General features: G+C 37.0%; 1 protein-coding gene across 1 annotated transcript; it reads right to left on the minus strand.

Moving 5' to 3' along the window:
- Positions 1 to 336: 336 nt before the first annotated feature.
- RGS12 (regulator of G protein signaling 12) lies at positions 337 to 91,490 on the minus strand. The gene is made up of 18 exons (XM_075752592.1): positions 91,346 to 91,490; positions 82,909 to 84,856; positions 67,610 to 67,729; positions 47,001 to 47,022; positions 38,692 to 38,861; positions 35,458 to 35,550; positions 34,180 to 34,323; positions 29,758 to 29,937; positions 28,390 to 28,543; positions 27,077 to 27,153; positions 25,169 to 25,369; positions 23,005 to 23,078; positions 20,074 to 20,200; positions 19,019 to 19,115; positions 17,435 to 17,511; positions 16,778 to 16,931; positions 13,542 to 14,150; positions 337 to 2,312 (listed from the first exon to the last, which is right to left on the minus strand). The coding sequence occupies exons 2-18, from the start codon at positions 84,763 to 84,765 to the stop codon at positions 1,957 to 1,959; spliced, it is 4,512 nt and encodes a 1,503-aa protein (XP_075608707.1). The 5' UTR covers positions 84,766 to 84,856; positions 91,346 to 91,490; the 3' UTR covers positions 337 to 1,956.
- Between the last annotated feature and the right edge of the window lie 9,752 nt (positions 91,491 to 101,242).

Genomic DNA, 101,242 nt, shown 5'->3' on the forward strand with positions numbered 1-101,242 from the left:
ACAGGTCAAAAAGCCATCTCTTGAGTTTGACTCGTGTAATGTTGGTCTTGATTAGAACAACAAAGCTAATAATTTTCCTGAAGATAGGAAAAAAATGTGGCCATTTATCTGTGCAAAGAAATATCCTTTCATGGGCAATTATTAGCAATAAAAAAAAAAAAAAGGGAAAAACACTTCAAAAATGCATAGATACTGAAATATTTTCACATCATTGGGCTATGACTGGTTTGTTATGTTGTGTCCCACACAGGTGATATATAGTACATCACAAAACAACATATGCTATGGATCAGTATAAAAGCATTCCCCCTTTGTCCTCAGCACAGGTATAGTCAGCCAGCACCCGTACGCTATGGCTGTATTTTTACAGCCCAGTCCAGGACGGCCCGGTACCCAGGTACATCAGTTTCCAAGCCTGTTCACTCACCTCTAGTTCTGACCTCAGCTGCTGCCTGCTGTGTTTCCCCAAGTCTCTAGTATCATTACACCACTATGATTTTAGCATGATTCTCAAATTCGTTTTAATCTTGAAAGTTTTTAAAAGAGCATATATTTCATCAGATATATCCTCATTCAGTCACAGACTGAGTAGAGCCTAATGTTAACAAGGGTTTTCCTCAAGCTTTAGGAATCTTACCTTACTGTTATAAAATCATATGTACCTCTTTCTCATCTTACAGAGCTGAGTTTAAGAAACTGAGCGAATGTCTCCAGTATTCTTGGCTATTCAGAAAATTCACAATTCTTGGCAGGCTTTAGGAGCAAAGAAAGAGAAGTTAGAGAATAACTACTGCAACACTTTAGACTTACTGCCTGTGGGGATCTGCAGTCTAGGAGCTATGCAACATGACTTTTTAAGTCTCACAACAATTTCAAAGCAGCGAACCACCAGAAGGTCTCAATATATACACTCGATACTGTTTCACGTTGATGAGCAGAGGTCCAACGCTCTCATTTCTTTATGTACCCTTTTGCTTGCCTGGACTCATAACCTCTTCCCAAGAAATGGGAAAGCAGGAAAAGGAGCAGGTGGCAAAAGCAACAGGTTCAGTAGTCTTAAGTGTCTTTTCTTTCTCAAAACTCTGCCCAAGGCTAGGAGATTAACTGAAACTAGAATTAATGACAAGAAGAATGAGGGGCACATAACCGCTTATTGAAACAGCAATAACAAAATCCGCCTTCCCCCAAAGCCAAGACACCAAGAGCAGTGATGAATAGGGGCCTGGATGACCGTCACACCACTATGTCATTAGTATATACATTTCTGGTATGGAAATGTCACCAGTGTTGGCTATGGGAGCAGCTATTATTCCTAGCACAGGAAATTCACAGCTTTTCTTTTTTTTTTTTTTTCTTTTTTCCACTTCTTACTGCTTGTATAACAATGGTCTCATTGCATCTATCCATCCAGGTAATGCATTAGACAAGACTGAATTCCACCTGGACCTCTGCCCAAATGTTATGAGACAGATAGGAAGGTATTAAGAAAATAATCCTAATCTTTTTACACCCGTAACTGATTTTACTTCCACTTCAAAAGTCTACTGACACACAAGGAATCCTGCAGACCAGGAAAAACATTAGAATATTAAAGTGAAATTACCTTCAGTAAAAAAGTTTGGATAGGGGAATTTAAAGTGAGTTTGTCTTTATAAAGACAAGAAAGGGTAAGGCTGGAAATAATAATTTTAATTGCACTGTGCAATGGAATCATCCCAGGGAAAATGATACAGAAACGGTAAGAGAACAAAAACAAATAGCTGAATACTTTCATCAAAATACTGTTTTTTCACTCTATGGGTTCTAATTCCTATCAGAAGAGATGGTCTGGCAGGCTTGTTGAAAGCAACGGGTACTGAAAAAACTTACAACTTGCAGGAACATGTCTCTAAGGGATATCTCCATTGCTGATGATGCCAAGCAAAAATACCAGAACTCTTGATTAAAAACAGAGATTTAAACAAAAGTAGCTTTATACTGATTCTCAGTGCCCTTATTCTTCTCACTTTTGACAGTAATCAGAGATGGAAGGTCTGATGTCCTATAAACTCCAGTCCTCATCCTCCCTTGGCAAGACCTCAGTTCAGAGATGTAACCTTCGAAGCTGAGGTTCCCTTCAGAATCATCACAGGAGCGTGTGCCAGTGTCATCCAGTTTGACTCCATCCACGTCGATGATCCTGTTTACAGGGAGCTCCGTACCGGGGTTCTCTCTCGCACCAGAAAGATTAAAGCTTCTGCTGGTCTTCGCTTTGTGAGAGGTATGCTCACAAGAATTTCCTTCCAAATCTTTTTTCTTTCTGTGGTTTGCACCTAACAGAAGAATTAAAAACACAAAACAGAAGAGTTACGTCTCTCCTGGCTTTTAGCAGTTTTCAATATTGCAGCCTCCTCTGAGGTCCTAATGGTAGATTGTCAGCTCTACCTAGTCAGGGATATTCCTCTGCCCCACCCAGGAGACTTGATGTACCAAGCAGGTAACTAAACAGTAGATCTCAGATATATGTGTATACATATTCGTGTATCTGTCTTAATTTAGCATTTTTCAGAGTTTTTAAAAAGACTCCATTAAAAGTAACGACTTGTATAAATTTGTACACCTCTAGAACAAAAACTCCCGCACCAGCAAACCCAAAGGTGAAGGAGGAGAACACAGAGGTTCCACTGAGGCACTTGGTTCCTTGGCTTGCACTGACCTCCAATACCAGATCCCTGCTGAGATACTGTTTCTACTTGGCTAGAGATTAGTTCTCTAGCAGATTAAGAAAGGATGATTTGAAGTTGCAGTTCACTATCCTGAACTGCAACCGAGCAATTATGGGCCACGGTTTACAGGACAAGAAGAAAAGAAATAACTTAATCTGCTGAAGGGCTTTAAACATTCAAGAAACACCTGAGTTAGGTGTGATTTTTTTTTTTAACCTTGAAGGGTTTTTTTTGGTACAGTGCTTCTAAAATCACAATTGTTAGGATTTAGGCATATTCTATAGAACTACTCATACAAAGTTGTTACTATGCCAAGTTAACCCTAGATTAAAACCTTGAGCTCCCCAAAAGGCAGTTGTGCGTTAGGTATGGCACTGCAAACTGCCAGGCACGTCTTAAAGCAAATGCAGATAAAGCTGGTTTGCCTGTTTCAACAGGCAATGAGAAAGGAAGGATGAAAAATGAGCTGATATGATTTGCACCATGGTTATCAGCACGATTTCTGGAGTTGAGGTGCCCCCACAATAATGATATAAAAAGGGGCAAAATTTGCAGGGAGAGAGAACTGCTTTTATTAGACCACCTGGTATCCAAGAAAAAAATAGAAAAACTTTGAAAGCAAAAAGGCAGACCTGAGTAAGGGCTTCCATCTCGCATTTAATTTCTTTTTTCCACGTATACCAGCTGGTCTTTTAAAAGATACCATCTTGTCCAACACGCCTTACCTAAACCATTGTTAAACCTTTTGCCACACTGCACGCAAGTGCCTGACTAGCACATTTAGTCACGCTAATCCCATGAGACTTGTGTGGTTAAATCCCATAGCTGGCTTTGAAACCTTTTATTTGTGTTTGTTCCAAAAAGCAATGTATACGGTGTATATTGCAAGAAAAAGAAATTTCAATATATAATCATCACAAACAAGTACTTTTGGATATGGAGAAGGGGAAAAACAGAAATGGAAAGGACAAAAAAAGGGAATTTCATACTGTTTCATTCAAATCACTCCAGGGTCTTCTCAAGGGTCAAAGCTTTCTATTTAATGAAAATAAGTTAAAATTCTAAGTAGTGCAATATCATTTTAGTGCTTTAGCTACAGTGGAGCCCCGCATTAATAATGTGGATATTCCACATCAGTAATGCTTGCCTTTTTTCACATCCAGAAAAATTAGATCACACTCCAAACAAATCAGCTGAGCAATAGCAGAGAGAAGGCAGAAAGCTTTCTCAGCCCTGTTAGCCCAGCACGATTCCAGCCTACTAAATTACAGCTAACATTTAATAAGACTATATTACGCTTCAGGTTTACATCTTCCTACTGCAGCCTAACATTGGCTTAATTTTAACTGCTGTTTGCATGGCGGTGGTGTAAAATGCTATTCTTCTATTCTAAAATGTTTATCTTAACATGAATGTACTGAATTGTACTCTTGATCTTTTTAATCTACCGTTCTATGCCCTTCGAGGAAGATCTCTGATTGTCCTTTCATGTTGGTTTAAAAGAGATACTAATTTAAAAAAAAACAAAACATACTAATGATAAATTACACCAAATAGTTTGCATTGACAGAGCATGAGTCATCCAGTTGTCCTAGTATTGAGAAGACATGCTTCTACTAAATGTAACGTAAAGAAAGAACTTTGATGGCGGTGTCAGGTCTCATCGCTCTGTTGACTTGAACTAAGCTGAAACACTTTCCACAGTGAAAAAATAGAGCCTGCATTAACAACAGATGAAAGAGCTGGAAACTCCTGCTGAGGAACGCTATAGAAGGTACAGGTATTGCTGTATTTATTTGGTTGCTAAGTCTTTCTACAGCTAAATATAAGAAATGTCATTAAGTCTTGGAATGATGGTGTCACTGAATCATCACACGGAACAACTGGGCTTGCAAGTTGTCTAAGAAGAACAAAGCAAAAATAAAGTCAGTGTTAGCTCTTGGGCTTCACAAGACAAAAGCCCATCTGAAGAGGAATAAATCTGTACTGTGGGCAGTTTTTTCTATTAATGCCCTTCTCAGGAGCAATCCCTCTGAAGCATCTAATAAATTACCACTAGAGGCAGGACAGAAACAGAGAAAGTCTTATCTAAAATATCGGTTCAAAAGAATACGGAATTAATAAGGGATAACACTGTGAAGATGATTTCTCTTCTCCTGGCAGGGTAGAAAAGATCTTAGCTCACCTACACCAAACAGGAAGATGATTTCAAGTGTAGCACTACTCTGAAAAAATATTTTAATGTGTTTTTCCCTAATTTTTAAAAAAACAAGCATTTATGAAGCAAGCCTATTTATCACAAATAATAGGAGAGATTCCCCAAAACAGATTGTTTATAAGTGTATCTCACAAATTTCAAAATAGACTCAAGATTGGCATGTACTCGGTGGAGCTTTGTAATGAGGCCTAAATGATGCCTACAACACAGGTGCACTGGTCTCTTCCTCATATTCTGAGTAACAAATACCTGAGCAAACTTCATTATGCAGGGCACCATCTAAGGTGCAGAGAGCTTTCACAGATACAATTTCACATATTCTTGCACTGAAGCGATGAAAACCTCCATGGGTATCTCTGTGGATTGCTTTGCCTTACATAAAGCATGTCAGGAATGATATTACATTTTCCTTAATCTAATCTGTCAAATGTCCTACCTAACTTCAGAAGGGAAAGGCAGGCAGTGCTTAGAGCAGTAGTTGCACAGATTAATTTCCAAACAGACTGGAATAGCACAATCATGCCTATTGGTAATCTTCGGCTCCCCTGCTAAGCATTCCACACAGCTCTAAGGGAATTTTCTTGCACATCTGATCCCATTAATATGTTCCAGCCGGTTTAAAGACGGGATGGTGCATGTCACCTTCGGTCTTTAAAGTGGAGATCTGCTGTCTTACAGACTCGCAGCTAAATGACTGCTTAGAAGACTAGGTGTACTGGTCAGCATTTTTCAAAAGGTAAATGATCAGGCAGTGTTTTGGGTGATCTCCTGATTTCCTTTACCAATATTTCTCTTTTTCTGAAATTTTGATTTTTCTATTAGTCTCAAGGTCTCTGAATTTAACATGATGATTATGGGAAAGTGTCTTTACAGAGGAAGACAAAGGCAATTTTTGTTTGTCTGTATAAAATATTTCTCAAGCTCTAAGTAACACCTAAGCAAGATAGCGGAAGATGTTGTTTTCCAAGTAGTTTAGGACCAAGGGAGCATGTGGCAAAATTCCAGGCTAAGGCGAGGTTACAAAAAACCTGGAAATTTCAGGAACAGCACTAACTGTCACACGCAGATGCTACGATCAAATAACCGTACCTCAATGCAGATGCTTGGGATTTAAAGGTCCACCCACAAAATTTTGCAATGATATTATTTCGATAGCATAATTATTAGATCCATATATTTTCAATGTGCTAATTTTAGTTATGATTCACTCATTAAAGAATAGTTTAGATCTGATCTGAAATTCAGTACCTTCATTTTTAAGTGATCAATACTCAATATAGTTCCATTCATACCATACTTTTTTTTTATAAAAGCAAGTAGATGATCATTAAGTTTCACTGTAAGAGATGAGCTCTGTAATTGAAAGTCCATACGTAGTGGATTTCATACATGACAATGTTAACTTCTCTTCCATAATTTTCCCAACACCATTTCCATATAGACAGGCACCTCTTCCATGCAGATTCAGCAGCTCAATTAGCATTCTACCTTTGCTAAAATCCTACCATTCTTGCCAAAACCATTTATTATGTAGATGGCTCTCCCTTCTACTGAAAGTTAACAAGAATACTCTGCTGGCTTCTCTATAGTCGATCCCAGACATTCAACTTCTCTCGTCAGAGAGGATCAGATATTCAGTTAAAAAGAATGATCTCCAGTTTAATGATTTTGTGCTGACTTACAGCAGGTAAGATATGTAATACTTAGAACCCTTGCGAAAAGAAATCACCCAGGTTTTCAGGAACAGCTCCTGGAATTGATTATTTACTGGCATATACCACCTCCAAACGCAATCAGTCATTTTCAGTCCCTGAATTCAAGGACCAGTGTGGTCCTTAATGCAGGATATCGGGCAGATCCTGTTCTCATCTCTGATTCCGTACAACAACCTGTCCTAAGGTGAAAACATGCTGCCTGAGAGAGCATTTTTTCACACGAGACTATAAAAAAGGAGCTTTGGGACAGTCACTTCTGCAGTGGTGTTCACTTCGACGTCTGGAAATCTTTCAACATGAGCAACTCTTTTCCTTAAGATACACGTAGCCTGGCAGACTCACTCTGGGAAAGACACTTCTGCCTTCCTGCCCTAAACGGTTGGGAAATAGTACTTCAAAATTTTAGACTTCCCAGATGTGGATTCTTTTAAGTGGTGGGTAAATGACTTCCACACTGGCTGGTGTACAATTAGGACTGTAAGCATTTAAGTTTGCAAAGTGATTTATGCTTCTGAAGGGAAAAGGATATTTTACATGTAAGATTTAGAATTCTGCAGGTTGAATTCCTTTCAAAAGTTTCCTTCCTTTTATCTCTTAACTGATACAACAATGAGGAGAAAGGATTTAATAAAATGCTCCTACTTACAGTTTATGCTAAATCTTTTCAAAGGAAATTTGACTTTATATGCTGTATTTCACTTGCATGATGAAACACCAACTGCTGCATATGCTCAGGGCCTTGAAATCTGACTCAGTAACGATGAGGGCATCGCGTTAGGAAATGGATTATTCCACAAAGCACCAATGCTCTGCATTATCAGTCTATTTACTTTTGTCCTGGGAATTGCTGGAACACATTTGCAGCATTAAGTTTAGAACGGAAGGGCGGATAGAAATTCTTTCATGGCACTCGTCTCCAAAGCATTCGCAAGAAGAACAAAGCACAAAACATGATTTGGAAAGACAAATTCTGAATGTTGCATTGAAGAGGGAGCTGGTCTGGCTACTATCACTCACCAGTGGCAAATATAATCAAAAAAGGAACCGCTGCAAACTGTTGGCTGGGGGCAGGGACCTGTTATGTACCTGGCTACAACAGCTGCTGAAGGGAACTGCACACCCATCTTTTAAGAGTCAGGAATGGTCGGAGAATAAATAAAATAAGATGATCTGAATTTTGATCCAAAAAGTGACACGCACGTCCTCAATAACCCTGGCCAATTTGCTTAAACTTTCTGTTTCTCCAGTATATTGAAATAATTTTTGAATACTTTCCAAGCAACAGGCATGACAAAACATCTCTGCAACAGTCTAAAAGTACTCAGCCCTGGGTTTGATCTTCCAGCATTTATAGTTGGGTTTGCCTTTCCGTCAGCAGTCAGTAACAGCAGGTTTAATTATTGCGGAGAGTATCATGTTGGGAAATAGTGTATTGAATTACTTGAATCAGCTTTAATTTAATCTGCCATTCATTATGTTATTTGTCCATTAAGAAATTCTGAAATGTGGTTTAGCAGGGCTACCAGTTACTTTTCAACTAATAATTCAACTAAGTTCATTTTGCTGTCCAAATATAAGTCATGTGTTTGAGTAGATCTGGGTTTAGCCTGTGTGCATTTGCTTCAAAGAGCAGTTGTAATTTTTCTAACATTTTATCTGGTCGGTGCTAAAATTTGTAATTCTCTCTACAATGTGTATCTTCCTGTTTGATTGAAATAAGCTTACATTTCAAATGATTATCCCTCAAGGCCATCCTTGCTTCCCGGTTTTCTACACTTAACTCTCCTTCTCCCTTGTTTATTATTGATCTCAGTCATGTACTACACGTAATTCTCCCATTTAATCATGCTCTGATTAAAAGAGGATTAACAGATTCTGGCCTTGGTATTACTGGATCCCATGAGTACTTCTTAATATTGATCCAGAATCCAATTATCTTCTATAAAATTACACAGAACCAGTAAGGATGTAATTAACTGCAGGACAATAGCCTTTGTTAAAAATAATTTTTTACAATATTTTTACATCTTTTAGTCATAATCCCTTCCTCTTTTTAAATTTTTATTTCATTTATGTTTTCATTTACATGGTTATCTTGATTTACACAGGAAACATCGCTCGATTTTCTCTAAAATATGCCATGTGAATCAAGGGATTATGTAAAATATTAATTATGTAAAATATTATCAAATTTATACCAAAAATAAAGGTTTATTTTGAATTTTTGAAGATATATGTATGATCGTTTTTAATCTCCTAACTATCACAAAGTTTATTGCACTTGGAACTCATTACCCTTATAACTGAAAAGTTTAGTAGCCATTTAGTAGTCACAGAAATACCGCTGATATTATCTGATCTCTATTCCTCAGTTGTAGCATACTGTGTCCTCTCTGTGAATAATAAAAAAGAGCAGTTGGGATCTTTTTTTTGTCTTTGGGAACAATAGCCAGCCCCAGGCTCTGAGAGTCCACCCTGCATTTTATTTCTGTATAATTTATCTTTCCAAACAAAAAACTCCTAGCACTGGTACTAACTATCCCATTTCTGAAATAATTCTTTCCAATAAGAAAGGAAGAATATTTATTTTGAGGATACAATTGCCCATCTATTTCAGAAACAAAGTGGTATCATCAGAACAAATTCAGTAACTGTTTATTATAGTCTAAATTCACCCTTTATCTTCCATAGCTTTATTCTTCAAGCATAATTCCAGACAGTTCACCATGCTCTTATTTTCCCTAGCTGGCTCTCTACCTTAACCAATGACATTATATACCTATAAAAGGGACTTTTGAACAAACTCTTTGTTCGACTGAATTGCTGGATCCAGTCTATACCGCTGCTGAAAAAAAACCCCAAACCTTTATTTGAAAGGCAGTAATTCCATTGACTGTAATTGTAATTTCATTTTAAGAATATTTCTCTTCCTAAATAATAAAATAAGGCAAAATTTTTTTTAATACCAGAAAGAAGAACAATCTGATGGAATCAAATCTACAGTCTGTGCACCTTCAGTCTGGATTGCTGCAAATTGTCCTATCTAAGGAAGAAATGGAACTCCCTGAAATCAAGCCCAATTACTACTAAAAATAAATGCCTGCCTACTTTGTAGTAGAGGCAACAATCACCGTGAATAACTCACAGGCCCTGGTGGAATATCACTGAATAAATAATCTAGTGCAAGGCCTCCGGTCTGACAGTCACAGCTATTTTTCACGTGTGTAATGAACGTGCCTAACCCCCTGGAAAAAACATTCCAAGTACCTAGACTATACCATTCAATTTAAAAAAAAACAAAACCAAAAAAGCCACCAAACAATTTAAAAAACCCCCAAAGATATTAAATCCGTATTTTAACACTTTCAAAAATGAAGGCATCACTTCAAGCCAATTACGCCACACAATAATTATTTCTTCTACAAAAGGGTACCACCATCACTATATGTAGAGACATGAAGTAAGCGCATTTCAGAATTAGTGTTCAGATTCCAGAAATCCCTGATTTTTAAAGTGGGAAACTTGCCAGAGCTAGCAGGCTTATTAAAGAATAAAGACATTTTCTTCTTGATGAGTAATACATCTAGAATCAGTAATGATTCCTGTGTTGCAAACTGATTTGATATTTACTTCATAGCTAAATATTACTGCAGTTTAAAGATGTTTCACTTATTTACAAAAGTTAACATCTGCCTTTGAAAAATTGTTCTCAAAAGCTCTGAGTAATGTAAACTCATTTTGCTGTTTTCCATTATTCATATTTTGTTTTCTAGATCTTCAAATGAAAAAAAGCCTCAAGTGATACCCATTTCAGGGATGGATATTGGCCTGGCTTGGCTACATCAGGCTGCAGTTAGAGAATTGCCCCCTGCAGAATGTGAGGGACTGCTTCATCCCCCCCAGCCCTTTTCCCAGCATATATAAATCCCACGTATAAAAGCCCAACACACAGTGTAAGCGTACATGTTATTTGCCTTTATACCAATCTGAAACCAAGATTATAGACCACTTTAAGTTATGTAGTCATTCTTCTTCTTTTTAATCCAACATTTTAGTTCATTAAACCAATCAGAAATGCATTTTCCATCGTTAGAAGATTACGAACAGAAAACCATTAAAGCACTTAAAAAAGCAACCATTATTAATGATTTAGTCCCTTGAAATACCAGTTATTGACTGGAGATAGTTTCCAGCAGTCTTTATTGCAATTACTGTACATCATTGAATAGTCTTTCCATGCAAACTCCATGAAATCAAATAATGAAAAAAGGGAAGTTTTGTTTCAGCCCACATTTTTTCCATAAAATCACCGTTCTTTTCCAGAATACAGTTCCCATAAAATAGTAGTGTACTGTGAGAGGAGTGTAGAATAGTTAGGGTATGCAATAATGTTGTAGCAAAAAGGAAGGTGTGTTGCATTCTTTTATTTTTTTTTTATTCTTCAAAAAAAAGACAAAATCTGGTTTGTCACAAAGCTAAGAGAAACTAAGATTTTAGTTTTGCAAAATTATTTTCTTTGATTAAAGGTCTCTCATAGGCAACTATGACGAAAAGATAAAACACAATCACCAGTGTAAAAAAACCCCAAAACTAAATATGTAGAATATCAGTTATTTGTGGAAAAGTCTGAATAATTTTAAAAGGGGAACTGCTACAAGACTTTCAGCTGCTTCATTTTCTTTCATGGAAGCCCATGACTACATGGGAACACAGTGACTTTTGGAAAAATGACATTTTCAGTCCCCAGAACATGACGGAGCCTAGGTAACAGCACCACAAGCTTCTCTGTAGTATTTTTTTTAAATTAGGTTTCACAGTACTGTTATGTAGAACCCATCTCCAAGAATGAAAAGCATACTACAGTCTCCAGCACCCATCCAATCCTTCACTTCCTACACACGACTACCAAATAAAGAGGTGGTTATATGGGTTACCCCATATCGAATGAAGTGAGATCACCAGCTCATTTCGTAAAAGACCAGGGAAGAACTGCTTTAGTTTAAAATAAGAAGGAAAGTAATGAATATAAAAGTTTAGCCCAAGAACCCAAAGACAGAAGAGACTCTCCTTTCAGGAGTTCCTGTTATGATTCATTTAAAAGAAATCTCCTGTCTTATCTGCCTTCTGGTGCACATGTCAAAGCTATGGATTTCACATGTGACCCATCAGCATCTCAAGACAGCATTTGCCCTTTGATATCTAGATTATTAACAAACACAACGTCTGCCAACTTGTCAACTTTGTCTCACAGTAATTGCTAGTTCATATCTATTAATATGTTTGTTATTGGAAGATAATTTCAATCAGAATTCTTAATCCAGGACTGAAAGAATTGTTTTTAAATAATGAAGAAAATCAAAGCTTAAAACCAGTTTGCGTAACTAGGTCTAGAATTTATTACTCCTGAGAGAACAAAGATACAAAATACATGTGAAAACTACACAAAGATTTCTACAAAGTAAAAAGTAGAAAGTGGGAAAAGGGAAAGCTACAGTTCAGTGGTTACACAGAAATGTATGGCATGCATTAAAATATTGTAAATTCATGAAGTTTTTTTTAAGTGCAAATGGCTTTTTTTAACAGTTCTCACTGAAAAATATGCAAATTGATACCTATGTTGTACACTTGTCATATTATCAGAAAGACACCAACACAAATCTATGCATATGCACAACAATATGTCTGAAGTACATTTTGTGGTTTTGTTATTCGTAGGCACTGGTTACAAGTCTGTTCAATACTCAGGTTCAGAAATTAAGTGGTAGCGCTTATAGAACATTTCTCAAATACTACTAATAAAGGAATTTGCTTTTAAAATACCAAGAGGATGAAATAATTTGCATTGCCATGTAAAAGCATCCAACGACCAAAGAAGTATTTACAAATCATCAACCATACAGATAAAGAACAGTATCAAATACTCTGTGTAAAAAGATAAATAATTAAAATGTATATTCCCACATCACAAAGAAATGTGATCATACAAATTATGGCACCATATGTTTGTGAAACATCAAAAATAAATGTAGCACATAGATACCTCTTCTTATATTTTACATTAAAATGTACAGTACAGTGACTGTAAAACGTCAATGTCACAACACCCATCGTCTTCAAACTCTTGTTTCTGGTAATAGCAATTATTAGTAGAGTCCATGTTTATAAAGAAATTCCGTACTTCAGCCTTGGGCTAATATTGCTCTGTGATATTGCTAGACCATGAAACTTACAGCCTTAAAAAAGTTACATATTTTCTTTAAAATTATCTAATAGAAAGAGCTACTTGACATGTGAATATTTTGGGAGAAAGCATGACAGATGCAATCTATTTCTCTGTGTAGCAAAGTATGGGTTAAAAAAAACCTAACATTTTTATTTTTAGTCACAAATATCTAATTTATTAGAGAAATACTTTTTTTATTAAGGTTTATCTATTTCAAATTTTAATCATAAACAATACTGCAATTCTCAACACATAATTAGGGTTCTTGCTAAAGCACTTAAAACTTCCAAACCCTAATTATGTATCTCATTACGACAAATGGATCAGAAAATCTGGAACGCAACAGTGTTATGCAGCTCAAAATGCTGATAATCCTGTTTTGTACTCCTAGGGTAAAGAATGAGATAATTATAGCATATGGATGTATTTTAAAGGTTTGTCTGCATGTGTCCGTTTTTGGCCACATGCCAAATCCAAACAGAAGTACATTGTTAAAGGCAACCAGAAATATTACAGTTAGCACAGACTAAGGCAATGAAGATCTTTTTTTTCCTTTTGTAAAAAAATTAAGGTGCACAGAGAATTTTCTTTCTTGTTTTAATGGGTGCCAAATACTGATCAACAGTGCCAAGGAAAAGTAGTTTTACATAAAAGGAAAGACTATTAAAATCTAGAAATACCTGAATTGGATCTTTGATATCCAGATTTTTCCTGATTACCTGCAAAAGGAGTTGGGGGTGGATAGTTGGCTTCTGTGAGTTTACTGATGTCTGATGGTGGCGTTGGTGGTGGCGGTGGCAGCAAAGTGCTGTTAGGGCTACTAATATCTCCTTCAGCCACAAGAGTCAAGTCTGCCACGTTCTCATCATCTACCATCTGTATGCCTTCAGCTTGTAACTCTCTTGACTGCCTTTTCCATATCGTTGCATTGTTTTCCTGTGCATGTGGAATTGGAGACAATGCGGTATTAAAAGGAACACTGATAGTCTTCTGACTGTGGAGTGCTGTCAAAGCAGATTTATGTTTATTTTCTGAGTAACTCATTTTCTTAACTGAATTTTCATTAAAGTTTTGTACGGACTCCTGTTTTCCACTTGGTGATGTACATCCATCCTTGCCATCATTTTTTGAACCTCGCCCTTTAGGGCCTGTGGGAGTAGATGAGGATGGTTCTGGTCCAGTGGGCGGTAAACGAAGAAAGTCAGGAAGAATAAGGTCTTCTTTCCTTAGCAGTCCACGTTGGTCATCTGCTCTGTTACTTTGAGCTTTGGATATGAGTTCAAAAAATTCTATTGGGGAAAAACCCAAAATTGACAAGTTTTTGTCAGAAAGTGCAATGCCATTAAAACGCAAATTTTCAGCACATTTATTTTCCATGAAGATCTTCAATTCTTTCAATGCTGCCTTGAAATAAGATCCCATGTTAATTAGGAACTTTTTCAATTGCAGCAATGTTCACTAGCATCACTATAATTAAGACCATCAGGATTGCTATTGTAAGAGTTTTGCAGTTTAGAACAGCTGCAATTCACTGAGCCTTGAACACATCTTCTATGTTACGCAGTTAATAAATCTGTACATACACACAGGATTTTTAAATGCTTTATACAAAACAAGGCTCTGGTCTTACTGACAATGGGTGCGCATTTTTATATTCCGGATGGTTTTTACCCATCTTAACTCAAAAATAGACATGCCATTTGAAAGTTCAAAGATTCAAAATGTTGCAAACTTCCTTATTATATTGAATTTCTCTCAGTTTAATAATATTTTATCACAGTTTAAATTCAATTCATGGTATAGTTTTAACCCAGGATGTTATCATCACAGGGCATGATCAGATGTTGATTTAAGTAACCCCATTTTACTTCGTGCTGCAATGAATCAGTAGCGTACAGGTAGTCAATAACCACCAAAGGAGCCATTAGGAAAAGCAATGGGGTTGTTTTGGTTTTTTTTTAATAGAGTTTTTAACACAATTGGAAGTGATTTTCTGATCATGTCCTTAATGATGTCCAATGGTTTAATGTGTTTCTATATATAAATAATACTCATAGTAAATCACCACTGTTCTAGAAAGCCTCAAAACTTGGCAACAAGAAACTTATCAATCATAAGCCAAGAATTATACCACTCCTCAAAAAAGAAGCATCGCAACAATAAACAAACTCTTTGGTACAAAACATATAAATATAAAAATATGTAACTCTTAATATAGGGTCTCTGCATGTCCTAATTTTTCCAGAAGAGAACATTGAAACTACAGAATATTAAAGATGCTTAAAAAGGCCATCTCCAACAGGTGAATTAAAATCAATCAACCCAGCTTATAAATACTGTTTGAAGCAAAAGCCATTACAAAAAGCACACAATGTTAGTATCAGTTTTAACTTAGCATAACATGAAGTCATACACTTAACACTTGTATGACCTTATTCCTAATCCTCTATTCATATTTGGCAGGCTTTGCAAGGTATTTGTAAAAATGACTTTTTAACATGCTTTGTCAAATGCCATAAAATCTGAATGTAGCCAAGATGGAAGCTTCAAAATGCTTCTTATTGCCAAAGTTTTGCAAAATGGCGGTATGCATATTAAAACATGCAACATTTCTAATATGTGTCATACAAAAATGTTCCTTTCTGAAATTTCAAACTTCATAGAACAGTTGTTTGGCTTTTTTCATTAAAAAACAGTCTACAACATTTGGTACGTATTTTCCGAACTTGAACAAATTTCACAAAATTCAAAATAAAATGTGAAAGCCTCGAATTCTGAAGTTTTCAAATTATGTTAATGTTTTACTCAGCCCTAGGAAGAAAAATGAAAATATTAAAATATGGAAAACAAGTTAACAAAATAGTAAGCAACAGAAAATAATTTAAAATGCACTAATATTTTGTAATAACACTTATATTAACAAACATCTGTTTTGCAATAAAAGTTTCAGTCAAAGCATTTTTTTCTATTCCAGTCAGTGGACATTTATTCACAGATGAACATTCATTTGCTGTATAACTGTGCATAACCAGGTTTTGGATATGCATATTAGGTAACATCAGCAGTAAATTTTAACCTGTGGATAAAATATGTCCTCTGATTTTTCTCTACTTGGGAAAATAGGGAGGAATGTGCAGGGCTGACAAGATAAGTAATTCCTTCTGTTAATGCCCTAGGGCAGAGGGTGGTATGTCAAAATTTCTACTGCTACCTTGGGTTTATTCCTCTTTCTCCCATGGATATCTTTCTATAAGAAAGCAAATTCTCTTACGAGTTCTTTTCCAATATCACCAAAACTACTAAGATGCAACTGAAGGTAAAAAATAAAACTCAGAATATCCAAGATTACCCATAACTTCTTTGCTCATTTCTACTTCTAACCACCTTTTCAGAGCAGTTACTGAATGTAAACTAAGCTTTTACTCTTGCCCATCACAGCTCCTCCAGTGTCATCAGATTGTATTGCCCTGACGGTTACAGACTTTAGAATAAAATTTTCAAAAATTCTTACCTGAGTAAGTTCGGGTCTACACCATGGTGCAGAATGCCTTTCAGTGAGGTAAAGACTCTTATGTAAAGGTGAACATAAAGGCAAGCTTCTACATGGCTTGCAAAGGGTGTCAAATGGGATATTCAATTGCAATTGAGTAACTAATTCCTTTTTATTTTACCTGGAATTAGGTAGCTTTCACTTTTGAAAATCCCACTAGGCACCTACATCTATGTTTAGGTATTCTTAAAATTTTACCTTCAGCTTCAAAGACTTTACAATTCAAACACAATATCAAACAAAAATAAAAGGATCGTGACTATGATTTTCACAATACAGTAATAAACACACAGTACCTTTTCCTACACAGATACAAAATTCTCATTTTTCTAAGTCTACTTATGTTAATACATAAAGTTCACATACCCTCTGCTTCATCCAAATTTATTTTCTGACATTTTTTTTTCCCAATCTTTGCAATAGAGTCTTCTCTCTTTGACAGCCGGACTTCCCTAGCATTTTTTCCATTTTCGCCTTTCATTTTGATAGAATTAGACTTTCCTAGAGTTCTTCCCTCTCCCTGCATTAGAAGGAAAGTTAAGGTACTACTTACATTTAGGCTATATCACTGTGTACATAATATGGTCTAAGTGAACACAAAAGTTATTTTGAAAACACACTCCTCTAACGCCACCATAACAAATGTTTTAGTTTAATCTTGATTATTGCAAAGTACTTCCCAAAAATGTATAAATAAAATATTGTTTACTCTGAAGAATTCACATTACAGAAAGGGCCTTTGAATTTCAGAGTAATTCGATCATTTTCAAATATAGATAAGTCAATGAGACAAGAAACAACAAATACGACACAGTGAAAGAGCTATTTGATTCATCATGAAGACAAAGTTCTCACAAATAAATGCTGTTGACAGTGGAAAAATATTGGATGAATTACAGCTATACTCAATCTAGTTACATAATTTGGCTGATTCAAAATCATGGATAAATGCAGCTTTTAGTATAGAATTCCAGAAGGAAACAGATGATGATCTAAGGACAAAAATCATTGCAGAAAACTTACAGTAGATACTTGATTTCTTGAAGTAGTTACAGTTGCACTCTGTTTTACTGATGCACCTTTTTGTTTATCTGTAAACACTGAACATAAACATACCTTCTATAACTAAAAATGCATAATTTACCAAAAAAGTAATATTTAAGTGACAATGATGCATGAAACAGATTTTTTTTGCCTTAAATTTTCTCAAAGATGTACATAGAAAATAAAGAGGCAGCACAGTTGATATCCCTGATACTTTTCAGTCAAAACCTACCATAATCTCCCTCTTCAAATTTTCCTAATCTGGCAATACTTTTAAAGTTTAAAGATGATGCAATTGAATTTAAGTTCTCCTGAATTTTCAGTTAATTTAGATCAAATAGCTTTTAAAATCTCATCCAATAATTCAGTTTTTAATTCTCACATTTAAGTAAGAAAAAAAAAAAATCAGCAGAAAAGACCGTTGAAAGGTCATGTTGAATCTTTTCCAACCTGTTTTGTGCATCAACTGTTTTCTAGACATTGCCATATCCTCCTTGTCTACTTCTAAGTAACTAAGTGGCTCCTTCAAATTACATCTGCCTACAACAAATACACTAATCGAAGACTGAGCTGCAAACACAGAATCATGGCTCTTTTTCATTGGTATATTGCCACAGAATGAGCCCACTGCTAGAATGATCCTCTATGATTTAGGCTTTTACAGCAGCTAGCAGCACATAGGATTACAGTTTTACTTGTAATACTTAAACTAATTATCTGTGAGAGTATTTAGATTTATACCTTTTTTCAAAATGACAATTGGTTCCATTTCCTATAAAAATGGCAAATGTGATTCTCCTCAATAAATACCTCCATCTTTAGTCTCCTAGTTCTTCCTCGAAGAGGATCTCTGCTCTAAGCCAATTTAATTTAACCACATGTAATTTCATTTTTAAAATTAAGTGTTCTATATGTATAAAAAGGTCTCCTAATGAAACTGAACCTTTCCTCTCAAGGCTGCTTACATTAATCTGTGTTAATTGTGCTAAAAGATTGTCAGCTGTTGAGCTGATCAACTTCTATTTTTCAAATTATTTTGTCCAGGGAAATCAAAAATTACATCCTTTTTAGTATTATGTCCAGAAATCATTGGTCAAAACTGGAGATGTAGGCTCTGCTACTTTCTCACATTAAAGGGGATTGTCATAGCAGTACATATAGCAGCTGCACAACCTACATCTGTTTTACTTCTACAGAAAGTTTCTTTAGAATTAATTGCCAAATTCACAGAAGTTATTTGGCATTTTATTCTCATTATTATTACTGGGCACTATGTCCCTAAATGTGTGTGTGGATGTACACCTGAGTCTGAGTAGAATGTTCAAGTATTACTCGTGCAAAATTTCTTTATCTACAGTAAAGTACTTGGTATCAACAAATGAATTTAATCTTCAATCTTTAGAGACTGCACTCCTTTTTAGTTAAAAAGAATATATGCTATATGTGATATATCCAAATCTATTCACATTTACCTCACCTTCGCATCAACAGAGGAAACTAACCAAAGCCAGGGTTTACAAAACTGACTTGACATCACAAATAAAAACTTTTATGTCAACTTACCTCTACCCTTTGTTGGCTCTTTTTCATCTAGAACAACACGCTGACCATCCAGATTAGATATAGGGACACCAAGATCAAGTGGTTCCTGCTCACCATTCTAAAGTCGGATCACAGTTTGTATATAACAGAGAAAAAGCTGTTTTCAGAACAAGTTTATGCAGTCTGACATTTTTTGAAAGAAAATGAGGAAAGCATTTTTAAGTTTCAGTGTAGTCTCAATATATCTTTCTTCTACCGTTCTAAAAATTTTTATTCCAGTTGTGTAAAACTACCTTGATTACAATGAGTGTAAAAGTCATTTATGTGAGGAGAATGGCATTTGGGGAAAAGAAGGTACAAGAAGAAAAATATCACTCAATTTGCAAGCATGCACAAATACTCTAGGACCATTAGTGTGTATGCTCGGCAAATCATATTTTTCAGAGGAAGTTTGAAGTTATTTTATATTCTAAATTTGATGTACTCTGGTTAATTTTGTAATTTTATTCAGTGAGGTTATCTTTATACTAACATTTTTTCAGTTATTTTAAAAACATGGACTGGTTCAGCCAAGACAGTATACATTCTAGAAACACCACAAAAGTAACTTTCCATTTCTTGATATTCCATCAAAACAGACTAGAGAAAATGCTAGCCAAGTGTTTAGTAGTAGAGAAGCTGAATCAGTCTGCTTCCACAGAAATTTTCTGCGAGGGGATTTGAGGCCACATTCATGATTCCCAGGATAATGGAACTATAGCTTTAACTAATCTCAGTCAACTTTTTCTGGATAATAATGGGAAAAGTTGAGCTCTGGAAGAAGCTAGTTCAGGCTCTGTTATTTAGGATGTTGGGTTTATTCTGAAGGAGACTATAAAACAGATGCAGACTAAAGCTTTGAGGTAGTTACTATTAAGCATAATGGTTATGACTACTATGCATTTTCATCTCAACACGTAGTTATAAATACAGATTTTAATGCCTAATTATAAGGATAGGAATAATTTCAGGCACTATCGTATGATCTTCTCCAGACAAAAAATATTGCAGCTTGAATTACATCAAAAGATACTTACTAGTCTTGCCACAAGTTCATTAAGATTTAAACCATACTTTGCAACCACAGGCCTTAAGACCTCTGTTACTGGTTTGGTGGGTTTAGCCTTCAAACCAACTGATCGATTGATTGGAACAAGATCCAGCCTGAAATATATCAATTGTAACATTAAGTACAAAATATTCCAATAAACAAAATGCACAAAATATAGAAAATCCAATCTACAGCAAAGTTATACTAGTTTACAGCTAGTGACCCTGAAACTTCACTCGCACGAACCTATCCTAACGTGAAGGTATAAACCACTTTTAATACAAATAAAACTTCCACTGTTTCACTCGTCAGGGCTGAGTGAAGGCATGAGCCAACCTAATTCCATGATGATCCTCAGACCAAGAAGATACATTCCATAACACTTTCATCTTCACAGCGAGATTGTTCTGACCATTCTGGGCAAGGAGTGCTTCCAAGGTGACTCCATGCCTGTACTACAGCCTTGGATGCAACAAAAGTATTTCTTCTCACTTCCACAAGAGAGACTCATAATGTCCTTTTCAATTACTTGAGATGGGCTTGGACAGGCATTTTTATTTTTAAGCCTAGGAACAAATACAGTGGAATTCCAGGCAATGCTGACTTCTGGCTAGATGCCACCACATCACAAATAATTGCTGTAAGAGAAACTTACATGCAAAATCTGCAAAAGCAATTCAGTTGGAATGTAAAGGATAAAGACAGCTGTCTTCAGAGTATATTATGCAATTTTATGTAATTTCGACAAAACAGCAAAAAAAATAATGAAATAAGAATTTTTTTAAAATCCAAACAACTATTCCATTTATGCCTACTTCTCTGCACAGAACTGTGCCTAGTTTGGGTTGGTTTTTTTTTCAAATGCTCTTCATCTGTGCCCTGATTCCTCCATAACAGCCACATTTGAGTATAATGGCACTATAATACGAAAACAAGGGTAGGCTTATTACTAACAAAACTATCAGAAGAAACGTACATCATCAGAAGAAACAAAAATTATTAGTGATTTTGTCAGTCAGGATTAAATGTAAACCTCATCTTTTCTCTCACACAAATTACTTAAATACAAGATGTTTAGTCTTATTGACTTTTCCCTTCCACAAGTAACTTGAATAACTGGAACTTCGTCTTTCATATTTTCTTAGAATACAACAGCTACTAAATAGAAATGATCAATTTTAACCATTAACTGATTGTTGACACAGAAGTGGCAGACATGCAGGTATCCATGTAGTATTTCTCTTATATCTGAAAATATTCCAAGTATTTGAGTATTTTAGCTTACGCAGTGTCTACCCACAGAAGGAATTACTGTAGAACATTTCTACATTTTAATTAACACACAAGTAACATATGGTACTGCCTACTTATAATTCCTTTGTAATTTGGAAACTCAAACAACTCACACCTAATAAAAGACTGCTCAATCTCAATTTCAAAACTGAATATGCTATACCATATTCATTAATCTGACGTACCCTTAAATAGAAACTAGCCCTACTTCCTAAAGATAAGTAATATGAAGCCAAAATGAAGAATGCCTGACAAAATAAACTTTATTCAATTCAAAAGCGCAACTCAATACAGTAACAGAAACATTCTACTTCATTACTTTTTCCTGAAATAATTATTTCAGGGGTTTTCATAGCAGTAGTTTGGATTTTTAGAATTTAGGAACATTAGAACATTTTCTGGCATTTTGGAAAACAAATCAAAACATCTGATTTGGAAAAAAATGTATAGTATAAAATAATATTATGTAATGCTAAATATATAACATACTGAATTATATTACACCCATATTAATAATACTATTATAACATTGACTTGTTTAAGATTCAGGGTTATAAATCTATGCTCAGATGAATCTATATTTATACAATTAGTCTTACTGTAATCTGCCAGTTAGGCAGATAATTACAGATGTAACTGAATGGGAACATGTAATCAATAAATGTATCCATTTAATCTTTAATCCTAAATGCAACAATAAAAAAAAAAAAAGCCTTTGACTAGGAGACTGGCAGTTCAATTTCCATTTCATTCTTGTGCTGCTTCAACCTACTAAACATATCTCTTCCTGATGTGGAAGGTCCCTCTGGCCTTGCAGATCTGTCCTAGATGCTTGTTCGCAACTGCTTCAGCTCAAGCAGTTAGACATTGTAATAATATTTAAATGTCCCTAAACTGGAACATTGGCATCAAAATCCCACTTGTATCCAAGACAGCAATCCAGAAAGCTTCCTCTGGCAGCATTTAAAACTCACCAGGTGCTGCTCTACTCAGTTTGAAATGTTCCTGTAGGCCTCCCACTGATTCTTACCCTGGTTGTCCTCATCTGAATTACATTTTAGAGGTACCCCAATCTCACTATTACCAATCTCACTAGAGAGAGCACTTAGCAGCTGGCTCTAAATCCAGGGATTATCAGTGCCTAAACACGGGCAGGATATCTAATTTAGGCACTTGTGTAACTCAGAGAATCCCCATGCTAAACGTGTATCTCTTACCTAAGTGTTATTGCAATCTGAAGGTGGACTTTTACTTTAATAGAAACTCAAATTGTGAGTGAACTGCAAGAGGTGGAAGTTAATCATTTTCAGTTACAAATATTAGGTCACCTTCCTTCTTCACATGAGACTCTGCTTGATACTAAGACCTATTTCTTCTAATGTGCTTGTACAATGAATATAGTATATTTCAATCCCCTAATGCTGGATGATCTAAGATGGGAATATCTAAAATGTTGCATTGCATGGCTAACTGGATTTTTTACTGGATTCAGGCAAATTCTTTTCTGTATTAACTACTGTTTTACTGCACAGGTAACTGACAATACACTTTAGTGCACTTACAAAAAGTAAAATGGAAAATGGGGTGGGAAATGCCAGAAAAAGATAGTATTTTTGACTCTTACCGAAATAAAGTGCGTTTTTCTAGACGTAGGTCCCGAGACTCCAGGATGCTACTGTCTTGGTGCAATACAAGTGGCTACAGAGCACGTCAGGAACAAAAGAAGAGAGCGCAAATTAATTTTAAAATATGTAAAAAAGAACAGCTAAGTGCTTAAAAAATTTTTTCACATAACTCAAAAAATTATTAATATCGGTTGTATGCATTCTAGTGGATATTCAATATGCAACATGATTAAGTGTATTTTATTTTGGCTAGTTGTGAGACAATGATCAAACTTCAGCTTCCACTGGAGTCAGCAAGTGTATGGGGTTTGCATGGCAAGGTTTTGGTAGCAGGAGGGGTACAGGGGTGGCTTCTGTGACAAGCTGCCAGAAGCTTCCCCCATGTCCAATGGAGCCAATGCCAGCCAGCTCCAAGACGGACCTGCTGCTGACCAAGGCTGAGTCCATCAGCCATGGTGGTAGCACCTCTGGGATAACATAGTTAAGAAGGGGGAAAAAACATCAGGAGCAACTGCAGCTGCAGAGAGGAGTGAGAATCATGAGAGGAACAACTCTGCAGACACCAAGGTCAGTGCAGAAGGAGGGGGAGGAGGTGCTCCAGGCACCGGAGCAGAGATCCCCCTGCAGCCTGTGGTGAAGACCATGGTGAAGCAGGCTGTCCCCCTGCAGCCCATGGAGGAAGGATGAGGGGGTGTAGAGATTCCACCTACAGCCTGTGGAGGACCCCACGCCGGAGCAGGTGGATGCTCTGAAGGAGGCTGTGACCCCATGGGAAGCCCACGCTGGAGCAAGCTCCTGGCAGGACATGTGGAAAGAGGAGCCCACGCCAGAGCAGGTTTGCTGGCAGGACTTGTGGCCCCATTGGGGACCCACGCTGGAGCAGTCTGGTCCTGAAGGTCTGCACCCTGTGGAAGGGACCCACGCTGGAGCAATTCATGAAGAACTGCAGCCTGTGGGAAGGACTCACGCTGGAGAAGTTGGTGGAGGACTGTCTCCCGTGGGAGGGACCCCACGCTGGAGCAGGGGAGGAGTGTGAGGAGTCCTCCCCCTGAGGAGGAAGGAGAGGCAGAGACGACGTGATGAACTGACACACAACCCCCATTTCCCGTCCCCCCTGTGCCACTGGAGGGAGGAGGGAGAGAAATTGGGACTGAAGTTGAGCCTGGGAAGAAGGGAGGGGTGGAGGGAGATGTTTTTAAGGTTTGGTTTTATTTCTCATTGTTCTACTCTGTTTTGCTTGGTAATAAATTAAAATAATTTTCCCAAGTTGAGTCTGTTTTGCCCCTGACAGTAACTGGTGAGTGATCTCTCCCTGTCCTTACCCAGGAGCCTTTCATTATATTTTCTCTCCCCTGTCCAGCTGAGGAGGGCAGTGATAGAGCAGCTTTGGGGGGCACCTGGCCTCCAGCCTGGGTCAAATCACCACAGCAAATACCCAGGAACTCAGTGTTTTAAAACAAGCCTAGGTCCTTCAACTTAAATAATTACATAGAATGATGCATTAGAAAACATGGCAAGTTAACAGTCATTAAAAGATTTAAAAGAACGGGCACATAGTTATGCACATTCGTTGATTTTTGTCATTGTAATCATCTAGATTGATCAAAAGCACAAATTTAAGACAATAAATGTTTCACATCCAGAGCTTCTCTTTGAATGGGAGATAATTCTGTTGGAATAATAGCCATCACAGCACACCAATGTCGACTGCTCTATTGGAAATTTTCCTCAATATTAAAACATGTACCTTCATTCTACCATGAATTTATCTCATTTCACCTTTCAACAACTGAATGTCATTATGTTTCTTTGCTTTAATGAAATACCATCTACTACAACACACTTCTTTGTGGATATTTTCAATTAAGTACAAGCTAACCATTCCCCTGAACAAACTACATGGACTAGATACCTAAATTAACTTCTTATTATATGGAAATCCTTGTCATAAGCTCTCTTCTACTTTCTGTAATGTAGATACCACAACTACAGTACCCCACCAGTTCTAGTTTCACCAAAAATCTCCTTCAATTAACTAGCATCACCAATATAAAGCTATAAGTAAAACCAGGACATATATATTACTATTGAGAGAACAGAAAATTCCTTATTAGCAAGATGAGTATGAAAACACTTTAAAAAAACCCCAGGAATATGCAATACCTTATCACCCCCGACTAAAAAAAGGTCCACTGCAGCTATGTTAATGCCATGTTTCTCGCAGAGCCCAGATAGCACCTCTTTGATAGAGAATCCGGATTTAACAGCCATTTTGCTGGATGAACCATCCGGAAGATTTATACAGCAGTATTTGGGGGATTTCTCTTTATCTGGTACAAATGCAGGTAACCTTGAGGCTTCAGACTTGACAGGAGAAAGAAAGAAAGGTCAGCGCCCAATGGGAAACTTAGGAATATGCATAAACTTTTAGAGTCTGTACAAATCAAACCAAGCATACTTTCTACTATGTTTACAGTTTAGAAATCCTTCCAAATATCACAAATATCAGATAAATTTAAATTCTGAAAAACACCATTTATATAAAGATAACAGCACTGCACAAATCTAAATGTATTTCAAGAACAGACGAAGCTTTAGACACCAAGTGTGCAAAACAGGTTACAAGATTCTCAAACGATAGAACAAGACTCCTAATCAAAAAGTGTAAGAAGTAAATAAAATCATGTTTAGCTTCCAAATAGTTAAGTGTCTATACTCAATAATGACCTGCTGATGTAAAAATTACCATTGGCACATTATGAATCAACATTTAAGTGATGAGGAATATCTTTCAACATCAGGTTCCTCAAACAAAATTTCTTCTTCTTTTAACATAATCTGAACGCTACACATACAACTACGCCACAGAGAAATTAAATTTTTAAAATAATTCACTTGATGGCCATGCTTTTTTTTGTATTAAAGAGAACAAAAAGTACAATGTTATAGCGTAAGGCTAAAGGGCACAGTATTAACCTTCATTCTACAGTAACAGTAGAACGGTAACACTACTATGAAAATTCAAAAGTATATTTCAAAATTTTACAAAAAGCTCACTTATAACTTAAAAGGACACTACAAAAATACTGTTTTCCGCAGTCTTTTAGGGTACTCATCGTGCTTTTTCTCTTCTCTAACTTGCTGCTTCTCATCCAAATCACTGTAACTTTCTGACTTAATCAGTTAAGAATTTCTGCAACAGAAATAAAAAGGACTGCCATGCTTGCTTCCGTGATCAATATTTGTAGCACAGGCAAAATTACACAGTTGCTAGAATCTAGTCTACTAGAGGGGTATGAAGACTACAAAAAAAACTTTTAAAAATTTCCTTTTTCATATTGTTCCTCCATATAAATGCAGTTTAAATAAATTTAAAGTATTACATTTATGTTATATTATTAATGCTGTTTTAATTTTGCATTTCATTAGTATTACACTGCGAAGGTAGAACCTGATGGTTAGAAATCACAGCATCTTCAGTCATTATTTTCCTACATACTGTGACAAAATCAGTGCTCGCAATGAAATTCCCTCCCTCTCTTTTCTCAGATTTTAGGAGTAGAGTTAAGTAATAATGGCATGAAGAAAAACTCGTAACTTCAAAAGAAATTGAGAGGAAGGAAGCACAACAGACACTGGTACCACAACAATCAGCCTAACACAACTTGCATACAGGTCAAGCAGATGGAAAGCTTTAATATGTGGTTGTTCAGAACAGAATCTCAAAGCTCTGGCAGGTGGAAAAAGCTGTTTATAAAGAGTTGCAGTAGCTCTCTTTGAAAGGCAAACTTTTATTCTGGAAGTTTATTGGTGCCTGAAGTGAAGACAGCCAAGATGCAAAGGATATCTTCCTGTTACACAGACAAAATAAGCTGCAATATATGAACACAACCTCTGTTACATTTCTAGTATCCTAAAATTGCTTAATACTACACCTTACCCTCTAACTGTATCACTTAAAGACCCTTTCTCAAAGTAACACTTCAAACAAATGACTTCACACTACTTAGAAGATAAGTAATTCACTGTTTTCACTGCTTCCCCACTTCATTATTAAGAACTGGCCATTACCAAGTCAAGACTAGCAGTTGATGACATGGAGCCTTGTGATTCCCGTCTATATGATAATCCATTGGACTGAATAGAATCTGTTTGTGGAAAGAATCAGCAATCAGTAAAAAAGGCTTATTTTTAGTATAATACAGAAAGTTATTTCAAATATTAGCTCCTGTGGTCAGAAAACTAATTTTATAGATTAAAGGAAAAAACATCAAATCTTCGTAATGTACATTGAAGCACGGAAAACTGAAACAATATTTGGTCAAGTATTTCTTAGTTATGTAACCCTTGAATAACCCCACTTGCTTTTATATTTAAAAAAACAAACCTAAAACAATTCTTGTTTTTATATTAAAATGCTTTTAAAAAATAAAAAATTATTCTACCTCTTCAGATATATTCAAGGGAGATAAATATTTTTAAAAGTGCAAGTATGGTGTTAGAAAACTAAAATCTAAGACAATCACTAGTCACTTTCAGAAGTCTAAGTCTATAATCTTAGCAAATGCCTCTGATGTCTTTTCACATATAAGTATAATGAGAACACTTAAACTATCCATATGATCAGACATCTTGTGGGTCTGGGCCTTTACTAGAAAATAGAGAAGAAGAAACCACAGTAACAATACGATCCGAATTTGGTAATTCGGTGGAATTTCTCTGTTATTTTTAACCCAATGAAACGAGTTCATACAAAACTCTTCCTCTAGAGGCCATGTACATGTGCTTTCATAGGGGAACTCTTCCTTAAACTCTCAAAACCAGTTAAATAACAAAACAGCACACTACAAGGGTTTTCACAATTCTGAATCTTCTTTTTTCATTTTAGTCAGGAAAGGTGGACACAGGTAGTGAGTATGTTCAAAAGTGAACATACCTCTGTGGTACTAATAAAGGAAAGGAAGGTAGGATAATGCAGATGAAGGAATTTGTACACAGCTGTAACTACAGCACTATTTGCCTGTACAGCTCCAGAACTTTTCTGTAAGTGTTGAAATTATCTTACTATAAAAATAGTAGCGCTCCCCTTGAAAAAGCAATTGCCAGCACACAGAAATGCAGAGTCTACTGGAAAGCAGAAAAAAAAAGTCTCTTGGAAGTCAATAAAAACAAATTTAAATATTTTCATACTTTCATCTATTGATTTGTACATCTGCTTCCAAAAACCTCCCAGTGACACTAACCACACTACAGCCTTCTGACTTCACAGTTTCTTTTCCTTCTGTCACACCCAAGGATGCACTTAGACACAAACTAAATGCGATGAGGTTAGTCACATCTATTGCTGAAATAACTTTGTTGCAAAGTGGAATGTGAATACTCACCATTTGGATAATCGCCATTTTCTTTTCTCTTCTGTGATTTTCCCAAACTCTTACTTCTTGACCATGAGAAAAATGTTCCCCTTTTTTTCTTCTCAGTGTCCTCCTCTCCTGACTCTTCATTTAAAGATCTTCCTGACTTGGATTTACCACTTAACTATCACCAAAACACAATTAAATAATTGGTTGGATGACAGTTGTATGTATATTATCTAAAATAAACCTTCCTACACTTCATCCCAAAGCGAGAGTATGATGGTCAGGTTAGCTTTGCTTTACCCCACTCACAAGTGTGTATGCCAGCATCCCTCCCAGTAGCAATCAAAAAAACCCCCAACCTAGTGGAATCAAGAAATAGATAGATGGAAATAAGCTGCTTGGTAAGGAGCAGAAAACTGTAGCTGAAAACAAGCCACAGAGAGCTCCTGCAAACATGAAAGAACTCTCCACAGCTCACTCGCAATGCCTAAGCTAATGTGGAAAGGCCATCTGCCTCACTTTTAAAACATAGAATTTCATTTTCATATTTCAGGTATTTTTCCCAGGCTAGGCTTGACCACAAACTGCATTTAAAGACAATGACAAAGCATTGTTTACCATTTACAAGTATAATGGAAGTATTTATTAGTGCTGAAGAATACAAACATCAGGAATGTTTGATATTAAACTAAACTTGCTTTTAACAAGCTATTATTCTTCTTAGATTATTAGAGTATTCCTTAAAATGCTACTTCTAAAAAGGTTCCTAGTCATAAAAATACATAATAGCAGATGGGCTGTGTAGTGATTGACATGAAAAATGCAAAGTCATGATTTACCCATACAATTATGTAACACTATGTTGGTATTATCTACATGAAGAAAAAATGAACTCCAAATAACATTAGGAGATCAGTAAGACTAGTGGTCTAATTTTTAAGAAACTGTACCTGTTTTACACAGAATTATCTTAGTTCAGTAGGGGCTAAGAAATTAAAAAAACTATCCTCTGCCAAGATGAATTAGATTAGGTTAAGCCTTCTCCAATAACTTCTCATAAAAAGTCTGCTCTCAGCAAAGGTAAAAATATCACACCTTAATTCCAATATTCAATCAAAATAAGCTTCTGAACTGATGCATTAATCTTTTTTTATCTGTACATATGTATTTAAATAATAACAAAGATTTAAAATTATATTCGGGAAGTCAATAGCTAGAAAACTGATTCAAAGGTATGGATTAAAAAAAAAAAGTCTTTTCATGAGTACATAAAGATTTTGTAATTGTATTTGCCAGCACCACTTTGTTTTTTATATATTATCTTTGATCTAAAGAACTTGAAAAACATTATTTAATAAGATAGTTTTCAGATAACAACAATACAAAGGTAACCTTTTTCGGTGTTGAGATATTAGACTTCTCTGAACTGATACTGTGTTTAGAAGTGGGGCTGCTGGGAACACGCTGAGGATCAGGAAGAGGACGACCTTCTACTTCAGCTAAGATGCATTCTTGGTAAAGGGGGGATTTGAGAAAGCGAGTATAGCTATCAAACTTCATCAAGTTAAATATCTGAAATTAAAATGCAATGAATAATGGTTACAATAAGCTTAAATAACACATCAAGAAAATTGAAGCTATTTTGCAACAGCCAACTCCCACAAAATTTAGGACATTTACCTGTAAACAGCAGTAGGCATGACTTTGTCTAGACCTGGTTAAAACCACTGCACCAATTTAAAGTGAAACATAAGTTGATCTATTCCCTTAGCACAGGTTGAGGAAAAATGCTATGATGTGTGCAAAGTGCATGAGAAGCCCAGATGATGTGAAGTCTTGACAACACCATCCTCATAGCCATCTTTTACTTCATTTATGCTTTTGTACATTCTATGTGAAGTGTGTAGCAAGCAAGCTATTTTAAATATTTTTTAAAGATTATTACATCAGTACTACATGTGGTGTGTTTTACGGTAGCTGTGAACAAGAAAAAAGTTTATGGTCTAAAACTCAGGAATATGATATAAACACACTATGCAATAGTACACAATGATACAAGATACACAAGGTTAATTACTGACACAGGGAGGAACTTTACAGTATTATGTAATGTTCATGTGCCCAATCATAAGCAAAAAAAGAAAAAAATCAGTATCTTTGGAAGAGTCAATGATCAAGGTGCTGTAAAATCAAGACCTTGAAAAAGAACAGTATACACAGAAGGCTGCTCTGGGCAAGACCAAGATTTATCTTTAACTACACCAGAAGGAAGCAGCTCTATGCCAGGCCTGGAGCAAATGTCTGAGGCTAATTTAGCTGAAGCTAAATTTACAAAAGTAAAGGAAGGTAAGTTCTTTCTTAAATGCTAAACAACCTTTGAATTTCTTGTTCCATTTTTGCAAACCTGTAGTTTTACCTTTGCATCCTCTCCAGTGATTCACTTGATCTGAAAGAGCAGTACAAGTGCTGCCTTCTTTGGACATGACAAACCCCCTACAAGCGAAGAACAGTATGTGCCATCCAACTGGTTATGGCATTCCCAAGAGTCTACAAGGAAGCCTATCACTAAGCCACAGTGGTCCAGTAGCAGATGGAAATAATTTTTCAGAACGTGCAGAGACACCCTTCTCAACAAGCATTAGCCCAAAGCTTTTCTGGCAAATAGCAAGATGCTGCAGTGTCACAGAAACCTAATTCAAACTGAATGCTGACTTCTACATTCTTGCCTTCCCCCCATATATTCCCATTCCCTCTTAGGTGCTGTCATGTTAGTTTGGCCTTCTAACAAACCATTTTCCATATGGTAAACTATGGAAAAAAATACTTTTGTAGGGTTAGTTTTGCCATCTTAACATGCTGAAACAGCTCAGTGCAAAGACTAAAGTGCCCTCAGTGAAACCCTGCTCATAAGGGGGAATCTCTCTCTCACGCTATGAAAAATACAATCTTTCTCTGACCACGGGTACGTACACCGGCAAAATTCAAAAAGGCAACTAGTTTCAGAGCACATGTAGTCTTCAGGCCAAGGCTCAACAAATTATTTAGTGTACACAACGCACATAGTTTTGTTGAACTCAAAGAATAACACTGTGGTGTATTGCCAAAACAGTGTAAGATAGAGGAGCAATTACAAGAAATCAAAATGCCTCAACCTCAAGGACTCCCAGGTACACTGCTGATACAAGGTTATCGGGCAAATGTGGTAAGTGCAGCCTGCAAACACCAACACAGATGCAAAAACCAAGCTAACTGAAAAATACAAAATACTTCACCTGTCCTTGAGGTTTTTAAGAAAATGAAACTCAAAAAGGTTACACTCCTCAACAAATCACAGTATTTTAAGCTAAATGCAATTTGTGCTCCAAAATATAAGACATGATTCTACAGCACAGCTATCAAACATTAATGCCTTAAATGTAATACAGATACATGATGAAAACCAAAGCTTTTCAGAGTTGCTTCCTGTCACAGAATCTAGCACCAAAAGCAGATAAAATTGTTATTCCATGCAAGGTAGGAAGAATAAGGGAAAATATTACAAACTAAGAGACACAAGGAGAGTTACTGCAGATTAAATATACTTAATACAGCAAATACATTCCAATCTTTTAACTTTGCTGGACAGAGTGATGACAGCTTAACTAATTTACCTTGAGCTGACCATCATCTGCCCTACTATGTTGCTAGCCCACACTACATCCCAAATTTCCTATATTTAGCATTATTATCATATTAATTTACATGTCAATGACTTACGCTTATTTGGAAAAATCTACCAGATGCTATTTCTCATTCTTACAAAGGAGGAAAAGAAATATAGCTTATAAAAGCATAATTTGAACTTCACATGTAAACCAGGGTAGAAAAAACCCCCTTACATCCATTTTTACAACTCTACAGGAAGTAAATGATATTTTATTCTTATTTTAGGATCTTCAAGTGACCTACACTGACTTGCATCCAGAAACACTCGAAACAATGAAATCCTAACTAGGTATTTTGGCTGCATCCACACTGTCATATTACAACACCTCTAACAACAGGCTCAAGGGCAAATTTTTCGGGCTATGGACAGAAAGCAACTTCCAGCAGCATTCCCAACAGGCAGCGCTTCAGAGCCAACGGCCTCGGCAGTGCCTTCTAAGCCACTTCTGCAACTCCACTGCAGCCTTACAGCAACACTCCCTATTCCCCAGCATCAGATAACACTTATCCAACCACCACTTATCCACCACTGATCAGCACCCTTGCACTCTACGCTCAGTGCTGAAATCTAAAAAAAATCTCATGAAAGACCCCAAACGCAGAGCCTTTGCATTATTAAGATGGTGTCACCATCATGAGCTGAACTTTGAAAGTCTGTAGGTGTGTTGTAATAACTACACATACCTACGGTTCTGTGTTCCTAAGGTCATGCCACCCATCAGGACCACAAACTGACCTATTGCAGAACCACCACTTAGTGAAATCAAGATATTAAGGGCCATCAAGGCAGTTGATTACCCAGCACCAACCTCAGCCAGGCAACACATCATTAATACCTCACATAGCACACCTTGCTCCAAGGCTGTTTACTTTGGCAGAAGTAACTCTCATCCTGCTTCACCTCATTTTTCAGTGGGAAGAACGGGCCTGGCTGAGGGATCTGACAGGAGCACTACAGAGGGATTGATAATTTGACAGGCCACATGGCTGGGATTAGACCCACAGCAGCACTTCAGCATTTTCTCCCACCTTACGAGCCCTCCAACCTAAGGACACAGCATTTTCAAAGAAGGAAGAAAGCCTGCATCAGCCCAGCCACCAGACTCATAAGAACACCATCTGCTCCACCAAACAACTGGGACAGGATGAAGAGGACTTCAGGCATGGGCTCCACAAAGCCAAGATGAGTAATGCATGAAAAAAACCTCAGGGAAGACGACGGCTGGTAATCCCCACAGAAACCTCAGGTGCACGGAGGGCCAGCTGTAACGCTAGAAGCTACCAGACGAGCAGTTAGACCTACCTTTCTATCTCCACTTCGCAGATGGAGGAGGATCCTATACCCAGCTGCTCTTCTGCTCCAAAAGCATGCAATCTGAGGTCGCACTAAGACTGTGACACGCTTCCTTTATACAATTAAAGCTATATCCTTGACTTCGAAACAACATGATCTCAAAATTATTTCTACTAATAAATTATTAGGGTAGGAGTTACCAAAGAGATTACTTAGGAGAAAAAAGAAGAAACTTAAATGCTACAGAAAATGTGAAATGTATCCTGTCATTACATAACTGTTCTGAACATCAAAAATTATTTAAAATGCATCCACTTCAGAGGTCTTCAGATACCAACAGTTTTAACAAGCTCTTTGTTTGACAGTTCTATAAATCACAAGGGAAGGACACCTACAATACAACAGACATATTTTACAAACCACTTTAACCAAAATTAGACACTATTTGTGTACACAATTGTCCACTAAAGAAAAGAATAAGCAACCATATGCAAACACCATATGCAACGTTGTTGCACCAAATGGCATTATTTACTTGCACTAAACCTTCACTTCAATAATGGGATTTTTCAGATTATATTTTAGTTAATATTGATTTTCCACACATATGCAAATGTACAGAAAAACAGTCAAGCAGCATTCCATTATACAGCCTCTTTCTATTCTGCTAATAGAATCTATATGATCTTGACTTCTCTGTCTTTTTATGCACAGTAAAGCATATAGGACGTGAAACTACTTTTAGATATTTTAAAGCACTTCAGAGGAAAACATAATATACATAAATATACAACAGTCATGTTTTCTATGGTTACCTGAAGCTGCTGTTCCTTGAACATATCTGGATGTGGAGAATTGAGAATATCATCTGCCAGCTGTGCCTGGCTATCAATATTAACTGGGGTTGTAGCCTTGCTACACAAGAACTTACTGAAGATCTCTCGAGCTCTGTAAGAAAGCTACAGAAAATAAATGCTAAATGTATGTTTGCTTTGCAAATGTATTTTTATACAGGTATTTTTTACACTGATATATTCCCCACAAAAATATACAGCCACTCCAGTTTCCTTAATATATAAGCATTTTTCATTTAATAGCTTTTGTTAGTTTTAGGAATATAAATAGGGCTTTTCCTTTAAAATTACGAATATTCATCAGATATATCTTAAGCAGTAAAAGTTGCCATCAAAATAAAATTTAAAATAATCAAACTATGAAAATAATAAAGGTGAAATACATCAAATGCTGTCTTATGAAGGATAATCAATTTTTTTTTAGATTTTAGACCTTTTACGTAACAGTTACTATTTAAATAAATATGCTTCAATTTCTAGAAGTTAGAAAAATGTAAACAGATATTTGAATATTTACTGTTAAAAATACTCATGCTCTATTTTTAACTTGTTTACTTTGAAAAACCTATGTTCTGGAAATAATGAAAAAACCCCCACCAAACTGAGCTCAGAGCCCTTAAGTGAGGTGTTCAGAAAATGCATTGTTCAAAGACCAAAGAAAGTGGGGAAAAAACCTCAACGGTTCACAAAAGATCAAAGGAGAACTTGGTAGATGAAACCATTTCCACAGTGTTCACCTGACTAGATTTGGCTGTGGTGTAGACAGAAGCGTTGCTGACCAGCACAAAATTCAAAATTCACCAAAACTGCCTGACCAAAGTAGGAGTATCCTAAAAGAATGAGATGTGGACTTTCATAATTTGTGAAGAAACATGACTACGCTTACAGCAGCAAATATATCTAAGTTAGTTATAAACACACTATCATGGCTAGTGGAGGCAGCCTAGCTGAAAGAGCCCAACAGAGGCTAATTTTCACTTCTCCTTGACAGGTTCAATTAATTTGCTCTGCACTTCCTTGCACTGGGCTACTGCAGCCAACCATTTTTCAACATCCAGTATACCTTAGCTTATTTTTACAGAGCTAGCTCTGCACTTCACTGCAGCCTAAATATATCCAACATCTTAAACTGATGTCACAGTACAAAGACCACGCATAGCTCCAATAATTTCAATAATCTTGAAGAAGTAACAATTTTTAGTAAGCACCACCATATATTGAAATATAGCATTGACCCACCTCTTTTTTATCATGTGCAGGTACATGGTTAAAATATTCACAGGCCTGCCAAAATAAAATATTTTCTTCACTAAATTCTTTCCGTAGAAATTCCTAGGGGAAAAATAAACAAATAAATAAATGTCTCAAAGAAAAGAAGTTACTTCCATTTCAAACAACTTATTTATAATGCTTGATAAGAATATTAAAATTTGCATAATGGTAACATTTCATTCAGTCTCGCAGTCCAGTTTTCTCCTACAGTAAAAATCAATGCCAATATATGCCTCGTGCTTCTCCTCTTTCTCATTTCTTTTTAAACATATACAATTGAGAAGAATCCATCAAGTTACAATCAAATCATTTGCATATACAAAGATGAAATTTGAAACTGTGTGTTAAGCAGTGTATAAATTAGTGAATAAACTTTTAATAAAAATTTAAATTATTTATAACTACATTTAAAAATTACACTGTAAACCAGCTGTCTTTAATTGCAGTTCAACTGCAAATATAATAGAGTAGATGTTTATCAAGTAGTGCCCGTAATCAATTCTGTATTCATTACAGAGTCTTTCTGCATCACATGGCAACTACAAAAAATCATTTATCACTGCTTGCTGATGTGGTTACATGGGTTCTCCCTGGAAAATGCATTCTTAGAAAAAACATAATCTCCCAGTACAACATGCAATAATCAGGACATTCATATTACAGCATCCAAAGGTCCAAGTGAAGACTGGGACCCCATTTACTTGGGAAATTGTACAACCACAAACTGTCCCCGATTCAAATCTGTATCATTCAATACTCTCTCAGCACACATTTCTTGAAAGTATTTTAACCTTTGGGGGGTGGGGAGATATTAAAAAAATTATCTAGGCATTCATGTAATCAGAAAAATGCTTGTTTACACTTTAGAGTACCAGTGTTTAATTGGAAATTTTATTTTAAGTCGGCCCACAAGCCACAACCTTCACTCAAGTGTCACACTGGTATCACTCAAGCTTCTTTAACATACATGGCAGTCTCAGAAAGCGCTGCAGGAAGAGTCTTAAAAACTTAACTTCATTTGTGCTTTTAAGATTTACATAGAGTTTAGGGAGTCCAACTGCAAGAAAGCAATTGAGAGAAACTACAATACAGGGAGTCCAAATCCACCAGCAAGCTCTCAATTTAAAAGTTCTTCAGATACCTGAGACACCAAATATATAAAAGGTATAAAAGAGTAGTCAGGGGACATTTCTGCATTTTACATGTAGTTACACATTGCAGGAGAATCAAATTAGTGAGCAGGAACTGGAACCCAACTGCCTACTTCCCTACTCAGTGCCTTCACCCGCAATCTAAAGCCAATCTTGGGATGGCTTGCTTTCTGGCCTCGTGATTTGGGCACAGCTGGCTGCACAACAATTCAGCTTCATTAGAAAGACCAAGCGATGCCTCAGTTGGATGATGATGCCACCTTGCAGTGTCACACGTGGCTGGGAAGCTGGAGAAGCTGGTTTGAACCACTTGAGGAAGGAGCGTGCAATCAGGTCTCTCACTTCCTGGATCACTGCTTTCATCAGCAGACTATTATGCAAAATGTGAGTATTTGCAAAACATGCAAAATCTCTTCTTAGATAGCAATTCCTGCTCAGTGACAAAGCTGTCCTCAGGAAAGGTCTATGCATGCTGAATCCCAAATGCACCAAGATGCTTACTATGTAATCGTGAATCAAACGCTGATGCTCCAGTCTTCTTGAATACTGGCAGAATTCTGTAACTGCACAGTGTTACGATAGCCAGGTTGCAAGTAAATCTGAGCAATGGCTCTGGATCTCTCCTGGGCCTCAAGAAAATGGTGGTGCACACAATAAATTTCAACATTCCCTAATCGTTCTTTAAATTGGATATCTCTTTAACACATGCACTTTTGCAATGCTCATAAAAATAATTTGTAATTAGAATAAACTGTGGGGGGAAGTAAAACTTTCTGAATATCTGAGGTTGCCTTTTGCTGAAATGAAATCTAACTTCAACCTTTTAATCTGAAAATTTAATAAAATTACAGTAGCTATTTTCTAAGTTTTTAACATAAGTTTTGAACTTTCATAGTACTGAAAAATTACTGCAGCAATTTCTTCAGTGGACAGAAGTAAGTTTACTGATGGCTTACAAGTAATTAGAAAAGACAACTGTCAGTAGTGCCCCCACAAACTACATCCTTTTTCAGGTGGAATGTAACATCAGAGAAGTAGAAGTCTCAGTATCTAAGCAGAAATGCTAATAAATCTTGGCTACTCTGCTAAGAAAAATGGAAAGAGAGGGAACATAATATCCAGGATGTATTACTCTGCTTTCATCTTCTCTGTTTCCTCAAGCAGGTGTTCACTGTTAATGTGTTTTTCAGGTCCCCACACCAGTTAAGATGGAAGTCTGCTTATTAATCATTTTGATATTTTAATACTTTTGTATCAAGCAAAGGAGTCTCAGTTACTGCAGATTCCAATAATCTACATCTCCTACACTATAGGTTTCTTTATATTCTCTTTGTGAAAATTATTTGGGCAGCACAAACTGTCCTTGTGTAACATACTCACAATCAGTAACCTACTCTCAGTGCAACAATGCAAAAGTGTATACACCTCAATTTCCTAGAATGCAAAAGAGAGGTGATGCTATTTACTGCTTCATAAACGTGCTGCGCAGCTTAGTTTCTGCTTTGCAAATACTCAACACAATTCCTGCAAGCTGCAGCTTTAACCAGTGCTCTTAGCTACCTTAATTACTTCCAAAAAATATTTCTAAAAACCTTTTGCAGGAAGATAATCCATCATATCATTGAAAAAATGTTCTACATGGCTTCCAACATTCCAGTAGGTAAATGCGAATAGATTACTTAATAAACTACTGAAACTACTGCCTTTTTCTTACACAAAGGCTACAGATACAAATACGATAAAATGTAATTGTTTTACAAAATGGGGAAGCTTTCTAAAAGTTCAGATACACAGCAAAGCATAGCCTCCATTTTTATCTGAAACTTTTGCTATCCAGAAATGCATGGTGATATGTGTATTACTACAAACTCTTATTCAACTGTGAACCGGTTTAAACTTAGAAAGATGCTCAGATAACAACTGTGCAAGAATGAACTCCTACTTCTTGTCCTATGTAAGGACAGTGTCAAGAAAGAAAAAAGAATACAGGAAGATTACTGCAGCAGTATCAAGTATTTTGAAAGGCCTCTCACCGTCCCTCAAAACTTACTGAAAAATATTTAACACCAACAGGATCCTGAAGAAGACGCTCAAATGAAACAGCCCAGCTTGCAACTCTTCTTTCTCGAAGTCGTCGACAGCTCTGTACACTGGGAAGACTGGCATTGCTACTGAGGCTGTTTTCACTGATGCAGTCTTTTAAGTCGGTACTATTCAGCTCTGTTAAAAAAAATAAAAAATGAACAAATCTGTCAAGAAAGTATTATTCACTCTTACTCTTCAGCATTGTTTACTTGATTTATCACATCTCCTCTTCAAGCTCACTGTAGTGCAGACTTCAGAATATCCCTCCCCATTTTTATTAGGAGCACCTGCGTAGAAAAAACAACCCCAAACATCTCTCAATTTTCTTCTGTTCCACTGCAAAGAAAATTAAATTAGTGCCTTAAAAGCAATCCCCCTTGCCAGAAGCAAAAGGGGCAGGCACAAAAGGAGATCTTATTTCTTGCTCCACAAAATAAAGTATTTTGGACAAAATTTTCTGCTCACATTCCTCACCCCATGGACTGCACTCATTCATAAGATCATCCAAGGAAGGTAGAACCCACCTTCAGGAACCCACTGTTCACCAGAAAGTGGGCAAAAACCTATTTAGGGATAGGAGCTAGCAAAATTTCATATACTCTGAAATCAGTAGATACAGGACTCTGAAGTTTTTCATGGAAATAAAGGATTCCTGTTAAATACTGAGAATTTAGGAAAGGAGTCAACTGAGGAAAATAATACTAAGTAAAATGAGCTAGTAACAGATGCCTTCCTCATCCATGGTATCAAATCATTGATCCTCAATTTATTAGGGTTCCTGATAAAAACAGGGATCCGTAACTCCCTTCCAGACTCGAGCCATCATATTGCTATAATGTAGGGATCCCAACCTGAGAAATGACCAGATTTATCAGATCTTGAGAAAACAGAAGTGCTTTTTGAATTCTGAAAAACAAATCAACAAGACCCCACAGAGAATTCAGGAAAACACAACCTTGTGCAGCAGTGTAACAATTTCGAGCATTAACCCCAGATCATCTTTTGTCATGTATTAGTAAAAATATGCACCAAAAAAAATTCTTAAAGTGACCACTTGTTCATAGAAGTGGAAAGGTGAAAGAAATGGCTGATCTAAGTAAAAGAGGGACCTGTATACAACAGGGTCCTAGGCATAAACTTGTCAATTATTTGTTGCATGCCCTTTTACAAATCACCGCTCTCTCCATCTTGTTTACATCTCGTTTTACACCTCCATTTTGTTTACACAAATGAAAAACTGGTACAGTTGTACTCACAGATACTCAATTCACAGAGGTGCTCTGAGGTTTAATTAATTGGGAAGACACAATGAAATCAAGCCCTAAGCTACCTGGTCTGATCTCATAATGGACCCTGCTCTGAGCAGGAGAGGCTGCACTAGAGAGATGCCAAACTAAATGGGATTCTGTGATGAAGGGATAAAAAAAAGCAGATATTCAATTCTTTGAAAAATTAGCAGTAATAGATGTAAGAAAATTATATCCTCAAATGAAACAGATGATATCTTCAATAATTCCATGCCAAACTGAAAAGCAAATATACAGCTCGCTATAAATATAGATATAGAAAATGAAATATAGATATAGATAAATATAAATAAATATCTATAAATATAGATATAGAAAATGAAATTCACAACCAGTAAGAAATGGCCTATTCTTCACAGGGACATTTTTACTGTTGTTTATTTTCCTCAGTTAATCACCTGCACTAACTAAAACAAGGAGTAATTTCACCAAAATTAGTACTTTATAAGATCTCCCATGCTCTCCTTTTCTGTTATATATGTATTCCAAAGCATTTTGCATTTCCAAATTCTATGTTACAAAACATTACTGTTTCTCCCTGGAAGTATGAACTTTGAAAAAATGGACCATTCACAGATAATTATAAGCATAGGACAAAGTTATAAAAAAAGTTGTAAAGATAAGAAAAATTTAAAGAAATTAGTTTTGAAACTTCATTTTTAAATGTATTCTGCAGCTCAGAAATATTTACTAAGATGCAACAGTTAACTACTGCGAATTTCTGTAAGCAAAGCTATTGTTTAAGACAAAAATAACAGAAAATATGACAAAGATACAGAATTAGATTAGGGAAAAATGAAATCCTAACTTTATCTTTTCAACAATGATAATATTTAAGGACCATAACAACACAAAAGGTATATAAATATTTTTCTTTGCCCAATTGTCATATTAATCAAAGCTAATTAAAAACACTCAGCAAATAATGCCAACTTTTCTTATAACAAATATTTACTCACTTTTTCCTTTAAGACATATGAAAGACCATAACTGTTAGCTTCATTAGAGAATACCTGTCACCACAGTGAAACTATTGTGAAAGAAGCTAATGTGAACCTGAAGAGAATTATATCTAAATTTATTATCTGAAGTATTTTGCTTTAACTCTGCATACGGATACATTTTATTTTACAGTCCAGGATATAAATAGACACTCACTTCTGGATCTGGAACAGTTTCAGCTACTGCCTTACTCCGCGAGGGTTCAAATCCCCAGCATTCTCCAGTGATGACTGATGAAAACGTCCCAGTTCCTTTCAGGCAAAATCAGAAACGTAACCTCATCCCACATACCAAACCATTTAAGCCTACTTGGCTGACACGGGGAAATTAGGGAGTAGCCACACGAAGTGTTCAACTCTACACCCACGAGCCAGAGCGCCTTAGGACTGGGAAGGGATGGCAGCATGGCGGGCACAGCACTCCTCACCAGGTCAGCTTCGCCTTCCTCCCTCCGCTGCTGGCTGTTCGCCTTCCTCATGGCGGGCAGGAAGGTCGAGGGGCAATGAAGGTCTCTGGGGGTTTACACCAGTGGGTGGATGCTAGCACCTTTAATTGCTAGCTGCTGCTCACTCTCTCCAGTTTGTCAGAGTTACATCGGCTCTAAACTACGCTGGGTTCTTGTTCCTCTGATACACTGCTGACTATGGAGGTCCCATGAAAACAAATGAACCAAAATAAGACTGTTTTCGACAACTTTGAGAGCTACTGGCACAGGTCCTCTGAAGTGTCAAAGCGGCATTTAAGGGATTACTCATTCACAGTAAACTGTCTCTGTTTAGTGAATTTTATTTAGCTAATTCAGTTCTTTCTGAAAAAAATCTATTTGAATTCATACTCAACCCTGACAGTGCTTTGTTTTCCCTTAGAACAAAAATGGAGTCAGTTTGCTTTTAAAATCTGTACAGATTTCTGCTGGGGTACTTGTTGACCTGAAAACAACACAGAACAAGGTTGTTTCCCAGAAAAGGGGAATTCTAGTTATTCTAGGGTTACTCTAGTCTCTTTTACCACATGTACTAACAGATGCAATTAAAGCAGTTACAGCCTAGTGCAGGTATACCAGTGCATAATTTAAAATCAGAGAAAAAGAAAGGTCAGATGGGAAGAAAAAAAAACCCACCAGCTATAACACTAGTACACAATCTATCCAAATCTCATTTAAATGAAGACTGTGTAAGCCGTAACTCCTGCTCTGCTCCCCTCGCAGAGGAATGTTTCCAACGTAAGACTTCAGTGTCAGGTTTCCTGACTCTCACAACCTGTGCATTCCTCAGAACACACAAGCCACCTTGGAAAGCAGGAATGGAGAAACTTTCCAACCAAGTCACATATTTTGTCTAATGATCACTCTGTGATGATCGTTAGAGGAAGCATAGAGCCTTGATTCCCACCCTCAAACATTCTAACCGCCAGGATGTTGTGCCAAATGGCCTCCTCCTCCTCGTTAAGTGTTTAAAAAAGGAAGATTAGCTATAGGGAATCTCAGGACGCCAAAGGAGTTCACTGTGAAAACTCCAACTCAGGTGCACGGCAGACTGAGCAGCGTGGTGGCGTTTCCTAATGCCTGCCTTCCATTCTCCTCACTGCGTGGAAGCATCGACTCATCTTGCATTACCTGTAAAAGGAGGCTCCTTACTCAGCATCCTGAATCCCGGGGACCTAAATTTATCTCCGTTCTGTTCAAGAGCCATCGTACCTAGCGAGGAAGCACCACTTTCTGTGCAAACTCATTCAGTTTCATTTATTACCTTCTTCAAACAGAGAATTGACACAGAATGTTTTCTAAAAATCCACAGACAAGCAATCTTTTACACCTTTTGTGTTTACACATGCTGTGGAGGTTCTTGGTTTTGTTTTACAAAACCAGCATTAAGTAAGACAATGCAGGCATTTAATTAGCTAAAATCTTGAAAGTATACAGGATAAGATAGCTTTGAAAGTTTTGGTTTAAATAATATAAAGTAGTAAGTCTGAATACAATTAATTAAGGATAGTTTTGTATGCATTCGTTCATAAGATCCGTATATGTTTTTCAACCTACGAGTATTTTTTATTATTGTAAGAAGCTACACGTACCCCTTGTAATCATTGAAATGCATACATTCATATAATTAAGATATTCCAGTTAATCACTAAGTACATTACCTGGATAAAGCTGGTAAGAACCACTGTGGTGCCACTTAATCAAATACTTCAAGCCATTCACTGAAAGCCATCCTTCTGAATCCATACCAAGTTCAGCTGTAATGTCCCGGTACCCATTGGGGGCAGGTCAGTCTTACTGTATGGCACATTGTTCCTCTGCAACTTTGGGATAAGGGAAGCTAACGCATTTCCCCCCAGCAACTCCTGCTAGCCTCTAACACCATTCTAAACAAATCGATTCTTCACCCTCATGGCTTCAAGCAGAGGAAAGCAATAGTATACTTAACACAAAGCATTATAAAATGCTACATAAATAATTTAAAGAAAAGACCTTTTGCCGCTGCTGCTAAAGGAATGTGAATTATTTATGTTACAGTGGAACACAGCTACAACCAGCATGCGCTGCCAACGCATAAGTCATAAAAAAAATAAGTCATAAAAAATAAGTCATATACCTGTTGGAGGAAATAATCCATCTCTATTTATAGTGTAAACAGCAGTGTTTTGTTTTATTTTTTATTTCATTGCAGATTTTTTGCTCTACCTTCATTAGTTACTTTTAAAAATACAGTTTTACATTATTTATTATTGTAAACATCTGATTCCTTTCAAAAAAGATCTTCAAGAATGCTTTTCCTTATGAAAATTCTTTCCAGGTGATGAACACTAAAAACAAAAATTAGCAGAAACTACAGCAAAGTAGTATCTTGGGAAAAAGATGTGCATATAGTATCTGTTATGTTGAAGTATTTGGAAATAATAGACTCCAGCTTTGTGGAACTGATCTCTGTAGGGAGTAGCAGGTAAGAATGGACTTAGAGATTCCTAATAGCTCAGATACCTCACCACCTGTCTGTCTGGGAGACGAATGATGATGTATGTCTATTATACGTCCTTTTACCTTAAGGTTTTCCCTTTGTAATGTGCCATCTAGATATCAATAGCCGAAGTCAGACATTAGCTGAGGAATATCGATCATCCCTGTGATGGTTTAGACGGCACAGTGCCCGACACATCAGCCACAGCCTGCATGCTGCGTACGCACTCTCACTATTCCCACAGTCAGCAGGAATGGACAGAAGAAATCTGCTACTTACAGGTCGCTGTAGTAACATAAAATGGTTTCTGCTATTTCTAGAGCATAGGTGCTGCAGATTAATTGATCTATAGCAGTGACCTTGCATCTAAGCATTGTTAAGGTTTGCATTCTGATGTCTGCAATTCATTAAGCAAATCAATTACAGTTAGAGTTGCTACTGGTCATCATCTCTGGAAACAACACTAATCCAAGTACCTATCTTTTACATGTCACCTGTCTTGCAAAGCCCAAGTTCACGGTTCTGGCTAATGAGAACATCCCAGCCTTGCACAAGCTGAGTTACCATCTAAAATGCAACGAAGGGTATAGCTGGTTTCCAGTGCCTGGCTCTAATGTAATAAAAGCCATATGACTTGGGACTTCATTGGAAAGAAAATGTGCAGAGAGCTGTCATGCCTCCTATTATACTGAAGGGATGTATATAAAGACATAATAATTACTTTTTACACATAAATCTCCCTTCCCAGACTAAAGTTTAACAACAGTATTTATAGTATCTATTCATATGTGCAAATATTATTATTAAGATTTAGCCCAGGAAAGGCAGTATGCACTGCTATACTAATGGTTACACTGGTGCAAATTTCTCTAATCTAGACATGCCCTAAAATGTGTAAATCTGGGGATCTATTAATGAATTAGTGAGATTAGAGAAGATTGGAAAAATTTCAGTGCTGTGACATATTCAATAAAAGTCAAAGCCTTAAAATGTAATTCAGACATGAATCAGGACTTTTTACTCAATGCAGCTCTAAATGAAACAAATTAGGATTTTATTTCATTTCATTTTTTGTGGTTATGGTCTCCCTGGTTCTAATTTTTCCAATGCACTTTCTAGGTATTTAAGCATTGATTCAATATTACTCAGCACAGTTCGACAACTGCTTTTTACATAAATTACACCACCCCCCCCTTAAGTAGCATTTAACAGTGAAGAGAGAGTCCATGTTAAGTCTTCAGCAGTAGCTGAAAAAATAGGTCATAAAACTCAGCAGGAAAATTCATATTACTTATTGTTTATTCTTTCACCTCTGCAACCTATATGGCCTTTAGATTTCATGACATCTGAAAAATGTACAGAATTAATTGTGAAAACAGAATTACCTATGGAATTGGAATGAAATACAGAAAGTGATATTGGAAGCACTGAAAATAAGCCAGATCTTTATAATAAATTTTCAGCTGGAAGCATAAAAAGCTTGAAATGACTATCATATGAGTACTATCACAGGGATTTCCAAGTTTGGGTAAGCAACAGAAGTAAAATAATTTTCATAATGTTCATTTCAGGAACAAGAACCTTAGTGGAGACACGATGCAAGTACATTCCATTTTAGTTAAAAAAGATCAATCAAATTTTTTGCCCCTCAGCACCTGGAACTTAATTCAACTACACACACAAAGTCTGTCATTTGTCTTGATTTTTATATCAAACAGCTAACATCTGGGGAAAAAGAAATACATATTTTGTCCCCACAAAAACATAGGCTACATTTTAGAAACAGAAAGCCGAATAGTCACAATTATTTTCTGTTTCATTCTTTTGTCTCTTTGCAGACAAGACAGATACAACGTAGAGTCTATCTTCTCATCTAGACAGAAGTACTGTTACAGCAGTAGACTGTGTCAGCAGTAGAGAAGAAACTACCTCATAAAGTCAGCCAGTCGTTGGAAAATGGCTCTGTCAAAAGGACCAAAACAGTAATGTTTCTCTCAACAGTAGTTTCAGCTTTGCAAGGCATCAGATATTAGGACACGGTGGAGTTTTTTGAATAGTATTGCTGATTTTGCATTTACATTTGCATGTAATAACAAAAATTATCCTTACCACTTGAAATATTTCATCAATTTCACTGCACTAATTAGAGCAACAGTTCACCCCCTTTTTATTTCATAAAATTGTCTTTTTACTGTTGTCAAAGAATACTAAAAGTAATAATATGTATGTAAGTAATTTTCTTTGCAGGATCAAGTGAACCAACTCCTGCCAAGCAAGACAAGTGAGAAAAGCCATCTCTTGTATATCCTAAACTATACAAATTCCTTTATTCCATTAAGGAAGCATACTTGAACTGTTTCAATTAACTTCAAAGGTTCAGAGAAATCATCTCCTAATATTTAACAAAGAGTGGATGTCCTATAAAACATTAAAGCCATGTTAAAATCAAAACAAACAAGCTTAGGTGACATAAAGAGCTTACACAGAAGCACTCCAGAACTGCAAAAGCTCCATGCTGGGATTTTACAAATATCAAATTACTTACCCCCTTCTCAAAATGCATCACACTGTAAAGAAATTCCAACCTCAACAAATGCACCAACACAGCTTACAATTTAGGAGCTAGAGAATATCTCTTCAATAGCAAACAGGGTATGTAAAGGACAATAAAACAGAGAACAAGATTTTATCTACCATCCAACTATATGAAAGTCTACCAGCTCTGCCTCTTTATTATTATGAATGAAGAAGCCTAGTCATAATAAAAACGTGCATATATAGAGAGATGTGCCACCAAAAAAATTATGCAAATAAATTGGTGAAAGTACATGAACATAATCCCACAATATTTCCACTGGCAGAGTTCCCAAGGAAGTCACAGAGTTCTGCACACTTTGGACTCACACCTTGTAATACATCACTTTATTTACCACATATTGTGTTGCTTAATGTGGAAAATTGACACTTTTTCATTATAAAAGTAAAAACAAGCATCAGCTTACCTCCATCAGAAACGGTTGCTGACTGAAATAAGAAAGAGAAAAAAAAATGTTACTGAAGTTTCATAGTAAGTATTAGAAATCTCTGAGCTTCAGGTAATATTTGAAGTGTTAGCTACTTTTATCATCTTATTAACAACAGATAACATGTGAGAGGAAAATCTAAAGAAACCAGGAAACAGGTGTTTCCTCCCCACCATGAAATTCACCCCAGGCCTTTTAACCACTGTCCTGGAATTCGATCCCACAATATTTACTGGACAAAGTACTTCTGCTGTGAGTAGCTACACTGCTTCCAACATTCCTCTTTAGATGGATAGAGTCAAGCCGTTGGTATACGTCAGAAAGCACATACCTTAAAAGTGACCTGAAAAGACTTCAAATGAAAACACCACCTCCTATACTTTATTTTGCTGCAATATCTGGAGATATGTGGCATCAAAATTAAAATTCAGATATTCCGTCAGTCAGATGACACTGAAAACTTGCCCTGCTGATGACTTCTGACTTCCAGAAAGCCAAAAGGATGTAAGAGTGTTTCCAATAAGCTAGGACTGAGGTAAGGACTCCTCACCATCTCTGTTAGTATTTTACATCAAATTGTCAAGGATAATCAGACCTCTAGAGAAATGTTGAAGATTATGCTTTTATCTACCCTAAACTTCTCACCTTCGATTATGAATTACCTCAAGGCAGCTAACATTTCTGTAAAACCCAGTAGGTGACAACTTCCCAAATGCGTACTCCAGAGCTTGCATCTTGACACTCAGCTAAGTGAAAGACTGGAAGGACAGCCAATTTTTAGACTGAAGTTTATATTAATTTTTAATAGCTATTAAAAATTATTAGCATTTTAATTTAGGGAATCTTTTCTTGGTCATTTAAAGTGTCCTTGAATGTTTAAGTAACTTTCTAGAAGAAACTCTCTTATTTTTTACTGCTCTTTAAAAAGCTAGGAAAGAATGCCCTATAATATCTACAATTTCTTCAAGACAGAAAACACACAGAAGAAAAATAAACATAACATATATATGCATCTCAAGAGAAAAGCTACCTCTCCATAGTTTGTCTGTATTTTCCAGCCTTGGCAACAAACATTCCCTCTCCACTTCAAAATCCACAAAAACCTTTAGTAATCCTCAAAAGAATAATATTTTCTAACCAACAGGTTGAGGGACGTGATTCTCCCCCTCTACTCCACTGTTGGACATGGAGCTGTTGGAGCGAGTCCAGAGGAGGGCCACGAAGATGATGAGAGGGCTGGAGCACCTCTCCTGTGAAGAGAGGCTGAGAGAGTTGGGGTTGTTCAGCCTGGAGAAGAGAAGGCTCCAGGGAGACCTTTTAGCAGCCTTCCAGTGCCTAAAGGGGCCTACAGGAAAGATGGGGAGGGACTGTTTACAAGGGCGTGGAGTGACAGGACAAGGGGGAATGCCTTTAAACTGAAGGAGGGTAGATTTAGATTAGATGTTAGGAAGAAATTCTTCCCTGTGAGGGTGGTGAGGCACTGGGACAGGTTGCCCAGAGAAGCTGTGGATGCCCCATCCCTGGAAGTGTTCAAGGCCAGGTTGGATGGGGCTTTGGTCTAGTGGAGGGTGTCCCTGCCCATGGCAGAGGGGTTGGAACCAGATGATGTTTGAGGTCCCTCCCAACCCAAACCATTCTGTGACTCTAGGATTCTCCTTTCTCTTTTCATTTCACTGCAGGATCTCATACTGCCGTTGATACCAGCTGAAGAACATCACTTGTTATAAACTGTTGTGGCCTCACCATTCACAGCAGCAGCAGAGGATCTGATCTAGTTTTTAAGACAAGTATTTTGGAACTTTCAAAGTCTAAACTAGTCTCTACTGATATCATTCCTCTGGTGCTAGTTCTGTTAGACACAAATACATCTTTCATGGAAAAGATCAAAAAAATTATGGCACTTCTTTTTTAACTATGCAAAAACAAATGCTTTTGAATCTGGGAAGCATAATAATACAATCAAAGTGTATCCAGGCCTCTCATGTCTTTTAATAGCACTGTTTCAGGTATCCAAAAAGTACTTCTATTTTTCTTTTCTACTTCTATTTTGCACATAAGTATAGCAAGCGTCTTATGCATTCAGAAGCCATAACTTAATTCGTGTTTGTAATTTAGAAAATTTAATTTACATTACTGAATTCTGTTTTATAAACATGATTGCTTCTAATTTCTTACTCACGTACTGTACAGAACAGCTGATGAATAAACAATTTCAATGTCATTTGTCAAAGAATGAAGAAAAGGATGACTCAGAGTAAAGTATTAGTATCAGTTTACACATTAGACAGAAAAAAAACCCCTTTCAAATTATATACATTTTAGGAATGGTCATTTACTTTGGCAGCTTGCATGAATCTATATTCAAACACGAAGTACAATTCTCCTTCATGATTTCGAATGGTATCAAGTAAAATGAATAGGATTCTCATGATAGTAAAAAGAATATTTACACTACTTTTTTCAAAAACTGGGAAGTTGTAAAATATCATTTTAAAGGAAAAATGGTGTGATTGCATAGAAAACCTCTAACATTACAGTAATAGTACCACTTAATTAAGATCTATGGACAATGAGATACAGTTTTACCTCAATCCGTTTAGCATAAGTTAATGCAGTGAGCTTTCTACACACCATGGGTTGGTTTTCTGTGTTTATTTTAAATGCTCTGCCTAATGCACATTACATCACATGTATCAACATCTTAAAATCTCTCCAAGCAAGGCCTTAGTAATTATTATGTTTAAACATTTTAAAAAAAAAAAAATACTGCCCATAAGAAGAACAGAATTTCTTATCTAAATATCAAACACCTATTTCTGTGCTATTAAGATATTCCAAATTTCCCTTTGGCTTTACTATATACCAACTATATGGTTTTTTTTTTTTTACATTACAGTATCACTAAAACTACCCAGCATGTTCCAAGCATTACCAGTTTACTTTTGTAGATCACAGAATAAAATTTATTTTAAGAACATTACTTTAAATTCATCTATGTAACTGAACTAAATCCACTTAATTCAACAAAATCAGCTAGAAATCTTAATATAAACCTGTCAGAAAATTGCATGCAGTCCACATTTAGACAAAACAGTTTCTCCTCTAAACTGTTCAGCTGAAGCTTGTCTAGATTTGTCCAAAGGTATAAGTTGCAAGACCAGATTTTTTAAAATACTATGATGATCTCACTTTAAAAATTCACTCTATGTTGGGGGCTGGTTTTCATTCTTCAGCTCTCACGCCTGCCACCACTGGAGGCTCCTCAGGACAAAATTTGATCTACTTTATATGTATGTCTGATTATTTGATTAAATTTAACACTTACCACAAACATATTAAGAACTACCTATTAAAAACCCATATGTATTAAAAAGCTATAAAATTGAACCATTCCTGTATGTAGCCATTTCTGAAAGATGAGGAAGGTTACGGTATGACCCTGTGCCAGTCAGGGCTAATATGAAGATTTAAAAAAAAGTATTTCAGTATTTAATTCCAAATGACAGGACATATATGTATTCATTTTGTGAATGTACATATGAACTATCACCCAGAGATAAAATCTAATTGTATTCAACCCTCAAATATTTCACAACCAGATAAGAACTGAAATTAGTTCTTCAAATTATGCTGACTTCCAAATCAGTTTAGGAAAAATCCCATGGCATATGCCAGGAGTCTGATGGTAAGAAACTACCAAAATTTAAAAAATAAATCTAGTTTAGGAAAACTAAAATGTCTTCCAGTGTACCTTTTGATGGGAGCTCTGCTTGCTCGTCTAGCTGGGTTAGCAGCTGAGGTATACAGACATACCCACCCCCCGCAAAGGTGGAGAATGCAACTCTCCTCCCTAGACTTCAGGGCAAGATCTTCATCCCTGTGATCCAAGTGAGGAGCTCAGTGTCAGGGCCAGCAACCGTCCCAGTTATCATGCACCATAAAAGATGTTCTAGGTCTCTGTAAACTGGGAAATGCTTCAGCATATATTAGATAGCATGAAGTTCTGATTAAGAAAAAGCATGTAAAATTTCTCTTTGTATCATCTCTCTGCTAGGTGGAAAAACCAGATGAGCCCTTGAGCTTTTTGATGTTGTGTTCAGGATCTGCTTGCAACAAATCTAAGAGTATTAGCTTACAATAATTAACTGGGAGAAAAATACTTTATGAGCACATAAACTTTTTGTTCCAGAACAGAAATAGACAACATAGTACCTGGCACCAACAACAGGGTAAAAAGGGAGAGAAGGCATAAAGGAGAATATTTCATAGGTTGAAACAGCCTATATCTTTTAGCTTTCATTGTCTATAACCTGCTACAAGTGTGCATCACTGCATGAAACTAGACCGATGACATCTTTCAGTGGACAGAAACTCTTACCCAGAAAATCCACTTAGTTCCATTTTACACGGGTCAGGTCTCAGGAAACTAAATAAGTATTGTCAAAGTTTGCTATAAAACCAGGATGCAGGAAACCCCAAAATACCCCACCCATATCCCAGACTTGACACTGAGCAAATAAATGCATGTTTACAGACTACCCAGGTAACACAATACAAAAATGTCCTTTTTCTCCACCTCAAAATTTGTCATTCAAGTCAAAGTCATGCTCAAGTACTTGAGAAGAACAAAGGGAAAGACAGGGATACCAGGAGCGGTGACACATCCTAGGAAATGCCAGGCCTTAGCAATAAAATGGAGCAACATGAAATCATCTGTGCTAATAGAATGTGGGTGAGTACCTTCCTGAGTCAAAAAAAGACATACATATTTCCAATTCCTTCTAAGATGCAGAGGGACAAAAATCTCTAAGCAGAGTGAAGAAGTATTCCTCTCTCCTACCCTAACAGTGACAAAAGCACAGACTAAACAGAAACATCTATTTCTTTCTTGGGCATCCAGAAAGATTCAGAGAAAAAGGGATTAAAAACGACCTCTCTCTGTGTCCTTTCTAAAGCACACTTTCTTCCAAAACAGGCATCGACTTTTCGCTGCATCCAAAGAATTCTCTGACTGCTGCCTTCAGAATCTGTTAGACTTACCTTGTAGAATTTATACTACATGCTATTTTACAAAAGCTCCTCTAATTAAGCCTTTCAGCTTGGAATAGCATACCTAGCTCCACCAATCTTCTGAACTGATTTTCTCATATGTTTTCAATCTGCAAAAGAAGTTTGGGAAACTTGTCGTGTTCTTTAGGAGATGAAGCACTGAAGATTTACAGACTGAATACAAATAGCCAACTTTCAAACATTCTGTCACTTAACTCAGGGAAAGCCTATCACTCAGTCGACTGCCTGCTTGCATCTGGCTTTGTTCAAATTCCTTATTAAATCACCTGAAGCAACTTCTCCTTTTGCCAAGGTATGAATTATGAGCGAGTCCCTAGATCTTCAGTCACATTTCTCCAGGACTTACATTACATACACGTATTTTTATCCTTTTAAACACATTACAGCATTAACATTGTACAAAAGCCATGAACTCCAATGATCTCTGGCAAGGAGATCATGTCTCAAAATATGGTAGACACTGTTCTAACATTTTGAATAAAAAATAAAGCCATATTACTTATAAACTATTGCTAGATTTTCCTTCTAATAAATAACCTCAAACGTACTTCTCACCTAAATACTACAGTAATATTATACTACTTTTATCCTCATTTCAAAATATTATTGCAATTAATTTCAGGATTTAGAATTCTATGAGAAGGATGCCCCTTCAGCATGCCACTTAAAGGAGGACTATTACATGATTTGTCTTTTCAATTCTCTACCACCAAAGAAGTGCATTTATAATAGTTAATACAAAAGTATTATAGATGTAAGAATTCCCAAGGAAAAAAAATACAACTACTGTACAATAATTTTACTGAATGCATTCTTCTCTGATGGTTAAACATTTTTGTTGAGTATTTGAATCTATAAAAACAACATATGAACAGTAAAATGATATGACATTTGGAATTCCTTTAAGAAATAAACTTTTTACTCCAAACAAAACTAATCTTATTGCCAAAAACACAGTGCCTTAAATGCCAGATCCATCCCTGAAATTATTTTGATAAAGATATATACAAAATATATACAGTTTTACCTAAAGATATACTATTGATATAATGGTACAGAAAGCATATACAAAACACATTGCATGGAATCAAAAAATAGGCACAGATTATAAATATACTGATTTTTTAGCTTCATACGTATTGGGCACAGTTCATAAATACATCTCAAAATCTGAATGTTAGTTGGTACAATAAGATTCCCTTTTCTCTGAGAATAAAATCCAATGTTTGCCTTTACAAAGGAATTTTAACTCAAATACTTTAAAGTAAAAAAGCTTAAAGGCTAAGCAAAAAGCATTCTGAAGCTGGTAACGTTCTTCTCTGTTTTCTTGCCAATAACAATAGCCTCTTCTAATTTCTCACTGCAACGATGCCTTGCTTCAGCTAAATATAATTCATATCACTTACCCGCTCTTCGTAAGAAACAGCAGTTATTTTTCCTAACAGTACTCTTCCTAAATTCATCTTCACTTAATATGGAAAAAGCATTTCCTTAACACATCAGCTTCTCAAAGATTAAACTAAAAAATTCAGCCCTGTTCCATGCCTGTACATGCCAGTAAAGTTTAAAGGCATTTCGTATGAAGTTCTATTTTACTCCCTTTATGTTACCCATAGCAACAGGCCAATGCAGGAAGCTGTGGTTCGTCAGGGATTCTGATTAGATCTCAATTATCTCTCACCAGAAAAGCTAGATCATTTTATATAAATCACGCTGATTGTATTTTAAAACATTTCCTATAACAAATCAGGAAAATAAAATGACGTTGAATCGTGTGATAGTCCTGTATTCAATAAAACAGATCTCCAAGACAATTTTCAGAAAAACATTAATCACCCTAACATTAGTTATAGAAACATTTACATAGTAAACCACTATATTCAGAGGTTTACATAATGCAAGCCAGAATGAAGTAGGACCTCAGACGGTCTATTCTGCTTAACTTTTCAGAAACACTAGAAATTGCATGTAAAAATCCGCAGTACAAGGAAATTTGGCATATTTGGTTAAACCTAGGAGCAGCCCATCGCCACTAAAGACAAAATTCTTCTTTCAGAAACCAACTGATATTCTGCCCTTCCCTCCTCGCTATGCGAGCCTATGCTGAACTGATGTCAAGACAGTTCTGTGCACAGCGCCTTAGGAACAGAGAGCAAAATAGGCTCCTGGTAATGCAAGAGGGAAGTGCTATTAACTTGCCTCTGACAGCAGTGTCTTCAACAGACTGTATATGGAAAGTACAGGATTTCATGAAGTTTGCCGCTATTCACAAGTAAATAGCGATAGGACCTAAAACATTCATTGCTGATATTTTTTAAGCCATCAGAATACAATTTTCTGCTAAAAATAGACCTGAATTGCAAACTGGGAATGATTAGGGGGCACTTTTATGCTAGTGCGATGTCCTTAAAGCCAAGGTGGACTTACTAGTAGTAGTAAAGAGGAATCTTATCCCTTGTTCAATGCAGCATGTTCCTAGGTTGAGCCACTAATATAAAAACAACCCTACGAAGAAGGCAAACATTACTCTGAACTTATACGGAGAGAAAATGAGGCAAAAAGAAGTTAAGAGCCTTTACTCAAGATCTCATGGTAAAGACAGTCCAAGTCTGCACATCTTCCCATTTTGGGATTCAGGATGAAGAGACTTTGTTAACAGGAAAACTCAATCGTCTCAATTTAATTTAGAGTGATCAGAAAAGAAATTATAAGCTAATTGCAGATGAAAATGGAGGAAGTATACTTTGAAAAGCATTCCAGAGACATAAGGAAATTGCTGCAATGGACAAAGTTCATTTTGTGATTGATTACTTGTTTGAATAGACACACCACTGCACTTCTGAATGCTGTCTTCTACAAGTATTTAACACCACGAAGAAATGCAATGGAAACAAATGGGTGGACAGGAAGGAATGCGTTTTACAAATTACACCCTCCATTATTTGAGGACTTAAGAAGCAAATGCCCTATCATACTTGCACAGAACAGTTTTACTATGTGTGGATAAGTATTAAAAATTTATCATTTTCTAAAGAAAAAATGCCAGAGCTGTTTAAATACTGCATTTTGCTTGACACTAAACAAAGTGGGATGCAGAATGTATTTTCACTGTCAATACCTTAACCAAACAGCAACATCAGTACAAATACGCAGGTGACCAGGTGCATAATAATCCTTACAGCGGGTAAGTAAAAAGCACAAATGGATCAGAAACACCTAGAGAACTTTCCTGTGAACACCCCTTTGGGGTAACACAAAAAAGGTCTTTTCTCAATAGGGTTTACTTAACACTCAACCTAAGTCCTCTAGGAAGCACCTAGAAAGACCAGATGCACTAGCAGAGTTTTAAGGGGTGCAGACGTTACCCACAAGAACACAAGAATGATTAGGAGGAAAGTAACCCCACATGCAACGGGATGTAGCTGCAAGACCAGCAGTTCACTGGAGCAACCGTTGCGAATGCTGTTAGGAACACTGCGTGTGGGCAATGTTTTGTACATTCTAGGCACTCATACTTGGCGTTATAAACCTAATAATCCCTTAGTTTAAACAGACCTTTAGAGTTGTTGATTTTATTTCATTGAACTAAGCATTGCACAGCCACATTTTTTCCATGCAGTGATTCTACCAGCACTGCAAATAAGCTCTCGCAATTAGACAGTACCAGTTAATGATAATGGCTATGAAATGTCATGTGATTCTGAAAGCCCTTTAAAAAATTCATATCCCTCTACATTTTCACAGGTTATTTCAGCAGCTGCCAGATTGAAAATCTTGTGATTCTATGTACCATATTTGTAAACCAGGCAGGCAACTCGAAGTTCAAAGGTCAAAAGCAGAAGGAATGTTAATTTGCAAAGCTATTAATGGAAAGTGTTAAAATATGACACAACAGCTTTAAAAACCTTATTCAGATATACCAAAGACGACATTTGTAAACCCACATCCATCTGCTTAGAAGCTAAACTGTGGGAAGGGGTAGAGACCCCAGATATGGTTGATCTGTTTTTCTCTTCTACCCTCCCTCCACTTCCTGTTCTTATTTTCTTTCGTACATTTGTTTTCAGAGCATAAAAAGATGAAGATAAAGACAGAATGACAGAAAGCCTGGATTAGTTTTAACTTGTCAAAAGGTGAACAGGATTTAATATATTCCTGACTCCTAAAAGAAGAAAACACACACAAAAAACGCCAGGCAACTAGAAAGAGGCAATCCCCTGGACCAGCTCCTAGTCACACAAATTCCTACAGTAAATTCGACACTGGCAGAATGCACCACCAAAAATCTTAAATCTCATCAATATCAAGTATGTCTTTTTTATCTCATATTACAGAGATATTACTTGCATGAAAGCCAGACAAAAAAAATATCTGTTAAGAATATGATTTAGCTTGCTGACCCTAGTTACTGAAATAAAAAGGAGTATCAAAGCCTATACAAAAATTAAGAAAACTCTGCTATAAAATAAAATGGTTTTTTTCCAAATTTTCTATAATCTGTCTAGATATATTTTTGTCAATGATTTGTCAGCTACTCAACAATAAACAGACCCCATGCCGTGATGCTGATAAGAAAGATTATCATATTTACAACACTGTGGTTTCCCTCTATCAATTTTGACAAAAAATATTTTCAAATCAAACTATTTGGAAGTTGTTTGTTTATAAATAACTGAAATACAGGCTGCCTTGTTAAATACCAAGAATTCCATACAATAAATTCAGTGAAGTAAAGGGAATGGATGCAAACTGCTGTTCCGAGTGCCCTCTGCTGTCTGCCTACACTTCTGAGACTGACGTACACATTTTAAAGTGTTAAGTTCGAGAAGATTTGCCATCCAGAAATCTACTCTAAAAACAAATATTTGGTTTTGAAAGCCATATGTAAACTTTGAAAAATACTTCTGTAGAACCTGACTGCAAACTGATAATAAAAATACACTTTTTCAAAAATGTTTTTAAAATAATTTTTTCTTCTGTTGATCGACATTTTAAGACAACTGAACTCTCTCCACTAATAAAAACATGCAGAAACAATATAACTTGCAGATCCAGATGGAAGGTGACTTGCAGCCCAATAGTAAATTAAAATTAAATTACATCTTAAGGAGAATATGATTAAGTGACAGATCACTGAAACACATTAAGCCGCTTCTGAATTTCCTACTACTGCAGATGGAGCCTCCAAGAATCACTAGATTTTGAGGAAATCAATGTAAAACTGAGCATGAAAACTACTAATTTTTAAGTAAGCTATGCACATATATCTTCCTAAGCCTTGCAATTGTTTCTTTCCCTTTTCATTTTAAAAACTGATGGCTTTGCTGCTATACTTTTAGCTTTAAAAGACAGTTATACTCAGAGATATGTAGACATAAAGAGTAAGACATTAAGGTTAAAATTTGATAATATAGATAGGACCTTTACTAAAAAAAAATGTGTTTTCTGAGCAACAAGAAGCTAAAACTGGTCTGAAGTCTCTACATTTCAGAAATTTTGTAGTCTATAAATATTTATTTTCATTTATTTTCAGTTAGTTTAATAACTCATACCATCTGGATTCTGTTTTATTGGATACAAATCCAGCTGAAAGAAAAAAATCACTAGCTACACACCTTAAAAAAATGCTGTAACAATATGAAGGTAACTTATAACTCTAACACACCGTTCTTGCTTTATGGAAACACATGTGCAAGTATAGTGAAAATTAAGTGAAAGATTTATAAAAAAAACTTACTTAGAGAAGTATCTGTATATCTACTATGCTCCACATTTTAAAAACAATACAATGCTAAAGAGATTTAAAACATGTCTATAAAAATGGTGTATTCTTAATTTCATAATAGAGCTTATATAGAAAGTCAATTTAAATACTTATACTTACGAACTTTGTCTCTTTAAAACCTCATTGAATCCTTAGAAGCATTATTTATCATATTTCACTGCAAGATTTCTTAGCTCGGAAGATTACTCATTAAACCATATTCCTGTTTTCTGTTCGTTTTAGACAAACAAAACTTTATACTTACAGACACTTGACTATCAGTAAAAGTTTTCTCCATGTATAAATAGTTTAATAGCTCATTGTTAAGAAACAGTCCCTCCAACTTTACTATTACGCTCTTTCTGAACACATATTTACTTCTTCCAGAGTCCAGTGAAAAAATGAGGCTTCTCTGCCTGTTGCCCTATCAACACCTCTCCCATTCTCCTCCCTCCCCAGCACATTCTCCGCCCTCAATACTGGTTCGGTATCTTCTCATCAAAAGGAACAGGCAGCTTTTAAACTGGTGTTTAGGCAGGTCCTGTGTAACAGCGAAGCTGCTGTAAAGCCAACAGCATGCTGCTGAGGAATCTGGTAATATAAAATGCATTCGGGAAGGGCCTACAGGACTCCGTCTTAAATGTCTGTCCAAACTTGTTTAAACATTGAGTCAACATTGTTTTCTCCTCCAAAATATTCTCATTTTTATACATTCCCCTTTGACGAGCATATAATCTGAATGAACTTGGCCATCAATCTCTATTAAAAATACTTAAAATATAATCTAAAATTACTTCTTTAAACAAAAAAAATGTTAAAACTTGTAAGACTCACAGTGAATTTCTTTCAGTTTCTGGCATGTAGGTGCATGTCTCAGTATGATTACAATCACATGTATGTACATTACGCAATCTATCTCATCCTACCAAAACGCTCCATGTTCTTTTGAGCAAGCAGGGGTTTGGCATTTACAAGGATCAAGTTCCAAGTGAAACATGATTCATGTAATTTTCAATACCACACCTACTCTCCAGACGGACCAGGAATATCTGTGTATTTTCAGAAAGAAACACACATACTTTCTGACCAATAAATAATGCTTAAATACCATCCTGCTGCAGTTCCTCGGTCCAGAGGGAAGTAGAGGATAGGATTTTTACTGGGGCTTTTAAGTATCATAACAGATTAAATGCTTTGATGCTTTAATATTGAATAAAAAGCAGTAGCTCATCTAGCAGAAGCTCCACAGGTGACTATAACTCCTTTTTAAAAACAAACAACAACAAAAAACCCAAACAAAAACCCTAAACAACAAAAAAACTCATATCAAAACACAAAACAAAACAACAACAAAAAAAACCCAACCCACCTGGACTGATAAATTCATGATGACAGTGAAAATTAAATGGTACCAACTCCTAGCCAAAATCCCAGCAGTTTCAGCATGGAGACAGGGTCAGAAACAATTCATGGATAGCTACAGTGCTATCATTTGTGCCGTATCTCTTCTGCGATTACATTCTAGAAATACTAATTCAGTACATTCAATAGGGCCTTAATTCATTCCCTAATATTAACCAGGTCTCACAGAGCAAAACTCCCTCCTCGCCCCCTGTAGCACATGGCGCGACAAAAAAAGACGTACCAGGTACCAGGAACAGCAGCCGAGGGAGGGCAGGGACAGAGAGGCGTGAAACCAGTCACCCAGCTCCTCGTTCCCACCTGGGCACTGCACGGGCGATCTGTTTTGCAGCAGACACTCTAACCGGGAAAGCTGCAGGTGCCGCCTCCCTCAGAGCACCCACAGCGAACGCTCCCAGAGCCCACGGCAGTTGCGCTGCACTAGGAGATACTACAGTCAGCCAGCCCTGGGCTTTGCAGACAGACATGTTTACACCAAGTGAAAGGTAATGCAGCTTCCTGTGCAGAAAGGAAAATCCATAATACCCCGGTTGAAGGGAAGCAGTGTCCATCCTTGAGTCTAAGAATATAATCAGTTCCAAACATGGGTTTATCAAACCCAATATTATGTTTCCAGTAGTGGCCACGCATGGATGTCTACTGACGAGCAGCACAGGGCAACATATAGGACATTTCCCTGATTACATTCTCCCAGATTCCAGGTATTTTCAGCTCAGGAGATTTCCTCAACCTGGTGTGGCTTGTCTCCTTAATAATCCCCAGTGGCTCTCTTTTCCAAATACTTGTCCACTTTCCCCCCAGGACATGCAAATTTCTTGCATCCACAGCACTCAGTGGTGAGGCGTCCCACAGACCAACTCACCTCCTGCATGAACAATCGTGTTCTGTTTGTTTTGCTCCTGGCTCCAGCCACCTTTAATTAATGGTGCTGACTTCTTGTCCTGAAGGAGACAGTGAGCAGTCAATCCCAACTACTTTTTCTATGCCACCCATGATTTCGTACTCGTTACGCCTTTCTGAACCTTTTCCTCTTCTAATATATCATAACCTTTTTGAAATAAAGAGACCAGAACATAATGTTCAAGGTGTGGGCAAATCATAGATTTATACAATGCAATCATTATGTGTTTTTTCCTCTATTCCTTCCCTGATAATTCATAATGTAAGATTTTGTTTCATTGCTACTGTATTGAGCTGCTGTTGTCATGCAACTGTCTCTTGTAACTTGAAGTTCTCACTTCTGAGAGGAAACAGTCAGCTCAAGGACATATATATATCATTTTATATACAAAGCTAGGACTGTTTTGCTTCATTTGCATTGCTTTACATTTATCTGCATGCATTTTCATCTGCCATTTCACTGTCCAGTCATCCAGTCTTATAAAAGCAGCCTGCTCTCATCTTCAGAGACTGCTCTTGTCCTTATTACCTTGAGTAACTTTACCTCACAGCTCACCTTCTTGGGAGGAGCTTTAAAAGATGCTCTTGAATCAACAAGTGTAACATAAGAAACTGAAGCAATGGCCAGCCTTAAGCGGCAAATAATTCTGGGTTTCAGTAACAGACCCCAGTGCTGTAAGCTATTACTTTGCCTTAATGTCAGGGAGTTAACATGCCTCCTGAATTAGAGCCAGGAGAGCAAAGAGCTTTAGTTCAAAGAGAGCAAGCCCAATTTTAAAAGAACACTGGGTACCTAAAGTTATGGAGAAAGACATCCCTGAGAGGTTGCCCACCTACCAAGGATCCCAATCCAGCAAGCCCCGACTGTTTCGTCACTACACAAAAAAAACAGAACCAAAGAAATGGAGCCAAACCCAAGGTCTGATACCATATAGTGCTGAACTAAGGGCTGTGACCCCTCTGTAGCTTCAAGTGGTTACCTTTACCTGTTCACCCTGGCTGATCCTTGTAGCTCCACAAACGTGACTCCATCAGAGATGTTGACACCTTATGAATTCACCTGTGTCCATTTAATCAAACGTCTCAAGAACGTCGATACTGGCTACTGCCAAGAAGTAAGGCCTGCTGCCTGAGGATTTAAGCAGAGCACAAGTTCTCATCTAGTCCCTGAAAGCATATACTGTGCCTCCGGTGCTGTGACAGAAATCTGCTTGTGTTGGAGGGCCAAGCCCAGAGGCCGTAAGGCTTGGAGACCACTTGAGTGGCAGGGTCAGACAATGTACTGATTGCTTCCTCACGAGAAATTTCTCCATACAGTGCCAACTGTCTTAGCACGTATGGGGACTGAATTCCGTACGGAATCCACCCTAGGCAACACTGTTGGTTTCTTCTTAGGCACCAAAGTACGGGATGAACATGGCCAGGATGAGCATTGCCACATGCACCTCACAAAGAAAAAAGAGATGAGATCCAGCTCATGGCACATTCTAAGCTTTTTACGTGCAAATTTACATGGCAAATTTCTCCAGAATACGAAATAAAGAAAATAACCCAAAAGCAGTGGAAAAGAGTAAACAGTGAAATTACAAAAGTATGGTCACTTTACCAATTGCAATGACAGAAAACAAATCCCATTGTTCTCATTGTCTGGAAAAAAATCTCACAGTTTAACATTCTAAATTGTATCTAGAAATAAGTATTTCCAATTCACAATAAACAAGAGGTTACACACAACTGTACTCATCTGTTGACCGAGCCACCTTTGTCAGATATTTCACAAAAGAAGAGCATGAGAATTTTCCATGATAAAGTCTATAAACATAAGGAAAACTTAGAACATATATTGGTAATCTAGCACAATATAAAATACCAGCGAAGATTTAAGGTTAATGCCACTGCACAGTCTGTGGAAAAAAATAAATAAATGTATACTGCTAACATGATGTCCTCCTTTAGGTAGTAAAAATGGATATAACTAAAGTACCTGATAAGGTCACACAAAGCCTGAAGAAGATCCTCTAGAGTACGCTGAAAAGAATTTGAAATTCTTAATAGAGCAGTCCAGGCAACCAAACATGAAAAAATTATGCTCTTGGAAATCTTTAAGGCACACTAGGTATGATGTCAGAAAAAAAAAAAAAATTACTAAGGGATACCGTAGGCACCATCCAGAACAAGATGATAGTAATGTACAGACATACCAGCTGTACCTGTACCAGTCAAATAAATAGTACCATAAGCTACTGCATAGTTCTAAAGACAGCTGGTGCTACCTGGCCACCGTCATACCACCAAGCTCCCTCAACCTCCTATCAATCAAGTTGGTTGCAGCCAAACTGCCTGCTGGGCACAATGATGCTAGCTGTTAGGGCTAACTTCTAAAGCGTGTCCAAAATCATTTGAGAAAATACACCAGAGAAACAAAGAACCTAGGCTGTGGTCACAGATCCATGAAGCTTCCAAATCAGCAGTGTTAGGGGCTGGACTGTTAGAATTCAGCCCTCAGAACATCTGTATATGAGACAGGAATAGCCCTTTAAGAAGTCTATTATTAGCATGCTAAAAGTACACAACTACCTCTTGCATACAAAAATGGAGATTTTATTCTTGCATGTGGTTTTATTTCACAGCTGGCCTTTTCTCCACCTTCATGAAAGCAGACAGCGAAACTGTCAATTGGTCAAGTATATCTTGGACAAAAATTAGGACTAAATACTTGCAAAAGATGCAATACTTGAAGGTAGTACACGGTGGAACCTGTGTATGCTGGCAGCCCACGGCAAGTTATCATAGCCTAAAAATATTAGTGAAACCTAAAGACAAAAATACACATTCTTTTCAAATTTTAAATTCATAATTATAAGCTGAGAATGAAGAGGCCTCTTGATTTAAATCACGCAATTATACTAGCCACAGTGGCCACGGTGATGATCTAAGAACATCAGTGAAGCAAGCTCTGCAGGGAGAGTTAATACTTTTTATTAGATCCACTGGCAGGGTGGGAAAAGTTTGGTGCACGTTTAGCTCTTTTTGTCTTGATTTTCCTAGTATACTAGTTGGGCTAATAAAAGCTATTATCTCCCTGTGTAAGCTTTGTCTGATTATTTAAATCAGTCAAACAAAGACAGGTACCCACTTAAAATCTCATTATTAAGTCAAATGAGCATTTAGGGGTTTTTGCCACCCACAGATGCCAAAGCTAATATCCAGCAGAGACATGTCATTCATTAGTATAAAAACCTCATACCAAAGAGATGTGTTGTATGCTTTCAATTAGCAGATGAAATGCAAAAAAAGTTGCTTCAGTGGAATTAACAAAACAGACAAAAATCAAGCATTATTATCTGTAATAACAGCTAATAATACTACATTATTAATGATTATAATTAAGATAGAACATTCTAACAAAATTCCTCACACTAATTTTTAAAAGGAATGTATGATACATTCCAACTTTGAAAACATTACTAAACACTAGAAATTTGATCCAAATCTTCCTTTTCATATAGGATATAGTTTTAAGGTTTCCAAAATGGGATGAGGACTAGAATAAAAACAGCAACAGCCATCTTTTTTTGTCCTCATATTTAGTGAAAAGAATTAATTAGTCTTTAATTTTAAAAAGATCTTTACATTAAAAGATTATTCAACAAAATTCAAAGAGCTTACACTTGTTTGCCTAAGATATTATGTCTCTCATGATACTATTCTGCCCTACAGAGAAATACCAAAGGTAAAAGTGCCACAATGGTTTTCAGGAAACACAACAGGTTTGATTGTTCACCTTGGAGAGGAGGAACCTAAATTTGTTGACTTCAAGGAAATATTGCAAGGGTCCCTGATTTTTACAGACCTCAAGAAAAATTAAGATATGAATGGAATGAGCTATAGTTGAAAGTGTTATCTGGTACCAAAACTGCTGATGAGTAAAAGGATTACTCTGCTTAATGTAAATTTTTACAAAGGCAGTGTTCTGGTTTCTGCAGTCTCACAGAGTCACCTTTAATGTGTTTATAAATCTACAAACAGTGTCTTTGCCAGGACAGAACTGGGCAAGAGGAGGAGAGTAGTGGCACTTACCTATAGGGAAGAAAAGTAGGAAGAAAGATAAGATCATCTCTTTCATTACTCCAAAGTCTATTAGTCTTAATAAAAACAGATTTCTTGTCATTTAATAAGGAAAAAGTTCTAAATATATACAGCAGAATTAAGGCATATACTAGACACAATAATTTTCTGAATTCAGTTCCAACTTACAACAATAAAATTCAGCCCTGGTGTGAACAAGCACAATTTCCACAGTTCAGAAATAAAGCTGTGCATTTTGTGAGACATTTTCTGTATCATAGTCTTAGCATAACCGCATCCATTAATTTTTCACTCTCATCCTATATTCATCTCTGCAGATTTAAAATAATCTTGTATACAGGTTCTATTAGTAAAAACAGCACCTAGAGTTTAATCCCACAAACTTGTCTATTTTCTTCTCTGTATAATACAGCTTCTGCAAGTAAGAGGAAAATGCTTATGGAGGGGCAACTATATCATTACAGCTAATTCTAACCTTGTAAGAATATTGTCCGTGCATGTATAGCCAGCCAGAATCTAACGATTTAAAAGAAAAGGTGAAATCTTCTCTTGCAATCATTGTTTTTATTTATTGAAATAATATATAGAAAAATGTTTTACGCTTGGATAGAGTTAAAAAAAATTAAACAAACTGCAAAGAAATCACGCCACCTTATGGCAGAAAACAGCAAATCTAACATCTGATATTTCACACACCACTGCTCCAAAGACAAGAGGAGCAAGTTCATACTTTCACAAAAAAACCAAATACAACCTTCTTCAGACCCATAAGCAAATGAACAGTGTTCAGCATCTACCCATAAAAGAAACTGCATGGAACCTACTTATTCTGCTCAATTTAGAAGACTAAGTTAAATGCCAGCAGGAATCAAACCCACAAGCTCAGAGAAGCATATTCATTTTTAAACTTCATGTTTGGGTTAGTACCTTATCCATTCTGCTAAGATAACTGGAAGGAACACAAAAGCAACCAAGCGGCCTATACAATATGTTCATAATCATTATTCCAAAGGTGGAGTCTCTAAGAATTTCCTGGTATTGTTATTTCCCCTTCCAGCAACTCTAAATAGATGGCTTGAAATAATCTAAACATTGTGTTCTACTACACCTCGTTTAACAGTACTTAGGAAAAGTGCTGCAGTAGCAACGTTAAAGTTAGAACCAAAATTGAATCACCTCAACACTATTTTACTTTGACTCATGAAGGTTTTGAAATTCTTCTCTGGGTTGGTATTTCTCCTGGTGGCTAGGACATCATTTTCTAATGGCATGCAAAGGGGAAAAAAAAAGAGATTTCAAAGTGAAAAGAAGCAATTGACAGCGGTCCACACCCAAATAGCTACATGTAGTAAGGGCACTCATCCAAACACCGATTTTAATAGAGATTGTTTCTTTGTCCAATTAAGACCATGACCTAGAAGGTAAGTTTCCCCATCCAAAGTAACAGCTTTAAGAATCAGGACACAGGGTAACACAGAGAGCCTCTCAATCCCTCTTGTTGGTGCTACTCAATTTATAGACACTAATGAATACCAACTAAGACATAATGAAAGAAAAATGGACTTTTTAGGTCAGTGACTATGACATCTTTCTGAAACTAACAGAAAGCAAGCACCAAGTCCCTATTTTAGTGAATATTTATGCAACGTAAAACAGCTCCTACAACAGAAATTAAATTACATCTTTGGTGTTTAAAACACTCTCAAAATATGAGATGTGCATATAAATCTCTATGAATTCTGACTCTGGAAGAACATGGCATGAACCATGTTTTTCTAACTGTGTGTGAATTACTAGCACTAGGCTCTTAGATATTCTGAGAGGATTCTCTCTTACTGCGACCCGAAATTCAGTCAAAACTGGTAATATATAGTACCAAACTTTTTTAATTTAGAAGAATCACCATTTTCTGATGAAGAAAGATGTAACTAGATGGTTCCCAAACAGCTTTATCTAAAGGATCTTCCTCTGTTTGTTAAAGCTATGCAATTACTGTATTAAAGTTACAAGTGCAAAGATAATAAAAAAGTGTTTTCCGTGACTAGAAAAAAAAACAAGACACTTAAAAGCTTCAGACAACAAGACAGAAAGAGACCACAATGAAAAGTGTCCTTTAAAACATCTGAGAAATAAGTAATTACAGTTCCTACCTGCATTCCCTAAGCACGCCAGAAGCTCCTTCCATATATTGTTACCCAAAAATGCAGTGCACTGAGCTCTCCTCTCCTTTAGTTGAGTCAGTGAAACGCCATCCTTCCTACATTTTCCCACAGCAAGAAACTCAGAATATCTCCTTTTTTCCTCCTCCCATCTCAAAATGCTTTTTAAACACCTCCTTCCCATGTAGAGGAATCAGCATGCCGCATTCCCTCCCATGCTGAAGAGCAGTATAATACGTATTACATGGTTCCCATGCCAAGATCAAGCTCTGCACATATTTTTATTTCTCCCCAACCACAAACCTACTTCCAGATAAGTATGAAAAAGGTCGAAGGGAAAAATCTCTCCATTCACCTTCACATCACTATGGATCAGGTCTTCCTGAGGAAGCACACTAGAACAGAAGATATAATGAAACCATATTCCTACAGCTGGTTGAGGGAGGGTCTCAGCAGAGCAGGAGGAGCAGCTTTTTAAATTCAGATGGCTTTTCATCCCTTGTTTTCCCCAAAATCAATAAGGTTTGGCCACTGAGGCCCAGGCATGAGCTGATGTTATACCAGAATTGAAACAGTATTGTTATGTTACACTCAAAAGACCCAAAATCACCATATCCAATGACCAACACCAAGATGATAAGGAACTCCCTTTTCTCCACTGCTGACATATAAGAAGGAAAAACCTATTTAAGTATTTTAAAAAACTTTTTGATACTCAGTAAGCTACATTCCTTAGGCAGTTGTGTAAAGAACCTGTTCCAGCAACAAATGTAACCCCCCAAAATTTTCTCAATGCAATGATCATCAGCTGAATGAAAAAAAGAATATGACAAGCATTTGATTTTTATATGATAACACAATACAATGATTTCTAAGATATGATGAACATTTTGATCAGCAAAACTGTATCACTTTGCTTTACATGACCAGTTGTTACAGCTAAAATAAAGTCAAAATTCCCCACAGAAAGAATGGCCACTGCTGGCATCAATCTAAACTACTAAAGAAACACCAAAAAAGTCACGTGATATCTGAAATCTGTATTCCTCCCACATAAATGTCATATGATTAGTAACTTTATTACACTACAGCTATTTCTTTCTTTCTTTCATGAATGATCAGCATGAACTATTGTAAGTTCCATTCCAGCATTCACTTCTAAGTTTTAAGTGAAAGTTAGTTACCTCAAGGTCATCCAGAGAACGAGTAATACTAAATCGCTTAGATCTTCCAAATGATCTTCGAACAGAAGAACGTGGGGGAGGAGGCTGATTTAATCCCATTGGATGTCCAAATTTTGCACCCTAAACAAAACAGAAAATAGATATAATTATTTTACTACTTCAATTTCAGCACATTGCTGATCATAGCAACAGCATCTGAACTTTAAGCATCAATAGGTACGGAATTCCATGCAGATGGACTTGCAAACCTGTAACAGGACCACAGTTTCAACACAAGTTGGTCACTTGTCATGTGCCTGTAAAATCATGTATTAAAAAAAATTAAAGTTATGACTTTTCCAGTCTCAAGTCAAATATCATAAATATTTGGCATTAAGTTAGTCTATAAACACAAGTCATCAGTTAGGTTGCTAAAATGTACACATGCTATGCGTCAGTATTAGTGGACAGAGCTTAATTAAAAGCAAGACAATCCTAGCTCTTTACTGTCTTAACTGGAAAATATTTACAATGACAATATTTGTTCTTTCTATAGGAAATTACCATCCTAGAAATCATCTCACCCAGCTTCTGTTGGAATCTTTCTCCACACTTTTAAAAATTTTACTTTCACTACTCTTTTTTTTAAAAAAAAAAAAAAAAAGGCTTGCTACTGTGAAGTCCAACTTTTTAAATCACACAGTACAAAATGCTGGAACTTTTGTTCTGAGGAAAGAAATCACCTCACTTGGATGTTTCATGACTAGAATTGGTGCTGCAATGATTAAATCTAATGGCTTTCTCTTTTCCCCATAAACATACTCTTTCTCCTTAAAAAGTCACCAGATGTCAGTTAAGCTACAACAGCTCAGCCCGTATATACCTAGTTTATGCCAAATGGCAAAGTGTACGCTTAGAGCTAAGAGTAGGCACACAGTCGGTGACTGGTGCTAAGCAGATGTACATAAACTCACCACATTATGAAAACTTGTGATTATGTGCCTGAAATTTTGGATTCCTTTCACTATAACATTCAATGTGGGAAAAATTCATCCCTATCTTCTGATGCTTTTTCACTTTAGAAAATAACGGAGTTTAATTCAGAGTAAATTTTCTTCTAATTAATTTCAGCATCTTTCTTTGGCACAGTAAGCTTAAAAATATATTTATTAGTACTTTTATAATTGCTTACTGTCAGCTTTGTAATGTTTATTAAATTTTATATATGTAGTTGTTTCTTCTTTTGGGCAAGTTGCTGTGGTCTCAATTCTGAAATATTTTTACATCGCTTTTTTTCACGTCTTTGAAAGTCTATATACATCACATTAACCAGAGGAACAATCATAAATTTCACATCCTTATAACCTCATGCTAACAACCACTCATACAAAGCAGAGAAGAGCTTCGAAAATATTATACAGCCTCCTTACTGCAATAAAAGAGAAGGTATCCAACAGATGTTGCCTGCCTGTTTGCTTTTTTCCTATGGAGTCAACACTGTGCTTTAGCAACAGGGCTCTGACAGTCACCAATATTCACAACAGATTGTTTACAAGCTCCCAGAAATGTCAAGACTTAACACAGTATACACGAATCTGGACCCAATGTACGTAGCAGGGTTCATCACTGCAACAGGCTGAGACTCCAGATTCTTCATTCAGTATTAAAAGTGATCCATTTTAATTCGAAATCTCCTTACCTTCCAATTTTCAATTTACTAAGGGCTTTTTTTTATTGGCTGAGAAAATTGGGCAGGTTCTGCCAAGGAAAACTGGAAGTCTGGCCACTGGAGATTAGTTTCTAAGGTTTTTTTAGAGACCATTCAAAAGGGCCATATAATCAAGCTAGGATGGCTTTTGCTAAAATGATCAACTAAAGTGAAGACAGGCGAGTTGCGCTCTGTGAATGTTCACAGATAGCAGCCAGTGGAATGAGGATAGTTCCTGTCTTTCTGAGCAACTTCTAAAATCATCTGTTCATCCAGGCAGGTACCACTGAGGTGGTTGACTCCTGGCTCATACCTTAGTTATACCTAAGGCAGTAATCTGTGTCAGACAGTGAACTCCACAGTAACCCCTGCTAAATTCAGCAGTATCCATTACTATTACTGCATAACATACCAAAACACTGACATGGCTCCTCCTATGTGAGCATGTTCCTGTTAAAACAGCAAGAATATATATATGTACGATTGCTAGGTTTCACCACTAGTCAAGTATGAGCACATCGGTATTGCAATTTTTAACTTCTTCATCAGTGAATTAGTGAAAAAACTATCAGACTACGAACAGCTCGGCAAATTCTAAGGCTAGTGAAATTCATGACATCATTAGTTTCAAAATACCCGTCGTACTCGCACTAATGAAATAGTTACACAGTGGGGATTCTGCTTAATAGTCTTTTATTATTTCTCAAAACAAAATGCATCGCTCTGAGGACTTCACCTTTCACAACAGAAAACTGGTGAAAGGAAACAAAGGAAAAAAACTATCAATAGCACTCATATCTATTTTGAACAATGAATACATTTTCACTTTTCATTCTAACTCAGCCCAAAATGAATATAAACTGTACAGTACATGTTTAAATAGTGGAGATTGCCATATATGATTCTGGGAGATTAAAGACACAGATTAACTAGAGAACATACACTCAAAACAATTTTGAAACAGTAACATTACAAATTGAAGGAAGAGGAATAAACTGCCTGAAGACAAATCTAATTAGATTTCCCTGAGAAACAGATTCTAGATAACATCAATTATCACCAGATGCCCCATTTTAGAAGTAAATGCTGCTTACCTATTTGTGGTCAGAAACATAACAAAGAGGGAGAGTGGACAAAACACACTTGCGAATTGTGTGGTAGTAGAAAAGAGAACAGTAAATTAGCATCCAATCAAAAATTTTATTTATGGTTTTTGACATTCTTACACAAAAGTAAAGAGCCCTGAGTACTGTTTTCAACTGACAAAAATCTCTTCCGTGCTCTGAAGAATCATATTAATAATCTAGGAAATTAAGGAAGACATGCTAAAAAAAAAGACTGTAGTTTATAAAGTATTTAATTTCCTGGCAATGGTGCTGAGAAGGCTCCCTTTTCATCCTTTCTTGACTCTGTTCCAGACATTCAGACTATGAAGGCAGACCTCCTTCTGCAGATCAGTTAAAAAAAATTGCCTTGCATACACACATGCATTCAAATAAAGAATCACGTAGCTTAAGCAAATAGCAGCAACATTTTGGCAAATGTTTTTCAGGGGACTCTGAACAGCTGGCAATAAAAGCATCCATGACTTGAGGAGAGAACAGCCATTGCAACTAGAATGTACTAATCAGCACAGCTAAAGAAATTCGCGGTATTTGAGCGAAGAGAGATTGCTAGTGCAATGACAGATATTCATGTAAATTTTGCAGTCTGTTAGCCATAAAGAAATTATCATACTTTTAAAAGCATTTATTACACTATTAAACAGATATTAAAAACATTAAATGAACCTAAAAAAAATTCAAAATGGTACACCGTATGACCAACAAAATGCTGTTTCATTCACTGTTAGCTGCCAAACTAAACCACTGAAATGTGCTACATGAACATTGGGCTGTAGGGTTTTTTAAATACAGATTGCCTATAAGCCCTAGAACTATTTATCATCACATCTTAAAGATTCTCTTTTGGAAACACTGTGTTGCAGAATCTGTGAAAGAAAACTCTCAAAATATCTAGATATTCAAGAAAATCTAAGAAATCCTATCACAGAACAGTACTATAAACTAAAGTCCATCTGATATTGCATTAAGTGTCTTCATTTTAGGAATCCAGAAACAAACAGAAAAGCATAGAAATTCGTAAAAACACGATTGGTAAAAAGCACGTGCTACAGCAACACATCCTCTGCATTTTGCAATACAGATACAACCCTGCTACTACTATCTATCCCAGTGAAAGTACAAAAGAACATATCTCTAAAAGCCTTTATCCTGTTATGATTTGGCAGATGGAGAGGAAAAACAACAAAGGATTAAAGGAATTAAAATACTGATGCTCTAAAAAAATCCATTCCTTTCTCTATTCTTATAACAAAGTAAAAATTACAAACTAGCATGAACTGAAATACCAGTTAAATGCATAATCATAAGAGAAAAAGCAGGATGATGTGTAATTTTTTAATATATGACTAGATCACCCCTTTTCCGTAGGCTAACAGGAACTGGCAAGTGAAAATGCATTCCCCTCAAATAACCATCAATCACCAGCCAAACTATAGTCTTTCTTCCCCTTCAAATACAATTTTTTAAAATTTAATGTTTAACCTGCTTATTTGGTCTTGTGGATGAGCTACCTCCTAATCTACTTGACAAGAAAGGCATTAAAAACAAAAGTCACCAGAGAAGGATTGATACAGCAGCAGTCTGTGACTGTGTCCAAGCGAGAACAATTTCTGTCTGATAACAAGGAAGGTGTACAAGACAAGTACAAATGAGAAAGTGGGAAAGGTTGTACTTCATGTATTAGCAAGACAGAGGGAGGGAAGAAGTACAATTCACGCTAGACTGCAGAGGGACGGAAAGAACAAAAATGATCCAATACAAAGTGACTTGCACAAATCTAGTTCTCAAAGACAGAAAGAAAAAGAATGGGTTTTTAGAAGTCATTTTAACTAATAAACAAGTTAGGCACTAGTTCCATATAACATTTTTTTCAGCAGCTGTGCTGGCGTAAAGGACTTTGCATGTATCTGACCATTCACGCCAGCTCCCAAACTGCAGCAAGCTGCCCCCTCATGTCCACTAACAATAAACTATAGTTTATGAAATGATATAACCCTCTAACACAGATCCACAAATGGTCATGGTAACACCACTGATGATGCTCACTGCCAACTCCAGCCTGAGCATGACAGGAACTCTTTAAGTTGGTACTACCAAAAGAAACGCAACGTGAAACTATGATAGTCAATACGATACTCTAACCTGGAGCTTGAGTGCACAGAAGCAAGTTGATGAAACCTCTTCAATTATTCAGAACCCAAAGAAACCAAACACCTTTAGAAAACATCTTCCATTAGCTTAAAGAAATTGCCAGCTATAGCAGGAGCTGTATCACGCTCTTCCATATTCTAGCAAATGCACTTAGCAAGCATTATAACTTTTTAACAAATTGTCATACATAATAACCTGAAATTTCCATTTGGTACTACATGGTCTTTGCGTCTCTCTACAACAGTGAGACTCCTCTCATCTGATACAACAGTTTTAAAGCTGGAGAAGCAGGAAGGAGGTAGTAAGGCAAGGACGTTGGCAGCTCTTGAAGTACAAGAGGCTAAGGAAGTGGGAGATTTTTTTGCTGGGTGTTCAGGGATCCTTGACAACGACAAAATACAGGGAGCCAGCAGCAGGAATTCAGAAAGGGGGCAGGGAAAGGAGAATAAAACTGTGAGGCTTAGGCCAGCTTTACAACATCTAGCAAATTTAATCTTTTCATGGAAAACACATTACTATTTGTGACCTTGAGGGGAAATTAAAGGGGCTGAATCTTACGGGACGGAGATTTTGGCTGCTATGTGGTAGAGCAGGAAGAGAAGATGTAAAATATAAAAGGAGAGCTAATCTAAAAAGTTAAAAAACACTACTATAATAAGCCTGATAATCTACATTTACAGAAGGATGCTTTCAAAACTGTTTCACAATGGAAGTTATTCTCACAAGATTCATAGGCACAAGAGTGAAATCATTTTTTAAAATGTTTGAGGAAAAAAACAGAAGAGAGTAATTTCAAGTCATGAATAAAGTTCTAAGAGCTCTAAAACAAGAACATAGTTACTGATATGTAATAATTTTGATAGACATTGTTGTCTCCTCCTTTTCCCGTAAAACAAGTAAATCATCTTCTGTCCTGACCATTTAAGATAATCAATACAAAAGGACCATGCACGTGCTAGAATGGTCACGAAGATTAGAAAAATTCACCAGAACAACAGTTTGGGGAGTCTTATACAACCCAGGTAAACCACGCTTGCAAGAAAAAACAACCACCATCACCCAGAGAGCAACTGGCCATCCTGCTCCAGAGAATCAATTCCTCAGGTAAGCATCTCCCTATACTAAAAAGTCCAATAAATTAGATTCTTTTAACAAAAACTCTGTCTATGAGTGTCCGTACAAGTGTCAATTTGAGTACTGATTTCTGATTAATTGCCTCTAAAAAGCACGTAACAAAAGGAAGATGCTTATATTCACAGATTTTATCGCAAAAGAAACAGCCTCATTTAAAAAGCCTCAATTTAAGGAGCTCAACTAATACAGAATTTAGTACATTCTATGTGTCACAGAGCTTAATCATGCTAACTAAAAAAAATCATCAAATTTTAATTTGTCCCACTCCTATTTCCAGCTATTGAAGCTTTTAAACACTCTCACTGCTTTTAGGTTTGACTGACTTTGTATGGCAAAGTACAGAATAGTTCAGAACCCAAATACACAGATGATATAATTTGAAACTTCTGTGGATATTCAAAACATGCCAAATTGACTCTCAGATGTTAAAAAGCAGAAGGGTCAGTCTGGAGGGGCAGTTCATCTTTACAAAAAATGCAGGTTTAAGACTTCAGAAAGTTCTGAATTTAGATGCTTCTGAAAAGGGATAGGAAGCAGGGATGCCACAGTCATGCCAATATAGTCAGTGCACAAAATCTCAAAATATACTGCAAGTCTTGGAGCATCAGAGAACCAAGTAGTTGATACAAATACTATTTTGTCATCAATATTAGTCTCAAATCCCGCTCTAGACTATTTCCTGTCCACCACCATCCCTAAGTGCCCATTCTCCTGATTACGGGTCCCATTAGCTGAGTGACTGTCCCACTACAGCAATGCAGAGCAGGCAAGACCATAGACCATGACCGGCTGCCTTTATTCCCCCATCCTATCAGCCAGCAGCACGTGCTCCGCCACCCAAAAACTGACAGCGCAGGCTTGCCGGACTTGTAAAGGGACGGTCTATGGGGCCTGAGAATGGCATGGATTGAAAAATGGGGTACTTTGGGTTACGACCTCTGGTACCCTGAAGGAGATAAAAGAATTTGGGAGGGAAACGGGAAAAGAGCTTGCTGTGCTCCAGGCCCCTGGACCATAACAGGAAGAGAAGCAGTAAGTTCTGGGGAATAGGTAGGCTGTGGAGAGGGCTCCATATGCCATGGAACAAAAGAAGAATGAAGTAATGCCCTGCGCTGCTGCCATCATCATGGACTGACATCACCTTGACAAATTGGATTAGGTGGGGGAGGGTTAATTGAAAAAGGTCTAGCATCACTCAAACTTTACAGTTTTTCCACAGGCTTTAATTACACTGCAATTTCTATAATGATTTTTCTTTTTTTTTTTTGGCACCAGTATGACAAAGGATTCAAACGGTCGATGGATTTGATCACTTTTAAGAATACTTTTTTACATATCAGATGATAATGATACATTTCACTGCCTTCTCACCATTACAGTGGCATTTGTAATGGCAGGTAGGTCATAACATAATCAAGAATTATATAAAATTTCAGCTAAGATTTCCATGCACTTTGGGAAGACATAGAAAAGAGGCTGTCCTGTCACACTGGACATTCGAAAGTAAAATTTATTGTTTCTCTCCTGGACTAAGGACACTAGGCACAGGACACTGACCACCTACATTTCAGTACTATCCTAACCCCTTTTCAAAAAAACCTCACACGTGTAGATGGTATAGTAAAATCATTTGCTCAGTATAACCAGATAATAGTTTCTCGTATGAGTTGGAAGCCTATTAGGAGGAAATTGCAGAGGAGCAGAAAGATGCAAGTATACTGGGGGGAAAACATGGAGCAAATTACAAGTACACACATAACAACTGGTTCCAAATCATCTTGAACATCAGGCAGGAATTAGCGGGAAACATTAAGTCAGTACAGCCCGATAATCAGTAACAATCAAAAAGGCAAATGAAGAATCATCAGAAAAGGCAATCAAGACATTAGCTTTACAAATACATTGCCTGCTCACACATTTTCAAAACTGCTTACAGTTCTGGTCAATTCATCTCAAAAATAATAGAGTATGACTAAGGACAGAAGATTACAATTATGAAGAAACTTCTGTACAGGAAGATAGTAAGCTGACTTCTGCTTGGAAAATAAGTGATTGGTGGTTGAGGTTTAAAATAAAATTAAATGACAAAGAGAAAATAAAGAGGGAGTGAGATCCTTCAGTATTTCTCATGACAAATATTAGCAGGTATGAAATGAAACTATATGTAAAGTAACAATCATGTACTGTTTTCTTTCAACACTACTAAACTGCAGAATATATCAATCAGGTGATACCAGGAATGCCAAAAGTACAACTAAGTTTAAGAAAAAACAAATTCAAGAGCAAAGGTTTACAAAGCACAGTGATGTGGATGCTTTCCCTACCAGAGGAAAGTCTTTAACACCACGTGCTGCTGAAAATTAGAAAGATATATTTTTCACTGCTCTTCCATGTTTTTTCTAAGCAGCTGCTCCTGGCCAGTGTCTAAAATAGGATATTGATCTCAATATTGGATACCTCATCTGATGCAAGGATGTCTTTACTGATTCATTTCAAAATAAGTATTAACTGTCTATGGTTGTGGTTATTATGGTTAGCCACAGCTATACGGCTGTGAAAAAAGTAAATAATATATGAAGACGTATTGTATGAGGTATTTACAACAGAGACAGGACAATGTACACTACAATTATACAAAGCCTGATCAAGATATCAGCATAAAATTTTGGTCACTCAGCTCCCAGAAAGAATTTAAGCTAGATTACTTTCAGAAAAGGGCTACTGAAGTTAACAGGAGAATGAAAACTTTACTTCCCAGAAGACTGAAGGGTTAAGCACTTTATATCAAACAAAATGAAAGAGTCACGTGCACTAGAAGAGACACCAGCAGAAGAAGAAATGGGTATAAGGTGACCATGATTAGAATTCAGACTGCAAAACAACCAAAAGTTTCTAAATTCATAATAGTGATGAAATATGGTTCCTGTAGAAGGTGGGGTGCAAAGACATTCTTTTCAAAGGCACAGCTGCTAAGTGTATGGAAGGCGTGATAACACATGATTACCTAAAAGGGCTAGAATTTGCTTTGATGATGCAGAATATTCTTCTCTGGTACTATCTTTGCAAACTTATTGATGTCATAATGGCCATTTTATTGATAGGATGAATTTTCAAGTCTCTCTTGAAGCTTCATTTCTTTATGTTTCTATTTAGATGCTTCAGGTAAGTTTTAGCAATTCCATATTTGTTTTTGTTAATTAAAGACCTTTATTCCATATTGATCTGTTTCTTCTCCAGAAGTGGTATTTTACAGCTCCTTTTCTTCTCTAAATCTTCTCAACTGCAAGCTATTGGGCTCTATCTTCGTACAACTGAAAGCTCAGACAATAATTTTATATCTTATCTCAAAGCTTCTATGTTTAAAACTTAAAATACAGCCATTTTTCATTATTTCAATTAATTCTGTGCTAATTATTTTTCTCCACGCTGTTTTCTTCATTGTTTCTCTTTGTTTCTCAAGATGCTACCTTCTCCTGTCATTCTGCAACTCAAAACTAGCTCAGAAATACTTAGATGCCTGCATGTCCCCTTAATTGTCACGATGTTGATTTTGCAGTCCAAACCTACACTTGATCTAGAAAACATGCAAATTCAGGTGTAATGAAAAATTCTAAATCTCTAGCACATAAATTTGAAATAAGAAAATTTCACAAAGTCAACATTACTCTACAAACATTTACTCTCCAGATTTTATCTGATTTCTCTTCAGAAAAAAGCACTCAGCATTATTCTGGCTTTTCATACATTTTTACAGATCCTAGAACTAACATTTTTTTTTGAATCATTATTTCAGAGGATTAGAATACATATGAAAAGGCTGCATGAAATTACTAAACACGTAATTGCTTTTTCATTTTCTCAAAATGAAATGCAAAATGTATCGGAGGACCTATTTCATACAAATGCTTCTTTGCAGATTAATTCACATTAGCACATTCTCAGATCTAGCTTGGTGTTTGGGATTTCAGTTGAGTACTCTTTAAGGAATATACGTACATCTCAAAAAGCCTATAATTCCAAAGGTTAATGTTAAATTGTACTGCATAAGAATAGCAATCCAGCTGCCATTAATTCTGCTTTATAAACAGCTGGGGTGGAACAATTTAAGCTGGTGAGCAAACAGAATTGTAGAAGAAAGGGAAAAAAACATGTAATTATACAACAAAAAAACAAATATGGGAACCACACAGCTTTGCCAACATTGTCTTTGCATCTAAAATGTCTCCCTTTCAGTTTGTTCACCATCCAGTTACCACCATTAAAAACTGCAATTCTTGGATTTAAAGCAAATTACAAATTTTCACCATAAAAGCCTATTCCATTTTTAACCTGAGCAGTGTATCTTTTTCAGTAATACTTGCTTTGGAAACAATGACAACTCTGAAGTAGTTATAGTTAAACTTCTGATCAAAACAGAGTAACAATAATAGTAACTCAGAAAATATCTTAGTAAGGAAAGATGTATTAGTGAATCCCACAGTATTGTTTCCCTGTCTTCCCTCTTCTACATTTTTACAATATTTTCATAGCTTAAGTCATGAAGGTTACAAAGCAGTTGATATGTTTTTTGAGTTTAAAAAATTATATATATTTGCAATAGTATTGTCCAGTGAGTCTCAGACAAGATTATCTATTTTTTCTTCCTCTAAGATCTACAAATAGGATCTGTTTACAAATTCACACTCTTCATGAGCACAAACAATAACGTGCTCAAGACAGAAGTCTTACAACAAATGTGAAGCAGAAAAGGGTTTCTACAAATCAATACCCAATTTTTTAAAAGGCTTTTTAATAGATTTGTCATATTCACTTGGAATAGACCTAGTACCCAAATACTGGTTATTAAGCTCAGGTTGTAAAACTTCTTGTGATCTTAAATGTTATACTTGCCTCCACAATATTAAAACAAACTTTCTTTTTAAAAACAAAGAATGGTGAGAGGTCAACGCCCAGGCTTCTGTCCTCACGGAGAGAAAACTCAAATACTAAACTGACTGTTATGAAGCTTTCCAGTGGAATAAGGAGTATTTTCCCACTAAAACTTAATTTAAAACAGTAACGGGTAGACATTTTTGGCCAGGCGCTAGCCCAGAAACAGAGAGTGAGGGCTGAACAAAATCAAACGTATTAGATTAATTTAGTCTAGAGGGAAAGGAATGCTTCCCTGTTCAGCAATTTCTCAAGCCCCTTGCCAATCCTAACATCCCCTGATGTTTTCACATTGCTTATGGTGCTTTTCTTCTGCGTAACCCAAAATCGTGCAAAAGGATGCACAGGTAAGTGACTGAAACTTAGTGGGATGCCCAAGAAGGTGGAAATAGCAAAGGAAGCAAAAGGAATAACCAACAAAAAACCAATAATTATTCCATTCCCACTGAAACTGTAACAAGTCTCTTCATCTGCTAGTCTCGTAGACCTCAAAAGACCACGTACCCCTACCCACTATCAGCCTTAAGCAATTCAGAGTCATCCTGAGATTCAAAGCCACCTTCTATGATCTTCCTTTTCAGTGAATTTCAGCAACATCATCAGGCCTCCTCCCGCTAGTCAAGGAGACACCCAAAAAAGTCTCATAAGATGCTTCAATAGAAATCTGCTCACATTAAACTTTTAAGAAACATGGGAAACTTGAAGTACAGTACAGGAAATAATTTTAGAGATGGATAAGGCCAGAGATACCTTCCAGCAAATCTCAGTCAGAAGAGGCAGAATAGAACCAAAATTTCCCTGATTGGTTCTCCTCTTCCCATGTACAACCACCATTTTAAAACCCAAAGATTAAAAAACAAAAAAATACAGCAATTGTGAAAGTATGAGTTCAGTAGTTTAGGGATAAATTCCTTATAACATTTTAAAGCAAAACAAAAAACCTCATTTAATCAAATTAGGCATTTTTAATTTTTTTCAACTATTCAGACTTATATTGAACTTTAAAATGCTTTATAGGAGTATGAAGAATATTAAGAGTGTTTTCGCCAATTATTACAATATTAACCACAATTCTAATTTGTGAGCTGAAAAATGTAATTATTAAAGGCACTACAACACTGAAGGGAAAACAGCTCAGAAAACGCGTTTACTTCCTTGTAACCTGAAGTCTGAAGCACTGTACCCACGAGAAACACTTCCCAGGTCCTGTTCTGAAGTGCAGTTTTAAATAGATACGTTCACTAGAGCTTTCTCACATCTGCTATTGTGCTCTGGACGATTCACAAATGTTTTATCAGTGCAGCTATAAAATCAGGAAAGAGTTTATGCCCCTTTTACCCCCCATGAGCACTGCACAGTGCAGCACGTTTTCCTCTATTGCACGTGGTGATCATCACTCTTTAGCTGCACAGCAGTTCCACTAGATCAAAATTGCATCCAGGAACTCATATCCTTTCCCCAGTGTGTAATGAAAGCTCCACGGAAGATGTACATAATATGGATGTGCAGAGTCCATCACAAAAAACTCTAATTTTGGTAACCTTTTCTCCCTGTAGCGGCTTCTACGCATTCCCACTCATAGGATGTATTATCCTTCAGTATTAGTGTAAAAGACAAAAAAAACCCACCTTAATTAAAATGCAATTTAAGGACTGTTCTGCAAATGAAGCATTAGACTCAGCCACTAGGTTATAAAAATATGACTGCAGTCCCAGGTGGCCACTTTATATATACTTCATTCCATGACTGGAATGTGTCTGAGCATGCTGTGTAAAATCAGTCCTTACCACTGAAAAAGGTCACAGGCAGCTGAGGACATGCAGTTTTTCTAGAACTCAGCACCTAACCCACGTGAATAACATTCTGGAATAGACAGTCTTAACTCTTCACACAAAGCAAAAAGAGAGTGTGAATTTCTGAATATCATTCTCTTATGAAGGCAAATTAGTGCTCTAATATACAAAAGTATGGGTTTTCCCTATTTCTGCAGTACCTAAAGAAGTACAGAGGTACATTCATCAATAATGACATCCCCTGACTAGTTTCATTAAAAATTTAAGATGAGAACATAGTACTACTTCAGCTTTATGAATTACTCTGAATAATGTTAAGTGCTTGCAACTCATGCTTGCAAATGATTTCAGGACTTTCATGAGCTTTTCTCATCAGTTTCAATAGCCTTCAATAATACTGAAAAACAAAATTAGAATGCAAAAAAGGTTGCAGCCTTAAGGAGGAAACTAAACGCTAAAGTCATGTACAAACATTTTAAATCTGTCTTGCAAACAAATTTGTTATCAATATATATTGTTATATAGTCTGGTATATGCTGATCTGAGTGATACAGTTAGTAAAATAGTATTACTGTTTACCCAATATAGAACATCTTTCATCTTAAAGTGTAAAATTTTCTATGAGATTTTCATTAGTATATTCTTCACTTGCATGAAATAAACATTTCAAACATTTAAAAAATATTTTTTTTTTAGTTTTAAATCTCTGAAAAAAAAATCTAATCCATATTACTATCATGGACAACACCGCAGACACAAACGTGTTGCAGAGACCCCCAAGGAATTTCAACAGCATCCCATGCAGCTGGTCCAGTTCCCAAAGAACACTTGGGACCAACATCCATAATGCACCGGCACCGGGTGCTGCGCATCAAGAGGCCTTTTCCTTGGTCCATCAGCAGAGAGACCACAAAGCATGTAGTCTTCAGGGTAGCAGGCAGAACTGATTGTTAGGTGGTTTGGGTGGGCAGTTTTTACAAATTAAGTGTTTCTGTTTGGATAATTTTTATTTGGTTTTTGAAAAGTGTGAATCATCTTGCATTTAAGATAATCTGAAATTTAATTCATCATGGTGGGTCTGGAAAACATTGCTGCCTGTAGCAGTCACTTCACCTTAAAAATACACTAGTGTGTAACTATTACATATACACATACGTTTTGGGGGTTTTTTTGAGCACAAAAAGCATACAAAAGAATGTATGTGAAAATTGTTGCTTCGCAGTGCAAGAAAAGCAATAAAAAATATTTCTCTTTCCGCACCAAAACCAAAATGTTCTGAAGTTCTGCATTCTAGTCCCCAAAAAGTCTATGCCTGAGTGTCATACCAATGCAAAGATTTTGTTTATAACAGTGTGAAACAATTAATGAATCTCTATTGTAATCCACTTGAGCAGCAGTTGGATATTTTTAATCTGGTGAAAAAAACATATTTTTTTTTTCAAACAGATTTGAGTAGTATAATGGAGACTTGAATCAATCATATAAGCAATACTTCCTCATGGAAGGACAATGCTTCTTGAAGACTAACTTGGAGTATGAAGTTCTCTCTTTCCCTGGAGTCAGCACATGTTTTAGATACAACTCTGCTACTAACTCTTTTAGTGTAAGACCAACGACCTCCACTTTACTAGAATCCCAGTTATCAAAAACAGACTCCCATGAGATTAGTGCCCTCAACAGCAAAACACGTATGTGGCAAAGGGAACAGTATGTAATTATGTTGGATACCCCTCCCACACTTTTTTTTTTTAAAAATCTTCTCACTTTGGTTTATAGAAGCCTGATAGTAGACAAAACAAGTGGATGAAGCAGTAATTAGTAATAAAATTTGAATTACAGCTTACTGGCAGAACGTTAGATTTATGCCCTAATAGTGGACGCTATAATCACCATTAACAACTATCCTTTGATGTAGGTTTAACGCTATTTGTACTGAGAGGTTTGCTGCAGCAAATTTTTATGATAACACAATTGTCTTATTCAGTTAAAGTTAAAAGTGTATAACACAAGTTTGACTAATGATTAGACTACATCTCTATAAAAATAGATATCACTAAAATAATAATATTTGCAAGCCAGCCTTCTATAAAAAAGGAACCAGACTGAAGATCCAGACTGTTTCCATTCTTTTGCTGCTGTAGGTCAGAAGGAATTGAAGCTGCTAGAATGTCATGTCTCTTTTTATTGCAATGCCACTTGAACATTTGGAAACAATGAAGAGACAAGAAGAAATGTGAGAAAGCTCTAACAGACAACACTTCCAGCAGAAGGACAATTCCAGAGCTGCACTCAATTAAACGGGAATATGCAAAGCCTCTGCAAAGGAGAAAGAACCATATTATTTTCTTCATCTGACATTTTGTAAATGCTATAATACATGTTTAAATTTTAGTATGCAAATATCATGCTGTAATACCACCACAGGCTGTTAGGTTTGGGGTTCTTCTGGTTTTTTAGGAACAAGTATCAACATATTCTTACCTTTTTATCTTCTTTAGACTTCCTAATACTGTGCGGAGGGCCAAATTTGTTCTGCATGCAAAACATCTTCTTAGACCATTCGTTTTTATGAGATTTTAACTGAGGCTGAGCAAAGCTGCCATCGACTCTGTATCTGTCAGCCGGAATCTTATTCATTGGTGGGGGAAGAGTTCCACAGTTAACACTTGACCAGCCGTCTGTAGAATCAGTGTACGACTCCTGGTCGCTAGCATTTCCATGCTGCCATTCTTGTAAAACATGCACAGGCAGCCACCTTTGATTGCCTGTGCCTGCTGGGTTTTTCTTTGATGGGGGTACTGAATTCCGGGAGGAAACCAGTGGAACTTCAATACGAGCAGAAGGACTTAAGTGTTTGCTAACATTTTGGGACTTATCATTCTGAATTACTTCTAAAGGAATGTTTCCTTCTTGTTCATGACAGAAGCCATTCCAATGGGAAGCAGGCTGATTTTGTCCCCTTCCTACTGGATTTTCCCATATACTGTTAGGAATGTGTTTACTTGGATTGCTCCCTAAATCAACCACCAGAACTCTATTATTCTTTTCTTCTTGGTTAAAATTTCCGATTCCACTATCACTGTTACTGCTTGTACTATTATTCTGATGGGCATCTGCATCACCATCAAGAAAAGCCCTCGCACGCATTCCCTCAATCAATTCCCCCATATCCCTATACAGGACAGAAATAAACTGAAGAACAGGTAGAGATGATGTTGGAAACTCCAGACAGCCATTTGTGTCTGGATCTGCTGTACATTCCAGTCCAAAACGTCTTGCTATGCCCTGATGAATTTTGTGATGAAATAATTCAGGATCCACCATAAAAACGTGGCAAGATGTCCTCAGAACCCCTTCATCTTCGTGAGCCAAGCTTGCATCATCATTTGTTTGCATTGTAACTAGTCCAAAGAATCTCCTATCATCTGGGCAAACAGCACTGAATGCCAGTTTCTCTGCTGGGTATTCTGCCACTACGCCTGATTTGTCACTGCAGAGCTGAATACAGTCATGCATTATCTTCATCATCACTAGCGAATGGATTTTTTGTTCTGCCCGCAGACGTCTCATGCATCCGCGAATAGCCTGCAAACTCTCATTTTCCAAATTTGAGGTTGTTGAAGGAAGTTCAATTGAGCCTAGGTAACCTACAATCATGGCAACATTTAAAATGCTTGCATCTAACCCAAAGTCTTCTGCACTCTCCAGCCCAATTCTAAAAACTGAATCGTCATGCAGGACTTTGGATATTTCTTCCTTTGACAGGAGGTTTGGATTGCTTACACTTTCATTTCCAGCTTCAAATTTAATAGCAGCAGAATCTGAAAATGATCTTTGTTTTGATGTAGAATTATCTAAGTTACCAGCACAAAGACTAGGATTCTCAAAGATCATGTTGAAAATGCCACCAGACTGCATTTCTTCAACAACTTTCTCTGCTCTGTTTATACCCAGAGCTTTAGAGTCAGGTTTGGGCTTCAGCCACCCCTTCCCATCATAAAAACCAACTTCCTCATCACTCGAGCATGAATCTATATGACTAATCCCTTCAGCAATGACCATGTGGAGGACTCCAGAACATTTTCCTATAAGTTTCACTACGTCTTCATGAGAGGCTTTTTTCACATTGATTTCATTAACTGCAAATATCTGATCTCCTGCTTTAAGTCCAACATAATCTGCAGGGCTTCCTTTCATAACGCAACTAAGAACACAAGGAGCTTGTCCAGAAAGAGTAAACCCATAGCCTGCTCTTCCTCTAGCGACTTCCACGCTTCTTATCCGAGGAGGAGCATGCATGTTGAGTCGACGTTTGACTGTTTCTGCTGATCTATACATTTTGGGGGGTTTTCCTGAAAACAGGAAAGCTTTTAATTAGTCCATTTTTTTGTCATGTTTCAAGAGTATCACTCCTTCATCTGATGAAGCTCTAAAGAAAGAAAGAAAGAAAGAAAGAAAGAAAGAAAAAAGATTTTAATTCTCAATCATATTTCAGGTTTTTTAGTACCCAGTATTCCCTTCACTGTTCAGAAATATTCCTAGTGAACTCTACCAAAACCTTGCTCGAGAACTAACACAACCGTGAAAAGAATTTGAAAACAACAGGTACCACAGTCTTAATTTTACTGATGAGAAGCAGTAGCAAATGCAAATAAAGTGGCTGTCCAAAATGGCAAAGTAACTGAATGGCAAAGCTAAGAATAGAATCTAAGTCTTCTGACGTACAGCCAGTGTTTTTATACTACAGCACATTACATCTTCCCCACGTTAACTACTATTCAGTTAACTTCTGGCTTACTGCACCATTGTAATACCATCACATTTTACAGCACAGTGAAAATCCTGGATGAAGCTCATCTATCCTTTTCCAGCAACATAAAAATTAGAGCTCAAGTCTATCTACTCAGCTACAGCCCATCCCCCTTTATACTCAACATACAGAAACAGGTACCAAATGTATTCATATAAAGCAGGTTAGAGAAATTACCCCGAGAGTTACCTGTATCTCCCCGCTGACTGACTGTAAATAAGTAACTTAAAATAAAGTATCTCAAAGTTCGACTTTCACACATACATTTCAGTTACATATACAACAACAAATGGACATTCCATCATGGATTAGACCAAAGGGATCCAAAATCAGATTTACTCTGTTACATCAATCAATTAATCTACTCAAAAATAACTTGTCAGAAAGCAAACATTATAAAAAACGCATTTCAGTCAGTCATTCTAACATCCACATGGTTTACTTTAGACAAAACTTCCCAAAAAAGAGGAAAAAAGAAGGAACTCCACGTGCTGCCAGTATTAATCTAGTCATGATTTTACAATTAAAATAAAGCATCTTTTTACGAACAGCAAGAAATAGTAGATTTCAGTACATTTTGGTGTTGACACTGAAGTCCAGATGGCTCATTCTAATTATACCCAGGTAAATTCCATTGTTTTAGAGAGGCTTCCTCCACTAAGCAGGTTAAAATGCATTAAAATGTTTTAACGCAAAGAACAGAAATGACAACTTGTTCAACTTTTGAAACTATCCCCTCGTTGCATGATATGAACTCTTACTTCCACAGGTCTGGAGGATGACTGACTGAAATAATTGGATGACTACAGCTGCATAAAATTGCAATAAACTTGGTCTGAGCAAATGAGAACTAATCTGAAAATAATCACTTCTCTGAGCTAGTCCACAGGCTTATTCATAACTCAGTCACATTATATTAGGTGTATGAAAGTGTGTAAGGTACTTGAAAGCAAGTATCGTGTATATGTGGGCAAAGCGCGGACAATGTTTTAGACATATACATATGAAAAATATGTATACACACAGAGACACACATTTGTTTATCATATCTAAAGTGTTAAATTAGTGGTCTCCAACCCACTACTTGCATGGAAGAAAAAATGCCAAGAAATCCTTCTGACATTGCTCTCGACTACAGAAATAACAAAAAAACCACACTCAAAATGTGACACAATCCACAGCACACTACTTCCACAGTGTTTCTGCCTAGGATGGAACAAACAGAAGGGCCGTGACTTCAAAAGTTTCACCAAAAAAAAAAAAAAACCAACCAAGATACAATTTAGGATCCAAGTCTTAACTACTTAACATATGAGCTGTTTGACTATCAAATTTTAAAAAACAGTGTTGTTTCTTGAATATTCTGCTAAATACTCAACTACAGGATGTGACTCCCTTAGGACCCTTCCTAATCCTAAATAGGACGGCCTTCAAGATACTACAGAAGACATTCTCTTGGCTTTACTTTTGGGTTTTACTTTGGGTTTTTTTTGAACAAAGGGACATCAGGGTTTTATGTCTCCATGGTGCAGCTGTGACTGTTCAAAAATGTAGTATGGATTTTGCAGATTGTTTTAACATAGCAATTATCTAGCTTCAATAACAACAGTTCCTCTATAATTTGAGAAAATAACTTAACTTTAAGAAGTCAGGAAACTTCACACTTAACCTTTGAATGGAAATCATAACAAGAAGAAAGAAATGCTTTGCAAACATTTAAACAAACACACACATTGCTGTAAAAGACCCCTGTCAACTTGCATCCAGTCTCATCCCTTAAACACAGATTGACCTTTTCCTGATGAAGCTAAACTTGTTAACCAAGAGATCACTGCACATTCAGCTGTCTCTAATTAGGTCTGGTACTTTCTGAGAATAATCATTAAACATTTCAAGATACAGTTCTCCAATGAAAAAAATGAACCAACAAATGGCCAACAGTAAATAAAAACCTACTATCTGGGGGCATGAATATATACGTTTTACTTTGCCTTACAGTGAATATTTCTGTTCTCCATTGTCTGGAGAATAGCCTAATGTGTCCCTTGGGTACGCTCCAAAACTGTGCTGCTAACCTGGTCAACATAAAGCACTGTAGTATCTGGCACCTAAAAGCGTGCTACTAGCTTGCACAAGGAAAGGAAACAATTAAAAAAATATTGTATTATAAATAATCTGATCAAAAAATATAATAAAAAGCAGTAGTTCAAAAAAAAAAAATTAAGATTCAATATGGTAATGTTCAAGTGGCTGATAAGAAAATACAGGTTTTTTCTTCCAACTATCTTTCTAATCTACAAAAAAAATACTCTAAATGCAACTACAAAAAAACCACACAATGAAAGTGTAGTTAGGCTGCTCTTGGGAAGAGGCAAACTCTAGCACTGACTGACTTTATGATTCCACATTTGCTACAGGAGGATTTCTTTTCACTCTATTCACAAGTCAATTAATCTATTTGCCTTCCTAACCTCTGCCCCTTACACATCAAGCATTTATTCCAGATGAAAACCACCCATAAGCGAAAGTTATTCCAAAACCTGGCCATTATAACAACAAACCAGCAGGCTGCTAATACATTACTTTTCGCTAATGATTAAGTTCCAGAGGTGTGAAGACTTCCAGCTACTAATTTATGTGTGTAAGTATAAAGTTACAAAGTAATTCAACATTAAAGAGGGTTTTTTGCTATTAATGTATATATACACTAAAAAAAACCCCAAACAATAACAAAAAAACCTGTGTTACATCACTGGAAAAGCCATCTCTTCCCTCCCTCAGTAGCTGAATATTATTGTACATTTTTTGTGCCAATTACACCCATGACAAATAACAGTTCACTATATTTGTCAAGGAAACTTCAAGACAAAGGACAAATGTAGCTCTTCTGTAAGAACCCTCGACATTCAAATATGTTTTACTGCAACAATGGCACGACAGGCAAATGGAAAAATTACAAAAATAGTGTTTCATATAACCAGAGGTTCCAGAAGAGATTAGCTGAGTTACAAACTGTTAACAAACTAGTTCAAAACTAAATTATTAAATTATCAAATTATCTAATTGCCTATGTTTTATTTAAATTTCTTTGCAGATTTGGATCTGGAGCTAAAGAGATATAGCACAAAAATGGCACAAACTTCCACAGTTTCAAAATAATCATATGTCTGAATATCCTCTTCCTGTAATCGATTACAAAATGTGTAGCGTATCCAGTGAAAGACAGACATTTTATTTGCACTGATATAAAGCTCTGCAGGTGTCTGTGTGCTTACTAAAACATGAAATCGTTAGTGAACTATATAACCTGTGATAATCGTCATGAGTAACTAAAGACAAAATGATTTGAGCTGTTGACTTTCAGTACAAATTAAACACTGAATCTTACTGAGCCTACCAATTATATACTACTGTAATTACTTCTAACAATTATAGCACTGATTTTTATTAATTTGATAGCATAACTACATTTAGTCATATAGAGTAGGTCAGAAAAAATGGTTACACCACAATACTACACATCGCCAAGCTTACTTTGACTTCCTGCTATCGCTAAGTATGATAAAGTAAGTCTTGAAAAAACTCTGTACAATACCAAAACCCATTAGTGAGCATTAGTCAGGAGGATACGTGCATTTTATAGGAGAAAACAGGCCTATAAAAGCAGAATAATTTGTAATACATAGTAAATAAATCTTAAGCAAATAATATAGTTTTGTGACATTTCAACATACTTATTAAAAACACTGAAAATATAGAATGCCTACTATCATTTGAAAAACACTGCAAATATAAAGTTATTACAACTTCAGAAACTTTATCAGAGTTTGTACCAGCACAGCTTAGCAATATGACACAGAACAAATACAGTTTAATAACTACAAAACATTTCACAGGACATTTCAGGTAGAAACACTAACGTATACAAATTAAGAGTTGTTCAAGTATGTGAAATGACATAATTTGCCCACAGAAATCAGCTTTGTCACAGAATTGCAAACCAAATGAAACATTTGAGGTTTTTGCCAGCATACATTCTGGTCTACCATTTCAATTTCAATCAATTATTTTTGGGGTATAAACCACCAAAAATACCAGTTATGGTTGAATTGTACTTTATCCCACAAACACTGCATTTCTTTATGTAATGTTTTTACATATCCATGCTAGCTTTTCATGTCATTTTCAAACCCTCTACTACAGAGAAAATACTGCTTATTTGCATACTTTCAAGGGAGAGAGGTGGTTTGTTTCCTGCTTCTGCTCTTGTTAACTCATAGCAACAAAAGAGCAAACAGAAACAGGAGGCATACTCCTGTTACTGTCTATGTTAGACTATAACCTTAACAGTTACAGAGGGCAGTGAGGGAGCACGTGAAGTTTAAGACTACATTACTTACCACCAGTTCATGCTGAAAAGCCTTTAGAAATGACCCGATAGCTCTACAGTATCCATGTTAATGTGGTGGTTATTTTTTTTCTTTTCAAGCAGAGAACTGGTTGGCTTAATTTTGTTTTTCAGTAGGAAGAGACTGTAAGAAGATAAAGCTTACAAAGTAGATGCACATAGAGGAAAGAGACTGTTCCCTCACCTCTCACGCAGCTCGAAGCATTGCAAAAGACTCTTCAGCATGGGTGCTACTCATTAAGACAGAACTGACTTTCACAAATGATGCCACTACAAAGCTGAAATGAAGTTATAAAATTTGAATTCCACTCACTATTCAAATGTGGTACATGTTTATAGACAAGTTACACGAGAAATATAACAGCAGAACCTGTAGAAGACAGCTACCAGTTGTTTGAGAACTTGGGCGGGACAATATTTTAATAAAAAAAAATTATCAGCATTTCACAATTGGCAAAACATACCATTATGTTTCCCGTACAAGCAGCAACTGCTTTGCCAGAAAACAATTAGGTGTACCTAGCGCAATCATTCAAAAAATACTGATTTTAATTAGTAACAGCAGGCTAAAAAAGTTGTTAATAAAAACCCTTCCCGCACCGAAGCCAATGTACAAAGTGTAAAGAACACCATTAGGACGTTTGCTTTTTGTCTGACAAGACTCATGCGACTAAGGACAAAGTTTTCTAAAGCTATTGTATAAACAGTCATGTATTTACAATTCAGATTAATTTATTTGTCGTATTTAAGAACGTGAAAAGGTTCTGTCGGTAGTCAGGCATTCTTTTCCCCCCCTTCTTTTCTCGCAAATACGTTCCAGAACTGCCGGGACGCCGCGAAAAAGGGCAGCATTTCAGACTGGAGCAGCGACACGCCAGATCTGCTCAGGAATAAAAGCGGTCGGGAAAAGACTTGGGATGGGTTGCACTCACGGCGCTTCCAGGCAAAGGCAGAGCCAGGAGAGGCACGTCTGACTCCCGGTGCAAAGCTCTAAAAGTTACACTCCCGGCTGCTTCGGCGGCACGAGGGACCCAGCGGCAGCCCGCCTCCCCCGGGAGGGCTCCTGCACCCCGGGAGGGCTCCTGCACCCCGGGAGGGCTCCTGCACCCCGGGAGGGCTCCTGCACCCCGGGGGCGCTGGGCGCGGAGCGGCAGCCGGCAGGCCGCGGAACGGAGCGGAGGGGTGGGCGGCGGGTCCGTGACCACCGCTACCCGCCTCGAGCAACGGTCCGCGGGGTTATACATTAACCGCCCGGCGGGACAGCCGCTAACCGGGAGGGTGGAGCTGCGGGGAGGGGAGAAGCGGCACCTGAGCCCTCAGGGACGGTTTGAAAAATCAAGCGGTAAAAAGCGGGACGGCAGGGAGTACCCGCGGCACCCCGCCCCCGCCACGGACGGACACGGACACACACGGACACACACGCACGCACACCCCCCCATCTCACGGCCGCTACCCGCCGGGGGGCGCGGGAAGCGCCGCAGCCCCAAGGGCGCGCAGAGGGGGCGGCGCGGGCGCTGCCCTGCTTCCCCCTCGGCTCCCTCCGCCGCTCCCCTCCCCCGCTCGGCTCCCCTCCCGCCGCCCATCTGCTGCCCCCTCCTCCCACCACACCCCGAGCGGGGTCCCAAGCCAGGCGCTCGGCGGCGACGGGGAGGAGAGAGCTGGGCTGCAGGGGTGGGCGCTCCCCGCTCAGACCCACTCACCTTCGTCCCCCAGGACTCCGGCTACTCTACTGAGGCACCAGCTCCCCCGGTCACCGAGGAGACGGGCGCCGGGCTCCGCCACACAGCGCTTCGGCCACTGGCTGCAAGGAGCTGTCAGTCACCGCGCTCACCCGGCAGGGGTGGCGGTCGGGTTCCCGGACAGAGAAAGGGGAGAGACAATACCCAGTGCCAAAGAACTACAGCTCCCGGCGTGCCCTGCGAGCGGCCCGCTCCCTGCGGCCGTGGGTAGTGGGACGCGCGGGGCATGCCGGGCCTCGTAGTTCTTTCTTCTTCCCAAGCCGCCTCGCCGGGGCGCGGTGGGCAGCTGGCGCTCCGCCCCCTCGCCTCTAGCGGGGAAGGGAGTGCGCAGGCGCGGGCTGCCGGCGCTTTTTCGAACGGGGCTTCGTCGGCGACTGCTGAGGTGGTGTGAGGGGAGGAACGGCCCCGGGTGTGAAACCGGGGAGAGGGGAGGAATTAAATGGTCGGTATCGCACAGTAGTGACAACTTGTTCGGTCTTTTCGGGGTCGGAAGAACAAAGTGGAGCCAGTCTTTATGTAAACAGCACTACAAGGTTAGCTGGCAGAGGAGAGGCTCGTTAGAATAACCGGCAGCTCTGAAGTAGCGTTGAGGAGAAGGGGCAGGTTGGTCAGGGAGGACAGGCCTGGAGGCGTTCAGACGTGCATCAAATGGGTATGCCATGCCTTTGAAGCCCAGGAAGAAACTGAGACAGACCTTACAAGGTAAAGATAAAAGTGGGAGGGAGCAGGGTGGCACTAGGTTCAACCATTAAGCTGTTGGATGAGGGTGAGGAGGTAGGTGAGGCACTTCGTAGTAATAAAGCATCCAAAGGGCAAAGAGTATGTGTAAAGGGGAAGTTTTCCCGCTCGGATGAAGCAGGGCACAGGCAATGAGTTCTCAAAATACCTTGGGAACAGCTTTATTTCAAAAAGGCAATACTGGAAAACCTTATTTTAAATAGGAGAAGTAGCAAGAGGGGAAGATGGTACACATAAAAGTGGACATCGGTTAAGAGATTCCCAAGGAATATAAGGTCCAGAACAAGGGAAAAATTAACCAAATGTATTTGACTTTCCTACAGAACCTGTAAAAGAGATTGTGATCTTTAATTGTGAACAAGGACTGGCAGAAGTCCTTTGTATGTAGGGGATTTCTTCATTTCAGTCTATCTAGGCACTGGAACCTGAAAAGAACTGAACCAACCAGTCACAAGGTGTAGCAAAATGTTTATCTTTAAATTTGGGATTTTTCAGTCTCCAGAGGAGGATATATATCCCACAACTCACTGCTGTGATCATGTCTGTAAAAAAAACTTCTAAATTTTAAAACTTGATGGTTTAACTAAAGTAATTTGTTTAATTTTTATCCAGTCTAGGAAACTTTTTCTTAGTATCTCCTTCCCTTTCTGAAGTGCTTACAGTATACTGGAGTCCTCAGGAAAACCAAAAACACAGGCCAAAAAAAAAAAGCTGTTTGGAAAAACAGAGGATCCAGCTTCTCCAGTCCTACCTCCACCACCTTCTTCTGCTGTTTTTTTTCTTTGTCAGTCCATCCCAAGGAGATTTCTACCAACATGAAACATTTCAGATCAAGTTAAATCACAAATTTTTTTTTCTGTCTCATGAGGTTTTATGGGAAAAACTTCTGAAGGGGAAAATAACTGAACAAAATAAGCATTATTTCTTTTCCTCATCATCACAGAAGACATCTTGGAAGATCAGTGTAAAATTACAAAATTATAGACTTCCTAACTTCTCCAGACATGGTGTGTCCTATAAAAGTAATTACTGATGCTTTAGAGAGGTTAAAAATTCAAACCATTAAAAAGGAAATTGATTGATTTTAAACTTCACATGTGCTTGACTCTTTCAGGTGTGGTACAATAATTTTTAAAAGTACTCTAGAGATGTAAATTTACCCAAACAAGCAATAGTTATTTATCCCTTTCACAGGGACAAGAATTGTGTTCCACAAACAAAAGGTGGTGGTTTGGGTTGCCATCCCTTAATAGCCCCGTTGTTTCCAGCTTCCATATGAGGTTATCAAGACAGTATGTCTTTTACCACTATTTCTGTTGCCCATGCTACGTCAACAGATCTAGCTTTGACTTGCCTACGGAAGGGAAGATTGGTCAACCATGTATTTCGAACAGTCTGACCTCGTAAATAACTGTAACAGAAACAAATCTCTTTGAAAGTGACAAGTAAAGGGAAATTGGAACTCTTCCACAGAGGTATCTGCAGGTGTCCTATTGAGCCTGTATGAAGTTAATACAAAGAAATCATGCTTTATTGTGTTTCAAAGAGAAGAGATACTAGAAGTGGCATCAGTGTTTACTAACTATAAAATAATTACTCCATGTCAGTGTCAGAATTCCTTTTCCACAGATACTGAAGCTGTCCTATTTATGATAGCCAACGGAACTGATAGGACTTTTGTAATAGCACAGAAGACTTCTCAGTAGCAGAGCAGAACTTCCTGCGTGAGGATTGCTCAGCAAGGAAGAAGTGAACGCCCAGACTGACATGGAAACAGGTGTGCTCACACAGCCTACCTGCAGTCAGAAATACCCAACTCATCGTGAATAAATGTCGTGCTTTTCCTTCAGCGTTTTTGGAAGTGGTGATTACAACTTTATGTTAGAATCTGGAACAAGGTGATTAATGGCCCCTCAAAAATCCACCCAAGGTCTCAGCTGTAACTTTCCTTACTGTTTTCACCACTGTTGGAGACAATAAAGGAAGAAAGGGTGTGAAACAAAGTGATAAGGATTTGTGGCTTTTGGGCTGTAAAAGCTTTGTCTTACAAGCTAAGTAGCTTAATGTTGGGTATACCGCCATCTCAATCACACCGAGGGTGGTTGTCACAAAACAGCTTATCAGATTTGATCTGGAGAGGTTTGCAATGCATACTGTAATGAAACACCACATGAGAAGTCAGAAGATAAACTTAGTCCAGCATCTGATGCAAAGTCTATGGTTTTATTTACCATTGTTTAATTACCTGGGTTGAAGGAATGAAAGTGTTGGTTGCTCCAAAAAGGTTTAATTTTAGATATACAGAAATATCCTCACATAAATGTCAGTTTTCTCATTTAATGTTTTCAACATGTTCAAAATAATAGAATTGTTTATAATTGTCAGCATTAAATGCTTCTTCAGTGTACAAACTTCATTCCGATTTTCCTAGCTTAGTTTTGTTCTGAACATCAGGGAAAATTATATATCATATACATTGTAGTTAGCTTGTGTTGGCCAGTCAATATGTAGTTGGAAGCAAAATCCTCGTTATTTAGGAACTTACCTCCTAAATCCCAAAAGCTCATCCTTCTTCAGTTAACCGTCAGAGTCCAGTCCAAAGGATCAGTGAAGATCATGTTTTCCATACTAAAGTGAACACACAGCCATCAATACCTGCCTTGATTTACTAGTTAGTCTAATCTGTACAAATAATTTCTCATTTCTTTTAAATATAGTCTTCTGCCTGGTGGGAGACCTCTTGGCAGTGGGAAAAGGAAAAAAATACTTTGATATAATTGCATTTTGGTTTGGATGATGGTGTTTCGTACCTTAGTGCACCAATGTAAAAAAAAAAAAAAAGTCTTTACAAGGAGTTGTGAAGTAGTAGAACTAAACAGGGATGCTGATCTTGTTAAATCCTGACTAGCCAATAGAGGATGTATCCTCTCAAATCCTATTTAGACGTAAAAGGATTGATCTATATGCCTTGTGCATCTACTTGGCTTTGTAATTGTGTCCTTACCTAAGATGTTATTTAATTAAACATTAAAATATAGTTAAATAGTTTTTGTGTTGAAAGATTCTTGTGTGCCCTTACTCTTAAATATGTGAATGGTACCATTTGCAAAACTGAAAGTTGACAAGGTAAACAGTCTGGAACATCTTCCTCTGTGTGAAAACAGGCACAGCTAGGCCATGGTCCTGACTGCTCCTTTGGATAGCACTGCAATATAAATACAATTATTTAGTATCTTAAGAAAATATATTTCTCTAAATAGTACATGCTATATTGATTTTCCCAAATTCACTAACATAAATCAAATTAAGCATTTTGTTGTATACAAAAATCAAAACCAGAAATTATTGCTCCTTAATCTCCCATTTTTTTTTCCCCTTACCTATGACTGCATGTGATTAAAGTTGGTGTCACGTTAAACCTCAAATGCTGATGAGCGACCCTAATATATATAACCAAAACACCTCCTTGGAGTATGTAAGCATACCTAATACAGTTCTGCCAAGAGGTGGAGACCCAAGAATTGGATTTGGCCTTACTGGTGTCAGTGGAAGCACAGAAACCACTACCCCACCATTTCTTGTGGGCAAATAGTGTATGCCCTAAATTCCTCAGTTCCTGAGGAATAGCTTGCTGAGCCAGAATGATTTTAAACCTTTAATTCCACATTGTGTCCTCGACACCTTCTAATATTGTTAAAACACATATACAAAAAAAGAAAATAATTTTCTAGTGTATTACATTCTAATTTTTTTGCTCTGAAGGGAAATCTCTGAGACATTACTGAAGGGTTTGTTGGTTTTGTTTGGGTTTTTTTCTTTAAGCCTTGGAGCTTTAATCTTGTAATTCAAAATTGCCTGATTAACCTGCCATGGCCTTGCTGCTCCATTCAAGCTGTGTCGTCAGTCCCATTGGGCTTAAAAATAGGTACCATCTAGCAGCTGAATTTACATGTTCTGAAGAAGCACTGTCTATTTTTGGTGCTGTAAGGAAAAGGGGTATCTCAGGGAGGCACTCCACGTGGCTCTTAAGTACCATGCCAAAAAAGTCATTCTCATCGTATTCAGCAATAGCTTCTCACAGAGCTCCATCCTTGCATCTAAACAGCAAGCTGAATTAGGATCATGAATGACATCTCCCAGCACTCAACTTCTGTCTCCCTTTTTTCCCTCTTTGAAGCCATTTTCAGTGTGACTCTCCATTTCACCCATCATACAAAGGTGACATACCAGGACTGCTGGCTAAGTTTATTGCACATTTCCTAAGTGATGAGGCACAAATGTCAGCATAAAAGTGCCACTCATATCCCTAAACCTCAGAAAAAAAAACATGCTAAGGGTTCTCCAAATTCATGCATGATTCCATGAAAAGAAACTGAGTGAAAATGAGAGCCCAAGGCACAGAAGAGGTGACATGAGTAATAGAGAAAGTGTTTGCATATTCCTACTTAATGTAATTCCCCTGATAAAAGACCCTGGCTCCAGGACAAACTACACAGCATTAAAACGAGGAGGACGGATCCTGTACTCCCAGTAGTTAACCCTGGAATCAGAATGCATTTTACTACATCTCCACTTGGGATGTGACAAGGTCGAGTCCAAGCATTTTCCCGTTTCCTCATCCAAGCTTTTTATCTCCAAACTTTGGAGAAAACAGAAGGTCCTTCTGGACCAAGTTCCATTTGTCTTTAGGATCCCTGCCAGAGGCACTGCTCTGCTTGTGGTAATCTCTACTCCCGAAGTTCAGCTGAAAAGGCATGACATGACTGTAGTGACACTTAGGTCCACCTTGGCAGAGGCATTTCTAGTCCTAACAGCTTCCACGCCTAATAATGCAAAATGATAGGATTCTGCCCTGGCTCTCAAATTTGATTTAATTCAGGCTGACTTTATCTTCCTCCACCTCATAACTAGATTCTGAACGGCTTTTAAGATTAGAAGATAACTGCTCATTCTAGGTAAAAATCATCATGATTGTTAGTACAAAAACTCATTAAGATATACCTACATAAAGTAGAATAATTTCTTCGTGCTCCACCAAAACTTTGGTTTCATTTAAGACTAGCCATGCAGTTATTCTAAATGACCTTTTGGAATGAAAAGAAATGGATTTCTCCATTAAGTGCATTTGTTATGAGTCATTTTGGCCTTGGCAGCATGTGTGTAAGTCTTCTCAGTGCCCTCACCATCACTTAAGGTTCCTCTCAGAACTAGGTTAAGGACTTGCCTCCTACTAAAATTTGTATTCCATGGTAAAAGTTGAATATTGATGGATTATTTCTTTGGACCTGTGGCAGCCAACTTCCTCTTTCACCTTTTTAAGGATACAACATTTGTAGTGGCCGTTTCGTGAACGAGATGATCCAGGTGGTTCCTGCTGAAATCCTGGTGATTATGGCTGATCCTCCATAAACATCCTTTCCTTGATAATTGGCTTAATCTGAATTATTAACTAGCATTACATCCCAATCTCATCTGAAATAGAAAATTAGCCTATGCTTTTTTTTCAGAAGCCATATTATTCTTAAGACTGAACCTTAACATGTCAAGTATATTTTCTTTTTATTTGGAGTGAACAAGACAAGATCACAAGACTTAGCTGTGTCTGCAGCTAAGAGGTTCAGAGGCATAGCTGTATCTGGAGACAGAGGACTGACTATAAAGACTATGAGAGGAATTTTCTTCTAGCACTGAGGAATGCTGCACCAGCGTTCAGGCAACTTACACTTTCAGTAGGCCATTCCTGATGTTTCAGCATGTGGGCTAACTGCCTTCAACTGAAGATACTGGTACCCTTCCATAAGCAAACTATGATGCGTGTGGGATGCTGCATGGAGTTGCTCATTGCACAAATGAACACATACAGTCAGATAGTCACACAGAAAGAAAGTCTACATAAGAATAAAATTCTTCAATGTATATTAGCCACCTTCGTAAAATAAGGTCATGGCTTATTCACACAAAAATGCATAAATCACATCACAAGAAGTTCTTGCCAGCAAGGAGACATGAAACAAGTGTATAATTTCTGGTGTAATCTGCATTGTGCTATTTCAACTGTGGTGAAATTCAGTCATAGTTTTTACTGAATGTTGACCAATGTGAACCAGCTCTAAATAGGCTTAAATCCTTGAATACAGATGAGATGTAGTTAAACCCTATGTGGACAGTTTTATTTTTATGAAAGATTTAACAGTGGTGTATTTCATCTTCATCTAGTGAAGTTCCAAGTTAAGCTAACTGAAAAATAACTATATAAAATCTTATTCATATAAGTCTAAAGAAAGTATACTGCTACAGTTAACACCACACAAGTTCATGCGGGCAAGGTTTTATGCATCCATAAAGGAGACTGCATTTGATCTAATTATATTGAATTAAAGATAAATTATAGTTAAACCTGTAGGGGGAAGAATGAGGATCATGGAGAGTTTTTAAAGTAGTTTTAATTAATTTTCTAAATATGTTTACTTTGCAGTTCATAGAAAATTCATATTCCTATAGCTTTCCTCAGTGAAACAAGCCTTCCTCAAGCTGTGATAAGTACTTCTCAACATTTAAGTATGTAGCAAATTTTATAGTTTTAATGGTATGCACCAATTCATTTTTTTCTTACAATACATAGCAATCCAGAACTTACCCCTAAGATAACAACATACAGTCAGCAATTTAGACTTTCATTGAAAATGAAAATTACCAACACATTTACTAATCCAAATTCAGATATGTATAGTTTAACATCCTAAACATTTTAAGAGTTATTTGCCAAATTCTTAGAACCTGATGGAAGAAGCACAGTCTAAGAAAACAGAATTGTAAAAAGATTCATTTTCAGATGACTGAAGGCAGCTACTGTGAAAGATATTTTTATATGAGCTACTTTCTTTAAAAAATATTTTGGTACTGAACAAGAGATGTGGAATACAAGCAACACCCTTCACTACATTGCAAATATTTTACAGACATAACTTTCAACCAGGATCAAACTGATCTGTAGTAATTAGTCAGCTCTAGATAACTGGATGTCATTCACTGCAGATGACTGGTCTGGTTTTCAAAGAAAATACCTGGAATTATTCATCCTTATTAGAAATGTGTTTCAATAAAACACCTTAAAATAAGCTGTAGAAGAATGAAAAATATCCAACCAGAAAAATTATGCATAGGAACAAAATTTCAACCCCCAAAAATAGCAAAGTAATTTAAATATTTCTGTTAAAACACTAAAAAAGATCAACACAAAAGTTTAATGATGTAGTCTCAAGCTTGCACACACAGGAAGTATGCTACTCATGAAATCAGGGAAAACAGATTAGCAATCTAGAGACCAGATGGTTAGTATTTACTTGCTGACATAACACCACCAAATGTTCCTAAATTTCTTTTTCAAATTTGCCTTTCACATTACATTATCAGCATAGAAACTGATCCTGCAAACATATACATGCAGAGTTCAATAAATTTATCCATTTGAGTAGTCCCCTTGATTTTAGTACAAGAGACTGTTCACAGAACCAGGCTGTCGGGGTAAGTCTGCAGAGTTGTAAACTCTTTATTGCCTATACTGAATTGGGCAGATTAAGTCTGGAAAAATAATTTTAAAATTCTGTACATGTGCTTTTCCCCTGGTTTTGTACTTCGCAAAAGTGATAGCTATTTATGGAGAAAATTATAAAAGACATTCTGTGTCCATTAATATATTGCCTGGTTGTGTGGATAACTGTTAAACTTGGCAAGGCCTGAAATCTTAAAATGCTTCTCCAATTTGAAGTCAAGGAGTAAAAAAAAATAGTTCCAAACTATTTAAATCAGCAAATTGTTAATATCAACATGAGAAAATGCTGTTTAATTATAATAGGATCCTCCTACAAATTAATTAACCTCTCTAGTTTGTGAAAAATATTATTGCTTCCAGATATTTGTCCAGAGACTTATTTTTTTCTGATGGGGAAAAAATTGTCACTAATTGCTGTACGCTATTTATAACTTGTCTAAGTTATCTGTAGGAGCTGTTTATTCAAAATATACAGAATTTCATGTGTGTTAGCTCTTTGTATTCATACTGTAACTTTTCTCTTTTGACATAATGTTTTTTCTTCCATTTTCACTTTCCTGTCTTTTTAAATGTTGTGTTCCTTCTCTTCCCTGTAATTACTAGCTTTGTTTGGAGGCATTTACTTTGCCCGTTTGCCTAACATATTTTTTTTCCTATCTTTCATCACAATCCACTTCTCCTCAGTTGCTTGCATGTTTCCTAATGTCTCATTTTCTCATCTGCCTCCTCAGGTTCCTTTTCATTCTATTTTTACATCACTTTCAAAGTCACCTACCTCCAGGCAGTGTATTTCCTCCCGTTTATTTTTTCCATTTGCACCATCTGTGTGTATACATGTAATACAGGCACTTCATTTAGTGAAAGCGATATCATGCTGTGATGACCCCCCCTTACTGCCCTGAAAATTAGAAATTTGTTTTCCTGTGCTACAGTTTATTTGTTGATCATGCTTCTAGTAGTCATGAGGGAGTCCCTTTAATGTCATAGTTACAATGACAAACTCGAGTAACCCTTGATGTGCTCTCCTTGAATACTTATTACACTCTAAACTTGCTACTCACACAGATACAGCAGCAGCGTCTCAGTTTTGCAAAACCAGGAATTCTACCAAGCGTTTTAGTTCTAAGCAGGTCTTTCAAGTTATAATTAGTCTGAATATCTCAAACATTCAAATATCTTTACCTGCAGCTAACTGTCCTGTATAGATGAGAAATCTGTGCGTACCTTAAAAAAAAAAAAATTAAAAAACCCACCAAAAAAACCCCAGAAAAATCACTCAACCTATTTTTTTCAAGTAAATGTTCAGTCTTTACTAAAACACAGCAGCAAAAAGAAACTCAGGGTAGGTAGGGAATTTTCAGCCTGTTGTCAAAAAGAGCATTAGAAAAATTCTGTCATACATGAAACTAGTTGTATCTGTCAACAGCAGTGCTGTGTTCATTCTCTGGACAAAAACATGGCTAGAACACAGATAATCTGGAAGGATGGGAATAATGCCTTTTGATAAAGAGATGAGGTTTTAAAATTGAACTTCTAAATTTAGCTACTAAAAAATCATATTTCATATA

Source organism: Balearica regulorum, chromosome 4 (genome assembly GCF_011004875.1).
Source record: "Balearica regulorum gibbericeps isolate bBalReg1 chromosome 4, bBalReg1.pri, whole genome shotgun sequence".
NCBI lineage: Eukaryota > Metazoa > Chordata > Aves > Gruiformes > Gruidae > Balearica > Balearica regulorum.

What these genes read in the sequence shown, in the direction of transcription:
- RGS12 (XM_075752592.1), bottom strand. Translation starts at nt 84,765, where the DNA reads ATGTATAGATCAGCAGAAACAGTCAAACGTCGACTCAACATGCATGCT. An exon ending in TTGGTGTTAAATATTTTTCA is followed by an intron (nt 35,551 to 38,691) that starts GTAAGTTTTGAG and finishes TTTTTCCCCTAG; the next exon opens with GAATTTCTACGGAAAGAATT. An exon ending in CTGCACATGATAAAAAAGAG is followed by an intron (nt 34,324 to 35,457) that starts GTGGGTCAATGC and finishes TATTTTCTGTAG; the next exon opens with CTTTCTTACAGAGCTCGAGA.